We start from the raw sequence: 144,179 nt of genomic DNA, 5'->3' as shown, positions 1-144,179 counted from the left end.
TATATCTAATAAATGAGTTCAGCAAAATTGTATGATACAAGAGCAATATAAAAATCAGTCATATCTCAATATGCTCACAGTAAACAATCCTAAAATATAACCAAGAAAATAATTTCACTTACTAAAGCATTTTTAAAAAATAAAAATATTTTTGAAATAAATTTAACCACGATATGCCAAGACTTGAAACTAAAAACTACAAACCATTGCTGGAAGAATTTAAATAAATTGAAAGACATTTCATGTTCATAGTTTAAAAGACTTACTATTGTTAAGATGCCAATGATCTCCAAAGTGATCCACAGATTCAGTGCAATCCCTATCAAATATCCAATTTCCTTTTTTTGCAGAAATGGACACACTGATTCTAAAATTCATATGGAATTGCAAGGGATCCAGAAGAGACAAAACAATCTTGAAAAATAAAAACAAAGATGAACGATTCAAAGTTCCAAATTTCAACACTTTCTATGAAGCTACTAAAATCAAAACAGCATGGTATTGGCATAGGAATATATGCTTCTATAAGATTTATAGACAAATAAATCAAGGGAATACAATTGAGAATCCAGAAACAAACCAAAAAAACTCATTTTCAACAAAGTTGCTAAGATCATCCAATGAGGAAAGAATAGTTTTTTCAAAATGGATATGGAGTAACTGGATCTAGAACTACAAAAGAATGAATTTGCACCTCTACACCACACAACATATAAAAATAAACTCAAAATAAATGTTAAGACCCAAATGTATAAGCTAAAACTATAACATTCCTAAAAAGAAACATAGGTGTAAATCTTCATGACCTTAGATTAGGTAATGGTTTCTTAAACAGGACACCAAAAGCATAAGCAACCAAGGGGGAGAAAAAAAACAGATAAACTGAATTTCACCAAAACTAAAAACTTTTGTGCAAAGGATACTATCAAGTCAGTGAAAAGACAATCCACAAAATGGAATAAAGTATTTGCAAATAATGAATCTGTTAAGGGCCTAGCAGGCAGAATATATAACAAACTCTCACAACTCAACAGCAAAAAGATAAATAGCCTAATTTTAAAAATAGGCAGAGTTTTTGAATAGACATTTCTCCAAAACATATACAAATGGCCAATAAGTATGTGGAAAGATACTCAATATCTGTATTCAAAAGAGAAACGAAAAATTAAACCACATGCAACTACCATTTCACCTAATAGAATGGCTATAATTTTTGAAAAACAGGAAATAAAAAGTGTTGGCAATGATGTGGACAAGCTGGTGGGAATGTAAAACAATGCAGCTGCTATGAAAACAATTTGGTAATTCCTCAAAAAGTTAAACATAGGGTTAACAGCAATTCCATTCCTAGATGTGTATCTAAGAGAAATAAATAAAGCTTTTGTCTATACAAAAATCTGTAAATGAGGGATCAGAGAATATTATAGCATATTATTATCAATAATAGCTACAATGTGAAAACGACTCAAGTGTCCATCAACCAGTGAACAAATAAACACAATGTGGTATATCTATGCAATGAAATATTATTCAACTCTAAAAAGGACTGAAGTACTGGGACATGCTGCAACACTAATGAACCTTAAAAACATTATGTTCAGTGAAAGAAGCCAGACGTAAAATACCACATATTACATGACTTTATTTACTTGAAATATTCAGAATAACCAAAGCCATTTATACAGAAAGTCAGTTAGTGCTTGCTAGTGGTTGGAAAGAGAGAAGAATGGAATGTGACTGTTAGTATAAGAATACTTGGGGGGGTGATGAAAACATTCTAGAATTAAATAGTTGTGCTAGCTGCACAACTTTAGGAATATACCAAAAAACACTGAACTGTATACTTTAAAATTATTTAAATAATGTTTTTTACATTATGTGAATATTCTCAATTTTTAAAATGTTAATATTCTTTGTTTAAAAATTAAACATTAAAGTTAAATGTAAATAGTTAAGTCTAATATTAATGAGAGGGAAATGCATATGTTCTAGAACTTCTCTATAGTATGGTTATACAGGTAGTACATTCTGGATCAAAGGTTTTGCTAAATACTTCTTTATACGTACACTCTTTCAAGATAGTTCTGACAGAGACTTATCAATCTATTTTATATTATTTTTAAGTTTATTTAATTTTGAGGCGGGGAGAAACAGAGAGAGGGGAAGAGAGAGAATCCCAAGCAGGCTCCATGTGGTCAGCATGGAGTTTGACACAGGACTCAATCTCATGAATCGAACCATGAGATCATGAACCAAAATCAAGAGTTGGACACTCAACCAACTGAGCCACCCAGGCACCCCTATATTATTATATTTTGTTACTCTTATTCTGAAGAGGACTTTAAAAAGTCATAAGGAGTTAGGAGACCTTACTGTATCAGATTCAGTTATCCATCAGCCACTCATTGGTAGAGTTTGAATGGTAGTTCATATTACTTTTACATTAACTAGTCCAAGAATTTTAGCATTACCTTAATTCAGATACAATAATAGTACAATAGGTACATGCTGTTAAATGGCTTTCCTATTTTTGACACAAAACTTTATTATATCAAGAAGTCACAATGTTTTTGGAAAAGGACTCTATATGATGAGGATTGATCAAAGACATAAACAGTTGCTTAATTAAGTATAAATCATTCACATGGATTGAAATTTTCTATTGAAAATAATGCCAAAGAACATCTTTTCAAAATGTCATTTTCCCAAATCATCACAATTAATAGGATAGACATTGGACATCTTCTTGGATTCTCAGAATCTCCTGAGAACATGAACCCCATCTTCAGAAACAAACAAACAAACAAACTCACATGAGCAATGCTACACAATTGTTGCTAGACCCCTCTTTCTCCACAGCGAAGCTTATCCAAAGGTACTGCTGGCCTAGTTTCAATTATTTTATACACTCAACCAGAAGCTAAAACAGATGCTACTGTACACATAATTAGCCTTTGTGAAAGATTTTGTGATACTCTTTTGTCATACTTCTTGCTTATTGCCTGATTCCCCAAACATATCACGTGAGTGATTGCTAGGCAGCCAAGCAGTACTATCCAGAGAATTCTCCTATCCATCTCAACAGATGTCATCTCATTTAGATACAATAGGGTTCAAAGCTTCAGAATTTGTTTATGTGACCCAATAAGTCAATGTTATTTTGGTGGCGCATTTCTGACGAGTAAACCATAAAGGTGGATCATATCAAAAATGTTGGTGCTGAGACACTTTATGACCAATACTTCATGATTGTATGGTACACGCTAATAAAAAATTTTGCAAAACATGTAAATGAAATTTAGCTAATTCTAAAGTACCACTTTTCTCATTCCTGACACAAATGCTAAAGCCATGTAGGTTTTTGCCTTGTTCAGAAAGCTTTTAATTTAGAATCAAACTGGTAAATTAAGAAAATTGATAAATATTGTGTTCTGTAAGACTTAATACAGTAAATAAAAACACTCCTAAAACATTATATCTGGGGGTGCCCAGGTGGCTCAGTTGGCTAAGCATCTGACTCTTGATTTCAGTTCAGGTCATGATCTCAGGTTGTGGGACTGATTGATCCTGTGTTGGGCTTAGCACTGAGTATGGAGCCTGCTTCGGATTCTCTCTCTCCCTCTCTTTGTGCCCCTTCCCCTGCTCATGCGCATGTGCAGTCACACGCTCTCTCAAAATAAATAAATAAACATTAAAAAAAGAAAGACAACAATGCGTCTGCTTTAGAGACCTGAGATGACTATGATGTTTCCGTAAAAGTGTGATTTTTCCCAACTGTTCCTAAATTTATAAAATTCAGCTGCTGCCTCTGATTTGATTTTACTCTTCATGTAATCTAGTATTACCTTCTGTGCACAGTTAATCAACTCTTCTACAAGTTTTCTGACATACCAGGTCTCTTTATAGACATCAACTGATGTTCAGATCAAAGAGAATTCAATAAAAAATGTCTTTTGTAGTATTCTTTTAGTAAGCTATTTATAGCAATCCTTTACAAAGATTGCTAGGATCTGTTAATATATGGCAGAATCTTTTACTACATAAAATAAGCAACTACAAAATACTATATAAAACAATGGCACCTGCATAAAAGATTACAAACTCAAATATTTCATTTTTCTTGCTCTGACTTTGGGGTTCCTTTCTAAATCTTTAAAGAATCTGTGCTTTTAAAGCAGCCAGTTGTCTCAAACACAGATCAACTCAAAGTAGATTACTCAAGTAGATTAATGAGACTCAGGATTCCAAAAAAGCAGATTAAGTCAACAAGACCCCCCTGTGAAGACCTGACTTTTAATCAAAAAAGAATAAACCAAATCTGAAAAACTGGCTCAGGTGCCAAACAAGAGAAAAACTATATATTAAATGGAAAGTAGAAATTCCTTTCCAGTTGAACAAAAAGTAATAATGATATATTTATAGTGAAAAATAATTATGATGACTAATACCTGCACAATAAGGTTAATCCACAATACTCTTTGACCTACTTTTTTCATTTACTCAAAACAGCAGTATTAGTAGGAATATTTTTCTATTTTAAGAAAGAAGAGGGGAGCCTGCGTTGCTAAATCGGTTAAGTCTGTCTTCAGCTCAGGTCATGATCTCACAGTTCACGGGTTTCAGCCCTTTGTCAGGCTCTGTGCTAACAGCTCAGAGCCTGGAGCCCACTTCAGATTCTGTGTCTCCCTCTCTCTCTGCCCCTCTCCTGCACATGTGCGTGCGTGCACACATACACATGCACATGTACTCGCTCTCCCTCTTCCTCTCTCTCTCTCTCTCTAAGATAAATAAACATTTAAACAACTTTTTTAAAGAAGAAGAAGAAAAAATTCAGAGAAACAAAGACCTCATAATAAAACCCCTGGCCATGAGACTCACCAATCAGTGGTTTTACATCAACACTGAAAATCCTAATAGGCAATGACACGCACTCTAGAAACTCTTATGAATAAGCTGCTCCTTTTTTTTTAAATTCAGGAACAATGTGACATTTTTCAATATTTAATAAATATGGGTGCTAGAGAAGTTAAACTGTGTATTATAGGCAAATACTAGAATCAATCAGGCAATCACCACCATATCAAAAATGTACTAAGATATTTTGGAAAGTAACAAATTCATTACATCAAAGGCTTCATGCTCCTTTATAAACAGATTCACAAAGGGAAAATCAAATCAGAGATGCTCAAAATAAACCCTCTAACAGTCAAGCAGTTTCAAAAAAAAAAATCAAAAACCTGACTATGCACTTTTTGTTTGGGAACTTGTTTGGGAACTTGTGCCTAGTATTCAAACCCTGTGTTGAAAACAAGTTACTTTAAGAGGCTAAGACTCCTTTTCTGCCTTACTCAGATTTTATGAAAACTTTACATAAAACCATCTGAATTTGTTTTTCTAGGTAGATCCACCTTGAATTAAAATTGTTTACACCAGCATAAACATGGAATTAAGATGTCTCTGTTTGAAAGTTACCTATATTTTAAAATTGCTGATTTTTTGGAGAAGCTAGGGTTAAAATTGTTCCTACTGAGTGAGGTTTTTCTTTCAGTATCCCAGTCCCAAACAAAGCTTTTTTTTTTCTTTTTCAATACAAAACCTGATGTGAGCTATAACTAAAGTAGTGATGATCTACAATGAAATGCGGAGGCAAAAATGCTCAACTGATTTTCTAAAGAGCATTTTCTTACAATCAAAGGAAATCATTATCACATGATTTCACTTTTATATTCTTATAGCTGCATCAGAAATCTCCAGAGTCCTATACATTCAGAGTGAATGCAATTACTTCTGAATTTTGTGAACTTCTAAGATACCATGGAGAGAAGCTTTAAAATAAGGAGAAAATTAAAGATCTAGGGTATGAACATATATTAAAAAGCTATCCTTTATAGGTCATAGCCAGACATCTGCTATTACCATATGGCCTATTTGATTGGCACACACTTGATAGATATGAGAATATTTTAGTCCAATTCATTTTGTAAAACTTCAACAAAAGCTATCATTTTAGCCTAATGTATAAGTGGGTAAGCTAATTGGTTTATTTATGGAAACAGGGGATCAGTCTGTGTACATATTTCAAAAGAGCAAAAATTTAATCAGTGTATTTTTAAAATCTGTAAATAGGGAAAATACATTGAATAAATTTGTATAATTCTGGATTTTGCTATCAAATTGGAGCTGTAAGGGGGATGTTTAAAGGAGGATGTACATTACAAGAGAAGAAAGAAAGAAGGTGGTCTTAAAGTATTCTAGAGAATCAAGATAAACCCGAAGACTTTGTCTTTACCATTTTTTTTGGCAATTGATCATGTACTGCCCACAATATTTCTGGGTTGTCACACTGAACTATGATTTAGTCTATGCACTTTTTAACTGTTTACATTTTTACTTGTGAAATTTAGGGAGGCAATAGGTTGTGGTGGTAAAGAAAACAAGCTCTACTATCACTGAGTAGAAATCCCAGCTTTATTACTTCATAACTATGACTTCAGATAAGTTCATTAAAATCTTCAGGCCTTAGTTTGCTTTGTGGTTTAATGTGGATATTACTAAATATCTACTACATAGGATTTTTTGTAATGATTAAACTATATTATGCATAAAAAATATATATAAATATATAAATTCCTTGGCACAGTGATAGCTATATATATCAACATATAATATTGCTGTTGATGGTCTCAAAATTAGGAGCAGTAATACTGGTGCTGTCTTGATATCAAGCTATAAGCATATTGGAAACATGGGCTTTCTAATCAATCACTCTCAAATTTATTGCATATAGGAGGAATAACTCAAAAAGGTTGACCAATTTATTGAGTCTAATAATACTGCCATTTTAACTCTTCAGAAGCAAGAATTACAAGCCCAGCCAATAAAATATTAGGGCAAAAAGATATCTGCTTAAGTGTAATATATAGTAATCTGGATACACCCAGTAGCCATCCATTCAGGATCTAATTTGGAATCTTGACAAGATGAAATCAAGAGGTCAGATAGACCTTGGGCAACAAACAGTATTTGGGCATTTAATTTATCCCATTTTGTTCAAGATTTCTTGCTTAAGGATTTCATCATTGATCATATTTTCAGCACATCTTCAAATAAATTTATAGTAGATAAAATTTCACACTCCTGGTATAGAATTATACTTTATTCACAGAAGACACATTTCTATAACTAAAGATTGATAGCCAGTTCATATTTTGACCATTATTTTAAAGTAAAAGAAAAAATCATATATATATATACATATATATATATAAAATTCAGACAGTTAAATGCACATACATCTATAAACTATGCATAGTACAATACTAGAAAATCCGAAGAATTTATGGATAAGTGTAATGCTTTGAAAATGAAGAAACTATAATATATATTATGTTTTCTATATCTGGATAATTTGAACAAATTTTAAAAGTTGATTCTTGTCTTTACTGAATTTCAATGCATTTGAAATCCTAATTCTGCAAAGTTCCACGGGAGATTACTCAACCTAACTCAGCCCATTCTATTTCATTCTATTTATGCAATCATCCTTGCATTAAAATTTCGTGTCCATGTTTGGGCTAGGACTTAGAAAAAAAATTAGTAAGAAGTCAGCATGCCTGAATTCAATGAACTGACAATCTAGTGAAGAAAAAAGACACATGAATTTAAAACAACACACTTGGTAAGTACCAAAAGGAATACCACATTGGGATGGGATATCTGGAGTGTTGTCACTGGAGAGGACAGAAGTTAGCTATCAGTGAAGGCTTTAGAAATGAGGTAGAATTTAATTGTGTTCACACCAACAAACTGGGGGTATGAGAGATTTCCTCATGGAAAAAAAAATATGTACAAAAGCCAAAAAGATGTAAACAATTTGGAAAAACTGCAAGTAGTGTGGCATTAATGAGTGCATCTGATAAAGTAACCAAAAATGAGATGAGTCACTCAGAGAGAGAATATACAAGGAAGGGCTTCAAGTGCTTCCCAATAAAAAATGAATAATGTGTTTTAAACATGGGATGATCATATCTGCATCTTGGAAATATCCTTCTGGAATCATGGTAAAGGATGACTTCAAGAAAAGGAATCTAGTTAGGAAACTACTGCACTATTGAAAGAGAAGCAATAGACAAAGAAAAGAGAAAATATAATAGATGTTCAAGAGGTAGGCTTTATAGTAGTTAATGACTGGAGGAAAAGAGAGGAAGAAAAATTGAAGACAGTACTATAACTTTATAATTTGAGTAACCAGGAGGCCAGCAGTCATATTTATCAAAAATATGGGAAGAGAAGCTAAAAAGTAAAATGGAACAGACACAGCAATATAACAAAAATAAGAAAAAGACAAAATATATTAATACTAACAACTAGTATTTATTGCAAACTTACTACATGCCAAGAATTGAAAAAAATTCTTTCTATATTAAATTTAATTTAGTCATGGGTGAGCTATAGTACAAGTGTGAACCAGAGAGTGATTGACACTCCGGATAGACCTCTACCAAGTGTTAGCTTATGGGTTTTGGCCAAGCATGTGGGTAATAATTTAGGGGTTCTGGGAATCATCGTTCAGTGGGGCATACCACTTTAGGTAGTAGAGAGCAAAATAAAGTAGCTAAAGTCCTAAAACAATTCAAAGGGTCAAGATAGGGAAATCAAGACCAATCTCAAATCAAAAATATAGGAGTTTGTGTGAAAATTACGAGCTAAAACCAATACAAAGTGGATCAGAGGTTTCAATAATAGTTCTTGTTGACCATTAGCCATAGGATGTGAGGGTGATAGAAGCATGGCTAGAGGGGGCCACAGGTAAGTCAAGAGAGTTGTTGTGGGGCTTGGGTACTTTCTGGAAATCTATTATTTGTTTCTAGCTTAACTCTATTATGATCCAAGAACATTTTTGTATGATTCCTATTACTTCAAGTTTGTAAGATTTATTTTATGACCCAAAAATGGTTAAGGTTAGTGATTATTCCACATGCATTTGCAAAAAAAAAAAAAAAATGCGTATTCCTCTCTTTTTCTGTGTGTGTGCAATAGGAGCGGACGGTTCTATGCATGTCAATTAAGTCAACTTAGTTGCTACTACTCAGGTCATCTATATCCATGTTCATTTTCTATCTCACTGCTATATCAGTTAATGGAATACTGAAATCTTTAAAACTGTGTATTTGGCTTTTTCTCTTAAATTCTATCAGCTTTTGTTTTTTTAAGTGTATAATTATTTATAATTGATAGGCCTTCTTGGAGAATTGACCCCTCTATGTCATGTAAAGCCCTTCTTCATTTCTGGTACTACTTATTCTGAAAGACTTGTCTGATACTGATACAACTACTGTAGCTTTCTTTTTCTTATTTACATGTTTTTCAATCCTAACATTTTTTTTTTTTTTTTCTATTTTTAAAGTGAGTTTCTTACAGAGAGCATACAATTAGGGTTTTTTATTATATCCAGTCTGACAACAGATGACTTTTATTGGTGAATTTAGAACTTTTATGTGATTAATAGGTTGTAGTAAAATCTACTACTTTCTGTTTCTATTTGTTCTGTCTTTTCAATTTCTTATTTCCTGTTTTTGCTTTCTTTTGCACTGAGTATTCTTATGATTCTATGTTAATCCCCCTCTTTGTTATTATTTTGTTATTATTTTATTTTGTTATTGTTTTGTTATATTATTATTTTGCAGTCATTGTCCTAGATTTTACAATATACACTTTCAGCTGTGGATGGCATCCTTAAGTAATATCATGCTGTAGTGTAAGGACCCTATAATAAACATTTCCCCAACGTTTACCTTCCAATATTTATATGTCATATATTTCACTTTTATATGTTCTAAACACAATACACTGCTATAGTCTCTGCTTTAAATATTCAGCAATCTTTTAGAGCAACTGAAAATTAGAAAAAAATTACTTTTATCTTCATTTTTTAGCATTCTCATTTGTGTAAATCCAAAATTTTGTCTAGTATCACATTCCTTCAGCCTGAAACACTTCTTTACCATTTGCTATACAATAGGTCTGCTGGCAATGAGTTCTCTCAGTATTTTCAGCACTTTTTTTGCTCTGGAAAAGACCATTTCTTGTTATTTTCCTGAAAGATATTTTCAATGGGTATAGAATTCTGAGTTGATAGTATTTTTCCTTTCAATATTTTAACAACATTCTAGTGTTCTCCAGTACCATGGCTTCTGATATAAAGTCTGCTTTAATTCTTACATTTATTCTTCTGTATGTAACATGCCTTTTTTCCTCCAAATACTTCCAAGAATTGCTGTGTCTTTGATATTCATTAGCTTGAATATGATATGGCAAGATGTAGGTGTTGAGTGTCTTTGGTATTTATCCTACTTTGTGTTCTCTGAGTTTACTGGTCTGTGTAGCATGTGTTAGGAGTTCAGAAAAATTCTCAACCACTCTTTCTTTAAATGTTCCTTCTGCTCAGTTTTCTTCTCCCTCAGAATTTTAATTATGTTTACATTAGACTATTTATTGTTTTCACAAAGATCCTGGGTGTTTTCCTCTGTACTTTACACTACATTTTCTCCTTGTGTTTATGTATGATTATTTCTATTGACCTATATTCAAGTTCCCTGATTCTTTTATTGATATATCAAGTATACTGATAAGCCCATCAAAGGTGTTTTTCATCTCTATTCCTGTGTTGTTTTATTTCTAGCTTTTCTTAAAATTTTTTTTAATGTTTATTTATTTTTGAGACAGAGAGAGACAGAGCATGAGCGGGGGAGGGTTAGAGAAAGGGAGACACAGAATCCGAAGCAGGCTCCAGGCTCTGAGCTATCAGCACAGAGCCCAATGCGGGGCTCGAACTCATGGACTGTGAGATCATGACCTGAGCCAAGTCGGATACTTAACCGACTGAGCCACCCAAGTGCCCCTATTTCTAGCTTTTCAATTTAATTATTTCTTATAGCTTCTGTATTTCTACTAACAGTACCCATCAGATTATATGTATTGTCCAACTTTCCCAGTATTTCCCTTATTTATCAATGCTCTTTTAAATTTCCTGTTATTTTTAACCCCTATCATAACTGAAACCAGTTCTATTGCTTACTTTAGATTTTTTCTTTTCTTTTTTTTAAGCGAAGACAGGGGCATAGAGAGAGAGAAAGAGAGCAGGCTCCATGCTGTCAGGACAGGGCCCAACACAGGGTTCAATTTCACAAACAATGAGATCATGACCTGAGCCAAAATCAAGAGTAGGATGCATAACTAACTGAACCACCAAGATGCCCTATTTTTTCTTTTTTTCTGTATGCCTCATAATTTTGCTGAAAACTAGATATCTCATGAATGACACTAAGGATTGAGGTAAACATTATAAATTACTGGAAATAAGCACACCTTTTCCTTTGCTAGGACTTTAATGCAGAGGTTTGATCCAATATAATCAAGAGCTGAGCAAGGTTTGGAATTTTTGTTTCTGTGGTTACTCTCTATACCACAGGCTTCAAATTCCTCTACCATTACCTTATGTGTATGGTGGGTACTGTTTGTCCGTGAGTTTTTGTCAGTGTAGCTCCATTCTCAGCTTTAGATGTTCCTTTTGTGTTGTGCATAAGAGTCTCTCTACTTTCTTACAATTTCCCCAACACAATTCCATTATTAAATGTTCTTTGACAATTTTTAGCCTGGTGGTTGGAGCTGTCATTGCCTGTTGTTCTGATTAGTCTTCATCCTTGGAAGCACAGTGTCCCTGTATCCTATTGATATAATCTTTTCAGTGTTCCTGTTTCTCCAGCTGTTGTAGTTATGGACCCAGCACACATTCCTTCACCTCTTCCAGCCTGAGAGGGTTTTGTTCTTTTTTCTTCCCCTGAAATGGGTTTCATATGTCCTAAGTGTAACAATGTTTGTTGCCCATCCCCCAGCAGTTGAAGATGCTATAATTATGGAAGAAGGTTCTCAGTATTTTGTCCCTTTGCCAAGGTGGCTGTTCCTCTCCCCATTTATGGCCTATACCAAAAGGGACACTTTCATAATACTCCCCCCAATCTTTTTCTAAGTACCCAGTGAGGTTGTGAAGAAGAATCTACAAGTGAGTGTTAATCCTTTTATATTTTTCTCTTTGGGCCTCAGGGATTCTATATCCTCTTCCAGCCCACACTCATCCCTTACCAACTCCTTAACATTTTAGCTAAATTCTTCCAAGTGTCTGGTGGATCTTCCTCCATATAAGCAAATGCCTACGTCCTGTATCTCCTTGCAGACACTGTTATTTACTTGGATTTCAGAGATCCTGGCTGCTCTGCAACCTGAGCTCTCCGATGGATTGGGGAAATGCAAATTTGTAGATCATCTGACTGTGTTGTTGTCATGATAGGAATGATGCTTTCTCCTGCTTTCCATATTCCACAACAGAAGCCCCAGTAAGGCTATTTCATTAAGTCACTATTTGATACCCTATATCTTATCAATCACCAAATCTTACTGATTTTATCTTTAAAGTATCCATATTCTGACCACTTCTTAGCAACTCTACCATCACCACTCTAGTACAAGCCACATTCATCTGTAGTCCAGACTTTGTAATGGCTTTATAATAGATCTTCCTGCTTCTGCCCTTACCTCCCCATGGCCTTTGTTTTAACACAGACACTAGATGATACTGATAAAAATCAATTCAGATCACAGTAAAAAGTAAAAGCCAAAGTTCATATCCAAAAATGCCCTGTATGACCTGTACCACCTTTCACTGACTGCTCAAGCCACTATAACCTCCTTACTATTCTTTGCACATGGCAGGAATGCTCCTCTTTCAGAATCTTTAGATGTGGTGTTCTCTCCACTAAAACACTCTTCCTCAGATCTATACTCATACCTCCTTTGTACACATATCACCTTTTCAGTGAAGCTCTTCCAAACTACCTTCTTTTATGGTGAACTCTTCATTAGTACCCATCACCAGAATCTAACCTCCATGGAAGTAGCTATTTTTGACTACTTCATTTAATACTATACTTCCAGAACCTAGAAAAGAGGTTATCATCAAGCAGAGTCTTAATAAATACTTGTTGAATTAATGAGCCCTTAAGCTGAAAAAAGATACCAGTGAACATGGAAAGATTAACAATAAAGAACAGAGTATTATGGATATAATAAGAAACTAGAGGTTGCAGGAAGTGATGGTGTACACAGCACCAGAAAATGAATCAGGTTTGACACTCTCCCTCTGTAACTCGAGTATATAGACATAGATACGTTTATAGGTAGAAGGATGGAAAGTTGAGATAATTTTATTGAGTAGCTCCTATTTTTCTTCTAATATAAGGTCATTTGCTAAGATTTGTGCAGGGTATGCAAGTAGTAAAGAGTAGGGATCAAAAGAGCAATATTCAAAGAGCCAAGATCACTCATAAATTCTACTAAATGAGAGGTAAGTACAAATTTAAGGAATTATATTCCTATATACCCTCCATAAAGCATTAAAACTCTGTAATGACTGTCAATTTTATATCTTCACGCTATCTATAAACTGAAAAATAAAGGCAATTTATTTTTGTGTTGCTTATCTTGTCCTGAAGTATAGTTAAAACATTTCAGGGTTTTGAAGTTTAAACAAGTTTTAAATGCCAAATTTACTTGTATTCTGTATATAGAAGTTTGTCTAGTTACGTTTATGAAAAGGTTGCTTTGCATTATCTACCAACCATCTTCAAGTAGAAAATGTAAATTTAGCTATGAATAAGAGAGAGAATAACAAATTAAGTAACTCCATGTCTGATTCTTCACTTTTCAATAATGATTGGATTTGGCCAAGGCTGAAAATGACATCTCAGAATACCTCAAAATCAGTAATTCTTCTTTTTTCCACTTTACAATCATTTTAGAGCTGTCATATTGGTGCAGCTGCAGAATTTCTGATTTTCTGTGCCCTCTCTGCAAGTTTTGGCAAGTGGACACACAGATAACAGCACTTCCATTCTTGGGAGTCATATTATTAATATTCCCTGGCAACTATGAATGACTTCATTTTTCAGTCATGCATGATTCTGCTACAGATATGTAGACCTTGCCTCTCTATAGAGTAAATCCAGATGTGACTTAATTAGAAAAATATTAGCAAATCTTTGTTATACGTGATGTCTTTTCAGGAGGATATCAAGGATTCTAATACCATCTATCCTTTGCTTATTAAATGCATGTAAAATGAGTATGTTTGCTTTTTGAGTTAAACAACAATACTGCAAAATAACCTATATAAATCATATCCCTCTTTACTCTATTTGCTAACGACAAAATCAATAGCATGGATTTCTTGACACTTGAAATGGATAGATACATATTTACCAATCCTAATCAAGCAGGTATGTAGGCTAAAGTGCACAGGCACAGCATAAGAAATAAACTGACAATCAACAGGAAATGACAAAGATATCTTGACAGTAGCAAAAAACACAGACCCAAGAACACAGTACACTCCATGAGAATAGGATTTGATGCCTGATAATACGCAATGGAGCATACACTTTTTGCATTATCAGCCTCCAGTTGTGTAACTTAACAAGTTACTAAACCAGTCTAAGACTCAGTTCCCTCATCTGGTATATGACAATACTGAGACCTACTTGACTGCTATATGGATTAAATGAGATAAATGCATATAATAACTGTATAATCTTTACCTCACACACAGCATGTACTCACTCAGCAATTGTCAGTTGCCTTTTTGCCATTCTCAAGCCTCAAAAACCTGGTTCATTCTCTGAACAGATATTTTGCAGTATGAATTGAACCAAGAATTTCCTTGCATTATCTAGGAAACAGGGCTCTAGATAAAACTGATGGCAATGTGGGACATATTATATACATTTTATAGATGAAGACACTAAGTTCATAGAGTTTAGTAACTCATAGGAGTTTTACTTTACATGCACTTATTTGCAATAAACCCACTCATTTTACATGCATTTATTTGCAATAAATTGCAAAGCTGCAATTCATGACCTCAAAATCAAAGAGTTCAATATAATTTCAGGAATAGACCAAACATACATTTGTTAGATTTGATTAATTATATAAGGTCTCCCTAGCTCTCAAAAACTAAAAAAAAGTTAGAAACCTCAGGATGTTGCTCCTCTTCACACTCAATCCCACTTGTGCCTCCATTATGTAAAAGTAACCAGGGAATATAGTTTATAAGGCAAATTTGAGTATCTCCCAAGATGAACAGAACAGCACTTCAGCGACCATTAAGTCATGACTTCCTTACCACCTACCATCACCATCTTCCTGAATATATGACCAAAATTTAGAAGAAATGGTAATGTTCCTGATACTAAGCGATTTTTTTAAATGTTACTCCTATTACAATATCTAACAAAAATGAGATACAGTAGGGGCATTTGGGAGGCTCAGTCAGTTGAGTGTCGGCTTCAGCTCAGGTCATGATCTCAGTTTGTGGGTTCGAGCCCCGTGTCGGGCTCTGTGCTGACAGCTTAGAGCCTGGAGCCTGCTTCGAATTCTTTGTCTCCCTCTCTCTATGCTCCTCCCCTGCTCATGCTCTGTCTCTCTCTCTCCTTCAAAAATAAAACCATTAAAAAATAAATTAAAAAATGAGATACAGTATGCAAATGCTTGTATCTTTCATTCTTCATCTTCTGCTTTGTAAACCAAGAGTAAAAGATATTTGGTTAATTGAGTAGGGAACAGAGCAAACAAAAACTTCACCCCCAAAAAATATTCAGCCTCGCATTAAACAAAAATGTTCAACACAAACAGTGATTTAAAAAATGTGAATCATCTAGTGGCACCTGGGTGACTCAGTCAGTTAAGCGTCTGACTTTGGCTCAGGTCATGATCTCATAGCTCGTGAGTTTGAGCCCCACATAGGGCTCTGTGCTGACAGCTCAAAGCCTAGAGCCTGCTTCGGATCCTGTGTCTGTCTCTCTCTGCCCCTCCCACACTTGCACTCTGTCTCTCTGTCTCTCTCTCTCAAAAATAAAGAAACATTAAAAAGGTTTTTTTTGAAAAGGTGAGTATTCTATTAAGACATCTTAGTTGTTTTCATTAATGACAGTAACTGCTATTTACTGTGGAATTATTATATGCTTGACACTGAAAACTAACTTGCCTGAGTGAACACAACTACTAAAAGGGAGACCTAGGAATTGAAACCAGTGCTGTGTGACTCCAAAACTAACACTCTCACCAGAGGGCAATAATGCCCAACACTATGTGGTTAACTAATAAATTGATATGAAACTCTCCTGACAATCCACTCCTGACAATGCCACAACTAACATCTATGCAGACTGTTGATATTTTTGTTTATAAACAACTGCTATGATGACATTGCTGTGATGTACAATCTTATTTCATCTGAAGGTGTCCCAATTCTCTTTTTAAGATAAAGCATCAAGGTTTTTCTCTCTGGATTCTGCTTTACAGATGAAAGCACAGTGCCATGAATTCATCAATGCCTAGATATTAAACATAAAAACCCACAACATTCTGCAATTCAGTACACATCACTTCCCACATAACCATATTACAACCATGTCTGTGATGGAGCATTACCATTATTCACTAATTATCCACCCCTACAAGAAACCATAAAATTAAGCAAATGCATTCTAACCCAGGAAGGAAATTTTCTAGAGCATAAAGCAATTATCTGACTTGGCATTTGACCAGAATCCTTGGGTTAACTGGAATTCAATAAGGAATTTTACCCATGCAAAATGACCTTGACTTTGTAATTATCCTGGTCTATATTTAAGAGTGTCTATGAAAATGTACTTGAAAGTTTTTAATCCGAAGTTTGTAATGCTCTGCAAGTGCACCAGACATGACCCACACTAACTACCACTGGCATTTTTCAATCAAGGATGTGTTATCCAGAATCTTCAATGTGGTAGGAAATATTTTTTTGAGTTCAGAGTAATTTTCAAAATTGAAGTAACAGGAAAGAGAATAAAAACTAGCAACAAGAAAATAAAGCTTCATAATTAATACTTTGGTTGAAACACAGAGTTAACCTTTCAGTAAGATGAATAGAAAACCTTATAAATAATTGTTACTCAAATATAAAACAGGTTGCTTCACCATTTTTTTTGTAAATTTGATATACATGAATTTATAGGACCATGAGCTATCTCCTGGTCATTAATTCAAATTAAAAAACTGAACTAGTTATGCTGTGTCCGAGATATTTTGGAGATGTTTATTCAATCAGTCAGTAAGTACCTATGGAGCCCCTATATTATGCAAACACTGTTCTGGGTACACAGAGTCAAGCATGTTAAGTTCTATACACTAATAATGAAGTAGCAGAAAGAGAAATTAAGAGAACAATCACATTTACAATTGCACCAAAAGAAATAAAATTCCTAAGAACAAATTTAACAAAAGGAGGTCAAAGACCTATATTCTAAAAATTATGAGACGATGATGAAAAATATTGAAGATGACACTACAAATGGAAAAATATTCCATGATCATTTATTATAAGGATTAATACCATTACAATGTCCATACTACCCAGAGTAGTCTACAGATTCAATGCAATCCCTATCAAAACACCAACAAAATTTTTCAATGAACTTGAACAAACAATACCAAAACTCGTATGGGACCACAAAAGACCGTGGATATCCAAAGCTATCCTGAGAAAGAAGAACAAAGCTGCAAGTATAACAATTCCAGATATCAAGATATACCACAAAGCTGCAGTAATCAAAACAGTATGGTACTGGCACAGAAGACATATAGATCAATGGAACAGAATAGAGCCCAGAAATAAACCCATGCCTATATGGCCAATTAATCTATGATAAAGAAGGCAGAAATGTATGATGGGGAAAATACAGTCTCTTCAACAAATGGTGCTGACAAAACTAGACAGCTACGTACAAAAGAATAAAACTGGACCACTTGCTGACACCACACACAAAAATAAACTCAAAATGGATGAAAAACCCAAATGTGAGACCTGAAACATAAAAATCCCAGAAGAAAACAGGCAGTAATTTCTCTGGCATCAGGAGAAATATTTTTTTTCTAGATAGGTCTCTTGAGGCAAGGGAAACAAAAGCAAAATTAAACTGTTGTGACTATACCAAAATAAAAAAAAAAAAAACTTTTACAGAGTGAAGGAAACCATCAACAAAACAAAAAGACAATCTACTGAATTGAGGAGATATTTGCAAGTAATATGTTTGATAAAAGGTTAATATCCAAAATGTATAAAGTACTTTTACAACTCAACACCAAAGAAAACAAACATTCCAATTTAAAAAACTGGACAGCGGACCTAAATAGACATTTTTCCAAAGAAGACATACAGATGGCCAACAGACACATGAAAACATGCTCAACGTCACTCATCACCAGGGAAATACAAATCAAAATCACAATGAGTTATCACCTTACACCTGTCAGAATGGCTACAATCCAGTAATAATAACAACAACAACAAGAAATAACTAGTGTTGGCAAATGATGTATAGAAAAAGGAACCCTTCTGCACTGTTGGTGGGAATGGAAACTGGTGCACTTCAGCAACTCAAATAGAACTACCATATGATCCAGTAATTCCACCACTGGCTATTTACCCAAAGAATACAAAAACACTAATTCTAAAAGATATATGCACTCCTATGTTCACTGCAACATTATTCACAATAGCCAAAATATGGAAGGAGCCCAAATATCCATCCATAGAAGAATGGAATATTAGTCAGCCATAAAAAAAAAGAATGAAATCTTGTCATTTGCATCATGGATGTACCTAGAGCATAAAATACTAAGTAAAATAAGTCAGAGAAACACAAATACCATATGATTTCACTCAATGTGAAATTTCAGAAACAAGATAAACAAAAAAGATGAACAAACAAAATAACACAGATTCTTAAACATATCGAACAACCTGGTAGTTGCCAGAGGGAAGGCGGGGAAATGCATGAAATAAAGAGGATTAAAGGTATACTTATCATGATGAGCACTGAGTAATGAACAGAATTACTGAATCATTATGTCACACCCTGAAATTAATATAATAGTCTATGTAGATTATACTTCAATAAATAAAATAAAAACACAAAAATAAAAGTACAAAGCATATTTTAGAGATAACATATAGATATATATGCTTATATATATCTATATATATATATAGCTATATATATAGCTATATATATCTATATATATATATAGCTATATATATAGCTATATATATCTATATATATAGATATATATATCTATATATATTTTATGCTTATATAAAGATATAAGCATATTTTAGAGATAACATGCTAATTTCTACATCCAAGACCAAATAGGAGCACACGGGTGGCTCAGTCAATTAAGTGTCTGACTCTTGATTTCGGCTCAGGTCATGATCTCATTGTTCGTGGGATCAAGCCCCACATCACGCTCTGTGCTGACAGTGCAGAGCCTGTTTGGGATTCTCTCTCTCCCTCTCTCCCTGCATGCACATGTTCTCTCTCAAAATAAATACACAACAACAACAAAAAACAAACATTATATTTACATGCAGCCGATTCTGTTAACAACATGATCCATGCCCCTTTTCTAGGGACAAAAGGTCTTTCACAAATACAGACAACCTATACCTGGCATATTTAGTTCTAGTGTCCAGTTGTGGTTAGTGGCAAAGAAGTAAAACATTGAACTTTTGTTTAAATGTGTTAAAATGTGCACTGTATGTGTGGGATCACATGAAATCTGTAAAATAAAAGGATCAGAAACATTATTTTCATATATTGCATCATATACATGTTTAGGTAGAGTAATAAATGAGTAAGTTGAACTTAGCAGTTACATTATGAGTTTATGTGTTTTATGTTTGATGGAAAGTGGGTATAAAAACATGCTTGATGTAGTGTCTCTTAAAAAATTCTGCACTGCTTCTGAGCTTTCTCTTTTCCGTTTTCATCAGATCCACCAGTCATTTAACCAAGAATTCCTGGATTTCTACAGAACTGAGTCGGCTGACCATACCTTTAAAACTATGGGGACGGGCAGCCAAAATAAAGGACACAAATTCTGTTGAATGAGCCCCAGCACTTTAGTCAGACAGGAAAATAAACATTAATCATGGTGTGCAAACAGTGGCTTCGAGGAAATCTAGAGGAGTCAACCAGAGTACTCAATATGAAAATCCAGGTAATGTCGTTGCTATAGACTAAATTGTGTCCCAACCCCCCAACATTCATATGTTGAAGATCTAACCCCGAATGTATGCTATTTGGAAACAGGACCTTTGGGATGTCTTAGGTTTAGGTGAGGTCATGAGAGTGGGCCTTCATGATGAAATTACTGTTGATAAAAACACCAGAGCGCTTGCCCCCTCTGCTATGTGAGGACAGAGAGAAGTTGCCTTCTATACACCAGGAAGAGAGGCCTCACCAGAATCTGCCCATGCTAGCATCCTGATCTCAGACTTCCAGACTCCAAAACTGTTAGAAAATAAATTTATTTTAAACCACCCAGTCTATGGTATTTTATAATGGCAGCCCAAGTAGATGAAGAAAATTGTTTACACTTTTTTAGCATTAAATTTGGAAGAAAATATGCCATAAACTGTTGAGCCATAAATCTTTAAATTTATACATTTGAATGGGGAGGTTAAAGAGAATGTAAGTGTATTTCCAATCCATTCACCTTTCTGAATATTCAGCTTCCTATGGATATCAACAAGAACAAAATTTTCTAGGTGTGCAATCAAATAAAAATAGACATCTTTACCCATACCAATAGGAAAATAGAAATGAATCTGAGTCTATATCACAAGGTATAAACACGATAGAGAATTTCAGTTACAGGAATATAATCATGATTACTTCAGAGATAAACAACACTTCCATACACCTGAATGTCTAAGGAAGAATGGAATTTCCTGTAGAAATTCTACAGAATCTTAATATTCTTTCTACTCATGATACTGGAAAGAGCCTAATGGAAGTGCTGACATCCATTTGTCTGATTCCCCAAGATCCATTCCTCTATGAAACCATCTGACAGTAAAGCACATTTATCATATTATCTCAGCCTTTCAAAGAATTGTTTTCACTGAGGCACAACTTAATGTTATCTGCTTCTACTGAAGGTCGATACAGGAACCATTAGTTTGAGCAATGTTTCTTTATGTTTGAAGATTTTGTTCGTAGATGTTCTCCATATAAAGAACCAGAAAACAAATTTCCATTTTTTTGCACATGTACACAAAAAAAGTATCCTCACATCTTCCTATTGTCAAAAAATACAAATAAAAATTGTTCAACTCTGCATTTCTATTTGTTTTCCCTTAACATCTGAAAACTTAAAGCCAAATCTCACTGCTGTTTTCTTGTTTTTGCTTAATCCAGGATTTATAATCTATTTAATCAGAGTGCAAAAAATTTTCTACTCTTGAAACATATAATGCAATGTACCTCTTAACAATATTAGTTAGCATTTCTGTAAGACACATGATACAGTAGCTGAAAGGAAGTAATTTCCTTTATCTAGGGATTAAACTTCATTATATTTTACCATAAATTTGCACTGATGCATTTTAAAAATAATCAAAAATCAAATGCAACTATTTATTCCCATAAGGCATTTCAAAGGCTAGGTCATCTGAGAAGTGACTTGCACTTACCACGCAACTATTCAGCTAAGTTGAGGCAAGTACAAAATGTACTAGAGATTCAGCACAATCCAGAATATAAGGCTATTTCACTAAATTTATGACTGAGGGCATGTTGTATAATGCCTCACAAGTCAGGCAATGTAATTGCTAAAAGTAAGTTGAATAGGGATCCTCCACATTAGTCATATACTAGAAAATTAGAAATATACTCTGACCACTGAAGATCTCCTCCTCCTCCCTATTGCTCGACTCCAACTCCTACCCATCTTCCTACCAATGCCATGCCGTGCTAGTGAAGTGTAACCTGTTCAGCTCAAACTTCTCCACTTAAGGAAGCTATGTGGAAGGTCCCCAATGATTCTCAATGAATTGCAACTCAAGATTGGGAACGAGATAAAATAACTAATATATTATTTATTTACTATAGCTAATGTGAAAATCAGTTTGGAAGTGAAGGGTGGAAGTGACACAAAACTACATTAGCTCCAAGTTACATTTTATCAGATAACCACATAAGCATCTCTAAAATCTTGGCACATTTGACTTATTCATCCTAACAAAGGTAGCAGTTCTAAGAGTTATCATGATAAGGAACACCTAAAGTGGGGATTAAATTATACAATCTGGCCATGTTTTGTTGCCCAAACAATTCATGGCACCAACTGTTAAGGCCCCATCAGCTAGACCAGCCCCTGAAGTCAACCCAGGATAACTAGTACTTTCCATTACCTTAACCTAACTACATTAACAATATATATATTTTTTTTTTTACACATTTGATACCATTCAAATATTACTCTGGAAAGTTCAAACAAATTAATGAAAACTCTGATAAACAGAGCAGATTGAACACAATTGTTTATCTTCATCCTCCAAGAATAACAACAAAAAACAGTAAAAATGGACAAAACACAAGAGTAAAGCAAATGAAAGAGTTAACTAGAGCACATAAGATATATCAAAAAGGACACAGAAGGGGCACCTGGGTGGTCCAGTCGGTTGAGCCTTCGACTTCAGCTCAGGTCATGATCTCACAGTCTGAGTTCAAGCCCCGTATCAGGCTCTGTGCTGACAGCTCAGAGCCTGAAGCCTGCTTAGGATTCTGTGTCTCCCTCTCTCTCTGCCCCACCCCCATCATGCTCTGTCTCTCTCTGTCTCAAAAATAAACAAACATTAAAAAATTTTTTTAAAAAAAGGACATAGAAGACAAAAATAAGATTCACAGGTGCTAACTGTCCTAGTAGAGGGAGACACATGAAACCAATTTCAGCCAGAGAATCACTACAGACTCAGTAACTGAAGTTACAGGTATTTGTATAGGCAGATATGGAGACAGAAGTAGAAGATGGGTCTGAAAGAAAGAAGATTTGTTAAAAGTTTTTATGAAGAGACTATAGATCCTTATACCAGCTCCCCTACCACACACACATCTGAAATTAAGTTTCTGGAAAATTTGAACTTAAGAACCTATAGATTTGAGGCTATGCAGATGAGGGCAGAAATACTGTGCCATTCTGAAAACGGGAAAAGTGGGTGAATTACACATCCTAAAAAGAAGCTTTGTGCTCCTGTTCTCATGTTCTACTCCCCAATGCTAATAGCCAAGTTTATATCCCTCTCCTGTGCAGGGGGTTAGAGTAGCCATCCACAAGGAGTCTGATCAGAACTATAAAGCACAATATACCAGTATCAAATCATTATACTGCACACACTAAACTTATATAACAGGTTTAATAAAACTGGGAAAAACCCATATCTACTGATATTGACTTTGGGCTATTCCCAATAAAATGGTCAAGTCCCTACTAAATGTGCTAGAGAAAAATGACAAGCCCTATACAAAGAGAGATCTTCTAATTTCCTTTTAAACACCTCACTCTTAAAAGGAATAGATTATCAAAGTTTTACAAGATATTTCACAACTGTCTGTTAATGAAAAGGAAAAAAGAAAAATAAACAAGCAGGGAACAGGCACCTTGGAGAAGTAGAATAAAATGCTAAAACATCAGCACTAATGTGCTCACAGAAATAAGTTATTGATACCATGATGTAAAAATGGATTATAAAATAGAAACAGAGAACAAGAAAGAAAATATAATTGGACAGCAGAAATAAGAAATTCAAGAGAAGGGTTTGAAGTTAAAATTGAAAAAGTTATCAGAAACACAGAACCAAAAAATAAATAATTAAAAACTAGAGGAGAAATCACTAAATTCTACTCCTGAAACCATTAGCCTATATGTTAACTGCCTTGGATTTAAATAAAATTTTTTTTTAAATAAAATAAAAAAATATAATGAAAATAAAAATTACAGGGGGAAAAAAAGAAAAATTATAGAATCAACTCAGGTGTTCCAATCAACTATTAGAGTCCTAACATCCTGACTCAAAGCACAGGAAAAAGTAAAGGGGAATAAATTATCAAAGAAATACTGTAAGAGAGGAACCTCGCTGGCTCAGTCAGTATGGCATGTAACTCTTGATCTTGGGGTTGTAAGTTTGAGACCCATGTTGGGTGTAGAAATTAATTAAAAATAAGATCTTAGAAAAAAGAAATATTATAAGAAAACTATCCAAAAGAAATTGAGTTTCCTTATTGGAAAGCTCCTCCAAGTTCCCAGCAAAACAAATAAAAAAGATCCAAACTAAGATGATTGTCATAAAATGTAAAAACAGCAAAGATAAAGATGCTAAAAGCATCTAAAACAGAGCAAAAAAATTAATCACAAAGAATAAGGAATCAGAATGATATGACATTTTTCAGTAGCAATACTAAAAGCCCAAAGGCAAAGAAGGAGTATCTTCAATACCTTAACCTAAGAGAACATGATTTCCAACATAGAAACAAAACAAAAACAAATTTTATGCAAGAACTTTTTTGTTGTCTCCCCATCTTTCCTCCTGTTTCCTATTTTGAATGCAGAGACATCAGAGACCTAGCAGCCTTGGTTTTTTTGTTGTTGTTGTTGTTTTTTGAACATCAGAAGGCAAGCTGTACATGAGCATGGTGTCACAAAAAGAGAAATGGAGCCAAGATCCCTAACAACTTTTGGAGCTATCATAACTGCAAAGAACTACCTACCTCTCTGTTACTTTTACATCAGCAAAAAGTCAATCTGTTGCTTGTTTAGAGTCATTGATGTTTTGGTATCTGGTACGAGCAGCCAAATGCAACTCAGTCAGTACACACGAATACAGGAAATGGGCTTTACCAGATTAGTGAAGCAAAGGAAATTCTTAGTATGACTAGAAGAAGTTGCAGGATGACAGCTTTATATCTGACTCAGAGCAATCAGTCCATACTGGGGCAGGAGGACGGAAATGTACCTCCCAGAGAAAACTGAACCCACAGATTAACTGATGACTTTGCCACGTTAAGAGAGGTTTGCTAACTGTGCCAGTGAATTTACATATAAAATGAAGCAAACACATACAAATACACAGAATGCAGTTGTTAACTCCTAATAAAAACAAAAGTTGTATGAAAAGAGTAAAGTAATTGAAGGATGTGTAATTTTGGTGGTAAACAATATTCAAAAGCAAAAATTACTACTTATGAAATGAGTAGTTCTCAACTGGAGGAAATTTTGTCTTCCAGGGGATATGTGGCAACACCTAGAGATATTTTTGGTTATTACAATTACAACAGGGATGTATTACTGGCATCTGGCAGGTAGATGCAAGGATACTGCTAAACATCCTACAAGGTACAGGACAGCCCCTCAGGATAAAGAATTATCCAGCCCCAAATGTCAACATTGCTGAGACAGAAACCTTGGGTAACGGTTACATATTATAAACTCAAATATGATTTAAATAAAAATTATAATTTTGAGAAGATACAGTATAGGTGTTTGACGTGTGCACATACGTGTATGTATGTGCATATACGAGAGAGGGTAATAGAATTAAAGCCTTTCTTAACATCAAATCAATTTAAAATAGCTAAAATTTAAATATCAAAAAATAGCCACTTAAATATACTATTTAGAAGTATGCAGGCATATACCTGTCTCAAAAACTTAAGGTGATGAAGGTGGCTTCTTCTATACAGTGGGAGTATGGGGTAGGGAGGAACAGGGCAGGATATGATGCTGCTTTTTCTTATAAGGCTGCTCAATACTATTTGAATTCTAAAACTATATTAATTTATGCTTGTAATAAACCTATATAAAATAACAAAAATTTAAAAATATAACAATATGAATCACAAAGCCAGATTTCTTGCTCTACAGCAATGTAAATTTAATCACTGCTGTCTTAGTTAAACACCTTTTCAGGTATGAAGGCTCTCTTTTTCTATCCTTCTTGGCTTCATCATTAAATGGAGTCGTTCAGCTCAGCTATCTTGTCTATTTTGTTCATCTTTTCTATTTAGTGCCCTCTGTGTGGCCTAAAACAGAGCATTGGTCAATAAATAATTTTCTAATTACTACCAAATTAAAATGAAGTTTTAATATTTTTTTTCTGATAAGAGGTATTCATAAGAATAGGCTGAAGACATCAAATAATAGGGAAATTATATGAACAATTCACAAATAAATGCATTTGTCCATAAACATATCAAAACTTATTTAAAATTATTTGTAACTATCCACAATAAAATAAAAATTATTTTGGGTTGCCACTGAGATTGGTAAAGAGTGCAAAAGAATGATGACAGTGAATCAGCAAATTAATCTCCCTCACATTCTGCAGAGTAAAATATATATACCCTTTGTGGAGAGTTATTTGACAATGTCTATCAAAAGCTTTAATGTGCATTTATTTTAAAATCAGTAATTCCACTTTGCTGAAAATGCTTTAAAGTAATAAATGGATAAGATTCTAAAGATTTATGTACAAAGATGTTTATCTTGAGATTACTTATGGAAGTAAAACATCTTAGATGTCTAAGAATGTGATATAAATTATAAATTAATATATTAAGGTATATGCATATACGAATGAAATGCAACCCTAGATATGTATTGACATGGATAGATGTTCACAGCATGTTAAGTGGGGGGGGAGGGGGGGGCAGTAATATTAAAATTAAAAAAATATACACACACATATGTATACATATACAATAGTATATAAAATATGCATATTTATATAGCACATAAATATATATATACACACACAAAAGTACTATAGCAATTTTTCTCTAGGTATAGAACTATATGTAATTATCCTTCTCTCCATACATTCATAAATTTTCTGATTTATATTTTGGTACAGTTCTTTAAAATACTATTTGTTTTGAAAAAAAATTGGCCCACAAACAAATTTCCAGGCTGAGTGATTCCTGGTTGTCACCTAAACTGCATCACAGAGACCACTGATAAAACCTGAGCCCAAAGAAAGCCTCTTCCAGCTGTCCTGCCCACTTGCCCAGGTCTCTTCTGATTTCCTCTCAGTCTCTTCAGAGCCCAAGGAAGAGCTCTGCAAAATTTTTCAACACTACAATAACTTACACATTCAATAACAAAATTAAGGAGGTTCTGGTAGAAGGAGAGTGAGCAGCACTCAATAAACAATATCTTCATTTATCAAAAATGCTTTTGCTAGGAAATCATTACAGATCTAAACACTCACAAAACAGTGCTTTGTCTTTGACTTTGTAAATCTATTCTATAAATTTATCTCAAGAAACTATGTGAGTGGACAAATGTTCAAGAACGTAATCACATTAGACCCACCCTACAATTTGCAAGGCCCAAAGCAAGGACACAAATGAAGCCCACATACTAACATACTTTTAAATAAAAACATTTTTCTTCTACTTTGATAAATCTACCTTTATAAAGTTTTAGAAATGAAAAAATTTGTACAAAACTACATCTTTATGTGACTGAAATTAGGCAAAATATTAAAGATGATGGAATTTAATCAATACTTATTGTGTATATCTGAGTATTCTCTTTTGAGGTACCAATGTTTGGACATGCAATAAACAAACCTGTGTCTAATTCACAAATTATACCCCAAAATATCTTTGCCTTTATTTCATCAAAATCACAAATTATTTTTACAAGCAACATTATAACGTTATTTTTGTTCTGATGGGAATGACCTAGAAGTTAAAATATAAAATGTCATTATATTCAAAGCATCCAAATTTTCAATATATTTTCCTCAAATACATAAATTAAAGTGAAAAAAAATAATCATTATAGTAATGTGGTTTATTATTATAAACCAATTCTCAGCTACCATAAAATGCTACAAATTTTGTACTATTTTTGAGTGCCTCCAGAACCAGAACTTAGAACACACAGGAACAGACTAAATGCTCAGAACTGCTGGGAATGATACTTTGTCATGCAATAATCTATGACATTTTTCCATGTAAGAGAAAGAATTTGACAAGTTAATTAATATCTTTTTTATTTTCTTTTACCTAACCACTTGCTCAGATTATTCCTGCAATTTGAAGGTATATATATCCCCCTATGATTTTGACAATGGCCTGACACACAAAACTTCATGGCATTCAGACATTGTCACTTTCTGTTTCAAGGACATAGAGCAACAGATGAAGAGAAGCATTTCCCTGGAGTCTGAATGGTATATGACAAAGAAGGAGGTTTAGGTTCACTGCCTGTGCTACGAGAGCATGGAGTTCCAGATCCTGACTAACAGCACTGCCCTCTTGTCCTTTAATAAACTTTTCAGAGTGTGTGCTTGTGATACATGTCCTTTCATAATACAGTTCTGAGGGCAGAGAACTCTTTCCCAGTTACAAGAGTGATACTCATAGTATGCCATATCTTCATCTCCTTACTTCTACCTCATCCCCCTTACCTTCAGTACAACTGCATTTGGTTTGATGAACTTACTGAAATTGCTATCTTGAAATTCATCAGTAGCAGCCTAAGCAATGAATTCAATGGAATCAAAACATAATCTCTCTGTAGGATCCCAATGGACTCCACCCAATTCCTTAAAAACTCTGCCTTTCCTAGCTTTTCCTATGGCAATATTCTTCCATCTTTCTGATCACTTTTTATGTTTCCCTGGCTGAAACATTTTAATGATACCAGTTTATAAGATCAATAAACTCTAATATATGTATGCATCTAAGGATGAATTTATCAATGGATCAATAGATTGACGGATTAATGGATCAACGGATGGATAAGTGGATGGGTGAAACGATAACTGATTTGAACTGGGACACTAGGTTTTATTCTCTGTTTATTCTCCTGTTTGGCTGGTTAACTACAGTGTGTATTTATGTGTGTGTGCATATATGTGTACGTAAGTGTTTGTTTTTAGTTATTGAGCATTTTGGCCTTGTATATGCAGAAAACAGAGTACCTGACAGCAAGAATTTAAAATTTAGGAGCAGGGGCACCTGGGTGGCTTAGTCAGTTGAGCTTCCATCTCTTGATTTCAGCTCAGGTCATGATCTTGTGGTTCGTATAAAGCTCCACATTGGACTCCTCACTGACAGTGTGGAGCCTGCTTGGGATTCTTTCTCCCTCTCTCTCTCTGCCCCTCCCCTGCTTGCGCACGTGCGCTCTCTCTCTCTCTCTCTCTCTCTCAAGTAAATAAATGTTTTTTTAAAAACCTTAGGGAAAAATTAAATAAAATTTAGGAGCAAAATAAGTAAATATAAAAGAATAAATCTGTAACCCTTGACATTCTGATTAAATACCAGAATGACAAGCTTCTACTATTTCTGTCATGTAGGATGCTAGATGCAATTTTGAGAAGAATATTCATTTTATATTAAATAAACATACCTATATAAATATAAAATACTGCACTACTGACAGTGTATATATGAAACATACATATACATGCATATTTTTATATATGTACACACACTATCAACTGTGCAATATTTTTATACTATGAAAGCATTTCCAAAACTATATTCTACATATCCACAAAGTTGATTCGTTAGTTGTTCAACAAATATTTCATGGCCTATTATGTGTCCGGCAAATTCAAATGATAAGAGATACAAGAAGGAAAAATATAGCTATTTCCTCAAAAAATAGTCTTTTAGTTATTTCCTCCATGAGGTTTTAAATTTGTTCATCTGGTCTTACATATTTTTACTGAGATTACTCCTAGAAATTTCTTATTTTACCATTTTAGTGAAATTTTGTTCCTTTTAAATGTTTATTATTGATAAAACCATTTATTTATAATATTCACTTTGGAAGTGGCCACTTTACCAAATGTTCTTACTTTTAATAGTTTTCCCATTGATAATGCTTTGCTTTGCCTAGAAATATTAATATCCTCCACAAACAGCACTTGTAGATACCATAAGCTTACAGTCAAATATACTCTCTTAGGTTACTAAGAAATGTGTTCTTGTCTTTTCATTACTTTCCATCAAATAAAACTATTCCTAATGCAATATTTAAGAAAGGAGTATAGGATTTCTATTCACTCTCAGATATTTTTGGGTGGGAATTCAATACAAAACAACTTTTATATCACTTTTTAGCAGGCATTGTTGTTAAAGTTTTCTATTTTCCTTTCTGCCCCTGCCTACACATCACTTAGTAAAGTGCATATGTAGCACATTAGTATTTTCATATTCATAACTTAAGTGAGAAGGAACTTTTTAAAAAGTCCCTTTTTCTTAAAGCAAAGGAATTATCTAATTACACACTGAACTTACAATACTAAGTTCAGATAATTTAATTATAATACCAAACAAATTACAGTACTGTAAAATGTTTTATTTTAAACTAGTTTTTCATTACTTGGTTTTATATTTATGATTTTCTAGTGCTTATTAAAAGACTTTATTATTCAATTATAAACACCATGAGAATTTATACTAAGAAAATACTATTATATTTATGATCCATTATACACTTTTCTGCTAAGCCCCAGTTTTATAGAATTATAGTAAAATATGAAAATGAGAATACATTTATTGATGACACTGAAATTCTGTATTCACCCTTTCTCTACCTTCTTCCTCTAACTAACCAGACTTGTTAATTAAGAGGTAGAAGAAAGATTAAAAAGAGATTTTTTGTTTCAGAAAAACCTGCTTTCCCTACTTTATCTCTGATTTTTAATCAGTACTCTTTCTCATCCTTAGGTTTCTTATTTTCTTATAAGAATTGCATCCTACCCTCCAAGGCATCAGCAACAACCTAGACTTTTTTTTTTTTTTTTTTTTTTTTTTTTTTTTTTTTTTTTAGGAATAGCAGAAAATGTATTAGGTCAATCAGTCAAATGACTGAAGACACTTGGTCTCACCTCCACACTCCTCCTCACCCACCATCCCCACCCACTGCCACACAAGTACATCAACTTCCAACTCTGAGTCCCAAAGACTGTATTGAGGCGCTTACTGCACTAAGCAATTTGCCTATACAATGATAAAGGTCACTATGTTGAGGTATTAACCAGTAGGAAAAGAAACCCAGATGTCATTAAGGTTTTATCTAAACCTCACAAAGATTACCAGTTTAAAAAAATACAAAATTAATTAAATCACTTACTCATTTCCCCTTTTATAACAACAAATAATTGATTTGACCTTTGCTTTACTAAATTGGCTCTTTTCTCCAAAACACTGAAATAACAACTCATCCAAAAAAAACAAAAAACAAAAAATCAAACTGGTTGCAAATGGTTTCATGCAGTCAAAATCTCATGTTGAAGTTTGGGGCTAAACTAAATCAACCATATACTGTGTATCTTTGTGTTTGTTTTGTATTGTTTTTTTGTGTTGTCATTGTTTGAAATACGATTCAGGCTAACAATTTGCATTTAGTTACCTGGAGTACATTTTGAGGAGTGTTGAAAACTTTAAAAAATTATTCATTGCTCTAAGTCTGGTCACCTTTGAGTCACAACTTCAAAAAAAGCCAAAATTCATATAAAAAAAAAAATGTGCTTGATTTACTCTTCTTACATTTCACAGACTTCTGTATTTAGCATTCTTTGCCACAACTTTAAATCTGTCTCAGGCTCACATTCTTCTACATACAAGTATAAATACACCTAATGCACTTAATTCATATTAAAAAAACTCATTCCCCATATAAAATTAGCTGATTCTATTCTAGATACATATAGAGAACAGTTAATTGCATTCTCGATAATTATAATATGAATAACTAACATTACTTGAGATTATTACACTCAGCTCATCAAAGCAACACTTGGAGGTGGGCCTATTTGTTATCTTAATTTTATAGTAAGGGAACTAAGGTACAGAGAATTTAATAATTTCCCGGTATTAGTAGTCTTCTTGGGCTACTACACAAAGAAATACCATAGACTGGGGGGTGTATACAACAGAAATGTATTTTCTTACAGTTTTGGAAGCCAGAAGTCCAAGAGCAAGTTTCCAGCTGATTCAGTTTCAGGTCCAGCACTCTTCCTACTTGGAGACGTCTGTCTCTTCTCACTGCATCCTCCCATGGCCTTTACTCTGTGAAGGGAAAAGAAGGGGGAGAAGAAGGAAGAGAAAAGGAAACTCTGGTGTCTCTTCTTATATAGGCATTAATCCTGTTGGATGAGAGCTTCACCTGTATGACCTCACTTAAATTTGATTACTTCCTTAAAGGACCCGTCTTCAAATACAGCCACACTGGGAATTAGGCTTTAACACGTGGATTTTGAGAGGACACAAACATTCAGTCCAGAGCAGTCCCTAAAGTTACACAGTTAATAAATAAGCTGTAGAACCATGACTGAAACCCCAGCAGTTAGACTCTAGACCTGAGCTTTTAACCACATTCACCCTTAACTGAGCTCCTTATAACCAAGATGTTACTGCACATTGAACAGATTAAGAATTGTAGGCATTTTGTACCCACAGGAAATATATACCTATAATTTAAATTGGAGGGAGGCAAGGAGAAAAGCAAGCAGCCCCTATACTTGGCCCTACTCAGTGGCAGCTTCTTGTTCCATAACGTTAAAGAAGACTCTGAAGAAATAAGTTGTTCAGAAAATCCAGGTGTACTTGCCTTGTATGTCGTGATGGGTAAAAGGGGTGATGTGAAGTGTGAAGGCCCCTCAGGCCCGCAGTGGGCCTCATTTCCAAATGTCAGCCTCAGACTACGTCCTGGATCCCCGGGACGGGGAAGCCGCCACCTGCATGCCTGCTTCTTGGCCCAGCTGACGCCACTTGGTGATAGAAAAGACAAGCGGGAAGAACGATGAGCCCAGCACGTTGGCGAAGAGGGCGAGATGCTCTTCCGTGATCTTCCAGATCAGCTGGGCTCAATTCCCAGAGTCCGCCCACAAGCTGCAGGTAGGAGACCAGGGCCGGAAGTTTGCGCCTGAGGTCCAGGCTGGGCACCTTCAGCCCGTTGGCTCCGCGAACGGCCTCTCTAGCCCCACAGTCTTGCCTGCTCCGCCCCAGGGGCTCCCGCAAGTGAAAAGTACCAATGCAACCACATCTTGTTAGATACTTCTCTTTCCGGATTTATTATCCTGAAGACACTATCATTGCTATATTCATTGTTATTTTGCCTAACTTCGAAACGATCCCACTTTTTCTTTCATAAATTCATAAATGTTCTACAGGTGTCACATTAAATCTTCTTTTCAGCACATCATAGGATACGTGCTATATAGATAATGCCCAACCTGGATGTTTTATTTTCAAAGTGGTGAACACTGAATCATAGTTTCTCAAGTTGACTGAAATCATTATCATTGGCAAATGCATTCCTTTATTAGAAGTATTTACAGTATTCTTTATTCAGAAGTGTATGATTGCCTTTATTTCTATCAGTTCCCTTGGTCTTAAAAGCTTACCTATTTCTACAATTAAAATATATGCCAGTTCTCTCATTTGTGGAAAGAATTTAACAACACACAAATAAGTTAATTTCCTATGCCATTATTGAAAAGCCCTAACATTCAATGGTCATTAATGTATAGTTAAATCAAATTGCCCTTCATCCTTTATAAATGTTATTGGCTATCCTCATTTCCTTTGGTGATTTTTGACCTTCATAATTTTGAGATATCTTCTCTAATTTAATTGGCACTGACATTAATTCCATAAAGAGAACTAGCTAATTTAAGGCAGCTGAAATCTTAACATAATTTTGAAGCCATTTTATTATATCCTGTAAAACAAGCATATGGTAGTAGAGAAAGCAATAGATTGCATTTCGGCAAGAAGGATTTAGGATAAATATATTCCCTGATGGATATTTCCCATTATTTTAAATTTTAAATTATACAAGTTATAAATATCCTTTTATAGAAATGTTAAAAGCTTTCCTTTTCCTTGGTATATAGGAATCTACATAGTGTGAACTGTGGGTGTCAAAAGTAATACTTAAATAAATGTATCCCTAAAGCTGGCAGGCCTGTAGCCAACACAGAAATCTAACAACTATTTGTAGTTGTAGTAAATGCATATTTGGACTTTGTCCCCAGTTCCAAATCCTTGGAATTTACTGAATGGTGGGGGGAGGGGATAAGAATATCTTTTGTTATTCATAAGAAGCACCTTTCAATCAGTTAAGGAGATAACTCTTGGTAGGCCTTCAGATAGCTTTACAAGGGGAATGGTTGCCATAGAATCCAATCATGTGTTTAGAGGATTGGAACTTTTAACCCTACCCTCAGAGCTCTGAGGAGAGAAAGAGGACTAGAGATTGATGGCCAGTGATTTAATCAGTTGTGCCTATATAACAGAAGCTCCATAAAAAAACCCTAAATGGTATATGTTAACTCTACTGAAATTAAAATTTTAAAACTACAACAACTAAAAAAAAAAAAAAAAAAAGAACCCTAAATGACAGAGTTCACAGAACTTCAGTCTAGTGAACACATCCAGATGCTGGGAGGAAGCATGGAAAAGAGAAGTCATGAAGCTTTGTGCCCCGTTCCCATACATTGCCCTGTGTGTCTCTTCCATTTGGCTGTTCCTAAGTTGTATCCTTTGTAATAAACCAGTAATAACAAGTGAACTGTTTTCCTAAATTCTGTGAACCATTCTAGCAAATTATCAAACCTGAGGGGGGTGGGTATGAGAACCCCCAATTTGTAGCCAAGCCGGACAGAATGTGGGTTACCTAGGGACCTAACACTTGCAAGTGACATCTGAAGTGAGGGCAGTGTTGTGGGACTGAGTTCTTAAACTTGTGGAGCTTGACACTAACCCTGAGTAGTTAGCACCAGAAGTGAATTGAGCTGGAAGGCATCTAGTTCATGTCTTAAGAATCAGAGAATTAGTTGTTGGTGTTGGAAAACGCCACAGAGCTCTTCAAACACCTTTGAAGATGTATGTCGTATAATGGGGTTAAGTATCACCATAGCCACCCTATAGTTATTGTTGTCCAGCCTGGTCTAGGCCACCATTACCTCTTACCTCTCAACTCTATTTTCTCAAAAATCTCTTCTCTCTGGAGCAGCCAGAGTAATAACCTAAATGTATAAGTCACCGACTCAAAATCCTCTTTCCATGCTAAGAATACAATCAAATGCCTTACCATGTCATAAAATATCACAGATTCCTGTTTAATCTGCTTTTCTTCAACTCCTCTCCTCTCCTCTTTAGCCACACTGGACTCTTGTTCTTCCTCCACAAATTTCACCTCAGGGAATTCAGCCTGAAATGTTCCTCCTCAAATGGACTCCCTCCCCATGTCCTTCAGGACTCTGCTCCAATATCACATCATCAGAGAGCTTCTTCCTGATCAATACTATGAAAAACAACATCCGCTCACACAGTATGTCTCCTATTATTGTTTTTATTTTTTTATTTTACAATGAAAATACAAAGTACAAGATGGTCTCTACCCTACCTTCACCTAGAACACAAGCTCTGTGCTTATGGGCACTTTATTTTGTCCTTTCCTGTGTCTCTAGCTCCGAGATACAACCTGTTACACACATGAATGAGTAAATATTATTTGGCAATAATATTGGGCAATAGTGGAAGTAGACTCTTTATTACCATTTTTCCATACATTTAGATTTAGTAGAAGTTACAGGCACATGACAGACAATGTATTTACAAGACCTAAGTCAGTGTTCTTAAAAAGTTGCATGGAGACCAGCTATATCACCTGAATTTGTCATTGTTAGGAGGAAAATTCTAGGCTCTATCCAAGATAGAAAAATCAGGATCTCTGAAAATGAGGACTGGGAAACAAACTTCCTTGGAGATTGCTTGCAAACTGCTGCCTTAGAGAATGAATTTCAAAAGTAAGGCCTCTTCATCTCTCATTATAATCTAGTCCCAAGCCCATTTCTATTTTCTTCACTTAGAGCACACTTTTTGCTAAATTCCTACACAACCAATTCCATGATTTCTCCTGGAGACATCCCAGCACATACATTTTACTTTGTTCCTTTGTTCATTTCAGCAGTTATGCCTTGAAAATATTCCCAATCCCAAAGGTACCTATTGAAATCCTATTCATCCTTAGGAAGCCATATTAAATGCCCCCCCTCTCCAGGAGGTCTATCTGGAAAAAATCAATCAGTGCTCTCATAACACTTTCATCATCAATACTGTATATATCTATAAATTCGTGTCAATTTATGTATCACTGATATCATAGAGCCAGAAATTCAATTCTCAATATTTTTGTAAGAGAATCCAAATATTGAGATGGGTTTATGTGAATCTGGAATGAATTTTAAAAGGCTTTTATCAAATATGGGCATGACCTAGATTTTTTCCCCAGAGTTTATGAAAGTATGGGAAAGCGTAAGTTGTCATGTCTTCATTGCTGTGCTGAGGCACAGTTTCAGTATTTGTGAACATAGGAATAGAAAGGATGCCACATCATCTGACACTGAGCTGCTAAGTAAGCTTAGACACCAAGATACCCAAGAATTTGCATCTTCTTCAAAATAATTTCTATCTTTTTAAGAAGTTCTCCCTGTGAAAAGTGAAACTTTTCTTCCAGTTCAGACAACTCTAGTTTGCTTGCTTTCAAATGAACAAAAAACGAAAATATTCAGTCTTAGGAAAAAAAAAAATCTGCTAACACAAACCATTGGAAAGTTTAATAACTATTATTGCTCTCACTTTTTCCCTGAAGAAATTCAACACAATTATCGCTAGAATTTGCCCTAGATTTTTAGTCAGCTGCTGCAAGAGAAAAATAATACTGTCAACGAAGTTAATTAAAGCTTGTGTTAATAAACTGCTGCAGAGTGTAGCAAAAAATGACCAATAGTTTTCAGTTATTTCTCATTGACAGCAATTATATTTATTTTTAAACATGTGTAACCACAGTGACACCATCCATAATTTCCATGTTGGGTTCTCTTTCTAAGAAGACCCACTCACTTACTTCCTGATGTTTCACAGTATGTCAATCCAGACCCGCTATGAAGATGTTCTTTCCATGTTAGGACCAAATAAAGCCTCCTTAGATGACAATTTATTTCTAGGTAATCTGTTATCCCCTCAGTTTTCCTTTATTAATTTCAGAGGTAGGATGCTCTTTTCTTCTTCCATTTTTCTCCTCACAAATACTCTCTCAGTCAGGTAGGGCTGCCATAACAAAATAACAGAGACTGGGTAGCTGAAATAACAGATATTTCTTTTTTCACAGGTCTGGAGGCCACCAGTCCAAGACCAAGTCAACATCAGGATTGGTTTCTGGTGACAGCTCTCTTCCTGGCTTGCCCTTTCTCCTGTGTGCAAGAGGAGAGAGAGAGTGAATTCTGGTGTCTCTTCCTCTTCTTATAAGGACACCAAATCCTATCGAATTAGCGCCCATCCCTATGACTGTATTTAATCTTATTTGCCTCTTTAAAGGCCCTATATCCAAATACATCATATTGGGGGTTGGGGCTTCAATGTATGAACTCTGAGGCGACACAAATCAATCCATTACACTCACTTACTAGGTTTACTTAAAAATCTAGAAATAAGTTTTCCACATATTAAGAACCTCAAACAAGTTATATCTGAGCTTGAAAACACTCCTTTTATGAGCCTATAGAGTTTTCAGCAGAAACCAAATAATAGTATAGAATTGTATATTATCATATATTGGAGTATTAGAATTTTGAAAGTTATAAAACTACTTTCCAATACGTGGATTCATTTATAAGACCCTTATTTCAGAAAACAGAGTTTCTCCATTTGGAGTTTTCTGCTCCATTATTGAAGCCACTGCTAACATTCATAGTAGAAATACAAGAAAATAACATTCAATAAATGAAAGTATCTACAAAATGAAAGTCAAATCACTCTGCCCAAATTCAAGGCTACTACAGTCCTGATGTGGGAAGCCTCACCTACCACCCTGGGGAGTCAGAGTCAGAACTTCCCGGTTCAAATCCCAACCCCATTTATTTTTAGATGAACAATCTGACTTCTAAGTGTCCTTCTTGCTCTCAACTAATATTTTTCCCTCAACCTCTCCTTTCTAGTCATGCCAGTATATACCATATCCTTTACTTTGCTCATATTGCTGCTCTCCCCAGAGTGTTTCCTCCCCTTCTCCTGCTCTACAGCACCAACTTTCCTAAAGCATCAGTTGAAGCTATTCCAGAGTCCTTGATTACCCCTGGCCATCGATAAACAGTTTCTAAACATTTATTAAATACTTCTCATAAATCAAGCTCTCTGAGATTATCTCATTAGATTCTACTCACTTATTCTGGCTCATACCAGTCTGTGTTTCGTGTATGCATGCATCATCTTCCTAGTTAGGTCATGGACTCCACTCTTTTATCACACACAGCACATAGCAGAGTACACAGTACATAACAGATGCTCAGTAAATATCTGGTTTTTCTGTATCATGTCCAGTTTACATATCCAATTTATTTACGAGCATTTTAACTAGCCTCCTCATCCCAGCTCCTAGCTCTCAGAAAACAAGAATATTCTATTTTTGGACATCTAGCATAGTGCCTTAAATATAGCAAACACTCAAAAAATTGTGGAATAAAGATTTCCTTCCATTATCAACATCTTAAGCAGCAGGCTAAGGACTCCTGGGAAAATTGATAAAGTTGATCAGTGAACAATGCCTTATGCACTTCAAAATGTGTACAAATTCACAGAGAGTGGCTTAATAGAGACAGTAGTAGTTCCTCTCCTGAGGTGGCTGGGAAGAAAAGAAGTAAGGGGACTGACTGAAGGCTTCAAGGGAAGCTGATGAGAAATTTTAGCACAGGCTCTAGGCTCCATGATTTCTAGTCCTCTAACAGGAAAGTCAGTTGACTGCTTAACTGTGAAAAGTCTAATGAGAACAGAATTGTAAAAGGATTAAGGTTAATCATCACATTTAAAAGACACTGTGAATAAAGACTGGCTCACCAGTAAAACTAAGACTATTGCATTTTATGTTACAAAACAAAAATGTGTGTTTTATCCTTATGTTTCTCACACTCATTAATTGATTCCTGGAATGTTCCCTTCTGTCCAAGTAGCTCTCGGAGGTCTAAAAGAATCATGATCCCCATTTTAAGTATAATTAGTCAATTGCTATGTCAGCTGAAATGTGAATTTTCTAGGCATTGTCATGTGTTATTGCCCCATGAAGGGCAAATTCAAGCAGAAAGAAGTAGTTAGAAGAATGTCCTCAAGCATGGTTATTAAAAATGTGTCCACGGGTGCCTAGGTGTTTCAGTCAGTTAGGTGTCTGACTCTTGATTTCAGCTCAGGTCATAATCTCACAGTTCATGGATTTGAGCCTAGCATATTCTGGCTCTGCGCTGACACTGTGGAGCCTACTTGGGATTTTCTCTCCACCACGCCCCTCCTCACCCCTCCCACACATGTGCATTTTCTAAATAAATAAATAAATAAATAAACAAACAAACAAACAAATAAAACAAAAAATATATGTCCAGTTTCTATGTGTGTGTGGATGGGGGGAGATCTACCATAGTAGATTCCAGCACTATTTTGCAACTACTTCAAACCATCTATGAGGTTAATATTCAAATAACAACCATAGCTACAGCCACAAAGCTGAGAGCCGGCTTTAAGGGTAAGCAGTGTGGAAAGGTCAGGCTACCCATATATCAAACTGTCATCAAAGCTGTCTTGCAAGTGCTCTAGCCTCTCAGCCCATTTCTCTCTGTTTCTGCCAATTTTATATTTTGTCCTTCTTCCATCAAGTGTCCTGCTCTTCTCTTTACTCTCCTTCCACCCATCAGAAACTGCTCTTGGGAAGAGATCTTTATATTTTGGTCCCTGTCCCAGAGACATTTATACGTCTAATTCTCTTTTCTCATTATAGAAGAGAAGGTTTTCTGACATGAAATTAATTTCTGCACTAATGAGGTGATATTTTCTTTAAGCTAAGTTAAGTAGATATATATGCATGTTAAGGCTTCAGAAGAAAATCAGCATCCTTTCAAACGCTGATTGGGGTGAAACTACACATCTCAAACATCTTCCTCAGTGAAACCCTTCTAGAAAGCTTCCATCTGCAGAGATCATCCAGCACACAAAGATTCAGATAGACTCTGAAAAAAATATAGTACTTTTAATAAAAATGAAAATGTAATCCCTGGATCTGGCCTCCTATTTCTCTGGGTCAGTGAAGCTCCCAAGCAGCAGGTACTTTGCTGAAACACTAACACCGCCAGGAAACGTTAAGAAAACTTCTCAGGTCACTAAAACTTTTAGGAAGCCTGGAGGTGTCTTTGATCTTATCTCTGCAACCACACTGAAGGCTCCTTTCTTAAATACATTCTTCAGAATTTGAAGAAAACTTCAAGTATATAAAATTCCCTTTGCAGCGTATCACTGGGCTATTATGTGTCATAGACTGACTGGATGTTTTATTTTTTAGTGTGGTGATCATTGTTTCATACAAAGGAATTAGGTTTCATACCCTCTTAGAGAGAACCCTTTGACAAAGAAAACAACAGATTTGTTTTCCCTAAGTTTATTTTGGTTTATTTTTCAGGGAGACAAAAAAAAGGCATTTTAAATGTTTTCCCACTCCTCAAGTATAAGAAATTTATGACTCTGATTTACAGCCAAAAGAATTAAGTGTTATGAACATCACTTTAAACCATTGTAATTTTACCATTTCTTCATTTTGCACAGGGATCCACCATCCACCATGCCCTACCCCTCCAGCCTTATACAACTCTTCTCTATCACAAGTTCAACTGTGAAAAGAAGAATACAAATGCAGAGGCTAAGGGCTAACAATGTAAGATAGCACTTAACGTTATTTTTTCTGCAGCAACATGCAAAAATCTGTGTTGTCTTGAATACACACACACACACACACACACACACAATGTTTATTAACAGCCCTATATAAAGCCACAATGGTGAGATGTTCATAAACAAAAAGACACATGGAAAAATGCATTGTATGCCTTTCTAAGTAGCCTAAGAGCATGGAAGATATTAAACAAACCTGGCCTTCCTCCCTATGCAGTTCTGTTCTAGTGCAAATCCTTTAAAAAGCAGTTTAGAGTAAGGAGCTCCATATCCTAAAGATAACAGTACAATCATTTCTTAGAAAACAAAACAGTCCGCTCAAATCTGTCAAGCTTATAGCACATAAAATTGTACAAATGTGTAAACCTTTCAGTTTATCCATACAGAAATGTCTGGAGGTATACTGGCTTCTAATTTCAAACTGGAAAATGGTGTCATCTATTTCTAATATAAGAATGTAGTTTCTATAAAAAGAAAAAGGTTTTCAACACTTAGACTCTAATGGGTGTCAACTTTTTTTCCAGCTAGTTTCATAGTATACTCAAAAGCATCACTAATGTTTAAAGTGAAATGTTACATAGTATACATTATCAAAAACTATACATATAATAAAATTTTACATGATATATTATGGAAACTAAAAAGCTTATTAAATTTATTGGACCTATAAAATAAAGTTTCTTGTTTTACTACCTGACTTAAGTTAATATTTAAGTATATGGTTTCCAATAGACATTTTATATCATTACTGTAGACCAAAATGACAAGAATGTGTTTTAAAATTTAGAATTGAGAATTTTCTTTACCCAAAGTTTTCTTGGCAAAATACCAAGAATGAACTCAGATTTACAAGCTAGAGGTCATATAAACTACTTGAGAACAGTCATCTTCACAACCAGAGTAGACTATTTGGCTCAGTCTCACCACCGCCCCCCACCCCCGCCCGACCCCCTACCAAGAGATCATGACCTGAGCCGAAATCAAGAGTCTGATGCTTAACCAACTGAGCCACCCAGGCACCTCCTCCTTTTCTTTCTGACTGAAGAATACTTCCTCATCTTTTATAATCTTTTTTAAAAAGATGCTGATATTTTTTCTCTGTGTTCCCTATTACCAACCTGGGAAGGTTGAAACATTCTCTCTTACTCCATAACATCTTACATATTTTGTTATTATTAAATTCATCAAATTATATTGTGATTATTATGCCACTTTTCCTCCAGTAGAGACCTGGCATAATTACAGGGCCCAGTAAATGTTAAGTTGATTGAATATAAATAAGTGAATGCATGAGACATAAGGAAGTATTTGTGCTAGAGAAGAAAAGACATTCTGCTACCACTCAAATGTGCACTATTACCAATATATTTTAATTTGTCTAATTATGCTTGAAGCTGGATGCCTTTTAATGTTTTTGTTTTGTTTGGTTTGGTTGTTGTTGTTTTAAACAACTTTATTGAGGTATAATTGAGATACAAAAGATATGTACATATTTAATGTATACAATGTGATGAGTTTGGACATATGCATATACCCATGAAACCATCACCACAAATCGAGGTAATAGCCATATCACCCATCTCCAAAGGTTTCTTTGTACTCCTTTGGGTATTTTGTTTTGTTTTGTGTTTTGTGGTAAGACTACTTAATATAATACCTACTGTCTTAACAAATTTTTAAGTGCACATCACAGTTTTGTGATGCTCTACACGAGATCTCTAAAACTAGTTCATCTTGCATGTCTGAAACTTTATACCAAGTAAAGAACTGTCTATTTCTCCCTCCCCTTGGCCCTGGTAACCACTGTTTTATTCTATGTCACTATGAGTTTGACTATTTTAGGCACCTCATATAAGTGGAATTATTCAGTATTTGCTGTACTGTGACTGGCTTGTTTCACTTGGCATAATCTCCTCTAGGTTCATTGCTACAACTCAATAGCACAAAAACAAACAAAGGCCTTGAATAGACATTTCTCCCAAAAGGACATAGAAATGACCAACAGGTATATGAAAAGATGCTCAACATTACTAACCATCAGGGAAAGACAAATCAAAACCAGTGAGATATCATCTCATATCAGTTAGGATGGCTATTACTAAAACAACAAAAGATAACAAGGATCGATAAGGATGCAGAGAAACTAGAACCCTTTTTATGTTTAAGGACTATTTTTATTGTGAATTATCTATTTATGTCTTCTTCCTAATTTCTACTCATTCTTTTTTTATTTCCCCCCTAACTTTAAGAGGTTACTATGTATTAGAGATACTAGGGGCACCTGGGTGGCTCAGTCAGTTGAGTGACCGACTCTTGATTTTGGCTCAGGTCATGATCTTGAGGTGGTGATAGAGTGTGGAGACTGCTTAAAATTCTCTCTCTCTCTTCCTCTGCCCTTCCTCCCCATTCGTGCTCTTTCTCACTCTCTAAAACAAAAAAATTAAAATAGATTTTAAAAATTGTTGGGATATTAACCCTTTATTATTTTTTTAGTGTTTATTTATTTTTGAGAGAGAGAGAAATAGAACATGAACGGGGGAGGGGCAGAGAGAGAGAGGGAGACACAGAATCAGAAGCAGGCTCCAGGCTCTGAGTTGTCAGCACAGAGCCCAACATGGGGCTTGAACGCAGGAACCGTGAGATCATGACCTGAGCCAAAGGCAGATGCTTAACTGACGAAGCCACCCAGGCTCCCCGGGATAGTAACCCTTTATATGTGATATATCTTAAAATATTTTCTCCAAATTTATCAAATTCTTTGATTCTGTTTACGATTTTTCCATGTATTTAAAAAATTTTTTGTATAGTCAAATTTATCAAGGTTTTTTGTTTGTTTTTGTTTTGTTTTGTTTTGTTTGCTTATTGCTTCTCATTTTACAATTGTTGGACCACTAGTATATATTCTGTTGGACAGAAGACAGGGTACTGTGCTTGAAAACTTAACCAAAACTGTTAGGTAGAAAAAGAGCAAGAACCCCAATAAAAATACGCTGGGCAGGAAATAGCAGCAAATACCTATTACAGAATGAATAATCAAAGACTAGGGAGCTCCTCTCTTCCTTTCTTAGCTCACACCCACTCTAGTTCCTGTGCTTATTACTTTCTTCACAGGTAAAGATTTCTAAGACCAGCCTCCCATTTTTGCCAAATGGTAACATAGTATTTACACAGCTGTACAAAGAGATTCCTCAGTCCCTAGAGCAAAACTTCAGTGGGGAACAAAACCAACCCAGAATTTATGTTGATGCTTCTATTACTTGAAGTGTTACAAAAACAGCCAGTGAAACCAGCAGCTTTTGTTCTTTCTCAGTACCCATGGGCTGAAAATCTGTCAATTCCAAATCATCCAGACCCCATTTTCACGTCCCTTGCACACTTTTATGATCTCAAAAATTGCCTCCAGAAGAGAAAATGGCACCACATCAATTTGATATCTGAAAGTTGAAAGAGATACCAGAGTTGTAATGGCTAATGTATTCTGAAAAGTGAAATAGTGTGTGTGTGAATACCTTGACCTTTCAGCATTTAGACTTGTTGGCATTTCTTTTCACCCTTCATCTTTAGAAATAAGGCTGTAAACAAAAACAGTGAGCCTTAAGTGTGCAATACAGAAAGGCAGATAAGATATTTAATAGAAAATTCAAAACTTATAATCAGCAGTATGCCTATTGTAGTAAACTAAAGTAGAAATAGATTAATTTTCATCTTGCATCTTTCAAATCTCATAAAAAAGCAAAATTAGGCTACACACGAATTTTTAGTAGGAAATTTAGATAAAATATTTTTCTTTGTTCATATTATTTTATTTTACCATAACTTAAATGCCAAAATTTTTCATGAAAACCAATATTCTTTATTTAACCAAATGGAATGTTACATCATTTTATTCCATTTTTATCACTTTTGATGTGTCAATCAGCATACATCTCTAGTTTGCATTCAAAAAGAGGAAACAAGTTAAGGAATTAAAATGAATTATGTAAATAAATTCTTTTTCAAAAGAGAGGAAAATTTGTAATTATTAAGTAGTTAATCCATGCCTGGCATATATGTACATGTGTGTATTTGTATGCGTGTGTTCTATAATCCCATGAGTTAAATATGTTTATCTCCATTGTACAGATTACAATAATGAGATGTGATACTAGTAATTAGCTCTCCTAATATCAGACAGGAAATAAGCAGCAAAACTAAAACTATAACCTAATTTCTCTGATTCCAAAGTGACACGCCTAATTTGAAAGAGTGGAGGGAGTTTCTTTTAAAGTTTTATTTGTAATTATTTGGTCTTTAGAGATGAATAATGAGTGTTATCCAGTATATTTACCTCAAGTAAATGCCATTTAAGGGGACGATAATGTAACTCCATATTCATTAGTAACTGTAACAGCCAAATTACACTAGTTCCCAATTGCATTACACACTTACTCCCTGCCATAGCCTGCCCCCCCAACTTCAACACGGCTTCAGTGGACAGTTTTATGCATAATGCCTGAGTCCCACCTCAAACAAGCTGCAGCATCTCTGATTTTTCTGGTTCAGGGAGAAGCTGGGAACACCACTTAAAACTGTGCACAAGTATACCCCCAAATTTTAGAAAGTTCATTTCCCCAAAGGCAACTGCTAACCAAGGGTGGTAGGAGTCCGGGAAATGAGACTGACCCCAGATAGAGTAAATCCCATTTACCTGTGGAGGTAACCGACCCTGTCTAGCTTTTCTCCCTTCCCTGCTTCCCATGATCTTCTCCCAAACAAGCTACCTGCATCCAAATCCTTACTTCAGGCTGTGACTTCAAAGAAACTCAAACGAAAACATAAGTGATATTATGGTTTTTGGCAATAAGAAATACCAAATCTTGCCAAAGAGAAACCTCCTTATGTAACAGTCTTAGGACTTCATGAGGCAATAAGATGCAAGCTGCTGCCTCTCCAGTGACAAACAGAGGAAAGATGAGCCATTCAAAAACAAACACTGACGCTTCACATTGATCTTGCCGATATATATATATTTTTAATTTGACACCAAAAGCAAGGGCAAAAAAAAAGCAAAAAATCATCAAGTGGGACTACATCAAACTAAAAAATTTAATACCCAAGGAAACCACCAACAAAGTAAAAAGATAATCTATGGCATGGAAGGAAATATTTGCAAACCATGTATCTGATAAGGGGTTAATATCCAAAATATGTAAAGAAGTCATATAACTCAATAGCAAAAACATAGGAAAAGATTCCACTTAAAAAAAATGGGCAGAAGAATTGAATAGACATTTTTCCAAAGAAGACATACAAATGGTGAACAGGTACATGTAAAGATGCTCAACATCACTAATCATCAGGAAACTGCACATCAAAACCATGGTGAGATATCACCCCAAACCTGTTAGAATGGTTATTATCAAAATACAAGAGATAACAAGTGTTGGCAGGGTGTGGAGAAAAGGTAACCCTTACACACTGTTGGCGGGAATGTAAATTGGTGTACCCACTATGGAAAACATATTTTTTTCAAATTTTTCAATTTCAAAATTTTTTTCAAATTTTTCAATTTCAAAATTTTTCAAAATTTAAAAATAAAAGCTACCATATGATCCAGCAATTCCACTTCTGGGTATATAGCTGAAGAAAATAAAATCACTATCTTGAAAAGATATCTGCATCCCCACGTTCATTACAGCAAAATTCACAACAGCCAAGACATGGAAACAACCTAGGTGTCCACCAGCGAATGAATGGATAAAGAAAATGTGGTGTATCTGTACAATGGAATATTTTTCAGCCATAAAAAGAAGGAAGTTCTGCTATTTGTGACAACACAGATGGACCTTGAGAGCATCATGCTAAGTGAAATAAGTCAGATCAAATACTATATGATCTCACTTATATGTAGAATCTAGAACTCAAACTCATAGGTAGAGAAAACAAATTGGTGGTTGCCAGTGGTGAGGGCTGGGGGTTGTGTTGAGGGGGAATGGGTGAAGGTAACCAAAGATACAAACTTCTGGTTGCAAGATGAATAAGTTCTGGGGATGTAGTGTACAAGATAGTGACTATAATTAACAATACCGTATTGTATATTTGAAAGTTACTACTTTTAAAGTAGACTTTAAAAGTTCTCATCACAAGAAAAATATATGTAATTATGTAAGGTGATTTGTAGTGATCACTTCACAACAAATACATATGTCAAATCGTTATGATGTACACCCAAAACTAATGCAATGTTATATAACAATTATATCTCAATAAAACTGGAAATAAAAATGTGAACACTATCTCTTAATAAGCATGACAGGTTAGGATAGAACCTTGGTCATAATCAGCAGCTACTTTTGTCAGTACGTTACATCTGCATGTTTGGATGGATCGTTGAAACCTGAGCCAAGTCCTTGAATTCACCAGAATATATGTTGTTGCTGAGGACACTCCAGCTGTCATAGTCAAAGAGAAATCACCATCATCACATTCACAGCCAACTAGATCCCAACTCTTGTAATACTAGCTGTGTGATAAAGGACGTATGCTTTTTACTCTCTGAGCCTCAGTTTCCTCTCCCAAATAATATTGAAAATAATTAAAGCCTCTTAATTTTGTCATGAGAATGAAATGATACACTTTCATCAGATACTTTTGGTTTGTCTTATACATATTGTCCATTCCTGTTCAAATCTTTCTTGCTTCCATCTCCTTTCTCCAATTCCTTAAAATTGGACTGCCCGGAGTTCATTCTTATCTTCTCTTATTCTTTCTTGATGATGTCATCCAGTCTGATCACTTGAAATACCATCTAGATTGGTGCTGTCTAGCAGAACTGTCTTCCGTGGTGCAAATATTCTACATGTGCACTATCCAATACAGCAACCACTAACCACATGAGGCTGCTCGAGCGCCTTAAATACGCTAGTGCATGTGGCAAGATGCTACTGTGTTGAACAGTGCAGTTCTACATAATGACTCCTGATGTATTATTCCAGATCATATATCTATCTGCCTACTTGAGATTTCCAACTGGAGATACCAAATATACATCACAAATTCTGCATGTCCAAAACGGAATTAATCTCCCCCTCAGTCCATCTCAAGTGATACAAGTCCACTTTCCAGTAACCCAAGGCACAAACTTTGGAGTTCATCTTTTACTCCTCCTGTTCTCTCATACTCCAAAGTATATCTAGGTTCTGACCTGTTTGCACTATCTTCTCTGATGTCACTAGGGTTTAGAGTCACCATCATCTTCCAAAAAGACTACTATGATCAAATCCAACCTTCAGTCCCCTCTCCCTATCTGCAGCTATTCTTAACTTAGTATGCAAAACTACCCTGTTTAAATATGTCAGCTCATGACTCTCCTCTGTTTAATACTGTGCAGTGACTCCCTGCTTCAGAACAAAAGCCAAATTATTTATAATGACCTTCAATTCCTGCATGGTCTTTGTTATTCTACTACTATAAGCCAATTTACTTACTGTGTTCCTGTCACACTGCCTTTTTGTTTTCTTGAACATAATAGGAGACACCATTCTTAGCACCTTACCTGCAGTAAGCCTGAAATGATCCTATCTCAGATATCTACTTGAATAGTGCCTTCCAGTTTTTGCTTAAATGTGTCATTTTTTAAATGAAACTCAACTAACCATCCTATTTAATATTGGAAATTATCCTATTACTTCTGACAATACTGATCTCCCTTACCATGCTTTTTTTGTTTTCTTTTTCTTTTGTAACCTTTATCAGTTAACACCAGCTGAGGCTGGTAGAAAGCCATCAGTATGTTCAAATGAAGGAGACTGAAGGTATTATTAGGAAAATAAATGGAAAGTGAATAAACAATGAAGCATACAGGAGCTAGAACATCAGGATTCTGGTACCACTCTAGGCTAAAAGGGGAAGGGAAGGAGCACCAGTTTTCTTGACCCTTGTGAAACCTATAGGAGTTTTACAGAGGTTGAGTCAGTTGCTAGAAAGCCCAGCCATTATCAATACTTAGACCAGTAGGAACACAGAAAAATTCTCATGCTCTTCCCAGTCTCTGATCTCTTTTTGTTGCTTCTTATTGGATGAACTTAACTGGAGGCCAGAAGATAACAGAGCCCATTCATTCATCTGTAAAGTCAGACTCTCAAAGCTCTGGAAAAAAAGAGAAAGGTTGAAATAAATTTAGAGAAGCAAAAAGAATATCAATCACCTTCACTAAAATGGACTGTGTATTTTACTTGTGTACTATTGTTATTTCTTTTTGCTTGTTTCTCATCTACATTCACCCCTAAAATACAAACTACACAAGGGCAGGAATCTTTACTTTGTTTACAAATACATCTCAAGCACATAGGACACTATTGGGCTCATAGTAGGTGCTCAATAAATATTTTTGAATGATTGAACATCTAGAAATGATAACATCTAGAAATTTCCTAAAATATGGTAAAAACTTGAAATTCTGTTTCTTTCCTCTTCCCCCATTGTCTAAAACTTCAGTTGGTTATGAAGACATGTAAATTTTACTTGTGTTATAATTCTTGCATCCACTTCCTCTTTTCCACCCCTACTGCTGCTTCCATTATTCCAGGCCCTCAGGATATCATCCTTGTGTCATCATAGCTTCCTAACTGGACTCCCTACCTCTAGCCTTCATCCCTTCAATCCATATTAATTAATCTGCCTAGATTCAATGCAAAAGAAAAAATCAGAAGTGAAAAACATCAAAAGTCACCTGTTTTAAAATTGTTGAACTCATAATAGATATAACTGAAAACTTAAAAATAGAAAAACGCACTAGGAAGAATAAATGTCAAATATGACTTTTAATAGGACATAATATCTACATGATATGGAAAATTCACATGTTTTGATAATAAGAGTTTTAATACAGGGAGAACTCAATGGAGAAAATTCAAGGAGATTTTTTTTTACCTAAATGCACTTATTCAATAAATATTTTGACTCTCCAACCTTGATTCATCTCTACCTCACTGGTTGCCCTTTGCCTTTACTTCTTCCCCTTTCTGCCTCCTCCTTCTCCTCCTGCCTTATTTCTCAACTCTGTTTTTGGACTTCTCTCATTCTACACAATCTCCCTTGGTGATGTCATCCATTCAGATATTTTCAAAAGCCACATATATAAGTAACTTTAAAGTCTTCGGTTCTCTCCTGAGTCTGCCAATACATAAAACTCAATATTGTCAAAGTTCCTTTCACTTCCTACCTGAACTATTATCATAATTGTAGATTTCTCTACTCCAGCAATTTGCCACTCTCAGGTCTCTCCTCCTTAAGACTAACAAAAGATTTTTTCTCAAGTAGAAATCACATTGCATCTCTCATCTGTTTAAAAGCCTTCAATAACAATATGGTTGCCTCCATGACAAAATCTAGTTTGAAAACTGGGCACACAAGGCCCTTCATGATCTGAGCCCCATCTTAGCCTTGGAGCTGAGCCTCCTTCACCCCGATGTCTGGTTGTTCCTAATGACTGACAGTTCCCAGGATTTACCAGATCACCATGCCTTTGCATGTGTTCTTCCCTTTGACTGTAATTCCTTCTGCTTTCACCTACTTGGTTATAATCTACACTTTTTTGAGACTTCATAACAGGATCACTTCTTTTATATATTAAAAAAATTCTGAGCCATCAGGAATTCACCATTGTCTTTTTCTCACTGTACTCAGCTGCTATAGCAACTGTTACCCATTTGTTTTATTTCATGTCTCTCTCCAGTAAAATATAAATTTCTCTAGGCAAGGGATCGTCTCTATGCTGTGCTGCTTTTAGAAGAAGGAAAAAATTGCATGTTACATCACTCATTTCAGTTGTGCTAATAGCACAAAAACCTGGAAACTCTCTAAAAGTGTCAAACAACAGAGCAAGTCTTAATATGTAATACATCCACCAAAAGAATATAGCCACTAATATGACCATTTACGAAAGCTATTCAACGTGAAAAATACACCTAACGTCAATTTTGGCATACAGTGGAAAACATAATTCTACCTACATCTTGATTAGCACTACATGGTATTTGTATGAACACAGCGTCTATATGAAAAACCTGAAAAATTAAAACATTTTCTATAATTGAGCGATGATAATTTGGACAACTTCTTTCTTTTTTCTTTATGTCCGAGTTGCTATTTTATGCTATTTGCATGATAAAATAAAGAAAAGAAAAAAATGCTGAAGGAAGCACCGCAAAAATACATTTCATGGGGGCAGAGCAGAGAGTGGGGGATTGCAAAAATATATTTTTGTCTATAAAGACACGATCTTCCTTATATGGCAGTTCTGAAAACATTTGTCAGGTTCATACAAGTCAGTGAACCCAAGGAAATTAACTTACTGCTCTCCAAAGCCGCACGTTCTATGGTAGATTGACTATAGAAATCCATAATGTCTGGGTGTCACTTCCCCACAACTATACAAAGTGAGGAAAAGGAAGGAAAATCAGTTGTGAAAGTTCTGGTGTAAACTATTCAATCCAGAACATACTTGAGCATCTCTTTCATATTGATAGTTGCTATCTTAAAAATATTCTTTCTTCCTTCATTACTGTCCAAAGAGATATGCACAGGAAGCATTTCTGAGGTGCTGAGCAGAAAGATATTGACTGAATCAGGTTGGCCCCAGGTCTGTGTCTCATGTTTCTGCTGCCACAGCAAACCCAGCTTCTGCCCAGGCTATAAGCACAAACAGAGCTGGGAAAATTGTATCTTTGGCAGCCATCCCATAGGGTGAAATCCAATATACTCTCTAGAGTGCATAGGAAGCCAAAATTAACTCTGTGCCACTGACTTGTCGTTGCTTTCCACCAACTCATGTAGGGAATTAAGTCTCTCTACTGGACCAAAGAACAGCATTTGTTTTGTTCAACAAATATTTGTCAAGAACCCACGGTGTGCCGGGCCTTATGTTGAACATTCATTATTCCATTTAGTTGAAATGAGAGGGCAGGAGTCAATTACTGCTGAATATCATGTACATTGCCAAATGACTCCTTAATATGCAGGCGGAGAGCTCTTCCTGGAACATCAGAGCTTGAGCACTCACACAGCTACTCTCTGCCCCAAGGTAAAGCCATTCTGGGCAAATCATGTTCCTGGCTCAGTGCTTTCAACTCAGAGGAACTCAGGGATCCCGTGAGCAGGTGGGATTCTCTCTAAGCTCAACTCCACTTTCACCTGACTCATGAAATGGGTTTCCTTCCATTTGCTTAGGAGGTTGGCAACTAAACACACACACACACACACACACACACACCCCAGCACACACACACCAGTACACATGCACACCTGGATCAAGGTTATTTCCTAAAAACATCTTCCAAAAATACAGGTCCCTTTTTTCCCCAGAAGTATCTTCTACATTTAACATTAGGAAATTATTTATACCTCACCCAAATCTTCATAGTACAACTTAAATATATTTGTTCTTTTTATGCCTTTAGTCAATAGTACGTGTTGATCATCACAATTCTTGCTGTAAAATCTACTTATACCCTTCAATGCAACTAACTATAAAGTATTTCATTAGCCTCTTTTTGTCCATGCCAAATACTTAGAAAATCCAGGTTGGGTCTAATTTTCAGCCTTTTGGTCCCCCTTTGGGCTCTCTCTGCTTTCGGTTCTCCTTAAATTCATCATGGTGAAGTAAAACTCATCAAATTGAGAGTCAGAAAAGCCAAGTTCTGATCTGAGTTTTGATGGAAATTTAACATGAAGCATTTGGCAATTCAAAAACCTCTGTGGCCTCATCTTTCCTACCTGCTAATAAACGTGGAACAGAGCAAGAATCCTGAGATTACTTTAACTCAATCTTCTGATTAGCTATGAACACCACGGAGACTCTGTATCTACCCATAGACAATAGGTTCTAAGACCAATAATTTCACCATGCCCTAATTGATGCCAAATTCTCTTAATAAATCCCAGTACCTCTGTGCTCAAATAAGACTTCAAAGTTTTTTACCCCTGGAAGAGAAAGAGATAAAGCTGGCTTCAGTTCACACTTGAGAACATACAACTTATTGCAGAGCCTTCCTCAAGGGCAGTTTAGGAAAGCTACAAGGCCACTTAAGAACCAAAACGGTACTTGGTACATTATAGAAACTCAAATAAATATCTGTTCATTAGTGATGAAATCAGAAGAGGGACAAAGATGAGGGAGTGAAGGCAGTGAATGAAAAAAGCTTATGAGGAAGCCAACAAAATAGATATCTGTGTTCACTGATGTAGCTGAATGACTTGGAAGGGGTCCTATTGAGTAAATAAAAGAAATATAGAGCTAAATATTTGACATGTAAATTTCTAGAACTTTCCAATTTTGTTAAGGGTATGCCCTGCTCCTATTAAACATTTTCATGTCCCAGAAATAGGGTCACAAAACTTCCAAATAAATAGACTTCTACTAAAAAAATCTAATTGTCTGATCTAAACAACTGACAATGACAAATACATACTGCCTAAACTAGGGCCCCACTTTAGATTGCCAAACAGCTAAATGAAACTAGATATTCAGAGGATTGAAAGATAAGACACCAATTGTCTCCTTAAAACAGTAAAATAAAAAACAATAGCACTAATACAGACAGGTATTAGTGATAAGATAAGAAATCATCACAGAACAATGTTTTGGTATAAAAAATCTGGTTTTGAGTACCAAGTAAACAAAACTCTTCAGGTGCCATAATAACAAGAGACCAATTTCTAGATTTTAAACATGAAGCAAGGTCAACAAATTCTTTGAAATAAGTTTAACCCCTGACTGAGGTTGTCAGAGATAATTTATATGAAACTCCCCAGGGATAAATGTTTACTCCCTTAAGAAATTATAGGTATTTTTATTTCGTGGCTTCGGTTGGAATGACAAAAATTCTAGTGCAGTTTAAAAGGTTAAGAGTGTGTATTTCTTTAAACAATCATATCAAGGTATTTGTCTTTGTAAACATCAAACTGGGACCATTTTGAGGATGTTTTGTATTTTTCTGACCTCTTATAAAATCTGTGGTCCGGTAAATAGAAGTGCACAGCAGGGTAGGAATTTGCTAACTGGTAATTATAGAATAGCTATAGGGCTCAGACAGGATCCCATGATGAAATCAGAGAGCTTAATTTTTATATGAGAGAGAGCCACTACAAACTGAATTTTGTTATTGCAAGGACAATATACAAAGAGCTGTGTAAGACTGGAAATTGGAAATAAGACTTTTCATTGGAATCAGTCTGACCAAGAGGCATCGTGAACAGCATTCTTTAAGAACAGCATTCATTTAAGGGGCACCTGAGTGGCTCAGTCAGTGGAGCGACCCACTTCGGCTCAGGTCATGATCTAGCAGTTGACGAGTTCGAGCCCCACGTTGGGCTCTGTGCTGACAGCTGAGAGCCTGGGGCCTGTTTCAGATTCTGTGTCTCCCTCTCTCTCTGCCCCTATCCCACTCATGCTCTGTCTCTGTCTCAAAAATAAACATTAGAAAAAAAAAAACTTTAAGAAAAGCATTCATTTTCCACTGCCTAAAATACTTTTTGTTTTCTTTTTCCAATGGTAATTAAGTAGGTCTGTCTAAACGACTATGGAGGCATGGTGCACTTGTACACTCTCCTCCATGTATGGGATCACTGTACTGTCATCACTGTGCCATAAAGAGTTTCATGTCAATATGTCAGGTCCATGGCTTCATCATGTCCAGCATCCTTACTATGAAGGCCTGCTTGAGTTATCCTGGTAGCTACACAGGCCCGGCAGATTCTTTTCACTCCCTTGCTACTATTTAGCACATATGCATGATGTGACAGGAAAAAGCATAATAATAGAAGGGGAATATAATGGAAAAGCCAAGAAAATAAGTTTTAAGACTACATAGAAATGCAACCACCATCAAGACCAGTGTGACCTTAGAGCACCTGAGTGGCTCAGTCTGTTAAGCACCTGACTCTTGATTTTGTCTTGGGTCATGATATATCACGGTTCATGGGATTAACTCCCATGTCAGGCTATGCACTGAACGTAGAGCCTGCTTGGGATTCTCTCTCTCTCTCTCTCTCTCTCTCTGCTCCTCTCCTCTCTCTCTCTCTCTCTCAAAATAAATAAGTAAACATTAAAAAAAAAAAAAAAAAAGCCTTGTGTGACCTTGCCAAAACAGAAGGCAGACTTCAGGCACTTACCAAAGGTGTCCACTGGCCGTAAACTACATGGGTCACACTTCTGTGGAAATGGGAGAGGAGAACTTGGAAGACCAACATCAATCCTTTAAAAGCACAACGTTCTGGGGACACCTGGGTGGCTCAGTCGGTTAGACGCCGGACTTCAGCTCAGGTCATGATCTCATGGTTCATGGGTTTGAGCTCTGTGTCAGGCTCTGTGCTGACAGCTCAGAGCCTGGAGCCTGCTTCGGACTCTGTGTCTCCCTCTGCCCCTTCTCAGCTCACATTCTGTCTCTCTCTCTCTCTCTCTCTCTCAAAAATAAATAAACGTTAAAAAAAATTAAAAGCACAATGTTCTGTCATTAGGATTATAAACACAAGACATCCAGAAGTTACAGAGGTGGTCTTTGTTATCTCTTCCCATTTTTCCAAAACGTCTATGAGGTTGAGAAGAGCTTTATAGAAATATGAAGAAACTCTGACATTCCATTCCTTCTGCATACACTGGCTGGAACTCTGTGTGCTTCCCAGCTGCCCATACACCCTGTTGCCTATATGCAATGTCCATTTCTCCTTAGCTAAATAGATAATCACATGCACTTAGATATAAAAAGAATGCAGCCAAGCTATAGCAAAGCAATCTTCAGTCTGACCACTAAAGCCAGACTACCTGGGGTTGAATCCACTTACTAGCCATGTATCCTTGAATAATCTCTTTAAACTTCTTTAAGCTTCAGTTTCCTCATCTATACAACCTTTCTTATAGCATTCAGTAGAGTATTTAGCAAGCAGTAGATTCCAAAGTTCTAACTATTGCTGTCATTAATGAAATGTTCTCACTGTATCCAGACATTATTTTCCAAAGACTCTTAAAAGTGATTAAATAAAAACTGAGAAGGATTCAGATATAATCTGTTTCATTCATGTTGTGAAGGTGAGATTAAATATAATCTAGTATTTTTTAAATTGTAGCTATTTAGAGCTAGGATAAAAAGAAAAGAAAAAGGAAATAAAAGAGGACTTTAGGGGCAGGTAAAAATTGATTTTCCCTGAACTAAGGAAAACTAATGTGATTTCAGAAGCTGAGTTTGTGTCATTCAGCAATAACAACACTTTCAGACTGTCTTCAGCAAATCATTTGAATTAATCTAGAATACACACTATTTGAAAGTAAAATATCTTAATATTCACCTTAAAGAGATGTTAGGGGAAGAAAATGAAGTATATGACATTTATCAGAATGATCAGTGTGTTAAAAAGTCCTGGGAGAAATATGATGAAAGTCTTTCATTGATGATTAGACAAATAAAAGAAAAAACTAAGCAAGTGATTTCAGAGGAGAAGACACATAAATTTGCCAGGTCACAGTAGAAATCCTGCTGGCTTTCTCTGGTTTATCATTTGCAAGTCATTTCAGATTAGGAGACCTTCTATTCTTTTGAGCCACATGGAAGCATCACTATGCCATTAACACTATGCAAATTTGATCTCAGCTAGGTGTGCCACACTAATTGCCACAGTTGCAGGCTTTTGGTGTTTTGTGCAAAATGATTATTGCTTTGCTTGCTTCCATAATTACATGTTTTCCAGATTGTAATTTCAGAGTTTATTGAGTAAAAGTGTACATAAAAACAAACCGAGTGCATTCATCCTTCAAGAAAAACAGAACAAGTGAGGACAACAAAGGACTCAGAAGATTTCTCTGGACCCCTGAGATGGTAACAAGAGAAATCTAAAGTAAAATGGTTCTGCTTTTCAGTAAATGACTAAGCTGGCACCGTGATTCTTACTCTTGTGTCCTGGAAATGTAATGAGGCTTTCCAGGTTTCTCATCTATTCTCAGAGCTTATTTGTGGATATACACTGGTCCACAGTACTCTGTGGTTAGAGGAACAGTGGAAGACGGGAAGAATAACAATACCAGGAAACAAACCAGAAGGAATCAATACACAATCAGGAAATAGCTTTAGGTTATTTGAGACTATCAAATCATTTGATAATAATACTTCAGACTCCTGTTCAAGACTCATAATAATAGAACTCCAGTTCATCTTTAAAAATAAAAAAAACCATATAATAGAAAATGAAATTCTATGCTTAGCCAAATCAATGAGCTATTCTGCTATATATATATGCTAAACTATATATATGTTTAGCTACATAAATACTAATATTTTGTTAAGGGGCTGAGTATTTGCCCCAGTCAATAAATTCAGTGACCCTACTATCTATTCACTTAATAAATACGTTCTGAGCACATAATTCCCCTTTAATAACTGATTATAGTATTGAAATATTTCATGGATCTCTGTCATTTTTTATTCTTCTCATAAAAATCTTTGAAGGCTAATACAGTCAGTAAATTCCTTATATTTACTACCCACTTTGTGAAAAAGCGATCTATTCATTGTTATCACAATTTGAGGCAGGCAGTGTTTGCAAGTCATTTACCAGCTGCTGAGGTTTCCTGTTGCTGGCTTTGGCAGATGTTTGGGTTCCCGTGACTCAGTCAGTACCATTCCAAATACAAATCCTCACTGTCTCAATGCAGTTCCCACAAGACATGACACAGGATTCAAACCAGCCAATGTGTAATTGTTACCACAGCTAGGACTTCTGTTCTAAATACTCACCTGCTCCTCACCCACGCAAGCTAAAGAGCATAGAATTCAAAGAGTGCTGAGACCTGACCCAGAGATAGCCAAGCAGCCTTCCTTCTTTCCTCCCACTGAGGCCTCACCTTGGCCCAGGTTATCTCTTCATTAAGCCCTGCCTGGCAACAGACAGAACTTAACTCAGAACTTAACACTGCCACAGAAAGACGGGGTCAAAAATGTAGGAATAAGAAACATTTTCTCATCTTCTCACAAAGGCTCAGTTCTCTAGAATGGTAGCCCCTAGCACATGTCCTTCTTGGAACCCTTCTTTCTGATGTAATTTGTAGGTAACTCAGGCCTTCTGCTTTGCTGTACTAACCTTTCTAGAGTCTCTTAGAGCAGTTGTTGTGGTTTGAATTCATGAATACTGGCCCCACTACACAAAAGTTGTGTGACTTTTTGAAAATCATTAAGCTTCTCTGTTTTAGTTTCTTTACCTGTAAAACAGAGACAATAAGAGCATAACCACTCATGGGGTTGTAAAAATTACATGAGATAATGCAGCTAAAACGTGAGTGCACAGTACAAGCTAGCACCTACCCCCACCTCCAGGTGGAATATGTGTGATATTCCTCAGACACTCCTGGCTGCCCAAGAACAAAGGAAAGGGGTTTAAGTCCTTGCCGTGGTGATGTGGGAAACGAAGGCAAATGAAAAATTAAATTCCCCTACTGCCTATAGCCCATTGACAAGTCCTTAAAACAGGCAGAGTGATCTCCCTCTAGGAGCTCAGCTGCCTCAATGATGATGACACTTTGCTAGTTACAAAAGAGAATCTTGGCTTAATGTTATCCTGACCCCCCCAGGGTCCCGTAAGTCTACTTTAACATATCAAAATTCCTTTAGAAACTTTATCTCACTTCCCCCAAGACATATGCTGGCAATCATACACCAAGCTTATGGCCCCCTGATATACATCTGAAATGTTTCATGACTGAGGTTTTACTAAACAGTAATAAATGGAGTTTTCTTAATAACACCTAGCCCCTCAAGGTCCTGGAAACCTTGCTTCCAGAATACCTTAGAGATGTACTCTCTCCCTAACCCCCTCCCAACCTGAAGGTATATAATCAGTTATCCATCACAACCCCAGTACAGCTCTTTCTGCCCACAGGTCCTGTCCCTGTGCTTTAACAAAATCACCTTTTTGCACCAAAGACATCTTCAAGAATTCTTTCTTGGCTGTCAGCTCCAAACCTCACCACCACCCCCAAACCCCATCATTTATGCTCCCTCATCAAAAGCACTTAATACTTAGCATAAGGCCTGAGAGATAGTAAGCCACTGGATGCCACTGATGTGTCTCAATAATGACATTGAGTAGCTGCTACTACATGCCAGGTACTATGCTAGGCACTTGAGATTTATAGATAATAAAAGACTCTGAACTTCTTGAGAACTCATAGTCTAGAGCAGGTATAAGCAAACATTTTCTGTTAAAGGTCAGATAGCAAATCTTTCAGCTTTGCAGGCCATACAATCTTTGTTGTAAATACTCAACTCTGCCACTGTAGCACAAAGGCAGCCATAGACAAGACATAAACAGATGCATAGAGCTGTGTTTCAATAAAACTTTATTTACAAAAACAGGAAGTGGCCATGGTTTGGCTTGCAGGCTGTAGTGCGTCAACCCCTGGTCTGGAGGGAAGACACACAATTAAAAAACATCGATCTATGGCTACAATGCAAGTATGCACAAGCCTCAAATGCACGTATAGAGGGAAGATTACCTCATCTAGCTTCTGTCATTAGTTATTCATACCATTGGTTAGCACTTCAACAAGGTGGCAGAAAGAACAAGAAATTCAATGGGAGTAAAATTGGATTTTATGACAGTTTCAATTTTCTGAGCTTCCTCTGCCTTATATCATCCTTGCCTTCAGAAAGTTAAGCTGAAAAAATTCTACTTTAACATTATGTCATTTCATTCAGCTGGCAACCTATATTCTTCAGAAAGATTGAAGACAAACATCATAAAAGATTTTATCCATTTGCCACGATTCCCAAAATTCAGTCTATGCCTGGTGGATCAAGACAACAAGGTCTCGAGAACTAACTATAATAAAGCATTTTGCCATTTACCGACTTGAGTTTTGGCTATAGTAGGATCTAACTTAGGAATCAAAATATGTTCAGGAAGAAATGTGGTAATGCTACCAGAAAGTATAAAAATATTTTGAAGATCCTTACATGCAAGACCATTTATTTTTTAAGTGAGCATCTCAGGCTTATTAAAATGAATATTTCAGGGAGAATAAGACTTGAAATGCAACTCACAATGGTAAACACAACTGCCGACTGCTTGTGGCTTTATGTAATTATACTGGAAAATAGTTTGCCCCAGCAGCTGTCAGAAATTGTCTGAAGTGTGGGTGTATGAGACTTTTGCATAAAGCTGTGTACACACAACCCAGATGCCCCATCCTAGTCTCAGCCCTCCAGCCCTGAGCTTAAGGAGGACAGGAACAACAATCAACACTCAACTGCAATGAAAACAATATATGGTGTTTACTCTTTACTATGCATTTTCCTGTACTCTCCAATGCAAATGAAGTTTCTCCCAGAAAGACAGAGTCAAGTCCTGTAACCTAGAGTCAGTCTGTCCAGTTTCAGGGAGAAACCAGACATTTGCTTTTCTTCTTTCTCTTTCCATCCCTACCTCAGAGGACTGGTCAATTCATTACTAGTTAATGCCCTTCATTTAAGGGGAGACAAGGGAAATGAAATAAAATCAAGCTGGAATCAGTCTCATTTTTGCTACTTGCTAACCACTCTAATAAAGGTTGCTAATAGATAACGCAGAAATTATTGCCTAAATGAACATGCTTACTGTCTGTGGACTTTATTGCCATACTAGCTCAGTATCTCTAAGTAATATAATCATAAACTGGATATCAAACTTCACTGCTGCAAAATTTTCAGTAGGTGGATGGGAGCTTTGAGAATAACTTGCTGCTTCTTGGGAAACAGACACCTAAGATTTTTATAGCCCATGCCTGTAATACCATGCTACCCACCAGGGCTCAAACACCCATCACTGAGGGGTTCCTTACAACCTTCTGAAATAAGGGTTAAACAAACAAACCAAAAAATTGTGCAAAAACTCTTCATTTATTTTTCATGTTCCAACACTTCCTTCAAAAGAAGTTATCATGGCTACAAAAAAAAAAGTAAGGATTTAAATAAGCCTTTCCCTAGATATAACATGATGTCTCTTATTTTGTTTTCTGCTGTTAACTTCCTTCAGATCATTTGTAACTCTAGGGGAAAAAAATCACCATTATTTCTAAAAGTGGTAAAAATATTGGTATATTGTGGCCATTGTGCCAACTCTGTTCTTTTAAGGGTTAAAGTGATTTTTAAGGCATACCATAGAAAAGGTGGTAGGGAGAAAATAAAATTGGTTAGGGATGTAGGAATACTTTTGTGAAGAAGATAAACCAGAAAACCTATAAATTTCTCCTGGGATTGTTTCCTTTTTTTAAATATTGTTACTGCTGGAGCTTACAATTTCATACTCTCTGCTTCCTTATGCTTTGTTTCCACCATCAAATCTAACAGATAATAACATCCTTCTTACTAACAGGGAAAAAACAACATTTAAATTAGGAACCAGAGATATATCAACTCTGATGACAGAAATTCTCCTACTAAATAATGATGCAACTAACTACTCATTGAATCTAAGTCCAGAAAACTGCTAGGAGTGAATTTTTTTCCTTACTAATACCACAGAGGATCTTGAAGGATATTTAATTCTTTATGCTAAAACAACCCTTCATCCATGTCTCTCTAATACCAACAATGAAAATTAAATACCAGTTCTCACTTTATTGCAACTGTCCCCATATGCACCTGCACAGGAAGACCCCTGGCTTTATTCCCACAGCTGGGAGACGCTAACAAATCACATCCCACCGTTCTCCACCTGAAGACAATTATCAGCCAATAGAGGCACAGGCAAGAATCACATTCCCTAGGCAGGAGCCTCTTTCCTTATTCATAGAGACTTGGAAATCAATTTCAGGTCTGCTGCTACTGAGAGGATTAAATTAGCAAACAAAACAAAACAAAGAATATAAACAAATACCCATATAGACTCAAATTCACATTCTCATCTATCTGCTTGTAGAAAGAAGGATAACTAGAGATGAAAAAGAAAGAACACTAAGCGGAGGTATGAGATTGTGAGGATTCCAAGGTCTGTGTTGGGACAGAGGGAATAGCATGTGCAATGAACTAGAGATAACAGAACCAGATGGCCCTGAGCTTGAAACAAATCCAGGTTAGCAGAGGCTGGGAGGGAAAAGTGGGCGTGGCTAGAGAGGACCCATGAAAGGAACTGGACAGGTCTTCTATGGTAACAAGTTGATAGTTACCCTAAGGGCAATGGGAAGTGATTAAGCAGGCAAGTGGTATAACTGGACACACCTTTTGCAAGTCTCCTGCTACCCGCTGCCAGCAGAAGGGAGAGAATATTGAGCAGGAGCACATCAGCAGGTGAGCAGAACCATTAACAGAATACCAGAGTCACACCTCCCTTCCTCACCCTCTGATTCCTAAAGAGAAAGATTTGGATAGAATACTAATACATAAAAGCCATGCCAAGAGAGACACTCCATGCAGACTAAATAAATAAATAAGTAAATAAACAAAATAAAAATCTGTCTTGTTTATGCTCTGAAGCATCTGGAATACCTAAACATTTCTGTCTATGGTGCAGTAAGGGTCTACAGTTCCTCAGGATGGAAATGAGAGGCATTATCAGAACCTCATGGGATTTAAGGCACTTGAGGAGAGGGTACAAGAGAAGAGCCAAAGGGATGTTGGAAGAGGAAAGAAGAGAGGAGATCAAAAGTGGAAGAGACTCTCACATTTCTACATGAACCCATATCTGTGTGAACTGAAAGGTGACCAGGAAAGAAATATAAAGAAATGCTGTGGCCCATCCTATGGACCCTTGTTTATTCCAGTCTGGCTAACATCAAACTTCCTTCTTAAAAATGTACTGGGACCCCCAGGTGGCTCAGTTGATTAAGTGTCCGACTTCGGCTCAGGTCATGATTTCCCAGTTCATGAGTTCGAGCTCCATGTCGGGCTCTGTGCTGACAGCTCAGAGCCTGGAGCCTGCTTCGGACTCTGTGCCTCCCTCTCTCTCCGTCCCTCCCCCACTCGCACTCTGTCTCTCTCAAAATAAACATTAATTTTTTTTTTTTAATTCACTGTATCTGTTCTCTCTTTTAAACTTCGTACACTTACATGAGGAGTCACACAGTAATCTTGGGAGAAATGGTGGGCGTTGGATTAGGGTATTAGTAAGACAATGGAAGGATGTGAATATATTTTAAAATATTTTTGAGTTAAATTTCATAACTCTCGGTGATTAATTAAAAGTGTGGAGTATGCGAGAAAGAAGAGATAATAATGCTACCCACATTTGTGGCATAACCTATGGGTTGGACACAGTACCATTCAGTAAAAAATGCAAAACAGCAAATTTAATGAGGCAAATTTGTGGAAGGAGATGATGAATTTTTTCTTGCTAACACTAAAACCTCAGGACCTGTGAGACAACAAAATCAAGATGCCCAAAGGACAATCTAGTATATGGGATCGTGTCTAGATGTAAAGATTCAGATACAAGTGCAATTTAAGAGCAATCAAATATATAAGGAGCTGAATGAGAGATAGGAGAGTAGGGATTGCAGAGCCACTGGAATGGCTCTGTTTACTCAGGGGGGTTGGGGCAGGGGAGGGAAGAGGAGGGAAGAGGAGGGGGAAACTTACAGAAGAACCCTGAGAAACCTCAACATTTTAGGGATTGGCAGAGGAGGGAGAAACATGCTACGTGCCAAAGGAAGACACACCAGAGAGAAGTAGTAGGGAAGCTAGGTAGCATGGTCTGCCAGAAGCCAGGGAAAAAGCTTTGTGAGAAGGAGAAACTAGGGGCACCTAGGTAGAGCCCTGCGTTGGGCTCCGTGTGCTGACAGCCATGGAACCTGCTTGCGATTCTCGTTCTCCCTCTCTCTCTGCCCCTCCCCTTCTCATGCTGTGCTCTCTCTCTCTCTCTCTCTCACTCTGTCTCAAAATAAATAAACTTAAAAAAATAAAGAAGGAGAAACTAGATAGCATTGCAGAAAGCATCTGAGAGGTCATCTGAGATTAAGGACTAACGTTCTATTGAGTGTATCAAAAAAGAGGTCATTGATCTTGGCAAGAGAAATTTCCGTCAACTTGTAGGAACAGAAGTCATATTGTGGGAGGTTCAGGAAGAGCGAATGAGAGATAAGGAGACACCAAGTACCAGGAACTACTTCTCCAGGCACTTTGTAGGTTCTTGGGTGCCTGAGACATATTTAACCACACACTGATTGATGAACACATACTTATGACAATGTTATACTGTTTCAACTTATTACACATGTATTATATGATATATAACAAATATAAAGTAGATGAAAACCTCAAAAGAAAAGAGATTGCCTGATAAACGTTTGAGTAATCATAACCATGGAGAAATCCATTTTTATTTATTCTTTTATTTTATATATTTTTTAATGTATATTTTTGAGACAGACAGACAGACAGACAGAGTGTGAGGGGGGAGGGGCAGAGAGAGAGGGAGACACAGAATCCGAAGCAGGCCCCAGGCTCTGAGATGCCAACACAGAGCTCAATGCAGGGCTCAAACCCACAAACCGTGAGATCATGACCTGTGCTGAAATCAGATGCTGAACCAACTGAGCCACCCAGGCGCCTGGAGCAATTAATTTTTTAAATTTTTTAATGTTTATTTATTTTTGAGAGAGAGAGACGCGGGGTGGGCAGAGAGAGAGAGGGAGACGCAGAATCCAAAGCAGGCTTCAGGCTCCGAGCTGTCAGCACAGAATCCAACGCAGGGCTGGAACTCGTGAACTGTGAGATCATGACCTGAGCCAAAGCCGGACACTCAACTGACTGAGTCACCCAGGCGCCCCCTAAGAAATTCATTTTTAAAATAAGCAATCACATTTCCGAAGTTCCCACAAGGTTCTGGAAGCAGAAGAGAAGAAGGAAAAGAGAGGAAGTAAGAAGGCTTACTTTTCCCCTCGCCTTTTACACAAATATTTGCCTTTCCTCCCCTCTCTGCATAGTTGAAGGTGGGGGATAAAGGAACTTAACTCCCCTAAGCATCCCATCCTGGTCTGGAACCTGGATGCATTGATTCAAGATTTAGGGCAGGGCTTACAGTTTTTAACTCATCAGCTTCACATCCTGAGGGTTCTCCAATTTTCTTGTTCTCGGATACCATAATACTAGAGAGTCCCTCCTCTAGTATTTTATGCTTTCTGAGAGACTATGATTTCAAAAAGCATAAGATGAAATAAGTAAAGACACACCAACACGGGAAGGTTCATAGAATACTCAATTTAGAAGGCTCACCTCTGATTGTCTGCAGTAGAACAGAAGACTATTTGTCCTGTCACCAGGATCCCTACTGTCTTCACAGCTCCTCTGCTCTAGTAATAGCCTGCCTAAGTCTCCCACTTATTATGATAGAACAAAGAGAGATATTTACATTCAAACATACTAGACTGGAATCACGTATACTTACGTTTTTCTGTCTATATAGGGTTTTTCCTCCCCATCACCAACTTGCAATTTCGTCTACATAAGGCTAAGCATCTTGCTGATTAATGGGAGATTCAGTCAGCCACCATGCCACTTTGTTCACTTACACTGTGAATATCAGCAAGCATCTGGACCATCGGCTGAAACCTGCCCTTCTCCATCTTTTGCTGTTTGCTATGCAGGCATGCCCCTGCCTGTTTTGAAACAAAACTAATGAGTTTCATCTTTCTTCTTTCTCTGTAAAATGTATATGATCCTGACATTAGGCAAATTGGAATATGTTTGAAGGAAAAAAGAAAGATTTGTTTTTGTCTTGTTTTTCCTCTAGTTCTCCTCATTGTACTATTCTTCTATCTGTGGACATGACATCACTACCAAACTATCTCTTCCATTTGAATAGAGTGTTTGAGTTTCTCACAATAAATGTGTGAAGAAGGGTAGAGATTATGCACTTACTGATATAAAATCTTAAGGTCAGAGAAGTTAAATGATAAGCCCCAAATCACAGAGTTGTAAGGGGCAGAATTAAAATAAAAACATAAGAAAAACAGAGGAGGGCCAACTATAATTTCTTTTCCCCACAACAAATCCAAGAATTTCAGGAAAGGAATGTTGAGAGGATCTTTCCAACAAAGATTTGTTAACTTTCCAATTAACAAAAAGGAGGAGAGCTGGAACAGATATTTTTAGATTACAGACCAAAAATTAAATTTATACTAATATTATTTGTATTAGCAAAATATAAGAGCCCACAACTAACACTAGAAAAATTGTTAGGTGTGGGGTGCCTGGGTGGCTCAGTCAGATAAGCGTCAGGCTATTGATTTTGACTCAGGTCATGACCTCACAGTGGTGAGATCCAGTCCTCCAGGTCAGGCTCCTTGCTGAGTTTGGAGCCTGCTTAAGACTCTCTCTCTCCCTATCTCTCTGCCCCTCCCCTGCTCACATGTGCTTGCACATGTGCCTTCTCAGAAAGAAAGAAAGAAAGAAAGAAAGAAAGAAAGAAAGAAAGAAAGAAAGAAAAACCGTTAGGTAAATTTTTGTACATAGACAAGATGAAATATTTAAAGCTGCTAAAATTAGGTATATAATAGTGTTTTTAACATGAAGAATCACTTAAATCATGTTCATTGGTGCAGCAACCTATGAAATGACGTTTTTGGCATAGTTTCAAATGTGTAGGAGCTATAGATGCCCAGGTAAAAGGAGGGAAGGAAATATATCATAATAGTACCAACCGTTAAAGCTGAGTGATAGCATTATAAACCACTTTTTATCTTTATTTTTACACTTTTTGTATTTTCTAAATTTGTTTTCATTTTTTATCTTAAGCTTATTTATTTTTGAGAGAGAAGGAGACACAGAATCTCAAGCAGGCTTCATACTGACAGCGTAGAGCCCAATGTGGGGCTCAAATTCACAAACTGTGAGCCGAAATCAAGATTCGGATGCTTAACAGACTGAGCCACCCAGGTGCTCCTATATTTTCTGAATTTTATAGAATAAACAGTCCATGCTGTGTGTACCCCCCAGATTTGCTGTCCCCCAGTCCCATAGTGGGACTGAAGCACTGATGCTCCTTTTCCTGCCCCCAGTTACTAGGATACTATGTGGCCAGCAGCTCTCAGGTGAGTGTTTCTCTGCAAACTCTCCTGGCCTGAAGACAGCTGCCTCACCCAAAGTTGCCTCTTTCCCAGGGACAGCTGACATTCAGTGACTGACACATTAGAGCATACAAAAGCCCAGACCCTCACTGTGATTCAACTCTAAAGCGCCATCCCAACTCCAAAGCTCCCTGTAAGATCAGCTGAGACTTTTTACAATGGTATCACACATCTTCCTCTGCACCATCTTCTTACTTCAACCCAGTAGGAATATTGACCCCAATAATACAACCTAATGAGCTTGCTGTGTGAAGCAAGTACCTTTTTTCCTGGGTGAATCCAAATTGCAATCATTGATGCCAGGAGTGACTCAAAGAAACAATCTACAAAATGGGATTTTCCTGCTAAATCACCTGCTGATAAGTTAGCAACAAAAACTTTATCCCTGGTGGTAGATGGAACACTGGCAGCACCTAGCATGCAGTAGTGGGGCAATTACTAAAACTTCCACTAATCATGAACTGAAAGGAAACTGGTAGAAAAGAATGCATTAGTGGCTATAAAATCTCAGCCCTTACGACATATGGAAGATAATAATTATAAAGACTATGAAATCACATGGCTGTTCCTGGGAGTAATCAATTGCTTTGGTCAGTAAATCTTGTTATCCACTTTATATGGAAAGAGAAATACCCTGCTGTTAGAATATATACAGATTCATAGACAGTGGAAGAATGGCTTTGCTGGTAGAATAAGGCACCTGAAAATGAACACTGGAAGGTCATAAATAAGGTCTGAGAGATAGGCATATAGCTGGACCTATGAGAACAGGTATGAGCGTGAATAAATTTAATCACATATTAACACCCATAGAAAGCGTTCACCTCAGAAGAGGCATTAAACAGCCAAACAGAAAAATCTGACCAGCTGACATCAGCTAGCTTCTGTCATCAACCACCTAGTGTTGACACAGAGGATACATGAACTGAGTAGCCCTCGTGGCAAGGAGAAGGTGATGCATGGGCCCAATAGCACAAGCCCCCACTCACTAAGGCTAATCTAGCTACAGCTGCTGCTGAACATCCAACATGCTAACAAAGAAACCAGATCTGATCCCTTTATATGTCACCATCCCTCAAGAAGTCTGTCCAGTCTCTTGGCAAGTTGATCAGGTTGGATTTTTTTTTTCACACTGGAAGGGGCAGCAAGTAAACTTGGCTGAAATCAGCTGACATTCCATGAGTTTTGCCTTTCCTGCCTGCAGGGCCTATCTAGTCTCAGTCTCCAAGAACTAACACAGTGTTTGATCCACTGACACAGGATCCTACATACTTTTCGGTGATCACATAACCAGCCAATCCACTGGTTCTATCACTTACTGTGCCATCTGGAAGTTGCTGACCTAGTAGGCAATGGAATGGCCTGAGGGGGAACAGCAAAAGCACCAGCTTGCAAATAATACCCTGGGAAAATGGGGGCTCTTCCTCCACATTGTTGTATTACACCCTAAATGGTGGGTGTTGTGGATGCCATGGTGCCCTGCCTGGATCAACTTTCAGGATTGGCTTCATCAACTCATTCCCCCACCTCCAGCAAGTATTGGCAACTAATACCTCCCATCTGAATTTATCATTCAGAATCAACCTGGGCTGAAGAAGGTTACCTAAGCTACAGAGAGCCTCCCTCTCCTAGGTCACTCCTCCAAACTGCCAATTTCCAGAGACAGCTCACATACAAGAATTGATCACTGTGGGAATTGTAATTTATTTGGAATCTGAAAAAAAATTATTTAAAATTTACTAAAGACATAAAAGATTTATAAAACTACAAAATGCAAATTGTCTTGAAGATACATAAGGTAAGAATTCAAACAAAAGACATCTGCTTACCATAGTTCCTGCTTAGTCAGCTAGCTGCCTCTTTTTCCATCCACGTGGGTCAACTCCACAGGGTCATTCCACTCCAGATCGTTCCACCAGATCAGTAGAGACCTCCATTGTGACTACATTATGGTTCCATTTCTCCTTCTGCCCATCCTAATTTCCTTCACTGTCTCACAGTTAGGAGTCCAAGAGGACTCCCAATAAATTTCCTGTGCAAAAAATCTCAATTTGAATATTTTCCCCAGGGAATCAAATCAGCAACATGAAGTATTACTTTAGAAAAATATATATTTAAAATTTGTTAAAAGTATGATTATCTATCCACCTCTTTATGAAAAACATCCTCACTCAGGATACTATAAGCTCCAAGGCTACTCAGCATAGATATTGAAGAGAGGGGTTGAGCAAGGTTGTCTGGTTTAAGATGAATGAATGACTTCTGGGTCAGATGCAAAAAGCAAAGAGAACAACCTTAAGATTTGGAAGCAATGAAGATCATACTCATGGTAGAAAAAAAAATGAAGATAATCTGTAAAATATGCATGACAGTGGAGTTTAATTAAATAATTATTTTTGTCATGCTTAGCAAGATCTTAATTGATGATAACTTCTTGACTTCATAAGACTTTGTCAAGCTAAGAAGGAACAGGGAGGGGATATAGAAAGAACAAGCTCATTTGTGGAACAGGTGGGTAGGCAGCTAGCTGATTAAGCAGGGACTATGGTAAGCAGATGTCTTTTGTTTCAATTCTTACCTTATTATCTTCAAGACAATTTGCATTTTGTAGTTTTATAAATCCTTTATGTCTTTAGTAAATTTTAAATAATTTTTTTCAGATTCTGAATAAATTACAATAATGTTTCATGATTAACAAGCAAATTTTTATCTTTCTTTATTGTAGATTGTTTTGTATATTTTATTTTTATGTATTTTTAAATTTATTTTTAATTTTTTTTAATTTACATCCAAATTAGCATATAGGGCAACAATGATTTCAGGAGTAGATTCCTTAGTTCCCCTTACCCATTTAGCTCATCCCCCCTCCCACAACCCCTCCAGTAACCCTCAGTTTGTTCTCCATATTTATGAGTCTCTTCTGTTTTGTCCCCCTCCCTGTTTTTATGTTATTTTCGTTTCCCTTCCCTTATGTTCATCTGTTTTGTCTCTTAAAGTCCTCCTGTGAGTGAAGTCATATGATTTTTGTCTTTCTCTGACTGACTAATTTCACTTAGCATAATACCCTCCAGTTCCATCTATGTAGTTGCAAATGGCAACATTTCATTCTTTTTGATTGCCAAGTAATACTCCATTGTATATATATACCACTTTTTTTTATCCATTCATCCATCCATGGATATTTGGGCTCTTTCCATACCTTGGCTATTGTTGATAGTGCTGCCACAAACATGGAGGTGCATGTGTCCCTTCAAAATAGCACGTCTATATCCCATGGATAAATGCCTAGTAGTGCAATTGCTGGGTCATAGGGTAGTTCTATTTTTACTTTTTTGAGAAACCTCCATACTGTTTTCCAGACTGGCTGCACCAGTCTGCGTTGCCACCAATGATGCAAAAGAGATCCACTTTCTCCACATCCTCGCCAACATCTGTTGTTGCTTGAGTTGTTAATGTTAGCCATTCTGACAGGTATGGGGTGGTATCTCATTGTGGTTTTGATTTGTATTTCCCTGATGATGAGTGAGATTGAGCATTTTTTCATGTGTCAGTTGGCGATCTGGATGGGTTCTTTGGACAAGTGTCTATTCATGTCTTTTGCCCATTTCTTCACTGGATTATTTGTTTTTTGGGTGTTGAGTTTGATAAGTTGTTTATAGATTTTGGATACTAACCCTTTATCTGATATGTCATTTGCAAAAATCTTCTCCCATTCTGTCAGTTGCCTTTTACTTTTGCTGATTGTTTCCCTTGCTGTGCAGAAGCTTTTCATTTTAACAAGGTGCCAATAGTTCATTTTTGCTTTAGTTTTCCTTGCCTCTGGAGATGAATAAGAACTTGCTGCAGCGAAGGTCAAAGAGGTTTTTGCCAGCTTTCTTCTCCAGGATTTTTATGGCTTCCTGTCTTAATATTAGGTCTTTCATCCATTTTGGGTTTATTTTTGTGTATGCTGTAAGAAAGTGGTCCAGGTTCATCTTTCTGGATGTCACTGTCCAGTTTTCCCAGCACCACTTGCTGAAAAAACTGTCTTTATTCCATTGGATATTCTTTCCTGTTTTGTCAAAGATTAGTTGGCCATACATATGTGGGTCCATTTCTGGGTTCTCTATTCTGTTCCATTGATCAGAGTGTCTGCTTTTGTGCCAGTACCATACTGTCTTCATGATTACAGCTTTGTAGTATAGCTTGAAGTCTGAGATTGTGATGCCTCCTGCTTCGGTTTCCTTTCTCAAGATTGCTTTGGCTATTCAGGGTCTTTTCTGGTTCCATACAAATTTTAGGGTTCTTTTTTCTAGCTCTGTGAAGAATTGTGGTGTTATTTTGATAGGGATTGCATTGAATATGTAGATTGCTTTGGGTAGTATCGACATTTTAACAATATTTGTTCTTCCTATCCAGGAACATGGAATCTGCTTCCATTTTTTTTTTGTGTCTTCTTCAATTTGTTTCATAAGCTTTCTATAGTTTTCAGTGTATAGGTTTTTCACCTCTTTGGTTAGATTTATTTCCAGTATTGTATGGTTTTTGGTGCAACTGCAAATGGGATCGATTCCTTGATTTCTCTTTCTGTCACTTCATTGTTGGTGTATAAGAATCCAGCCGATGTCTGTGCGTTGATTTTATATCCTGCAACTTTGCTGAATTCATGAATCAATTCTAGCAGGTTTTGGTGGAATCTTTTGGGTTTTCCAAATAGAGTATCATGTCATCTGCAAAGAGTGAAAGTTGACCTCCTCCTGGCCAATTTGGATGCCTTTTATTTCTTTGTGTTGTCTGATTGCAGAGGCTAAGTCTTCCAATACTATGTTGAATAACAGTGGTGAGAGTGGACATCCCTGTCTTGTTCCTGACCTTAGGGGGAAAGCTGTCAGTTTTTCCCCATTGAGGATGATATTAGCATTGGATCGTTCATATATGGCCTTTATGATCTCGAGGTAGGCTCCTTCTATCCCTACTTTCTTGAGGGTTTTTATCAAGAAAGGATGCTGTATTTTGTCAAGTGCTTTCTCTGCATCTATTGAGAGGATCATATGGTTCTTGTCCTTTCTTTTATTGCTGTGATGAATCACGTTAATTGTTTTATGGATATTGAACCCCCCTGCATCCCAGGTATAAATCCCACGTTGTCGTGGTGAATAATTTTCTTAATGTATTGTTGGATCCGGTTGGCTAATATCTTGTTGAGGATTTTTGCATCCATGTTCATCAGGGAAATTGCTCTATAGTTCTCCTTTTTAATGGGGTCTCTATCTGGTTTTGCAATCAAGGTAATGCTGGCTTCATAGAAAGAGTTTGGAAGTGTTCCTTCCATTTCTATTCTTTGCAATACCTTTAAGAGAATAGATGTTAAGTCTTCTTAAATGTTTGGTGGAATTTCCCTGGAAAGCCATCTGGCCCTGGACTCTTGTTTTTTGGGAGATTTTTGATTATTAATTTGATCTCCTTACTGGTTATGGGTCTGTTCAAATTTTCTATTTCTTCCTGTTTCAGTTTTGGTAGTGTATATGTTTCTAGGAATTTGTCTATTTCTTCCAGATTGCCCATTTTATTGGCATATAATTGCTCATAATACTCTCTTATTATTGTTTTTATTTCTGCTGTGTTGGTTGTGATCTCTCCTCTTTCATTCTTGACTTTATTTATTTGGGTCCTTTCCTTTTTTCTTTTGATCAAACTGGCTAGTGATTTATCAATTTTGTTAATGCTTTCAGAGAACCAGCTTCTGGTCTCATTGATCTGTTCTACTGTTTTTTTGGTTTCGATAGCATTAATTTCTGTTCTAATCTTTGTTATTTCCTCTCTTCTGCTGGTTTGGGGTTTTATTTGCTGTTCTTTTTCCAGCTCCTTAAGGTGTAAGGTTAGGTTGTGTATCTGAGATCTTTCTTCCTTCTTTAGGAAGGCCTGGATTACTATATACTTTCCTCTTATGACTGCCTTTGCTGCGTCCCAGGGGTTTTCGGTTGTGGTGTTATCATTTTCATCAGCTTCCATGTACTTCTTAATTTCCTCTTTAACTTCTTGGTTAGCCCATTCATTCTTTAGTAGGATGTTCTTCATTCTCCAAGTATTTGTCACCTTTCCAAATTTTTTCTTGTGGTTGATTTTGAGTTTCATAGCGTTGTGGCCTGAAAATATGCACGGTATGATCTTGATCTTTTTGTACTTACTTAGGGCTGATTTGTGTGCCAGCATATGGTCTATTCTGGAGAACGTTCCATGTGCACTGGAGAAGAATGTATATTCTGCTGCTTTAGGATGAAATGTTCTGAATATATCTGTTAAGTCCATCTGGTCCAGTGTGTCATTCAAAGCCATTGTTTCCTGGCTGACTTTTTGATTAGATGATGTCCATTGTTGTGAGTGGGGTGTTGAAGTCTCCTACTATTATGGTATGACTATCGATGAGTTTCTTTATGTTTGTGATTAATTGACTTATATATTTGGGTGCTCTCACATTTGGTACATAAATATTTACAATTGTTAGGGCTTCTTGGTGGATAGACCCCTTGATTTTGATGTAATGCCCTTCTGCATCTCTTGATACAGTCTTTATTGTGAAGTCTAAATTGTCTGATAGAAGTATGGCTACTCTGGCTTTCTTTTGTTGACCATTAGCATGATAGGTGGTTCTCCATCTCCTTATTTTCAATCTGAAGGTGTCTTTAGGTCTAAAGTGGGTCTCTTGTAAACAACATATAGATGGATCTTGTTTTCTTATCCATTCTGTTACCTATGTCTTTTGATTAGAGCATTGAGTCTGTTGACATTTAGAGTACTGAAAGGTATGAATTTATGGCCATTATGATGCTTGTTGAGTTGGAGTTTCTGGTGGTGTTCTCTGGTCCTTTCTAATCTTTGTTGCTTTCGGTATTTCTTTCTTTCTTCCTTCCTTTCTTTCTTTCTTTTTCTTTCTTCCTTTCCCATTTCTTTCTTTCTTTCTTTCTTTCTTTCTTTCTTTCTTTCTTTCTTTCTCTTTCTTTCTTTCCTTTTTCTTTCCTCTTTCTTTCTTTCTTTTTTCTTTTCTTTCTTTTTTCTTCCTTTCTTTCTTTTCCTTCCTTCCTTCCTTCATCTTTTCTCCCCTCAGAGAGTCCCCCATAAAACTTCTTGCAGGACTGGTTTAGTGGTGACAAACTCCTCTAATTTTTGTTTGTCTGGGAAACTTTTTATCTCTCCTATTTTGCATAACAGCCTTACTGGATAAAGAATTCTTGGCTGCATATTTTTCTGATTCAGCACACTGAATATATCCTGCCACTCCTTTCTGGCCTGACAAGTTTCTGTGGAGAGGTCTGCTGCATACCTGATCTGTCTTCTCTGGTAGGTTAGGGACTTTTTTTCCCTTGCTGCTTTCATGATTCTCTCCTTGCCTGAGTATTTTGTGAATTTGACTATGATATGCCTTGTTGATGGTCGGTTTTTGTGGAATCTCATGGGGTCCTCTGTGCTTCCTGGATTTGGATGTCTGTGTCTTTCTCCAGGTTAGGAAAGTTTTCTGCTATGATTTGCTCATATAACCCTTCTGCTCCTATTTCCCTCTCTTCCTCTTCTGGGACCCCTATGATTCTGATGTTGTTCCTTTTTAACGAGTCACTGATTTCTCCTATTCTTAAATCATGCTCCTTTGCCTTAATCTCCCTCTTTTTTTCTGCCTCATTAGTCTGTATAAATTTGCCCTCTATATCACTGATTCTCTGTTCTGCCTCATCCATCCTTGCCGCCACTGCATCCATCCATGATTGCAGCTCAGTTATAGCATTTTTAATTTCATTCTGACTAGTTTTTACTTCTTTTACCTCTGCAGAAAGGTATTCTAATCTATTTTTGACTCCCACTAGTCTTCTTATTATCGTGATTCTAAATTCTGGTTCAGACATCTTGCTTGTATCTGTGTTGGTTAAATCCCTGGCTGTCCATTCTTCATGCTCTTTGTTTTGAGGTTAATTCCCTCATTTTTTCATTTTGAAGGGAGAAAAGGAATTAATGATTGTAGAAAAATTGAAATTAAATAAATTATAATTTAAAAAATATTAAAATTAAACACACACACACACAAAATCGAATAGATGATGTTAGATTCTAGGTGTGTTTTGGTCTGGCTGTTGAAAGTGGTTTGACAGATTAGAGAAAAGAAAGGGTGGGGGGAAGAAAAAAAAGGAACTCATTTGAGAATTTGAAAAAAATGAATACACTGAAGGTGACTAAAATGAGATGATGGGAGTATAATAGAACTTGAAACAATTTACACAAAAGTAAAGAAAATAGTAGAAAATAAATTTTAAAAATATTTTTAATAAAAATGAAAAATAAAGATGAATTTTTCTCTGTATTCAAGAAAAAGAAAATAAACTAAAAAGAGAAAAAGAAAAAAAGGAAATCGTTTGAAAATTTGAAAAAGTGAATACACTGTATTAGACTAAAATAAAATGATGGAAGTAAAATAGAATTTGAAAAAACTTACACAAAAGTAAAAAACGTAGTGAAAAAATTAAAGAATATTCTTAATAGAAATTGAAGGTAAAAATGAAGGTTTTCTCTTGCTGCATTCAAGAGAAAGAAAAGAAACAAAAAAGGGGAAAAAAAAGTAGATCATTTGAAAATTGAAAAGGTAAATACACTGAAGTACACTAAAATAAAATGATGGAAGTACAATAGAATTTGAGAAAATTTACCCAAAAGTACAAAATATAGTAATAAAAATTAAAGAAAAATATTTTTGTTTAAAATTGAAAATAAAAATGAATGTTTTCTCTCTGTATTCAAGAAAAAGAAGTGTAAAAGAGAGGAAAAAAAAGAAAACTGAATAGATGGACCTCCTAACAGATTGAAGTGGGACAGAAATTACTTAATTTTCACCTAGAAGTCAATCTATGTAGTGCTTTTTAGTCCATAAACTAAGCCGGCAGTGAGACTTGTGTTCTTGAAGAGCGAAGTTGGCCCAGTTGGGTGGGGTTCAGTGTAACAGCTCTGCTCTCCACTAGATGGCGCTGCTCGCCTACTGGGGTGGATTGTTGCGGTGCTCGTTGGTGTGTATGCGCATGTGCGGAGCGGGGAGAATAGCCCCACTCAGCTACCCATCTGTTCTCCCTGATCAGCAATCGCGCACCCGTCCTCTGTCTTCAGCTTTCGTCCACTCCCTGCTTTTTCACTCGCCATGACCAGGCACCAGGCAGTACCTCTCTCGAGTTTTGTCTCAGATGCGGCCACTTTCCCTGGTCCCCTACTTCTGAAGGACTGTGGCTTTGACCCGTTCTGCCCCTCTGCGGGAGGATCTCACTGAGCAATGGCCTAATTGAGCAATGGCCGAATGTTGGCTGCACCCAGGAATGCTATCTGGACCCTGGTGCTGCCGACGCCCCAAGACTACGGCCAGGTGCCAGCCCGCCCCAGAAAAAGTTCACGAGATAGTGTAGCAGCAGCGTTCCAGGGATCATGGAAAATCACAACACACATCTGCCACCAGGCTTCACCCTCAACGGCCTTGTTCCAGCAGCAGCGAATGTGGCCGTTTTCTGGGGTCTGCTGGGACTAGGTGGCTTCATCAGTCTCTACCAAATGTCCTTTCAGCAGTTGAACCGCGTTTCCCCATGTGGCCCGAGAACCTCCCGGACCCCACTGTGTTCCTGGGGATTCACCTTTCCTACCAGAGCACTGCCAGGTATCGAGCTGTGGAGTTGCAGACTCCCCTTTTTTATAGTCTTAATGGAATTTAAATGCTCTCCTTTCCTTTCTCCCTTTTTAGTTTAGTCCCTGCAGCTGTTTCTAATTTTCCACTTTCTCTCCAGCTGCTTTTGGGGAAGGGTGCTTTTCCCATACTCTCCTCCGCCCCCCAGGCTCCGTCCTCTCTCTGCTCGTAAAGCACCTCCCTTCCTGTGCCTTCTCGCTCCCCAAGTTCACTTCTCCGCGCCGTGTACCTGCTTAATTCTGTTGTTCAGATTGTGCGGATTGTTGTGTTGATCCTCCAGTCAGTTTTCTAGGTGTGTAGGATGGTTTAGTGTTGGTCTGGCTGTATTTCATGGACACAAGACACACAAAAATCTTCCATGATGTTCTGCCAACTTGGCTCCTCCTCCTGTTTTGTATATTTTAATTTGATTTGTGGCACTAAAAGTCTATTACAAGTGCTTGATATTTTAGAGTATTTTAAGAGAAACATGTTCTCTTTTTCATTTGAGGTGAGGGTAAATCAGTCAAAAGATACACCAAGGGTAGTGTGGTACAGTAAGGGAAAACATAGGGCTGGTGCTCAAAGATTTGTGTTCATGTCTAACTGTAAAGCCTTGGGTAAGGCAGTTTACCTCTCCAGATCTCAGCTTCTTCACCTATGAACCAGATGAATAGGACTGGTTGATTTCTAAGATTCCTTCCCCTAAGATACTATGAGTGTGGTATTATAAAGTAAAATGTCCTGCTAGAAAAGCTTACCAACCTAATCTGTGTATATGCAACCTTAAATGATTTTTTTAGGAAAAGTGATCATTGTAAAGAAAGAAAATTGACATAACATATGAGATATGGAACATGAGAGAAATAACATTTATACAATCAGTAGATACCTACAAGTTTAAAAGTAGAAGCTTGGTAAAGAACAGCATGGGCTTCCACTGACCTCCTCTCAGAAACCCCAGGTAGGATGTAGCAGGCCATGTTTTTGATGAAGGCCAAACACAGCTGCAGGCACCAGTTATGCCTCAAATTCCTAGGGTTTGAGCACATGAATCCCTCCTCTTTATCCCCTCCAAAGAAATAAGCCTCACAGACTCATGGTCCTCAGATTTCCACTATTTCCAGACTCCTTTTCTCAGCCTAGTTCCCTACTGAAGTACACAGCCCTGAAGTTCAATGAGAAGGGATACAGGCATCAAAGAAGCAGCAAGGGAAGATTTTCTGAATGAGTGAAGAGATTTGGGCTTCAGAGAATCCAAAACCTAAGCCTTAAACAACTCAGGAAGGCTGTGGTTCAGACTTTCAGACTGGCTTCACATAAAAATGTGCCCAGGATCCATGACAGATTTTTAGCAGTATGTAGCAAAGATGATTTCCTATCTCATACCCTACCCCCCAAATTTAAAAATGTATCACATTACTAACTAAAAATTGACAAAATGTGAGCCATCTGTTCTTCAGTGTACCCATATTAGCACTACTGGCCAGGATTTCCTTTTCAGGATATTTAGTGAGATATTCAGAACTGGCACTTAACAAAGTGGAATTGTTTGTCTAATGTCCCCGCCTGTCTCTTCCATGTTCTTCTTCTCTGTTCTCAACATTAGCTACCCAAAATCCTCCTGCAGTCCCTTCTGTCTCTAACTCTACTCAAATCCTCTTAAATTAACTCACTTGAAATTCTCAATATCGATATGTTTATATATCTGAGAACCTAAAGGCCTATCACATTTTAACATTGATCAAAGAGCTTAAGAGAAACAGATGAGACCCCATTTGGTAGAATAGAATGTTTATAGACATCTATGTTTTACTGTTGTGAGACCCCTGAAATTACTCACAGGAAATCACTAACTAAACTTATAGATCCACTTTAGATCATTTATCTCCCTTCTGCCCCTTTCAATCATAATAGGAATTCCATTCCTTTTCGTATCAAAGATGTTTTTAGAATCTAAGAAATCTTACAAAGGGAACCAATCTCCCATTCGATGCCTTTAAGACACAGTAAAGAGTGAAGATTTCTGTAGACATACATTGAGAGTGGTAGATCACAAACACTGTGAAGAGAACACAATGAAATTAATTTGTTCACTAGAATAATAAAATACTGGTAGACCACCTCTCATTTGGACATGACATTTAACAGGTGTATAGAAAAAGCTGAAAAGTAAGCTGCCAAATAACATAACAGAATAACCCACCTGGCTGTGAGTCCTCGCAATTTTATGCTGACGTTGAATATATGAGAGGAAAAAATAGAAAATAATTTTTAAATTTCCCTCAAATAAGCATGAATAAATGGACTGTTTAGGGAAAACCTCAAACCAGAATAACAGTAACAGTTTAAAAATCCTAACAATACCCAGAGCAACGACAAAGGAACTTAAAGTTTCAGGTTTATTGAAGATATCACTTCGTCCTCACATTGAGCCTTCTGTGAATGAATAGCATTTGGTGTCCACATATGAAAATGCCTCTTTTTTTTTCCCCATCTGCTCCTTGCACACCAAAATAGTCATTTCCTGCAGGGGCACAAATCACATGGCTTCTAGAGCCAGCCTTCACATGCAGACTGCCTCCATGGCTGGAATTTGGGGCAAGCCTATAGAACATAACAAGGCTCAGCCACTGTGCCCTGTGGCTTTGGTGATTATCAGATCTCTATTCAAACAAACACAGAACAGCAACTTGGTCAGCAGAGTCCCTGATAGAATCAACTCCAAGATAGAATTCTGTCAGTTAGTTTATTCTAGCTAAAATTATAAAGTGTGTTATTCTCGTACCAATAAAAGGTGATATTATAGATTAACTTTCGAAAGTATAAATTTATTTAAATATAGCAGTAGATTTTGCTGTGAGTCAAATTATTAAGGTAATTATTCTTTCTTTTAATGTCTGAAATTATGCTCTCATCAGTGTTACCCAAATTGTGTTCTACTAAACAGATATTCTATAGGAGAAAGAAATAGTTTTCATGGTCACGTAAGTTTGAGATATATCTCCCCTGGGTTATTCACTCTCCTCATTGGAATATGAATTAACTCTAGGGAAGATTTTTTTTTTTTAATTTAAGGATTTCCTTGAACATCTGGAGACAGATGCTTGTTATTTGGAAAACTTGGCAATACAGGATGACTCACAGTAACAAAAAAAAAAATCATTTTCCTCAGATAAGTACATTCACTTCATTTTGTTAAAATTTTTTATTCCTCGGAGCACGTGGGTGGCTCAGTCGGTTAAGCATCTGGCTTCAGCTTAGGTCATGATCTCACAATTAATAGGATTGAGTCCCACCCCAGGCTCCGTGCTGACAGCTCAGAGCCTGGAGCCTGCTTCGGATTCTATATCTCCTTCTTTCTCTGCCTCTCCCCCACTTGCACTCTGTCTGTGTCACTCAAAAATAAATAAATTAAAAAAAAATTTTATTCCTCAATTTCAAAACATTAAGCTTGCATTTCCAAGATTTTTGTAATTTAGACAAAGAATTGTGATAATAGATTCAAGTTGAAGGCAACCATGCTAATCTGAAGCCAAACACAACTGGAAGAATGGAAGGGCTCTCAGCAAGGGCTCTGGAAGTGATCACCTCAGAGTGAGGACAGCTTCCCATTTCTTTACACAGAAGATGGAAGGACAGGTTATAACAAACCAATTCCAAATAACTTACAGAAAAATAGAAGCAAGTTAAAATGGTTGAAACTACTCTACGGCCTTGCTGCTAGTAACAGAATTATCATAATAATTTCTTTTACAAAACTTCCTATTTGCTCATTCAACTGTGGCTGATTGCAAACTGACTTGAGAGATAAAGGGAAAAGGATAAAATTTAGCTCAATAATGAATTGATCATCAAGCTCTTAGTAACTTAGTACTAATTCAATGGCCAAATGAATGTTCTCTGGTTTATATTCGGTTTATATTTGAAGGCCAAGTATTTTTAAAATAATATTCCTTCAAAGAAAGAAGTGAAAACTATTCATTTCTTTTTAAACTTTGAAAACAGGGGCACCTGCGTGGCTCAGTGGGTGGGGCAACCTACTTCAGCTCAGGTCACGATCTCACAGCTCCTGAGTTCAAGCCCCACATGGGGCTCTGTGCTGATAGCTCAGAGCCTGCAGCCTGCTTCCAATTCTGTGTCTCCCTCTCTCTCTGGCCCTCCCCTGCTGATGCTCTATCTCTTTCTCAAAAATAAATAAACGTTAACAAAAAAAATAATAAAACTTTGAAAACAAAGATGAATAATAGGTAGAATATCAAAAGAGAAATCAGGTTTTTTCCTTTAGATACTTTCAGAAATTGAAATTTCAGAAATTCAAAAAGTATACTATTTATTTCTTTTCTTTAAAATGAAATAGAAATAAATATGGAGAGGTTTGATGTAACTATTGTTTATTCTGAAAGAAAAATCGCTATGGAAAATTTATCATGAAGCTAAAAACACCCATGGTGACTTGTAAAAAGCCACTGTTTTTCAACTAAAGGAGCTTCATTACACTTACCTAAAATATGTCATTGTAGCAATGTGGATGGAACTGGAGAGTGTTATGCTGAGTGAAATAAGTCATACAGAGAAAGACAGATACCATATGTTTTCACTCTTATGTGGATCCTGAGAATCTTAACAGAAGACCGTGGGGGAGGGGAAGGGGAAAAAAATTAGAGAGGGAGGGAGGCAAACCATAAGAGACTCTTAAAAACTGAGAATAAACTGAGGGTTGATGGGGGTGGTCGGAAGGGGAAAGTGGGTGATGAGAATTATGGAGGGCACCTGTTGGGATGAGCACTGGGTGTTGTATGGAAACCAATTTGACAATAAATTTCATATTAAAATATATGTCATTGGAATCATTTGGTATTCCACTAAAATAATAAACTGAATAATTTACCTTTTACGTGTTTCATATGGGTCATGTATAAAGTTACAAAATGAATTTCATATTTTAAAATACCTATCTTCAAAACAAAATGTTAAAGTCACACAATACTCTAAAAACTAACACAGAATCAGTTTTATAGGAAATCAACATAATGCATTTAATTATAGGTGTTGTCGTTTTTTATCCTTTTTCTTTTCCCTTTAAATTCTACTTAATTTGACGACTTTAGAAATAATCAGCTATTAACATAGAATAGACCCATTGTGCAATAGAACCATTATGCTTTGCTTTAAGTGAACATTATTACAAACAATGATAACAGGGATATCCTATTAGAAATTCCCTGATTTTTTTTTTTTTTTACAAGTAAAATCAATCTGTGTATACTCTCAGGCCACTTATTCACATGATAATGTGGTTTGGATATTTTCCCATATCTGTGAAAAAAATCTATCTCATTTTAAATAAAAATGTTGTCATATAGTCTATTGTTTGTGGTGACTCATAATTGACAGATATTTAGATTGTTTCCAGATTTGTGTGTTTATGGTCTTTACAAATGTGTTGTGATGGTCATCCTAGTAAAGTACCTCTTTATGTTTTTGTTCATATTTTTATAGGGTTGAACTACTTTTTCTAAATTACATTCATTAATTTATAAATCCTTTACTAAAGATAAAATTAGTCCTTTCTTATATGCTTTTCCAATTACTTTTCCCCATGGTTGCCATTCATGTTTTGACTTTAGATTTTTGTTTTGACTGAATGATTTAACCTTTATGCTCTTAAATTGACCAGTCTCCCTTCATGATTTCCAAATTTTGCATCATGCTTAGAAGACTTTCATACAGCAATATTCTAGTGTTTTACTCCATGGCTTTTATGATTTCATCTTATGTTATAATGTTTGATTCATCTGCAGTTCAGTTAGTATGAGAAGTGAGGCCGAGATCTCACATTAGTTCTCCAAATGTCAACCCAATTTATTAAACATCACCATTCTCTCCATTTATTTGAATCCTACCTTTATCTTATCTTAAATATTCATGTATTTTCACGTCTACTTCCACACTTATCAGTCTATTCTTAAATCAGTAACACACTCTATTACTCTAGATTTATAAGTTATGTTAATATTGGGGGGTGGGGCGGCATCTGGGTGACTCAGTTATGCGTCCGACTCTTGGTTTCAGCTCAGGTCATGATCTCATGGTTCGTGAGTTTGAGCTCTGCGTTGAGCTCCATGCTAACAGTGCAGAGCCTGCTTAGGATTCTCTCTCTCCCTCTCTCTGCCCCTTCCCTGCATGTACTCTCTGCCTCTTTCTCAAAATAAATAAATAAACTTAAAAAATATCTTGATTAGGGCCAGTTTTCCCCATTACTCTTATTTACAATCTTTCATTTTAATCTATTTATTTTTCCAAATGAAATTTAGTACCACATTGCAAATTTTCTTAAAAACAATCTTTCTGGTATTTTGAAAGGAGTATGTTAAATGTACAGATTTAAGAAAAATATACATTTTTATACCATAGATTATTCTTGTCCAAAGCATGTCTTTTTCTTTGTTTAATACTTCCTTACTATCCTTAGAAAAGTTTTTTCCCTGTAAGTTCTACACATTGATTATTACTCCCAGACATTGCATGTTAAATGTTTTATTCCATTATGTTTTATTTTTAATGTTAATAGTATATTTTATTTAACCCAATAGGTTTAGATATAATGTAATTAATATCTAATTAATATCTAATTAATTATATTATATCTAATTAATATCTATTACATGATCTCTAATTAATTTAGATATTAATGCAATTAATATAACATATTATTAATATTATTAAAAATTGTTTTTCATATTAGGTGTTCAAAATCTAGCCTGTATTTTACACTTACAGCACATCCCAGTTTGAACCAACCACACTTGAAGTGCTCAAAAGCCATATATAGTTAGCAGTGATCGTATTGGATAGCATGATGAGGCAGACAATTCTTTATAGTTGAGCATGGAATGTTGCTTTGTAGACGTCTGAGGTCTGTCTGATTTTTCTCTCTTTGGAGGTGACGACATTTCTCTGAGGCCTGGATAATTATTTCTTCATTCTTGAAATTCATTGACATAACCGGGATATATACCAATGTAAAGAGTTCTATGCCTCATTTTCATGTTCATTCACTGTGCGGGTGTAGTTCTTCATTTCAGGGATATCTACTTATAATACATCTTTATAGTAACACTTTTCTTGTGCCACTGTTATGTAGAATATATTGAAACTATGTTTTCCTAAATTGATAGTTTTGTATATAGGAACTTTTTTGGTTATTTATTTTTAAGCTCCTATTTTACTACATTATTTTATAATGTTTTTTAGTTTTTTATTTTAGGGCGTATATCTATCGTTTGCAAAATAAAAATTTGGCCCAGACTTTCCAATATTTATATGTTTAATTTTATTTTTTTCTAATTTTACTGGCTGTACTTCCAGAAAGATAATAAATGATAACAATGTAAAAGAGCATCTTCCTGTTTCTTCTGACTGTAGCAGGAATATCTCAGTGTTTCAATATTAAGCATGATGCTTGCTTTTGAATTAAGAGATGTATTTATCTCATGCTAAGGAAGTTTCCATTTCCATTTTAAGAGTTTTTAAAGTTTTATATTAAAAAATAAATATTGCCTTAAAGCAACTGCATCTATTAAACTGGTCATACCATATTCTTCCATTTTTTTAATATGGTAAATTATATCACCAGTTTTCCAAATATTAAGGTGTCCTTCATACAGCTCTATTCTATTTGCCAATAATTTGTGTTGCTTTTTTGCTTTCATGGGTTACTGTAGTCTGTCTTTGTTTCTCCCTTTCTGTTATCATTAATCAGATTTTGATATCAGCTTAAACTTTCTTTTTTTTTTTATATGATATTAATTATTTCACAGCTTTGGAATTCTTTCAAAGTTCTAAAGTATTTGGAAGACTTCACCTGTAAAATCTGCTGAATGTGATGTTTATGGGGAATAATGAACACTTTTCTCAGTTTTCACCTTGAACTTTTGGATCATTTAGTTTGTCTACATCTTTTTGAGTAAATTCTGATAATTTATGAATTCTCTTATTAGAAAAAAATTCATTTTTGTCCAGGTTTTCAAATAGAATTAGAGAATATTGTAAGATACCTTTAATTAGATTTCTCCTATATGTGCAGTTGTTTATTTCCTCACTTTCATCTAAAATTAATTTGTTTTATCTGTTTCATTTTAAGAACCAGCCTTCAAACTTATTTCTAGGTTCTGTTTTGCTATGTATAAACTTCCGCTTTCATTTTGTTAAATCATTCCTACTATTTTCTTTAGTTCCTACTTGTTAATCTTTGTCAGAAACTTGATTTGAATAATTAATGTACTTGTTAATCTTTCTTATGTAAGAGTTTAAGACTATGGTAACTGTGCTGTATATAACTGTGAATATATTGCATAGGTTCTAAAGCTTATTGCTTTCATTTTCATTATTTTACAAACATTGCAGAATCAAGGTTTCAATTTTCTCTTTGACCAATGAATTATTTAAACACAGAAATCCCATGAATTGTTATCAAAACATTTGTTACATTTTGTTGGTTTGATTTTATACTTCAAGATTGTTGTACTGGAGTTTTAAATATCTCAAATACCCAAACCAACCTCTTTTTAAACCATTACTGAATTTCAGATAACATTCACATATTTTGGAAGTATAAAATTTCTCTCCTATAAAATGAAAATTATAATACTTACCTCATTGGTATTCTCTGTAGACCTTATTTAAAACTGAAGCCCCACAGATAGTGGTTCATATCCACCTATTGTGCTTAATTTTTCTCTAAAGCATTTTTTGCCACCTAAAAATTCAACGTATATTTTATTTATATGTTTACTTACATTTGTGTCTCTCCCAACTATAATATAAGCTGTACTGAATTTAAGAACAGACTCACAGATTCATGCTTCCTGCTTAAAGTTAGTATTATTTGTCAGATGTCTCACAATGTTGGTATTAAAATTGTGTTAGTTATATAGCTTAATTCAAGATTTGGAATCTTTGAAATTTGAGTACACAAAGAAGATAATCAATATGTGTGTGTGTGTGTGTGTGTGTGTGTGTGTGTGTGTGTGTAGTGAATAAACTTTAAGTGAAAAATCAGAAAGAAACATTTTGTGGAAGCATAGTGTGGTGCTCCCCCACTTAGATATAAAAACTGTTAGTACACAACCTGACCTATAGCTGTTCATCTCACACAGGTGAAGAACAGTTACTCAATTTATGCTGGTTTCCTTTTTGTCAGTCAAAGGAACTAAATTGGCCTCAAGAGGGTATTATCTCTTAAGCAGTTTTATATTTATGTATTCATTATAGAACCCAAAAGGCAATAAACATATTGTTTTCAAAAAGACAATTTCTCTGACTAGTCAAGTTTTATTTTGACCTTGAGCAAAACTCTTACAGAGCCTCAAAATACATGCATAAATTCATCACTGAACCAATCAGATTAACCAGATCAAGATCTATAACTTGGTCATTTTACTTAAGAAAATGGAAAGTAAATGAGATGACTAAGGTTACAATGAATAAAATAAGAATAGCTACACATATTTATTGAGAATTTCCTTCCAATTATTATCAAAGTTGTTGTGTATGTCAACTGAAGCCAAATTTCTCTATTAAAGAGAAATGTGCTAGATTCATTTGATTTGAAGTAGTACAATCTTCCAGTAAAATTAATGTGTTTATAAACATTCTGAATTCAAATACATAAAGATCTGAATGATGCTGATCATCTACTCAGACGGGTTTTAAGCAGAGGCTTCTTTCTTTCTTTCTTTCTCTCTTTCATTCTTTCTTTCTTTCTTTCTTTCTTTTAAAATTTACATCCAAATTAGTTAGCATATAGGGCAACAATGATTTCAGGAGTAGATTCCTTAGGCCCCTTACCCATTTAGCTCATCCCCCCTCCCACAACCCCTCCAGTAACCCTCGGTTTGTTCTCCATATTTATGAGTCTCTTCTGTTTTGTCCCCCTCCCTGTTTTTATATTATTTTTGTTTCCCTTCCATTATGTTCATCTGTTTTGTCTCTTAAGTCCTCATATGAGTGAAGTCATATGATTTTTGTCTTTCTATGACTGACTAATTTCGCTTAGCATAATACCCTACAGTTCCATCCACGTAGTTGCAAATGGAAAGATTTCATTCTTTTTGATTGCCGAGTAATACTCCATTGTATATATATACCACTTTTCTTTATCCATTCATCCATCCATGGATATTTGGGCTCTTTCCATACTTTGGATATTGTTGATAGTGCTGCCATAAACATGGGGGTGCATGTGTCCCTTTGAAATAGCACGCCTGTATCCCATGGATAAATGCCTAGTAGTGCAATTGCTGGGTCATAGGGTAGTTCTATTTTTACTTTTTTGAGAAACCTCCATACTGTTTTCCAGACTGGCTGCACCAGTCTGCATTGCCACCAATGATGCAAAAGAGATCCACTTTCTCCACATCCTCGCCAACATCTGTTGTTGCTTGAGTTGTTAATGTTAGCCATTCTGACAGGTATGGGGCGGTATCTCATTGTGGTTTTGATTTGTATTTCCCTGATGATGAGTGAGATTGAGCATTGTTTCATGTGTCAGTTGGCGATCTGGATGGGTTCTTTGGACAAGTGTCTATTCATGTCTTTTGCCCATTTCTTCACTGGATTATTTGTTTTTTGGGTGTTGAGTTTGATAAGTTGTTTATAGATTTTGGATACTAACCCCTTCTCTGATATGTCATTTGCAAATATCTTCTCCCAGTCTGTCAGTTGCCTTTTACTTTTGCTGATTGTTTCCCTTGCTGTGCAGAAGCTTTTCATTTTGATGAGGTCCCAGAGTTCATTATTGCTTTTGTTTCCCTTGCCTCTGGAGACGTGCTGAGTAAGAAGTTCTTGTGGGCAAGATCAAAGAGGTTTTTGCCTGCTTTCTCCTCAAGGATTTTGATGGCTTCCTGTCTTACATTGAGGTCTTTCATCCATTTTGAGTTTATTTTTGTGTATGCTGTAAGAAAGTGGTCCAGTTTCATTCTTCTGCATGTCGCTGTCCAGTTTTCCCAGCACCACTTGCTGAAAAAACTGTCTTTATTCCATTGGATATTTTTTCCTGCTTTGTCAAAGATTAGTTGGCCATACCTGTGTGGGTACATTTCTGGGTTCTTTATTCTGTTCTATTCATCTGAGTGTCTGGTTTTATGCCAGTACCATACTGTCTTGATGGTTACAGCTTTCTGGTATAGCTTGAAGTCTGGGATTGTGATGCCTCCTGCTTCGGTTTCCTTTCTCAAGATTGCTTTGGCTATTCAGGGTCTTTTCTGGTTCCATACAAACTTTAGGGTTCTTTATTCTAGCTCTGTGAAGAATACTGGTGTTATTTTGATAGGGATTGCATTGAATATGTAGATTGCTTTGGGTAGTATCGACATTTTAACAATATTTGTTCTTCCTATCCAGGAACATGGAATCTGTTTCCATTTTTTTGTGTCTTCTTCAATTTGTTTCATAAGCTTTCTATAGTTTTCAGTGTATAGGTTTTTCACCTCTTTGGTTAGATTTATTTCCAGTATTGTATGGTTTTTGGTGCAACTGCAAATGGGATCGATTCCTTGATTTCTCTTTCTGTCACTTCATTGTTGGTGTATAAGAATCCAGCCGATGTCTGTGCGTTGATTTTACATCCTGCAACTTTGCTGAATTCATGAATCAATTCTAGCAGGTTTTGGTGGAATCTTTTGGGTTTTCCAAATAGAGTATCATGTCATCTGCAAAGAGTGAAAGTTGACCTCCTCCTGGCCAATTTGGATGCCTTTTATTTCTTTGTGTTGTCTGATTGCAGAGGCTAAGTCTTCCAATACTATGTTGAATAACAGTGGTGAGAGTGGACATCCCTGTCTTGTTCCTGACCTTAGGGGGAAAGCTGTCAGCTTTTCCCCATTGAGGATGATATTAGCATTGGATCGTTCATATATGGCCTTTATGATCTCGAGGTAGGCTCCTTCTATCCCTACTTTCTTGAGGGTTTTTATCAAGAAAGGATGCTGTATTTTGTCAAGTGCTTTCTCTGCATCTATTGAGAGGATCATATGGTTCTTGTCCTTTCTTTTATTGCTGTGATGAATCACGTTAATTGTTTTATGGATATTGAACCCCCCTGCATCCCAGGTATAAATCCCACGTTGTCGTGGTGAATAATTTTCTTAATGTATTGTTGGATCCGGTTGGCTAATATCTTGTTGAGGATTTTTGCATCCATGTTCATCAGGGAAATTGCTCTATAGTTCTCCTTTTTAATGGGGTCTCTATCTGGTTTTGCAATCAAGGTAATGCTGGCTTCATAGAAAGAGTTTGGAAGTGTTCCTTCCATTTCTATTCTTTGCAATACCTTTAAGAGAATAGATGTTAAGTCTTCTTAAATGTTTGGTAGAATTCCCCCTGGAAAGCCATCTGGCCCTGGACTCTTGTTTTTTGGGAGATTTTTGATTATTAATTTGATCTCCTTACTGGTTATGGGTCTGTTCAAATTTTCTATTTCTTCCTGTTTCAGTTTTGGTAGTGTATATGTTTCTAGGAATTTGTCTATTTCTTCCAGATTGCCCATTTTATTGGCATATAATTGCTCATAATACTCTCTTATTATTGTTTTTATTTCTGCTGTGTTGGTTGTGATCTCTCCTCTTTCATTCTTGACTTTATTTATTTGGGTCCTTTCCTTTTTTCTTTTGATCAAACTGGCTAGTGATTTATCAATTTTGTTAATGCTTTCAGAGAACCAGCTTCTGGTCTCATTGATCTGTTCTACTGTTTTTTTGGTTTCGATAGCATTAATTTCTGTTCTAATCTTTGTTATTTCCTCTCTTCTGCTGGTTTGGGGTTTTATTTGCTGTTCTTTTTCCAGCTCCTTAAGGTGTAAGGTTAGGTTGTGTATCTGAGATCTTTCTTCCTTCTTTAGGAAGGCCTGGATTACTATATACTTTCCTCTTATGACTGCCTTTGCTGCGTCCCAGGGGTTTTCGGTTGTGGTGTTATCATTTTCATCAGCTTCCATGTACTTCTTAATTTCCTCTTTAACTTCTTGGTTAGCCCATTCATTCTTTAGTAGGATGTTCTTCATTCTCCAAGTATTTGTCACCTTTCCAAATTTTTTCTTGTGGTTGATTTCGAGTTTCATAGCGTTGTGGCCTGAAAATATGCACGGTATGATCTTGATCTTTTTGTACTTACTTAGGGCTGATTTGTGTGCCAGCATATGGTCTATTCTGGAGAACGTTCCATGTGCACTGGAGAAGAATGTATATTCTGCTGCTTTAGGATGAAATGTTCTGAATATATCTGTTAAGTCCATCTGGTCCAGTGTGTCATTTAAAGCCATTGTTTCCTGGCTGACTTTTTGATTAGATGATGTCCATTGCTGTGAGTGGGGTGTTGAAATCTCCTACTATTATGGTATGACTATCGATGAGTTTCTTTATGTTTGGGATTAATTGACTTATATATTTGGGTGCCCTCACATTTGGTGCATAAATGATTACAATTGTTAGGGCTTCTTGGTGGATAGACCCCTTGACTTTGATGTAATGCCCTCCTGCATCTCTTGATACAGTCTTTATTGTGAAGTCTAAATTGTCTGGTGGAAGTATGGCTATTCCTACTTTCTTTTGTTGACCATTAGCATGATAGGTGGTTTTCCATCCCCTTATTTTCAATCTAAAGGTGTCTTTAGATCTAAAGTGGGTCTCTTGTAAACAGCATATAGATGGATCTTGTTCTCTTACCCATTCTGTTACCTATGTCTTTTGATTAGAGCATTGAGTCTGTTGAGTGAGTCTGTTTAGAGTGAGTACTGAAAGGTATGAATTTATGGCCATTATGATGCTTGTTGAGTTGGAGTTTCTGGTGGTGTTCTCTGGTCCTTTCTAATCTTTGTTGCTTTTGGTATTTCTTTCTTTCTTTCTTCCTTCCTTTCCCTCTTCTTTCTTTCTTTCTTTCTTTCTTTCTTTCTTTCTTTCTCTTTTTCTTCCTTTCTTTTTTTTCCTTCCTTCCTTCCTTCCTTCCTTCCTTCCTTCCTTCCTTCCTTCCTTCCTTCATCTTTTCTCCTCTCAGAGAGTCCCCCATAAAATTTCTTGCAGGGCTGGTTTAGTGGTGACAAACTCCTCTAATTTTTGTCTGGGAAACTTTTTATCTCTCCTATTTTGCATAACAGCCTTACTGGATAAAGAATTCTTGGCTGCATATTTTTCTGATTCAGCACACTGAATATATCCTGCCACTCCTTTCTGGCCTGCCAAGTTTCTGTGGAGAGGTCTGCTGTGAATCTGATCCATCTTCCCTTGTAGGTTAGGGACTTTCTTCCATTGCTGCTTTCATGATTCTCTCCTTGCCTGAGTATTTTGTGAATTTGACTATGATATGCATGTTGATGGTCAGTTTTTGTTGAATCTCATGGGGTCCTCTGTGCTTCCTGGATTTGGATGTCTGTGTCTTTCTCCAGGTTAGGAAAGTTTTCTGCTATGATTTGCTCATATAACCCTTCTGCTCCTATTTCCCTCTCTTCCTCTTCTGGGACCCCTATGATTCTGATGTTGTTCCTTTTTAATGAGTCACTGATTTCTCCTATTCTTAAATCATGCTCTTTTGCCTTAATCTCCCTCTTTTTTTCTGCTCCGTTATTCTGTATAAGTTTGCCCTCTATATCGCTGCTTCTCTGTTCTGCCTCATCCATCCTTGCCGCCACTGCATCCATCCATGATTGCAGCTCAGTTATAGCATTTTTAATTTCATTCTGACTAGTTTTTACTTCTTTTACCTCTGCAGAAAGGGATTCTAATCTATTTTCGACTCTGCTAGTATTCTTATTATCGTGATTCTAAATTCTGGTTCAGACATCTTGCTTGTATCTGTGTTGGTTAAATCCCTGGCTGTCATTTCTTCATACTCTTCCTTTTGGGGTGAATTCCTTAATTTTGTCATTTTGAAGGGAGAAAAGGAATTAATGAGGTAGAAAAATTCAAATTAAAAAAATTAAAATCAAAAAATATTAAAATTAAAAATTAAAAACACACATACACAAAAATCGAATAGATGATGCTAGATCCTAGGTGTGTTTTGGTCTGGCTGTTGAAAGTGGTTTGAGAGATTAGAGAAAAAAAAAGGGTGTGGGGGAAGAAAAAAAAGGAATTCATTTGAGAATTTGAAAAACTGAATACACTGAAGTAGACTACAATGAGATGATGGGAGTATAATAGAACTTGAAACAATTTACACAAAAGTAAAGAATATAGTAGAAAAGAAAGTAAATAAAAATATTTTTAATAAAAATGAAAAATAAAAATGATTTTTTTCTCTTTCTGTATTCAAGAAAAAGAAAAGAGAAAAAAAGGAAATCATTTGAAAATTTGAAAAAGTGACTACACTGTATGAGACTAAAATAAAATGATGGAAGTAAAATAGAATTTGAAAAAATTTACACAAAAGTGAAAAATATATTAAAAAATTAAACAATATTTTTAATAAAAATTGAAAATAAAAATGAATTTTTTCTCTTTCTGTATTGAAGAAAAAGAAGAGAAGTGAAAAAGAGAAAAAAAAGAAAGTAAATTGAATAGATGGGTGCTAACAGATTGAAATAGGACTGAAATTGCTTTGTTTTCCCCTAGAAGTCAGACTATAAATCGCTTTATAGGTCATAAACTAAGCAGGTGGTTAGACTTGTGTTCTTGAAGAGGGAGGTTGGCCCAGTTGGGCGGGGCTCAGTGTAACGGCTCCATTCTCCACTAGAAGGCTCTGTTAGCCTACGGGGGTGGATTGTTGTGGCGCTTGTAGATGCATATGCGCATGTGCTGGAGCAGTGAAAATCATCACCCAGCTACCCAGTCTCTAGTATCGGAACTCTGTTCTCCCCGATCAGCAATCACGCACCTGTCCTCTGTTCAGCTTTTGTCCACTTTTTCACTGTCCATGACCAAGTCCCATGCAGTACCTCCCTCCCGAGTTTTGTGTCAGATGCGGCTCTTTTCCCCGGCCCCTTACTTCTGGAGGACTGCGGCTTTTACCTGTTCCACCCCTCTGCGGAGGGTCTCGCCAAGCAATGGCTGAGTGTTGGCTGCACCCAGGAATGCTTGCTGGACCCTGATGCTGGTGGTGCCCCAAGACTGTGGCCAGGTGCCAGCCCACCCCAGAAAAAGTTCGTGATATAGTGTAGCAGCAGCTTTTTAGGGATTATGGAAAATCACCACACACATCTGGCACCAGGCTTTAACCCCAATGACCTTGTTCCAGCACCAGCAAATGCGACTGTTCTCAGGTAGCTGGGACCAGGTGGCTTCAACAGTCTCAACCAAATGTCCTTTCAGCAGTGGAACCACTTTTCCCCCTGTGGCCCAAGAACCTCCCAGACCCCACTCTGCTCTGGGGGATTCACCCTTCCCACCAGAGCACTGTGAGATATCGAGCTGTGGAGTTGCAAACTTCATACTCCCCTTGTTTACAGTCTTAATGGAATTTAAACCCTCTCCTTTCTCCCTTTTTAGTTTACTCCCTGCAGCTGTTTCCAATTTTCCATTTTCTCTCCAACTGCTTTTGGGTGGGAGGGGTGCTTTTCCTGTATTCTCCCCCCCCACCCCCATCTCCATCCTCTCTCTTCCCGCAAAACACCTCCCTGCCTACCGCAGCTTCTCGCTCCCCAAGTTCACCTCTCCATGCCATGTACCTGCTGAATTCTGTGGTTCAGTTTGTGTAGATTGTTGTGTTAATCCCCCAATCAGTTTTCTAGGTGTGCAGGATGGTTTAGTGTTGGTCTCATTGTATTTCATGGACGCAAGACACAAAAAACTTTCATGCTGTTCCGCCATCTTGGCTCCTCCCTAAGCAGAGGTTTCTTGATCCAGGCTCTCAATTCTATCAGATTCTCAGAAGGTGGTCAGATTCTGTGGAGTTGATTTAAACCAACCAAACTATTCACTTTAGATAGGACTTAACTATCTCAAAAACACAAAGACTGCAAACCAAAAACATTCATGCTCTTCAGTGACACCATGTTTCTTCTGGGTTCAAGAGACTGATTCTTTCAGCATCCATATTCAGTAAAACCTTGAGTTACAAGTAACTTGTTCTGCAAGATGAGCAAACATTTCTAATAAATTTTAACTTGATAAATGAGCGACATCTTGCAATATGAGTAGTACATGACGGTGAACATCACATGATCACAACTAAGCCAATGGTTCTTCTCTTTCTCTCTGAGGGATTGTGGGTGATCTCCCATGCTCGGATGCTTGGTCTCAGGCCACAGTGTTTGGCAGAAATCAGTGATTTTTCAGAACATTGGAAGGTGCCCACAACTAGCAACTAGCACTAGTGTATTTTTTTGTCACTTCAGAGCACCTACGAACAGTCCTTTGCTTTCCCATGCAAGAGTAAGCTTAAGAATGCTTTGCTTCATTCTAGGTCAGGCTACCTGGAGAAATAGACCCTTTCCTCTGCTTCCTTATTGCCAGTTACATTAAACACATTATATGACAAGAGTTTATTAATATTGTACTGTAGTCCACATCTGTGCGAGTGTATACAAAGACTTCATGCAGAAAAAGATTCCATTGAGCCAATACATAGCAGTGATATCACCATTAGTGATAGTGAAAGTCATCCAACACAATAATTCTCCTCTCTCTTGTCTCCTTCACACTATCCATGCAGGTTTTCAAAGGTAAGTACAGGTTAAGTTGTTTTTGTTTACATTTTGTATTTTCTTTATTACTTTGTATTATATTACAGTTTTGTAATCATTTTTATGTATTTATTTTTTAATTTTTTTAATGTTTATTTATTTTTGAGACAGAGAGAGACAGAACATGAACAGGGGAGGGTCAGAGAGAGAGGGAGACACAGAATCCAAAACAGGCTCCAGGCTCTGAGCTGTCAGCACAGAGCCTGACGCGGGGCTCGAACTCACGGACTGTGAGATCATGACCTGAGCCAAAGTTGGACACCCAACCGACTGAGCCACCCAGGCACCCCTGTAATCATTTTTATATGAATATATTGGGGTTGTGGAATGAATCACTGAGTTTCCATTATTTGTAATGGGGAAATTTGTTTTTATATACAAGGGTTTGAGATTATAAGCATGTTTCTGGAATGAATTATACTCACAAACCAAGGTTTTACTGTACGTGTTTTACCTTTATTACTCATTTATTGTCGATTAAATTGAGAAGCATCATGTTTTCTAACTGGATTTAGGAAATATCTCAGGAGTACTCATTAACAAAATATTTCATAAAATGATATACTCTAAATTTACTCCCTCATTCATTTCTGTATTTTCTTATTCATTCATTTATTGAACATGAAATGTCTGCTACACGACAGAACTTGTGCCAGGCACTGATGAAATAGCAGTCAAATAAAACCTCTGTTTTAAGAAGGTCACAGTCTGGAGGGGAAGACAGACATATAAAAAGATAAGTTACAATATGGTGTGACAAATACTTTGACAGGGTGCTACAGAGCATATTGTAGCTGTCTAATCATGTTTGTATTCATTTCACTTGTTTCAATTTAAGAGGATTTTAGGGGGGAGAGATGAAGAACAAAGGTGGGACTTTGTAAATTCCAACTCTAATCTGTATTACAAAAATGCACTTTTTTTTACGCAAGAAGAACTATTATCCACACGTATTACATTCAGCTACAGGAATCATTCTTCCTCTTGGCAAAAAATAACCCAAAGTTAAAAGTGGAACTTAAAGCAGACAAGCTCATATTCAATGGGTCATATATCTAAATCCCCATAACCCAACTAAAGGTCATCAGGATCTCTAGTAGCTCCTACTTGGAACCAGGATTCACATCTTCATGAAAAGAGCAAAATTACCTTGTGGAATTAGATAAAATGAATTGTCCAGTCCAGCTGTATTTGACACCAAAGGTTGGTGACACTCTGAGACTTCAATGCCAAAGACTGAGGAGCTATCCAAATCTTCCATGATTTGTTTTAAGTACTATACAGCACCCAGAAAGATGTGAGGAGTAAAAAATACAGAAGTGATTATTAAAAGGCCAAAACATGTGAGCCACAGATGGCAGCAGATTTTAACTGACCATGGAGCCAGCGTTCAAAAGTTTCCCAGACAAAGCAAGAAACCAAATACTAGAGTAAGAACTCCAAAGGCAATGTATGATGAAATGGTAAAACACATATCATAGCTGAGAATATATTTGGGCTGAAAACTAAACTGCATATCTTTCTGACCTAGACATAAATGAACAAGTTCATTTGAAAAGGTGTTATTTTACCAAGTTTCTTATGAAGTAAGCATTTTGAAATTACTCTCCAAAGAGAGCAAGAATGATGCATTATAGAACGCAAACATTTTCAAGTTCTTATTAGGTATAAGTTTTTTTCCTGCTTGAGCATAGTTGGGAATTATGCACCATTATTGTTCACTAACTACTAAAAAGAACAGAGCAGCAATAATTCTTTTGAATTTCAGAGCTTCAAAGTAACATTTCTTCCCACCATCATTAGAGATACTTACTTACTCATCAGCAGACTGTGTCCTCATTCTAAAATATTGCCTCTGTAAGCACAAGAGTTCCCAAAGGACAGTATCAATGGTTATTGACTTCAAACCACTGACGCAGCAAATGACATTCATCTGTTAAGAAGGGAAGGTCGAGAGATTGGCACAAGGTCAGTTTCGCTTCACAACTTAACGTGTGTACCATTTGCTGTCAATTTACTTCCATTTACCCCAAGAGGTTGACTAGCAGCCTTCTTCATAACCTCTCAATAATAATTGGGAAGCTAAATTATTTTCCAATTTATGTCACTTTAAGAATTCTTATTGATGATGCTGAATTTATTTTCTGGAGAGGATAGAAAAGCATCGTTCCTGGTTATTTAAACGTAGCTGTATCATTTCAAGTTTAAATAACTCTTCTTATTCTTTGAAGAAGAAAAATGATAAACAAATGGGAAAATGCTAATTCTATAACGTGGCATTTAAAATGGAAATTATTTTAGTTTATCTTCAGAAGGCTAATTTTTAAATTATTGGAATGACTTCTAGGAGGATAAAAGCATAGAGTTTTCACTGCAGCTGCATTAACTCTTCCTAGACACTTGGATCCCATTAAAGCTATTCATCTACATAGTCATTCTTGCCTGAAATCTGAATATTTTGGACAAAAAAGAAAGATCACCGCATATAATTTTTAAAAACTCATCTTTAATCACAAGATACCTCTTTCTCTTTTAAAAATAGCCATCTCTTCCATAAGCTAGGTAGGTTCATGAACATAGCTGTTCTCCAAAATGAAAGGTTTAATGGAATCACTCATTTGAAAATTTTCAAACACAAGATTAGTTCCTTGAGGAAGGAATTTTGTCTTAATTGTCTTTTAGCCCATAATCTAGCACAGTTCCTGACATGTAGTTGGGTGCCCAATAAATGCTTTTTTAAGTAAATGAGACAAAGTGATGTTCCTTTGTCAAGTGTTTTTGACATAGTGAATAATAATAGCCAACAGTTATTGAGGGTTTGTTATGTGCCAGGCAATGTGACCACTTAACATATATTACCTATTTTAATCCTCAATATGGTGACATCTAGACTATTAATATTCCCATTTTACAGATGGGGAAACTGAAATACAGAGAGGTTAAGAAACTTGCTCAAGATACACAGCTCCCATTTAGGTAGAACCAGGATTCAAACTAGGCAAACTGCCCTCCAGTCTTCTCACATAATCATGACATTATAATACCTTTCTGAATTGATGAGATCAAAAATTGAAACACATTCCAAATATTTTTAATAGTAGGTGGTTACCCATGAAGATTTCATGTGGTTTTAATTTGTTCTTATGATCTTAAAATAGTTTTCATTTTTTTATTTTAAAAATTCATTTTATTCATTTTTTTTGAGAGAGAGAGAGAGAAACAGTGAGAAGGGGAGGGGCAGAGAGAATGGGGGACAGAGGATCTGAAGCAGGCTCTGTGCTGACAGCAGAGCCCGAAGTCACGAACTGTGAGATCATGACCTGAGCCCAGACACTTAACTGACTGAAGTGCAAAGGAACATAAGAGGTTTTGACTTGAATCACATGGATTCAGTCTACTAATTTACTTAATATATAGAGACAATTAAAATTAAGATAAATTACAGATAGAAAGTACAATTGAGAAAATGACTCCTGTGTGTAGGGGTCACAACTGACAGTAAAGCGAGGTCACTAAAGCTGTTATGTGGTTGAATTAGATTTTAGTCCCCACCCTTATCTCCATTGACGTTTTGGGTCCTACAGATTAGTTTTCATGAGGTGAAGTGTGCCAGAAAAAAGGTAGATTTGGGTGCACTAAGGCCTGGAAGAGAGATGAGAAATACAAGACCTTGAGCCACCTCAACCCCAACCAGCTCCAAGAACAGCACTTGAGCCAAAGGCAAGCAGGGGCTTTCTCTCCATTTCTGTGACAGATACGTATGGCACACTGAGGACTCTTCCGATGCCCCTGGATTTGCAGGTTTTGAGGATCACGTCCTGCAGTCAAGGCAAGAGCCTTAAAAACGATAGGAAGCAAAAGATGCTGTGGATAACATCAGTGATTAATGTCTATGGAACACTTAACACATGTCAGGCATTCTCCAACTACTCCAAATGTATTCTCTCACGTAATCTTAAAACAATCCACACTTCCCACGTAACAAGCTAAAGTTTAGAGAAGTTAAACAACTTGCCCAAGTTCACACAGCTAAACAGTGGCACCGGGATTTGAACCCAGGTTGTGTAGTACCAGAACCCACTCTCCTAAAAAGAGAAATCTGGAGGGAGAATGGATCCCTGGTAGACATGGTCTTCATGATCCCACATAAAATTACTCCCCAGGAATTCCCAAGAATACTTTCAGGGGTATTTTGGTGGCAGTGGTAAGGGAATTTTCTGGGATGCTGACTTCCTGCTTGAGCATATAGGACAATGTCTCAGCAGAATTTGGGCATAGATCCTAATTTGGGCATAAATTAGTCCACAGACTAATGAAGCCCAGGGATATTTGGACAGTACATATTTCAGGTGTTTTATATTTTGGGGGAAGAAAGCACGTAGACATATTAGCAGTCAATACTGCTGCACATGTTAAAAATTTCAGTACTGAAGTAGCAGGCTAGCTAGAAAACTAAATAATATGATTCATCTAGACTAAGGATCTGGCTTGAAAGAAATGGGACCAAGTGCTAATTCAATAAAGCATTTGTACAAAAACATAATGAGAAAATCTAACGTAGAAGAATATCCAGTGAATTTCAGTTAGCTATTGACATGAAAAGGAATAGGGTAGTCCCCTGCAAGTCTGACCAGATTGTGTTCAAAAAAATTCCATCTGTAAATCATTGTTCACTTGGGAAGCATATCCCTTAAAAAATATATTAAAAATGTTGATTGGATAGTGGGCCAGCCCATCTACAGAAATCTGTTAAACTGTAAAAAAAAGTACTTGAAATTCAGTTTCAGAAGCGCTTTGAAGTTTACTGCCATGTACTACGAATCTTTCCTTTTCACCTTAAATCATATTTGGAATAAGGCAGGACTTAAGTATAAATAAGTAAAAGATTTCTGTGGGGAAATGCATTGGGAAATCCAAGTTAGTCATGCCCCAAACACATTTCTTTCCCATCTCTTAAGTAGTGAGTATGGAGATTTTCTTGCTCATAGGTGAGGGTAGATGAGCTTGTAGGGCAATGACTGAAGGGAAATTATTTTGCCTTTGTGTGTTAAAAAGAGGAAAGCAGTCTGATTAGCCAAGTTCTACAGTCAAATTTTAAGAGTACTGGAAGAAGAGCATAAAATTAGAGAGAGGTAGATTTAAATGACAGACTGTGAGCACCTGGATCAAACTGGCCTGAAGCCATTACTTTTGAACATTTCAGTTCTGTGACAGGTAATTAAGTACCCAGTTTTGTTCCTCACTTTGCTCTGAGTCATTTAATTTGCAGTTGAATGACTTCCAACTAATACAGAAGCCTCTAAGGGTGTAAGAAACTGGGTGGGAGCTTATGTTGGGGTGCCCAGGAACGGTGTAGGGAAGGAGAACAGTATAATGGGTGATAATTCAGCCTTCAAATGGCACTTGGAGGCAGGTAAGAGGAGCAATGGGAGCTAGGAAGGTTATACTTAGTGGTGTATATCTCTTTATCATATATCCCTCACTTTCCCCTTTTCAATCACTGGGATTTCCTAGGAAAAACTGGCATTGGAAGGAAAGGAGAATAGAACTAGTTCAGGAATCAGTATGCTGTAGGCTCGGGTAATAGGGTTTCTCCAAATACTGGAACCAAGTTTGCAGCTGCAGCAGTAGAGTGGATGAAGGCTGGTAAGAAAAGTCCCCCTTACAGCTATATTCTTTACAGATGGTTTTGTTACAGGGGTACATAGACATAGATTATTGGTAACTCAAGGACTGAAAGAAAAAAAGGCATAAGTGTAACCCTATTAAATGGTCAAATTACAAACAAATATGCAAATGAAAGCACTTGGCCCAAGATAACTTAAACATCTAAAGACAACAGGATCTCAAGACCTGATGTTTCAAGACTTTAGGTAACCTCATTTTGTGTCACTGCCATAGCTCAAAAGTCCACAGAAAATATGTGAACTACACAGAGGGGAACCCTTACTTTCCCAAACTCAAGAAGTAAATAAACATCTAGTCATGGGTTTATTATAATCCAACAGGAAGTCATTAACTTTAAGCATGGAAGAAAGTATATCAACAGCAGAGATTAATTAAATTTGCAGCACTATGAACAGTCTTATACCAATTATTTGGGAAGCATTTTCCAACTACAACAAAGTAACCTGGGGAATAAAAAGAATAAGGAATGGGTAGGGAAGTTCCTCTGTAATGTAGGCTTAAGGAACATCCAGCAAAAAGCAGACATTTAAGGGAGGATGGAAAATTCTCAAGGAACTCAATTATGATGGCTCAAGATGAAATTATTATGTTTGTGTTACAATAACCTGTGAAGGAATTTTCCAAAACCAGAGAAAGAGTGAAATAACCAGGAGGAGAAACTATAAACATTTTTTAAATGCAATTAGAAAAATTAGAGAGAAAACACACAAAAAAAGGATAATTCCCAAGAATGAATTTAATAGACTTACCAAATCAACTGAATTTACTAATAGGGCTTTACTTCTCTAGTAAGAATGAGAATCACCTGCAATTACAAATTAAATCTCAATATAGCAACATTGCAGCATTTAAAAAAGAGAACATGTGATATGTATAAAGATGAGAAGTCCATGCCTCTGTGTTTAACTGCTAATTTGATTTGGGAAACTTTTATGCACTTAATAATTACCCCCTTTCTCCTTGTTAATTGGTTCCCTATCCCCACCAGCACCTCCCAACAGAGGAATAAAATGAAATTCTTCAGCACTATGTTTAGAATTGGTAACACCGCCTATGAAGTTATACTGTCCTCCACAAATAGGAGCAATTGGAAGAAGCTATAATTTTGGCATTCTTTGGGTGGTGGAAAGGAATCCCTGGCTTAAAGGCAAATGTTATTTTATCAAATTTCAGGCATGGTTGTAGATTAAATCAAACTTAACTGCTAAACTTACTACATAAAGAACTAAAATAGCAGGAAGAGGTAAAAAATATTAACAGATTATCTGAAAAGAGATAAGGAAGCTGAACTTAGGGTTATGTAGTAATAATTCCAAAGACTATATTTTAGCACCTTAAAGTCTGGTGGAATCCTTAAAACCCAGTATAGGTAATGTCAGCAAGATGGCAGAATAGGAATTTTATATTGTCATCTCCTCACAGTGCACCAATTTTGATAAGCACCTCTAGATGTGAGTATCTTTATGGAAGAAGTTCAGCAGAGAAGTTCCAGCACATTATTGGAGCAAAAAGCCAAAGAGCAGACTCAATGAAGAAGGAAAAGGGAACCGTTTCACTTTACCTATAATGGTAAATGGCACAGCTCAGAGTGTCAAGAAAGACCTTCTCAGTCTGCAGTCCCTCCCGAGGGAGAATGTGAGAGGATATTGAGTGAGTGCCCAGATTTCCCAGTTGTGTGGAACACTGCCTGAGTGACTCACCTCCTTCTCATCCTACCCAGAATATTGAGGGGATCAGCACGGTTGAGTGGCTGGGAGAGGTTAGGATCAGGGAAGAGTAGAAAATACAGAAACCAGAGCTTGGAACACAATGGAGGGCCATGTATCCCACTACTGCTTTGTAGACTCCACCAAGAAGTGTGCCCATGAGCTACTGGGGATGCTTCAATTGTGGACCCCCCTACTGGCCCATAGACACCCCCAAAGCTCTGTACCACACCTCACATTCCACCCAAGGTTCATGGCCATCTCCCTGAGTGCATTCCTGCAGACAGTAAGTGTGAACATTTGTAGATAGTTGGGGGGCAAGTGTAGAAAGCCAGCCTGACTCTGCAGGATTGGGAATAACAGACTCAAAAACTTGAGCATTTCAGGGCACTGCTCTAGGAAAATCAAATGGGAGGATCTCAGCACTCAGCCCGTGTTTGCAGGACCAAAAGAAGGAATGTAAACTTAACAGCCAACCCGCTGCCACACACACACACACACACACACACACACACACACACACACACGAAGAAACAAGAAAGGTAGAACAAAAACCCTTGTGATTACATCTGACCCACTCAGACAACCAGGATAACTTCCCTAGTTCAAGCTTTATGTAAAACATATTCACAGGTTCCAGGGATTTGGATATGGACGTTATTTGGGGTTCATTTTACTTACTACAAATAACAAATCATTAGAGGAATCATAATATTACACTAGGAAATATTCACTTAATGCAAAAGAAGATAGTAAAGGAAGAATTGAGGAAATAAAAAGATGAAATATTTAGAAAAAAAAAACCAAAATGAGAGATATAAATTCAACTGCAACAATAATAATGTTAAATGTGAATGAATTAAACAATCTGATCAAAAGCAGAAAATGTTAGATTGGATTTTTTAAAAATGCCAGAAAATATGTCATCTACAGTAAGCACACTTTAGATTTTAAAATACATTAGATTAACCCCAAAAAGCAATGCTTTAAAGACATAACAGACATCTAAAAAACAATTCACCCAAAACAGCAGAATTCACATACATCTTAAGTGCACATGAAATATTCTCCAGGATTGATAGGATGCTAGGCAATAAAAAAAAGCTTCAGTCAATTTAAAAGGACTGTAATCACACAAAATATGTTCTTCAACCAGAATGGAACGAAATTAGAAATCAAAAGAAGGGAATTTGGGAATTTCAAAAATTTGTGGAAATTAAACAACACAAGCCTAAATAACTAATGGATCAAAGAAGAAAACAAAAGGGAAATTAGGAAAAAAAAAGTTTAATGAATTAAAATGAAATGCAACATACTAAATTTATGAGATGCAACTCAAGCAATTTTCAGAGGGAAATAGATAGTTATAAACACCTGTATTATAAGTAGAAGAAAGATCTCAATCAATAACCTAAGCTTCCGTCTTAAGAACTAGAAAAATAAAAGAAAACTAAACCTAAATCAATGAGAAGGAAGTAAATAACAAAGATTAGAGCATAAATAAATAAAATTGAAAGGAAATAAGACAGAAAAATAATGTAGAATGAAACAAGAAATTTAATTTTTGAAAAAAACAACAAAAATGAAAAACTTTACCAAAACTGACCAGAAAAAAACAAAAACAAACAAAAAAAGAAAATCCAGATAACTAAAGTCAGGAATGAAAGAGGGACATAAGTATATCTTGCAGAAATAAAAAGGATTAGAAAGGAATACTACAAGAATCATATGCCAACAAATTTGATAACTTAAATAAAATGGACAAATTCCTTGAAAGATAGAAACTGCCAAACTAACTCAAAATGAAAAACAAAATCTGAATAGGCCTATAATATATAAGGAGATTAAATCTAATTTAAAAATTCACCATAAAGAAAGCCCAGGTCCATAAACCTTCACTGGTGAATTCTAGCAAATAACGTAAAGAGGAATTAATATCATACTTCACAAACTCTTCCAAACAGTTGAAAAGGAGGAAACATGCATTACATGAGGACTGAATTACCAAAACTAAAGACATTAGAATAAAAGAAAACCATAGACTGATAACTCTTAGGAAAATAGATGCCAAAATCTTTAACAAAATACTAGCAAACTGAATCTAACAATATATAAAAAGATTATACACCATAACCAAATGGGATTTATTCCAGGAATGCAAGTTTGATTTAACTTACAAAAATCAATCAATGTAATACAATATATCGATAGACTAAAAGACAAAAACCACATCATCATCTTGATAGATACAGAAAAAAACATTTGACAAAAATCGAGCACCCCTTCATTAAAAAAAAAAACACTATAAAATTAGAAATAGAAAGAAACTTCCTCAACCTAATTAAGGACATCTGCAAAATAACTACAGTTAAAATCATCCTGAACAGTGAAAGACTGAAGATTTTCCTCTTAAAATTAGGAATAAGACAAAGATGTCCAGTCTTGCCATTTCTATCCAGCATAGAACTAAAGGTTCTACCCAGGACAATTAGGCAAGAAAAAGAAGTAAAAGTAATCTAGATTGGAAAGGGAGAAGTAAAAATATCTCTATTTGCAGATGACATAATCTTTTATATAGAAAATTATAAGAAATCCACAAACAATATTATAACTAATAAATTAGTTAAGCAAACTGCAGGATATAAAAGCAATGTACAAACACATTTGTATTTCTTCTATATACTAGCAATAAACAATCTGACAATGATATCAAGAAGTCAATCTCATTTACAATAGCATCAAAAATATTTAGAAATAAATTTAAGGAAAGAAGTATCAGACATACACTGAAAAGTATAAAATAGATAGAAAAAACTAAAGAAATCTAAATAAGTAAAAAGACATCCAATATTCATGAATGGAAGATTTGTTATTAAGATGAAAACATTCCCCACACTGATCTGTAAATTCAATGTAATCTCTTTCAAAATCTCAGGTTTTTTGTTGTTGCAAAATTGACAAACTGACCCTGATATTCATATGAAATTGCAACCCAGAATAGCCATTAAAAATGAAAAACAAAGTTGGGGAATTCATACTTTCTGATTTCAAAACTTACTACAAAGCTATTATAATCAAGATCTGTGGCAGTGGCCTGAGGATAGTCATATTCTATATCAATGAATGCACTTGGGAGTCCAAAAATAAACCTTTACGTTTATGTGCAGCTGATTCCCTACCAGAATGGTAAAACAACTCAAATGGGCTTGAGGGATCTTTTTAGAGTTAATGAAAATATTCTAAAATTGTGGGGATGGCTGAACAACTCTGTAATATTACTGAGTCATTGAATTGTGCACTTAAAATGGGTGAATACTTTGGTATGCAAATTGTTCCTCAGTAAAGATATTTAAAAATCAACTGATTGACTTCAAATATATAAATATTCCTCTTAGACTAAAAAGACAATGCATAACGTAATTTGTGATTTTTTAAGGGTGGAGAAAAGAGAGTTAGGGGTTTTAGACTTTGGTTAGTTAAAATCCTGTATTCAAGTGCATATTTCATTTGACAGATTAAGAAACTGAGGAAGACTCTGGGAGAATTCCTTGTGTGTCAACCCATTCCAATGAGATCTTGGTCAGTGCCAGCATTATCTGATAGAGAAAGCCAAGAAAAGAATCACTGTGAGAAGCAAAAGGCAAAGATTAGAAGCAGCCATTCTAGGTTTGTTTCAGATCAGCACACATTTGGATGTTTTTAATACTGAACATTTTATTAAATGCAAGCAGCTCACTGGGCTAGAGAGAATCCTGAGCTATTTGTGGCCTCCAGCTCCCTGGTCTGAAAAATTGGAGTGAATATCAGTTCATTCTACTTGAGGCTTAAGAACTTCTTTGAATTTATGAAATTGGAAACAGATACTTGAATCACTTGATACCATTATTCATCCATAACATGGACATAAGTGTTTTCAGTATATTTTCCCTTGAAGTTGAGTATTGTAACAGTAAATCCCTTGCATATTCTAGACAGATTCACCTTTTTATGAACCTAATACATTTTGTGAGTTTGTTTCGATTACCTTATCTCTAAGTCCCACCAATTCTGAGCTTTATATGATAGTTGCGGCATCATGTTACCATAACCTGAAATTATGCTTTACTGGGATGTTCTGATGGCAAAGAGTACGAAGAAATGACTCCTCTGGAACAGTTCCAGGACAGCATGCTGTCAGGGCAATCTGAGGATAATATGCATAGTCCAGTGAAGGCTGCATAATTGCCTATGTGCTATTTTTAACTCACTCTCATGAGTTACACCATTGGCACTGATAAGCTATTACAATGTGCTCAGATACATATTAAAACTGATTAACTAAGTGTCATGAACTTAGTGACATAATATCTCAAAGTTTGAAGGTTGAGTGCTGCTTCCACTGTTTTTGCCTACAGTGCTGTTTACTCATCCTCACATCACCTCCATCACTTGGAGAGATGACAGAAGGAATGCGGAGAGAAAGCACATCACTTAGATCATTGCTAGGTGCCCAATTCAGTACAAAGCAAATGACTGCCAAGGGTTCTGTAGGTTCACTCTGATAAAAAGGAAAGTGCTTTATTTTCACTCTAAACAATTCATTGATATATGCTTCTCTTGCACCGACAATAGACATGGTAATATTTATTTCTTTCAGAGACTTTCCTTCTGTGGCTATTAAAATAGAGCTACACTTAAAAATCAACACAAAGTTCATTATCTTTGAATGAGCAAAATTGTTAATATGTTATACTCCTGAGCTCCCAGTCTAACGTCCTTATTCTGAATTTCCCTCATCCTTAAACCTCTCCCCCCCTACTACTTCCCCCTTCAAGCTGGACAAATTTGAAAGCATGAGCCAAGTGGATGAGCAGTTTTATTTTAAGCATGTATGCATTCCCAGTTTCCCCAAAAAAACTCAGACTTCTCAACAGCAGTGAAGGAAAGAGGTAGTGAAATACTCATGTGGTGTTAGAAGGAAAATGTCAAAAGTGTCATGGGGAGGTCTAAAGGTCTCTGTCATCACCTAGAGTCTACTTTGTAGCTCTCTAACAGGTCTTCATGTTGGGGATTGACTTGAGTGGTCACAACACAAAACACACTAACACTGACCCATGCATTTCTTCGTTGATCTTTTACCAGGCTTTATAAGACTCTTTAAATTACCATGTTTGAGCTACTTAGAAGATATAAAACCATCTAAAGTCTTGAGAATGAGGATATCCTTGCAACATTGTGCCTTTCAACTAAAACAAACCTCCACAAGGTATGTGGTATTCTAGGATAGGTTAAGTTCAACCCCTCTGCCCACTCAAGGCCTAATGGGTCCTGAGTGCAACTCCAGCCTGACAGCATGGAGTTCCCCGGGGTGCTCTGAAGTTATCTTTGTTGACTTGAACATGTGGAGCTACTAAAGAGAAGCCAGGACATGTCTCAGTGCTAGCATGGGTGCCCACAGGTCTGCACTGAAGTCCTAGCATGATTAGCTCAGTCCCAAGCGCCATTAGTCAAGTAGGCTTAAATACTTTGGCCTAGAGTAAAAGGAAGTAAACTCAGATATTTGGATTTCTAAGAAAGAAAAGAAAACCCTACAATGTTTGCAAAGGCATAAATTAAGAGTATCAGACTCTGAAATAACACTGGATTAAATCCTAGCTCCCCGACTTTATGACCTTGAGCAATTGTCTAACTTTTCAATACCTCCCTTTGCTCAGCTATAAAATTGTGGTAATACAATACTCTTCTTCATATAGTTATTTTTATGATTAAATGAGACTTTGTATGTAAACTGCTTATCCTAGAGTCTGGCACATAATGATTTCTCAATATATGCTTGTATGTATTAGTATGAGTATGAATATTTGTGTCATTTATATTATTTGATGGTCATTTAAAGTATGAGATTCAAGATTCAAAAGAACAGATCAATAGCTCTTTGGAGGAGCATCTCAAATCAAGCCTGTCTGCATCACTGGGAAATAAATCCTATTGCCATGCAGTCTGCAGCCTGCCTGACTGCCCCCTGAGAAAAGTTTCTGTCCTCCAGCCACCAATAGCCAGTTTCTTGCGGCGCTTTAGGGAGAAGTTTTGAGATGGATTAGTTCACCTAGAATATTCCAAATTGAGTGAAATAGCATGAAAATGGTGCTTCTTAGCCAAGACAAGGAAACAACCTAAGTGCCCGTCAACAGATGAATGGATAAGTACTAGGTATACATACATACATACATACATACATACATACATACATACATACATATTGTACTGGTAACCACCAACCCACTATTTCTAAGAGTTCAGCTTTTTTAGATTCCACATATAAGAGAGATCATACAGTATTTATCTTTCTTTGACTTACATCACCAAGCAAATGCCTTCAAAGTTCACCCATGTTTTTGCAAATGGCAAGATTTTCTTCCTTCTTGTGGCTGAATAATATTCCATTGTGTTTATATATACACAACCACATCTTCTTTACCCATTCATCCATTGATGGACAATTAGGTTGTTTCTATCTCTTGGCTATTGTGACTAAGGCCACAATAAACATAAGAGTACAGGTATCTCTTCAATATCCTCTTTATTTCCTTTGGATATAAATGGGATTTCTGGGTAATATGGTAGGTTTTTTTCTTTTTTTAAAGTTTATTTATTTATTTCGAGAGAGCCAGGGACAGCTCAAGTAGGGGAGGTGCATAGAGAGAGGAAAGAGAGCATCCCAAGCAGTCTCCACACTGTCAGAGCAGACCCTGATGCGGGGCTCAAACTCACGAAACTGTGAGATCATAACCTGAGCTGAAATCTAGAGTTAGATGCTTAACCAACCGAGCCACCCAGGTGCCCTGATAATATGGTAGTTTATTTTTAATTTTTTGAAGAACCTCTACTGTTTCCAGAGTGGCTGCACCAATTTTCAGGTTCACCAACAGTGCACAAGTGTCCCCCTTTATCCACATCCTCACCAACACTTATTATCTCTTGTCTTTTTGATAACAGCCATTCTAACAGGTGTGAAATAATATCTCATTATGGTTTGGATTTGTGTTTCCCTGATGATTAATGAGATTGAGCATCTTTTCATGTACCTGTTAGCCATTTGTATGTCTTTGGAAAAATGTCTAATCATTTGTTCTGCCCATTTTTTAAACCAGATATTTTTGTTACTGAGTTATCTGAATTCTTGCTATATTTTGGATATTAACCTCATCAGATACATGGTTTTGCAAATATTTCCTCCCATATGATAGGTTGTCTTTTTGTTTTGTTCATTGTTTCTTTTGCCGTGCAGAGCTTTTTTGGTTTGATATAGTCCCACTTGTTGATTTTTACTTTTGTTGCAAACACTTTTAGCATCATACTCAAAAAATTATTGCCAAGACCAATTTCAGAAAGCTTTCTCCCAAAGTAGGAGGTTTATAGTTACAGGTATTATATTTAGGCCCTTAACCTATTTGAAGTTCATTTTTGTGACTGGTATAAAATAGAAGTCAAATTTTATTCTTTTGCATGTGAATATCTGGTTTTCCCAACACCATTTATTGAAGAAACTATCCTTTCCCCATTGAGTATTCTCACCTCCCATGTCAAATATTTGTTGACCATGCTGGTGGGGGTTTATTTCTGAGCATTTATTCTGTTTCATTGCTCTGTCTATTTTTACACCAATATCATACTGTTTTGATTACTATAGCTTTGTAGTATAATTTGAAATCATAAGTGTGATGCCTCAGCTATGTTCTTCTTTCTCAGGGTTTGTCTATTTGGAGTCTTTTGTGTTTTATACAAATTTTAGGGTTGTTTTTCCTATTTCTGTGAAAAATGCCATTGGATACATTGAATCTATAGATGGTCTTGAGTAATATGGACATTTTAACAATATTAATTATTCTGATCTATGAACACAGGGTGTCTTTCCATTTGTTTATGTCTCTTCAATTTCTTTCATCAAAGTCTTATAGTTTGCCTTATACAGATCTGGCATTCCTTGTGTAAATTTTATTTATTTATTTATTTATTTATTTATTTATTTATTTATTGTTTTTTAGTGTTAAACAGAATTGTTTTATTTCGATCTTTTTCACATTGTTTGTTGTTAGTGTATAGAAATGCAACTGATTTTTGTTATGTTGTTTTAATATCCAGGAACTTATCTTTATATATGTTTTCTACATATAAAACACATACCTGCAAATAAAGACAAGTTTACTTTTTTCTTTCTGATTTGGATGGCTTTTAGTTCTTTACTTTTTATTTTTTTAATGTTTATTTTTGAGAGAGAGAGAGAGAGAGAGAGCAGGGGAGGGGCAGAGAGAGAGGAAGACACAGAAACTGAAGCAGGCTCCAGGCTCCAAGCTGTCAACACAGAACCTGAGGCAGGGCTTGAACTTAGGAACCACGAGATCATGACCTGAGCAGAAGCTGGATGCTCAACTGACTGAGCCATCCGGGTGCACCTTTTATTTCTTTATTTTGCTTGATTGCTCTAGCTGGGACTTCCAGTGCTATGTTGAATAGATGTGTGGGGGGGGAGGGGAGGGTAATGGGTGTGGGTGTGTAGTAAGAATTTTTAAGATCTACTATCTTAGCAACTTAGGGGCAGAGAGAGAGAGAGAGAATCTTATGTGGGGCTTAATCTCATGACTCTGGGATCATCACTTAAGCCGAAATCAAGAGTCAGATGCTCAACCAACTGTGCCACCCAAGCACCCCTGATCCTTTTAATGTACTGTTTGATTGGTAGCATTTTGTTGAGAATTTTTGTATCTATATTCTTCAGGGATATTGGCATATAGTTTTCTTGTTTGACTTTTTCATCAGGGTACTGCTGGTCTAGTAAAATAAGTATGGGAGTATTCCCTCCTCTCCAATTTTTTTGGAAGAGTTTGAGAAGGACTAGCATTAATTCTTCTTTTTTTATTATTTATTTTTATTTTTACTTATTCATTTTTGAGAGAAACAGAGACAGTGCGAGTGGGGTAGAGGCAGAGAGTGAGAGAGAGAGAGAGAGAGACAGAGAATCCCAAGCAGGCCCTGCACTTTCAGTGCAGAGTCCAACATGGAGCATGAACTCACAAAACCATGAAATCATGACCTGAGCCAAAACCAAGAGCTGGACACTTAACCACTGAGCCCCCCCGGAACCCCAAAATTAATTCTTCTTTAAAGAAGAATTGGTAGAATTTACCAGTAAATGTTTTGTATTTAAATGTTTGGTAGAATTTACCAGTAAAACCATCTGGTCTTGGGTGAGCATCAGGATTTGAAAAGCTCCCTAGGAAATATAGATATGCAACCAGAGTAAAGAACCACTATTTGAGAGCCTTGATATTCAGAATGTAACAGTGCTTCTCTCCACTTCCTCCATTATCCTGCTGCTATAGTAATCTTTCTAAAATAAAAATCTGTTTGTGACATGTCCTTAGTTTTATTATGTTCCTATGGCTCCCCACATGTCCCAAACATGGATATTCTTCATTATCCATTTCCCCATCATACTGCCTCCACCTCCCCATCATACTGCCACACTGGGTAGCCATATTGACCTAAGTAGCATTTCTTAGGTGAGCCTCACGCTTCCACGCCTGATATATCTCATTTCCTCAGACCATAATACTTGGTCCCATTGGTGCATTTGACTAACTTTAAATTGTCCTTCAAGACTCATTTTCCTCTACATAGAGAGAAGACTGAGAATGAGAAGAGGGAATATGTTCTGTAATTGTATGTAACAGGTTCTATTTCATTTATATTTTAATAAAATCTTCTTTTAATGTTTATTTCTGAGAGAGAGAGAGAATGAGCAGGGGAGGGGCAGAGAGAGAGGGAGACACAGAATTCGAAGCAGGCTCCAGGCTCTGAGATGTCAGCACAGAGCCCAACACAGGCCTCAAACTTGTGAACTGCGAGATACTGACATGAGCTGAAGTTGGACGTCCAACTGACTGAGCCACCCAGTGCCCCATGTTTTAATAAAATCTTAACAAAGATACAACTCAGTCACCATCTGTGCTCACCTCCTCTTCAGTACTCCTTAAGCACAGTGTAAACAATTCTTTCAAAAATGAATCATGTGGCATAGTAACTTAACCTTGTGAAGTTAAGATCAGTGTCTAATTCATCATCTTATCTGTAACAGAATCAAAATCTAAGGCATATAGTGACTATGGAAAAATATAACTATGGATATCAAATGAATGAATGAAGCAATCACAAAAATGTTAAAGTGAATCTACCACGGCCTCATTCCATTCCCGGCATGATCTCTTTGCATCCATGATTTGCTTCTGTCACATACCCAGTTTTAGATCAGGACTTTGAAAGCACTTGGGGTCACTCTGGATAATCACTGTAAGGAAAGAAATAGAGCTCTCAAATCTAAAGGTTTCAATCCATCTGTGGTAGTTGAGGGCAAAGTAAGTGAAAGGCCTAAGTGTCTTCACAAAGGCCTCATCTAGTAAGTGAGAGTAGAACTGTTTACCCACCTTATATGAAATATATAGATATTTTTTAAAATGCCTCACTTTCTTCTTGGAATTATAGATTTGCCACAGGGTATTTCCTGCCGTATTTCTGCCTGCCTTTTATAATCAGCCTGAACTTGGGGAGATCATTGCACTCCAATCAACTAGTAAAGCCCATATCAAGATAATGTGATCACACCAGCCCCCTCAGGAGTCATGGGTACACAATGGGAAATTAATCAGACCAGTGACCGTTTTCAGACACATTTACACTTTTTCTCTTCTGAGTGAATAGTTCCTTTGAGACCTGTAAGCACAGCTAAAAGTGACTCAAGTTAAACAGAGAAGTTTCTTTTAAAATGAGAATGTAGAAAGGCATTATTAGTTTCCTTCTCAGTGAATAAGAATGTCCGTGAACATTTTATCCTAAACACGAAGAATCAAAGCCCAAAACACATCTGTCTCTTAAGAGAAAAGCCATAGACAAATCACTGGAAAAGTTTTATATTTTAAGGGTGATAATTTCACATTATAAATTTTGTTCCTTTATCCTTTTGTCCAAATTCCTTTAATCTAAAAGGCATTATTTTCAGTCCATTGTTTCCAATCAACTTAAAGTACAATGTCTCAGCATCAAGCTTTAATTCTTTGAATTAAACAGAACCTTTCTTCAAAGGACATGATTTATTAAACCCAAATCTGTTCCACCTCTTTTCTTACCCTTGCAAGAATCCTTCCCCCAAGAAAATCAACAGACACTGAAATCTCAAGACCACAGGGCCAAAGAACCTGGTCTTCAAAATACTTTATACTTATTTCATCCTTGTAGAAGGGCAAGAGGTGAAGGCTGGGTGCCACGTGGTCAGGGTCAAATCTCTAGGCTGAGCCCTTGTCTCTAGAACTCGGTGTCTTTCCTAGATTATGAGTCATGGTTAATAATATCTTATCTTTATAACATACATGGCAAGAAGCAAGAACTCTCTAGTAATTCATGTTTTGCATAAAGACACAACCCAGCAAAGTCAGAATGTACTGAAGGGACATTAGAAGATTCCCATCAAGAGAAAAACAGGCCAGTGGTTCACTGTCAGGCCCAGCTTCCCAGGACAACTTTTGATGGCCTTTTGACAAGTCCATCCATGAATTACAGCCTATGCACCACAGCTACTGAATGGTGAGGATAGGACACAAAGATACCACCTGCTGCCCTCAAATCATCACCAACTCTGAATGCATTACAAAAAGTAACAACAACTTGATTAAATCCAGTGTTGAATTGGAGGAAGAGCATGGGTTTTGGAGTGTATGAACCTCGATCCAAATCCTAGTTTTGCTACTTTTTATTACCTTTAACTTTAGGCACATCTATTAATCTTTATAAGTCTAGGCTTCAAGTCTATAAAATTGGGTCTAAATGACATGACATATATAGACTGTCTAGGATATATTGCAGGCACACATTCCATGTGTGTGCACCTGATTCCACACCCAGACTTGCTCACACTCCTGGCACAGGAATATCATAACTTCATGTCCATCTATACACATGAGTGTTTTCACACACACCCAAATAGGTGAACTTCAGATTTTCTTCTTAAGCCCTGCAAATCACAAATCATCAGTGTGTCTACATCACAAACCCAAGCCCAGAAGAAATGGTGCCACAAGGTTCACGTTCTCTTTATACACGAACACAAGTATGGTTTGTTACAATATCAGGCCCATATGGAGAATGGAGACCGGGTGATACATATTTTATTTGTAGACCAGTGACAGAGCTCTTAAAACAAATAGTATTGTCTTGCCAAACACCAAAAGACAAAAACACAAGTTTTCAGGCTGACTGGAATCCATTCCCTGAATTGCTCTGGGGTTTTTCCTCATCCACTAAGTTTCCTGTCAGGAGGCATTTCATGTGGGAAATCCCTATGCTGCTATCTCAGCTACAGGGAGATTCCAGTGGCAATGGCAGGAGCAATGGCACCCACCTGAGGCCGCTATTCATACATGTGTATGGTGCCCCAGCCCAGCTCTTTGGATATGAACCATTGCGGGATGTTTGTATTTGTGGGTCTGCTTTAACTTATAGTTTGGCCGCCAGCAGCCTCACTAGAATCTCTTTGAAACACTCAAATCATATGCCAAATAAACATATTACTCTTGAAGGTTAAGGAGGAGGCAGTACAGTTCCAGACACAGATCAATGTACTTTCACAAGGATTTGGCTGGGGTGCAGAGGATGGCAACGACTGTCACATAGCTGCACAGGCTGTGTTCAGTGTTGCTATATGTCGTATGGCTCCAGTATATTCCTCAGAAGGAAGTATGGCCAGCAGACCTTTCCTCACTTTCCCAGGAAAACAAGACAGTGGGTGGCAAAGGCCAGGTGTCTCAGGCTGCAGAAGCTTGCATCAGAGTCTGCTCCGTTCTTGTCTCAGATGTGTCTTCTTGGGATGAGTTGACACCATTGGAGATGCTGATTCTTGTCTTGGCCCCTTCCCTTCAGATCTGTGATTGGTAGGTTGCTGAGTCACACTATGTGTAAACTAGAAGCCCAGTTAATAAGGGAAGAGAGAGACAGAGACAGAGACAGAGAAAAATGTTCTAAGGAAGTATATGAAGACTCATGCCCCATAGATAACTTGGTGACCTTGCAGCTTTACCGTGATTTTGCTTTTTTCCTTAACTGTGAAAGCATGCCAAGCGGGAGATGCTGGCCAGGATCAAAATGTAGGATGAATTTGCCTCAGCAAAGTTGTAAAGTTTCTCCCCTTCCTAATAAGTACAGAGGCATTTGAGAGAGGAAAAAAAGGAAAAGCAAGGAGAGAAAAGAATACAAACAAGGAGGAGCTAAGGTTTCTTCCCTAGTGTCTGCTGTTGAAAATCAGTGCCACTTACTACAAGCCATGATGGAAGAAAAACCCCTATACTTAATTTAATTTCTAGTTTATTTTCCTTCTAAGAATCCATTGTTACTTTCAAGAAAGACTCCTCACTTCTGTTCATGAAAACACATTTTCCGGGTACAAGTTAAACTTAGAAGTCCTGACCTCAGCTTTGGGAACTCAGCTTGCAGGGGGGTGGTGCCAGCATGGATTCCTTTATGAGGTCTGGGCAGGCCATTTTTACAATCATCTATGTCATATTAATGCCTCTGTCCTACAGGAATCCCATGAGAAGAGAAACAGCTGAGAAAGGAATAAAACTGGTGGTTGTTGACTTAATGGGAAGCCAGGGAGTTTGGCTCCCCATCCATCTTCACCAGCTTTAGTGTAGTGCTATAATAAAGGAGTGGGTAGGAGCAAACGGGAGAGCTCATTCTGCCTTCCAGACTAGATATCACTAAGTCTGCAATCAACAAAGGTGATATCAATCTTTTATATCTATATGGGACTGTATTTACAGTGCACAAAGAACACTCTATATATATGCACACACATACATATAGATAGAGACATATTTTTTTATATATGTATGTATATACATGTGTGCATATATATGTATGTATGTATAAATGTGTGTGTGTCTGTGTATGTATGTATGTATATACGTGTGTGTGTATGTATGATTGTACATATATATAAGAAAAAAACAATAGAAACTCTTGGAAGCTTAGAAGTAGTAATCTATATTCCTTACTGCACAGATAACAAAGGTAGGGCTCAAAGAGGTAAATAAAGGTAGGGCTCAAATTATCTAATTTTAGAGAGATAGTAAGGAGTAAGACTGGGGCAGGAACTCAGATCTCACGACATCAAGTCCAGTGTTCTTTGCATTTGCATTATACAGGGGAAATTGAGCCATTGAAAGGGTTCAGTGACTTATCCAAGGACACATGGCTGGTTGGGAGCAGAACTCAAACTAAACAGATTACTCTGAGGTGATAGATTTTAGGGAGGGAGAATGGGATTGATCGGTAAGGTGTAGTAGACATTCCCCCACTCCATGACACAGCCACCCTTTGGAAATTGAAAGGAACACAGGCTTAGAAAAAGAGAAAGAAGAGAAAGTGCAACTGTTCACTCATCTCCTCCCCACAGTTTCTTTATACAGCTGTAAGGAAAATTCTTCCCAGGATTTTTAACACCTCACAGGTAAGGATGAATAACATAGTCAAATGATTCATGGTGAAATTGAGCTTCCCCCGGACAGTCTCACCCTGATCCCCCCTCACTAGCACCAGAAAGTGGGTGGGACACCTCAGCCATTGAGGCAGGGAATGTCACAGAAGTCCCTTGGCTTATAAACCCCTGCTGGCAGTCATAGCAGGTTTTTTAAAAATTTTTTAATGTTTTATTTATTTTTGGGAGAGAGAGAGACAGAGTGTGAGTGGGGGCGGGGGCAGAAAGAAAGGGAGACAGAATCCGAAGCAGGATCCAGGCTTTGAGCTGTCAACACAGAGCCTGAAGTGGGGCTCAAACCCATGAGACATGATATCATGACCTGAGCCGAAGTAGGATGCTTAAACCACTGAGCCACCCAGGAGCCCCAGGGATAGCAGTTGTAATGCATTCCCACTACAGCTACTAGAAATAAATTGTGTGTGTGTGTGTGTGTGTGTGTGTGTGTGTGTGTCTGTGTGTATGTGTGTCTATGGAGGGGGCGGTGCCTGGACGTCTTCCATTTAATTTATGAGCCTTCATGGCTAGCCATACTCATAACCAAGGTGCTATTTCTGGGACCTGACCAATTTAATTTTGTGGTTGCCAGGTTTTTTTCATTTTTGGAAAAAGTAGTTGCAGCCTTATTTGGAGTTTCCCAATTTAAAGCTGAATCCGAGTTTTTACTCTATCTTTCTATAAATGGAATCCTAATCCTTTTGAGGGCCTAGGGAAAATATATAAGCATAAGACTCATCTTTTTACACAATTCTATTTGCCCTCTATAAAATGGGAACAATGGTACCTACCATAACTCCTTGGCAGGTTGGAGGAGGAGTGGCATCTACCTATCACTGAAACTTGCCCTTCAGGTGGGATTAGTTTACAGAAAAGAATCTCAGACTCTTACTTCGGGAAGCTGGAAGACTTTCATGAGACAAAACTGCCTAGTGGTGAAAAGCCCTGTGTGGAGAATTTATTTCTCTGATTTTTAGTTTCTTTGCCCGTGTAACTGAAGTGATAGTATCTTCCTCATAGGACTGTTGAGAGGATTAATTATAATTATTTATGTTAATTATAGAGGTCCTCGAGTATTATAAGTGTCTACTAAAGTTTAGCTATTGTCATTGTTATTAATATCATGGTTACATGGCTGCTGGGAGGAGAAGATAGCGAGTTTACACTCGTAAGAAAAAACGCACTGTAAGTTCTGGTACATAAAACCTATTAGCAAATGCTCATCTAGAGGATATGTTAGGGGACCATCATAATTTGATTGTAATAAACTTAGATTTTCTATACTTCAGCTCCCCTTGAAGCAAAGAATTTAATGTTTGCTGTAGGCCAATGAAAAGATTGCTTTGTTGTGGATGCTTGCAGAAAAAGGGCCTAATTCTCTGGAGAGAACTTACTGGTGATTTCTCTGAGTAGAAAGACCTATAGGGAGTTGCTCAATATCTTAAGAATGGGAATCGTGGCTACTGAAGATCTAGTGACTTGGTTTGAGCCATTGTGAAGATTTAAGAGGCTCAGCAGCATTGGCATCCCACTCGGGCCCTGGTCCTGTGAAAATATAAATGGAGCAAGGGAAGGGTGAGCCTGAGGTGACTTTGCCAGAGTCTCACAACTAGCAGGGCATGCAGTCAGGAAGTAATGGAAATGCTCTGGTTTTAGAACCTTCCAAGCAAAACTGCCACTTGGACTTTTGAAACATGCTTTATGCTTTTGTCATTTTTTTTTAGTAGAAAGATATGAGGAAAGTAGAGTTCTGATGTCATCTTACAGAAGAAAGGGGGAAATTGGCTATTATCCTGTTGTGAATCTGGGGTGCTCTCATGATGCAGGAATTGCTATGTAGAATAATTCTATAGATAATCATTTGTAGGCCTCCTTGATGCCTCAAAGAGTTTCCTGAGGTAAAGAAGGCTCTATTAAGAATTTTAAACTGTAGGGGCACCTGGGTGGCTCAGTTGGTTGAACGACCAACACTTGTTATCAGCTCAGGTGGTGATCTCACAGTCATGGGACATCACCGAGCCTGCCTGGGATTCTCTCTCTCCCTCTTTCTCTGACGCACCCCAGTCCTCAAGTGCTCTCTCTGTCAAAATAAATAAATAAACTTAAAAGAAGTTTCAAACTATAAACAAAAGCTAGAACTAATCCCACAGTGTGGAGGTAGACTGCTGTGCCCAGCACTGTTATCCCAACAAATAAACGTTCTATTGTTGTTCCCAGTTTTTGCTATAACTTCACTTCCTCAGAAGGGGATTTTGTTTCTCAAAAAACTACTTGCGAAAAACACATGATCTTGGTTGCTTGTTTATAGTGGGAAGTGATTCTAGAGTCATTGCACTCTCCCTGCAAGCTCCACTCTTCCTTCCCACAGAGGCAAAAGAATAGATTTTTCAACACAAAGTAGCCATGGAAAACTTTGCAATGATTTCCTGTCTTATTTTCTGATGCATAGGAGCAAAAGCATGTATCAAGTTGTATTGATTAAGATCAAGCATGAAATACGCAGCAAAACTTTATCACCATTTTCAAAACTGACAAAATCAAAGCAGCTTGTAAACGGATTTAATTGAGTTCAGGAAAACCTCGACATTTCCCCCACTAAAGAAATGTGTATTGTTTCCCTTCCATGTCAGGAAAGGCATATGTTTGACAAGTTTAAAATAGATCACCTCATACTTTTTCCCTTTGGAGAACAGCAAAGAGAAGCAGCAGGCACAGAATGGTGGGGTCCTGGGTAACCGTGACATCCCTCTCCATCCCAAGGCCATACCCATGGACTGCGCCATGGTCTAAGGGTTCTCAAAACTCTGGAGCATCCATCAGTGTGTAGGTTGGGTAAACATGTTCCCTATTTCCAGGGCCTGCAGAGGGTTGCTGAGCCAATTTGGGATGGGTTTATGTGGCAAGAAGAGCATTATCTGCAGAGAATCACATTCCAGGGCATGGCCTCTCACACTGCAAATATGTGTAAAAGCTACTCACTGGCCGGAAAACTCTTGAGGGTCTCTCAGTACTAGCCTGTTAGCTCTGCATCTCTTAAGCTACAGGATACCCTTGATTACATTGGATTTCTCTTTTTTCTCTGCCATGTGCTAAGCAGTTATAGCTGCTTCTGATTTTCCTGGCAAGTCTGCACCCACAAAAAGAACTTCATCATCCCCTGAAATTCCATCTCCTCAAGAACAAAGCAATCTCTCTTTATAAATATTAGTGCTGCTTCTTGAAACATAGATAGTTTTACTGGGAAAGGGAGTCTCAGATCACGTCCCTTAGACCCTTGGGTTCTCCTGGAATTTCAAGAGCATTTTATGAACTAATAGGTTCCAGTTTGTGTGGCAGTATTTCACTCAGCACTTAAATCTGCCTCTTGCCTTCACAGGCATGTATTGCTTTACAGTCTAATTTCACACTCTCATACTTTCATAGCCCTTCTTCTCCAATCACTCAATTATTTATTTAACCCTGATACAATCCTCAGGAGTCAGGCAAGCATTGTCCTCATTTTTGAGGCATGAAAATGGAATGGAGTGTGCATATGGATAAGTGTACATGTGCATGAGAAGGGGGGAGGGGATGCCTGTGCTTACTCATTCACTGAATCAACTCATTTGTGGAGTCAGAATACATAGCCTCCTCAGTTCGTTGTTTACTATGTCCCTTTGCTGATAAGCTGATAAATCCATCATATATATATATATATATATATATATATATATATATATATATATACCTATAATACAGACATACACACACATACACACACGGACCATTTAAATGGTAAGCTATGAAAAACAGACACTAAAAAAACTTATTCCATCTGGCCACATACCTTGGAAACTCACCAGAGCCATATATAGTTCTCTGCAGATAAACCTTTCCTCCTAAACTTTTTTTATTCTTAATTTTATTCAAGGACATTAATGGGTGAAGAGTAAATTGGTAATAAATCATTGTAGGAGTCTATTGTTCCATCATTAATTCTCCTGTGTTTTAAGCTTAGTGGTGTGTTCTTTTCCTCTTTTTTTTTCTTTGAAATTACAGAGACAGACAATATGGAGTGGGTAACTCTATTGCATTTCAAAGAGTCACTTGGATTAATAATTCAGTCAGATACCTTCTTCATCTCTCCTCTTATCCTCAAATCCAGATAAATCCTATTGTATAAAATAATTAGACTGATTATGCCTTCATCCTATAACCACCTGGACTTATAAACTTGATTTGTTTTTAATTTCTTGAAAATATCTCAGCTCAAAGTTATATATGATATTTGATTCAGGACATATTTTAATGTTACTTTTTCTTTGACCTCTGTTCCCTGTGACAAGCAAACACTAACAGCTAATAGTTTTGAGTGAGTTCAGTCATGCACAATTTATCATAGAAGCAGCAAGGCTACACCCAAGGAAATGAAATGACACTGGATGACAAAAACCTTCTCAAACAATGCAAAGAAAGGACTTTTTTTTCAGATGTTACATTAAGAATGATTAATTAGAGAGGTGCCTGGGTGGCTCAGTTGGTTAAGTGTCCAGTTTCAGCTCAGGTCATGATCTTGCAGTTTGTGAGTTCGATCACCACGTTGAGCCCCATGTCTGGCTCTGTGCTGATAGCTCAGAGCTTGGAGCCTGCTTCAGATTCAGTGTCTCTCTCTCTCCCTCTCTCTCTCTCTGCGACTCCCCTGCTTTCACTCTCTCTCTCTCTCTCTCTCTCTCTCTCAAAAATCAACATAAAAAATTAAAAAAAAAAGGATTGATTAGATTGGCAGATAAAGGATACTCTTAACAGAAACTAGATACCTTTATTGCAATTCCATAAAAATGGTCACCTCTATTTTCATTATCCTATATCTGTGTCATTTTTATCTGTGTCACCTCTATTTGCATTAGGAAGAGAAGACATACAGGACAGGATGGGAGTATTAAAGATGAAGGAATTTGAGAATGGCTGGATCCAGGGACAAAGCTGTAGGCTATAGAGGACATGTGGTTACTTATGGTGGAAAAGCAGCACTAGGATGAGAGAAAAGCACAGGGAAAGTTACAAAATGTTAGTAATGTTCGCGTCCTTGGGGAGAGTGATAGGTTTATGGATGAAAATATATATAATTGATTTATTACATATATTTTTGTATTATCAAATATTAAATTTCAAATTATATCAGCACCGTCACAACTGACAAAAATAGGAAGTCAGTATTCTATGCAAAATTTCTACTACTTAAAAAAATATTATTATGTTTTAGCTGGGATTCTGAAGTGGAGGATTCCTGAGAACAAAGAATCTAGGGCAAGGCTGAAACATCCTAGTCTCCCTCTGACTCTGTAACCAAAAGTATTTTTCCAAATAGGTAGAGTAGGCATTTCATCTGCTTTACCAAGCAACTCTTATATCAACTCTTAATATCAACTCTTACTCCTTCCTTTCTGTTATTACTTCTACTAGCCTGTTTCAATGCCAAAAATTTTACACATTAGAAACTAGGGCATTTTCCCCCATCTGTTACATACAAAAGTGTCCCATCTGTTGCATCCAAGTGTCGAGAACAATAGCTCTCAACAACTTCATCTGAATTGATCTAGCACAACGTTTCTAGTTTGATACCTAGCTGAAGACTCTTTAGAAATGGAACTTGAGATAGTAAGTTTTTTGTTTGCAGGCAAGAGGGAAATAAAAAATTAATAAGTAAATCTAAAACTGAGGCATTGCCCTGAAAAACAAAACTGAATTTTGGAACCTAACTGGATTATTCAATTTTCAAGTCAATAAGAGTTTTGGGATTTGGGACGAGGCACATGTCCCCAAGTCATGGAAACCAGAGTTGTGGTTTTGGTTCTTTTTCATCCTATAAAGTATACTACTAGCCTTCATTTGATGGCCCATTGTTGAGGAGTGAACAGAAGCAAAAAATATGTCTAAGCATGAGAGACACCAACACTAAGCAACCACAAATAAAGTGGTCAGCAAACTTACCTCAAGACAACACTGAAACTCTCTCTTAGGACAGCTGGGGATATTGCTGGGCCCAGAAAAAAAATGGATTTAGGCATTGTAAGAGGAGCATGAAGATGTTAGGAGCAATCTCTTCTAGAACAAATTCTTCAGAGTTGCCTCACCATATTAGAGAACATCATGAAACTACCCAATCTCCCCTTCTGGTTGAGGTAACTCTTGGGGATGAAACCTAGGTTGGGATGCCCAAGGCCGAGGGACAGGTATATGAATGATCAGGACTGATTATCAGCTTGTACGTGGAGCAAGAGAGAACTAGGTTACCATTATAAATAGAGACAGCTTTAGTGAGATCATTTATATCAGTCAAGATCCTAGAAGGAAAAAAAAAATCCAACTCAGATGGCATGAGAAACTGTAATGAAAGGAATATTCATAGACATTACGGCACCACTAAAAACCAAAGGATGTTGAGGCACTCAGAGGCTATGAATAGCTAGAAGACATTACTGACTAAGACACAAAGGAGCAAAAAAGAAGAAACAATGCTCTGGAAGCCCACTGGAACTGGACCCTCCCCTATAGTATATGAACTGTACTGATGAAATGATATAGTTACTTCTAGAAACTTGGCCCAAAGCAAACACTGACCCTGACATCTCTCTCCTCTTGCTTGTCTACTTCCATCATGTGCCTCCCCTTGGCTAAACTCCATGAGCCAACAGTAAAGAAGCCTAGGTGATGCAGACTTGGAAAATTAGCTTGGGATCCAGAACAGGGTGACAAAGGATAGAAAATAGAATAGAGGTAGGAAGAATGAGAGGTCAAATGGAGAGTAACCGGCACATCATCTAAAAAATCAAAACATCAGGGCTGAAAAATGTTATATCATCAGAGATGAGTGGAGCTCATCTAAAGACTGAGCTGACTCTAAAACATTGGGTCAAGAACTGATCAAATAGAGGAGAGGCAGGGCCTGGAGAGAGTCCCCAAGGAACCGTGCATATCAGTGGGAAGGAAGCTGTTGGGGAGGGTGTACATTTGATCACTGACAAGACCAGATAATATCAATCATCATTGACATGGACACAGAGTCTTTACTCCAGCCTCACTGGCTTTCCTTCTCAAATTTCCTTCTCAAAATTCTCAAAGGAAACCTCCACACCTCTACTTTCTCTTCAGAGCACTTTTCTCTTTTCACATTTGCAACTTAATGTTTAATTATGTGATTCTTCAATTAATCTTTGTTTCCCACTCATTCAATAAATCCTAAGAGAACAGAAATCATATTAATTTTTGCTCACCATTGCAAAATTCAGGAGGTATTTTTTGAGGAAATAATTTTTTTAAATCAGAAATAAATGTCCCTAACTCATGGCAGTTGGGTGATTTAGCCAAGGGCTAGCTCCGTAAATGAACAAATAATTTCTAAGCTGTGCCATTGTGCAGAAAGAAAATGTGACATTCCAGGTGCATCATGTTAAAGAGAAATTGTATTCGATACATGTTAAAATGGCAAAAACAGATTTTATTCAAGCTACTGCAGTAGGAGACAGATATTTCAGTACAGAATTCAGCTAAAGTCCAAGTTAAATAGGCAAAGAAGAGTATTCAAGGATATTTCAGTAGAGGTCAGGATTAATTCAAAAGGGGAAAGACTGGACTCAAATCTGTTAAAACAAAAGTCAGGAAAACTTTTAAGCACTACAGTGAGCTAGTGGGAAGGTACTAGAGAGGGGAGGATGTTCAATGTGATCATCCATCAGTGTTTGCCAATTGTCGCTGATCAAGGTTAAGTTCTTACCTTCCAGCAAAGACTGGGAAACAGGGACAGGTGTGTCTTGATTACATTTCAAAGGGCTGACTCCCAGACACCTTCTACCCCAAGAAAGATATCCCTGGGTTGTAGAAGATTTACATCTCTAAGGGGCAGAGAAAGAATTTATCATTGCAAGTGTTTGAAAGTAAATGCTCTAAGAAAACAGTGGTCAGGTGGCCTATAGTCAGGAAGCTACCTGTCTGAAGTTTAGTAAAGCTGAGAGGAATGTTAAGGCCCTCTTGGTCAATCGGTGATTCACCACTTTTGCAGGTTTTAAGCAAAATAATCGATGAGCAGAAAGAATCTCAGAGCCAGTACATGTTCTTATTTGGCATGAGAAGTACCTGGTACAAGTGAGTGGGAGGAAAAGATTATAGGATGGTAGCAAAAAGCCCCTTAAAGAAAGAAAATAATCTGCCTCTGAGTCTTCCAATTACACCCTCTCAGCTATTGCACTGAAAATAGAATCATGCTTGGTAATTATGGAAGAGATATCTTGGAAGCAGGAGGTATTTACACTAAATGCCAAGTCAGCAGGCAGTGGCATAGGAAAATTATTCCACCCCCTTGTACTGACTTCCACCCCAGAGTCAGACATGCTGACTGCACACCTCCCTGCCCCCCAGCCTGGGAATCCTGGGGACAGCAGGGGGTCAGCAGCAAGCAAGCCCACAGTTCACTGCAGACTGAGAATACATCATGTCAGGTAACAAAATCGTGAAAGCTTTAAAGAAACCAAGTGCCACTAACAATATAGATCATTAGCTACGTAGACCCCTGTGCAATAATTGCTGCAGTGAAAGTTTCCTCTAAAACACAACCACTGGGATAAATAAAGTAGCATATTTGGAACAGGCACGGAGAAGCAAAAGTGCTGTGGATGGAGTATAAAGACCGCACTGAGTCTCTAGACCACATTGCTGTCCTAGCCACCTAGAATGTTCACTCAGCTATGTGGAATCCAAGTGAAGACCTCTCCCTCAGATGCACCATCACCCCTCCTGGGAGAGGCCACCTCACCCCTCAGTTCTAGCCCTTCTGCACTGGCAGCTGTTCGCCAGATTCCTACTTTCCACTTGGAGAGAGCAATTCTGTTCATTAGTCTTGGTGCTCTGAGCTTCTGCTTATTTAGACTAATTAGCTCCTTGCCTCTGGTGAGAAAAGGGCATGAGGCCCAGGCTCACTCCTCTTTTCTTCCCTCTCCCTTTTTTGGAAAATGGACATCTAATTTCTTTTCTTTTCTCCCCTTTTATTTATTTATTTTTTTTACAGAACTATATTGATTGACATGGCTGACGATTCAGCAATTTTGATGTATGGAAAATTTAATGAAGAGGAGAGGGAGACAATACTATTTGTTAAGAGGACTTCATCTTCTGTAAAATTGAGGTTCTGCGGTGCAAGTTTCATTTGATTGCTTAAATGGCGGTTCTCTAGAGTGTCTGGGTCTCCCTTGCCTCTCAGTGTGTCTTTGCTCCTCACATCCTCTTCCTCAACAGACAGTGAGTTTTCCCTGAGTCTCCCTGACTGCCTCCATTCCTCCAGCTCTGGATGAAGCCCATTAACTCCTTTGACTCCTAGGCCATTCAGCAAGTTAATGATTGAGCCGCAGGGAACCCTGCTTACCTCAAACCTCACCTCCACTGACAGCAGGGCGTGTGTAGGGCATGCCTTAGCACACGATAAATCCTCCAATTCCATAACGGACAGTTCATCTTCATGCTTTAACATCCAAAGATGTTAAAGAGATTGCATCAGCATCTCCTAAAATCCCTTTTGTTTCACTGACAGCTTTAAAAGATCGTCTTCTCTGGCTGCAAAATTACGGATGTCATTTTTAATGATCGATGTTATTTGTCATCCCAGAGGATGATCTCTGGTGAGAATTACAAAGATGCCTTTATGAGACAGAGCCAGGAGCCCAGAGTAAATCAGCGGATGGTTTTATGGGCGACCCAAGTGACAGAGCTGAAGTAATCGTGTGGAAAGTGACACCAGACTCTAAATAACACTCCCTTCCACATCGCCTCTGACCTACAGCTCATTTGTTCGTGTTGTCTCTAACCAAATATGTCTTCAACCCAAAGCGTGGGAGAATACTCAGTGAATCATTATCTGATGGACAGTGGCCTTCAGTCCCTGCTATATCAGGAAGCAGCTGTGTGACCTATCCCACATCAATTAGCCTCTCTGAGACTCTGTTTCCACAAGTGTAAAATTATCTCTATTTTAGCGCAAAGGTTCTGTGAGGCTATGGTATGTCCTTCATAAGAAAAATCAATATGGTCTCCTAACTGTATCCTTCATTACCAGAACGAGAGCTGGCTGAGTATCTCAGATGCTACAAATCTACAATGTCACAAACTATACAGTAATACCCTCTGGAAAGCATTATCCCATGGTCAGCTTAAGCAACTATCCTCTGCCTAGTTAAGGAAGTCTGACAAACACTAATTAATCTCATTAAGTTAATTTGGCTTCCCAGACTTTCTCTGATACCCAGAAATCAAAGGCTAACCCCCAAGCTGGAGTGTTCTTGGAGGAAACCAACAAATGAAGTTTCTAGAGCCCAACTACACATAGCTACCAAAATAATGTTTTTTTACTTTCTTTTTATATGATGGGAATGTATAATTGGGTATGAGATGGGTCAGACTTATCACATACCTGTGCAGGCTGCCTGTGACATTTGTGGAGCCTGGAACAAAGGCACAAATGAAGATCCAGCCACTATATTGTCAGTGTTTATGTTCTTCAGAGCCCTGTAAAGCTTGGAGTTCATGGCTGGGGCCTCTCTACCCAGACCTAAAAGCTGCTTTGTGTCTGTGTGACCTGTGTGATCCTTGGTGGGTCAAAGGAAGCTAGAGCTCATTTCCAAAGGGTTGTTGCACTCCGACCTTGTATGTTAGTCTGGGTCCTCCAAGAAACAAAGAGATATTGAGACAGGACTTCATATGAGAGAAAGTTATTAGTGGACAGAAAATGGGGAGAGTGATTAGTGGGAGAGAAAATGGAGAGAAATCAGGAGAGGCCAGAAGAACTTTCGGACAGCAGTATAGGTCTGACTCCAAGCAAGGAGCAAGGGGAAGAAAGAAGGTTGGTCGGAAGTGTCTTACACAGCAGGGCAATTCTAAGGAAAGCCCGGATAAGGCCACTGGGACAAGCTTAAGGTAGTCTTCTGTCAAAGAATACCCTCTCCCAAGGGTGTACCTGCCTGACTATTCCTACCACACTCAGTTACTGGCTGGGAACAACGCGGGAAGCATGGCATGGGTGTGAAAGCTGTGATGGGTTTCAGAGGGTAGCACCTGGAGCTGAAGTTCAAGTCTGTTCTCTGAAGTCATAGTTCCAAGGGAATGCCATAGTCTGTTTTATTCACATGGACATTCTCTCTGTGCTAAATGCAGGCAAAGACATTTCTCAGGATTGCCAAGCAAGCTACTGGTGGTGTGTGGTACAAACTCTTTTAGCCTTCAAAGGTCAGTACTGCATCCAAGTGGCAAAGTGTCTGTATTTCCAGAAGATGGCCTCCCTCTGTGTAGATTGCAGGGCTGATGATTAAAGCAATAAAAATCTGAAGAAGGACTGCCATTGGTCACATTGGTCAGAGTCACCTCTCTGTACTGCAGTGACTAGGTGGCTCTCCTTTGGTGAAGACATGGGCTCTGACTCCATAGTCCACACCTTCACCCACAGTGATATGTTATTGGTGCCCTTGTGGAAATAAGAGCCCTACTGTGGGCATTGTGTGAAGTTTCTATTACTAAGAAAAACAAATTATCACAAATCCAGTGGCTTAAAACAACACCCACCTATTTCCTCACGGTTTCTATAGGTCAGCACAGTGTGGGACAGCACAGTGTGGCTTGGTTCTCTGCATAGGGTCTCACAAGGCCAAAATTAAGGTGTCGGACAAGCTGGGCTCTTGACAGGAGGCTCTGGGGAAGAAGACACTTCCAGGCTCATTTAGATGATTGGCAGAATACCGTTCCTTGCAGTTGTAAAGTTGAGGTCACATTCCCTTGCTAGAGTCAGTTGCAGGTAACTTTCAGTTCCTAAAGGATTCTTTGCCTTCCTTTGCCTAACTTTGCTTCCTTTGCCTAACTTTCAGTTCCTAAAGGATTCTTCCCCTCCCACTTCAAAGTCAGCAATTGTGCATCAAATGTCCTTCATGCTTCTAATCTCTGCTTCTCCTTCTGCTGCTTGCCAGAGAAAACTCTCCACTTTTAAAGGGCTTCGGGGAATGAGATTAAGCCCAACCAGATAATCTAGGAAAATCTCCCTTTCTTAAGGTCAATTAATTATCGATCTTAATTATATCTTCAAAGTCCTCTTGACATATTAACATACCATATTCTGGGTGTGATTTCTTTACCATACTTACAATCACAGGGATTAAGGCCAAAAATCTTGGGGACGGTTCATTTTTAGAATTCTCCCTACAGTAGATAACTGGACCTAAATATCCTCCAAAATTGTCTTCCTATGATAAAAGCCTTACAGACATAACTCTTAAAAAAGGGATGAGAATATTGGATTCTCTGAAGCCTATAGACATGCATGTCAAGGGGATAGATAGGGGATGCTCCAGGAAACTCATGCTCCCAAAGACAACTGGCATCCACACCAACTCTATAATTCCACAGAATGGATGCAGAGGCATCAATAAAACAACTCCACAAGACACTCTGCCAGGCAGAGAAAAATGCAGGAGAAATGATGTAGGATTACACTTTCAAGATTGCAACTTTAGGGGATTTGAAAGAAGCCAGTCAATTTGATAAATAAGGAAAAGTCGTGACAATTCAGGAATATGGAAAATAGTGCAACACCAGCCTATCCTCACAGCATTGACAGACAGCACACAGACACAAAAGAAAGATATTGAAGATGGAGTAGACCCAAACACAACCTACTTATATAAAAATAAGAGGCAATCCAGTGTTATAAAATAACATTATAGATTTAAGAGCCAAATAGTGGGGAAATGTACCTAATAAAATAACAGGTAAAATATAAGTGATGTTTATCTTCTGAGAAGTTGACAAAAGGCTTTTTAACTTTTTTTAAAGTTTATTTATTTATTTTGAGAGAGAGAGAGAGAGAAAGAACCAGGAGGGGAGGGGCAGAGAGAGGGGAAGACAGAAGATCCAAAGTGGGCTCTTTGCTGACAGCAGACAGCCAGACACAGGGCCCAGTGAGATCATGACCTGAGCTGAAGTTAAACACTCAACTGACTGAGCCATCCAGGCTCCCCAGCCAAAGGCTTTGAAAGATTAAAAGCAAAGAAGGAAGTCCAGAAGGAGCATGATATATTTACCATATACATTTCAAAACTTCTATATAGCTAAAAACCACAAGGAAAATTAAAATGGAGTATTATGGGGAAATAAAATATATGTATTTTATTGTATAGTACATAATAAACAGTGGCTAATAAGTTTAAAATATAAAAGCTCACATAGATTAATAATTAATAAAAGAATAGGAAAATGATCAGAGGATCCAGACTAGCAATACACAAAGGAAGAAATACAAATGACTGTTAATCATATGAAAAAAAACCTATTTTATCAGTAACCAAAGTAAATATGAAAATCGTATAAAAAATAAAATGCCATTTACTGCCTATCAAATGGATAATTAAACACACACACACACACACACACACACACACACACAGTTACTAGTATTAACCAGGGTGTTAGGAAGTAAATGCTTTTATGTGGTGCTGAAGTGAATGTATATTGATCCAATCTTCCTATAAAACATTTTTGAAATAAAACCTTAAATGTGTACATTCTCTTCCTTCCAAAACATTTACTTCCTGAAGTTTATTATAAGGAAATAATCAAGGATGTGTGTAAGTGTTTATTTATAGAAGTATTCATCCAAGCATTAGTCATTAGAGTGAAAAATTTGGAACAACCTCAATGTCAAAAAATAGGGAACTGGTTAATAAATTATGGTGAATTTCATGTAGCCATGAAAAATCATGCTGTAGAAGAATATTAAATGGTGTGGAAATTTTGTGGCTCATTACATATTATAGAAGGAAAATAACATCCAAGGAAAGGAAAATATGTACACATGATACCACTTTGTAAAGAAAGATGCATTACATGTAATAATAATGTTTCATATGGAAAATAGATTGAAAATGCAAGACAGTGATAACAGTTTTCATTGTTGAGGTCGGGATTATGGAAGGTTTTTTTTTGCTTTTGTGCAGTCTTCCAAGTTTTCTATAATGAACATATTGTGAAAATAAAAAAAAAACAATTTTGAAAACAGTTAAAACTAAATTCCCAGAATGGTGATAACTTTCCAATATAACTGGAAATGAAGACAAATCATTAGAAAGGAAGATGTACATCCTCAACAACTGATGCGTGGAGGCTAGTTTCTGGGCAATTACCCAAAAGCAACAGGTATGTTCATAGTGTCCAAGAGGAAGTGATAGCACTCTGTCAGCTCTTAAAGCTGCCTGCTGGCCTGGCTGCCTCCTAGAAATTTATTCTGGTCATTTTATGGATGTCGTACTTTACTTAGCTTTTCCTTGTTCAACTTCTCTCTTTGGAAAATTGTGGTTCTTCTAAATCCTCTTCTCTACCTGGGTCTCACTTGAATAGTTTAAAGGCAATAATTGAAGGGACATGGGAGGTAAGCAATATCATGAGCATTCATACTGAACCAAAACAATCTGAAAATAATGTGCCCAACAAAAAGCCTGGGGTTGAGAATGTCTGATTCCATAAAATTGCCTTTAAATCAAGTATCCAACACTCACCTGAGCCACATTTTTTTGTTTTCAACAGACTCTTCCTGGAACCAATGTCTCCAAACTGCCTGTGGACAAGGTTTCAACAGGAGGTCTAGCTATCTTCCGAGAGTCAGTTTGAACTATAGAGGCAAAAATCTCATTACTAATGTTAATAATAGTAAATAGTAAAAAGAAAAATTGGCTTTAACTGAACCTCTCTAAGTCCAGGAATTATGCTTAGCTCGTCATAGGGATGATGTAATTTAATTTTCCTAAAACTCTGAAAATTAACTGCTATTATCGTCCAACTTCAAAAATGAAGAAATGGAATTGCAGAAAGCTCAAATCTAACCATTTCCAGTCTTCTTAAATATAAATCCTCTAGAAAAACATTTGTCTTTTTCATTTGAAAGTTTTATACTACCTAGCACAAAACCTATTCCTGTTTTGGGCTTCCTCATCTGCTTTGAACCCAGCAAGCTCCATTCCAGCCAATGGAATTAGATGAAGTCCCATCAGGTATTTCCACTCAGTGTACCTGACTCTTCCTCCCTGCATACACAGTGGGGGTACCTCTGTATTCTTACCTGATAACTTCTGGGAGACTCGAGTGTCCCAACACGGGCTCACTCTGAAGTCTGCTCACCCTGCAGTCTTTCTCTTCTTCTTTCTGTCTCTCTGTGAATATCCACTGCCCTCAGAGCTACTGGAGGACAGAGTTTTGGCCCTGCAGCTTCCCTACCCACAGTTTCTTGGTGTTCCCCTTGTTGAAAGACCTTCCGTGTGGTAAACCACGCTGTCTTCACTTCAAGCCTCAAGGGGCTGAATCGTGGCATGTTTTGCACAAATGCGGAAGAAAATGTGCTCTTGTTAAGGCTCAGATGTAGATTTAAGGAGTTCTTGCACTGAGAGAGGCAGCTCCCAACCCCTTCCACTTTCCCAGGCATGACACTCCTTCCAGCCAGGTCCTTTTCCACCCGCCTGCCAAACCGACCAGCTCCTGCAGAGTACCCTGAGCACTGCTAAAGCTCTAGGTCATCAGACAGCGGCAAACTGAACTTGGCTTACATTCAGTGACAGCCCTTCTCATCAAGAGTTAAAATACCTATCTCATTAAAGCCAAATGTATACCATTATGTGGATTAAAAAATCTGGAGAAAAGGGCTTTGGTTCAAGTACCAAATTCTTGCTGGCAATAAAAAGTGAAGAACGTGTGAGACCTAGTTTACTTTGCCAATGCCTCCTGATTTCATTGTGGACAATTTCTGTTTTACATAATCGTCTCACTCTGTATTCCACTCACTTTTGTTGACATTTATTTCATATTCAAAGGTGTTATTAAAAAGGTAAAAGGACTCTGCAGGAAGGGCTTTATATAAATGGTGTGAATTCATTGATTTGACTCCTCTAAGCAGTAGGTGGCATTGAAAATGGTACTATAATTGAATTTTAATCATTGAAATATTTTCCCCTAATGCCTTTTTCCCTTTTTGCGACTGAAGAGCAAATATAATATTTGTGTTTAAGAGAAATCGTGTGTCTTTAATTCAGATTTGCTTAATTGGTGAGTTATACATTTCAAAACACATCCAAGAATGTTTTAAGAATTTTAAGAAATTTAGAATTTTAAGAAAAATTAAGAAAAACCAAACCATCCTGGAACCTACAGAATATTGATCTGGTTCAGGGATCAAAAACTGGGATTCACAGACCAAATTGAGCCTACTGCCTACTTTGTACAACCCACAAGCTAAGGGTAACTTTTACTTTTTACTTTTAGTTTTAAATATTTATTATTACATATATATTATTGTATTTATGATTTTAATTTTAAATATATAGGTAAAAAACAAAGATTGACACATGACACATGATAATGTATAAAATGGAAATTTTGGTGTCAGTAAAATTCTACTGGAACACAGAAGGCTTATTTGTTTGAATATTATCTATGAAGGCTTTCACACCACAGCAGCAGAACCGAGTTGTTGTGACAGAAATATATGGTCCACAAAGCATGAAATATTTACTATCTGGCCCTTTACAGAAAAATTTGCCTATTTGTAATTAGGCATAAAGAAACGGAAAATAAAAACATGTGGATAAAATATCCTTCAAAATATTTCAGCTTAAAAATGAGGTAAAAAAAAGTCTATATATTTTTAGTATAACATTTACACAGATAACTATTAAGTTCTAAATTTTTAGAAAACTTGGGCAGATAGAGAGAAGCAAGGGAAAATACATAACAATATTAGAAAGAATGCCAACTTTGGATCTTGACAAGAACTGGGAGTAAAACCTAGTTTTAGTACTACCTATGTAACTTTAAACACATCACTTAGCCTCTCTGAGTCTGATTTCTCAACTATGAAATGGAAATGAAAATAACCACCCCATTAAAGTCGGAGTGAGGATTATAAATAATGTAAGTAAAGTGCCCTGTTTCCATGACTCGAATCTACTAGACTTTCAGAGAATAACATATACAGTGCTGTGTTTTTGGTTAGTCCTCTTCAGTAACACATGCTCCTAAGAGAGGTCTTCAAAAAGAAGCTCAGATTAAAAGGGTAAACTTCTGAGTTGGTTACTTGCAAAAAAATTTCCAAGACCTTTTACTACCATCCACATGTACTGGCTGCTTGGGGCAATTATCTTGAATAATATAGGAAGAGAGCTTTCAAGAATTTCAGAATCTAAAGAGAAAAGCAAAGTCAAGAAAGTATAACTAATGCAAAGAAATGTCTCCCAAGTTGGCCGGCGGTGAAAGCAATAAAATGGTAAAGATTCTGAGCCCTGAAATTAAAAAGACCAGGACTGAGGTTTTATCTTTGTTACTTACTAGCGATGTGTCATTGAAGAAGTCACTCAAGCTGCTTTACTCTGTTCCCTCATCTACGAACTGGGAGTCATATCGGTAGCTACCTCACTGAAATTTTAGAGGATTGAGAAAGATAATATGAAGTGCTTGAGATCATGGCTGACATACAGAAAGCATTTCATTCTTTCATTCATTCAACATACAGCTAGGGGCACACCTGTGTACCAGACACTGGGGCCAATGTTAGGGAGAAACCAGTGAATAAGAGTTGTGGTGTCCATTCTCATGAATTTTGTAACTGATAGAGAAGCAAGGAAGTATACAAGGAATTGAACAAGTCAGTCAGAGGTCATAAGATATTCTCTGAGAAAACAGATAGTGCTGAAATTCAGACTAAAAGAAGGGCCTAAAGAGAAAACATTCAGGTAAGGCTTCTCTAAGGAGACAACATCCTTCTGAAGGATAAAGAGCACTCAGGCATATAAAGAGCAGGAGCACAAGAAAGAATGTGTGCATACTTTTCCTTGAAAGGAAGCTTGGTAACTGGCTGGAGTATGATTAGCAAGGGAGAAAGTAACAGAAGATCCAGTTGGAGGGACAGGCAGGAGCTAGTTGATACAGGATTGTTGAAACCATCATGAGGAGGTTGATTTTGTTCCTACTGCAAAGGAAAATATTTAAATGACTTTAAACAGAGGAGTCATATGATGGCATTTATACTTTTAAAAGGGCTGCTAAGTGAATGGAGGAGGGCAAGAAGGGAAGCAGGGAACTATTTTAGGAAACTGTACAGAAGTCCAGGAAAGAGATATGTCACTGTCATCTAGAGAGTCCAGAGCAGAGGAGAGCATGGAGATCATCTGAGTGGTTGAAATTGGCCGGACATGATGATAGATTGGATATGAAAGAGAGAGAGTATCAAGAATGATGGTTTGAGAGGGTGGGCTCCCCTGCCATTTCCCCCAAACTGGAAGACTATGGGGGAAGGAACAGTTTTGAGGGCGGAAGTAAAGAGTTCCATTCTGGATGTGTTCCTGAAGTTCATCATTTAGAAGTGGGGTGGAAGAAGAGAAACCAGCTAAGGGGGCTGAAATAGAAGGAAATTCAAATAAGTGTGGAACTAGGAAGTCAAAAAAGGAGTGGAGAGGACATCAAGAAGAAGATGGTAGCAAATGCCACCATCGTTATTCTTATTATGAAGGAAACATTGGTATGGGGGCTTACATGTCCCCTCCTCCAAGCAGTCATCTGACCATTAACTGTTAGTCCCTTTAGTTGGGCTCTATCACATCACCATACTCATTATATCCAAATAATTTGTCACAGCTGTTAAATACCCCATTTAATTGTTTATAGTATGGATCTTCTACTTAGAATTTAGTTCCACAAGAGCAAGGACCCTGTCCTTTTTGTCCTCACTGTATTCTCAGTGCCTAGAAGAGTGCATGGTGCATAATAAGTGTTCATTTAATACACACTGAATGAGTGAATGAATGAATAGATGTTTGGTATTTTCCTATTATTTGCATTATCAGTATCTCCTTCTTTTCTCTTTCTCCATCTCTCCTCTTTCTTTGATGGTCTCTTCAAAGTCACTTGTCAGGTGCACTTAATACATTATATTCAAATTATATTTTAAAACATGTATGATTCTTCCTTCTACCTTACGAGGATGGTAGGAGAGACATTCCATCTCTATTTTACAGAGAAGGCAGAAGAACAGTGGAAAGAAAACTGCATTTGGACTCAGGAATCCTGACTTCACATATAGGGTTACACCCTCATTATCTATGTAATTCTAAGCAGCTTCCTAAGTGGTTCTTGACCTCAATTTCCTCATTTGCAAAATGGCAGTAATATCAACTCATCAACCTCAAAAGTTTATAAGGAAACTATAAACTATATCTCAACTATATCAACTATCACACTATAAACTAAACCTCAACTATATCAACCTCAAAAGTTTATAAGGAAAATGAGATAGCATATATATAGCACAGTGCAAGGCATTTAATAGTGTTAAAGAGCAGGTGTGTGTGTGATAGTGGTAGTAATAGCAGCAGTAGGAGTCATAATATTTGAAGACAGTGTAAAGCAATTTCATATTCAGGTGAAAGAGAAATTTGAGCCTTGAACTTGGTATATTGGCCAACTCCTTTAACAAAAAACATTATTAAAAATGAAAATCTCCATAAAAGGAAGTTTTCAAGCCTCAATCAGTTACTTGCTTATTGTCTGAATTTTGCTTATCACAGTGGGGCTGTAGTGTTACAAGAGGTTTGGGATAATACTTCCTGGAAGTCTACTTGACCCAGTTCCATGAGTTGTAAGCCACAGTATCTGCCATAATACTAGGAAATTGAGCCATATTTGGAATAAACTTGGGGTTTATGCTGAACCATCATAAGGATCAAAATATGCTACCTCACGGATTAATTTGAACTGTTTTATCTTCTTTAACAAAATAACTTGCTGAAACACTTAAAACTCTTAAAGCAAGCTCATGAAGAAACTCTCCAGATCTTGAGACCTAATTTAAACTAGAGAGAGCAGGATCCACTTCATGAAACTTCTAGGCTCAAGAAACCTGGGCCACAGTTCTGAAATCATGCCCATGAGTATCACCTGGTTACAAGAATATTACCAAATGCACACTAAATGACATTTAATAATGTGACATTACTCTAACGTTTCTTTCTGTTGTGCATTTCTTTGCCTGTCCCTGTAAAAAGGAGTAAATCTTTACTCAACTTGTACATGCTTCCTCGGTTTTGGTCACACCTAACAGTCTGTACCTTGAACATTACTCAGGGAAGTACTATGGCTTTATTTTGTCTTCTAAGGTATTATAATGTGTTTTTTCCCTGCAAACCTAAGTTTGGCTTCTGTAACTATAGGATTCTAAGCTTCTTGAGGTCAGGAACTCTAGATCAGTTCGCTCTTACTGCATAATAAACCATATCAAGACATAGAAGCTTAAAACAACAGTCCATGATTCTACAAGCCACCTGATAATTCTGATCTCAGCTTGGCTCCTTTGTGGAGTTGCAATCAACAGCTTTGCTCTGGAAGTTCACTGGCTATGGGCTGGGGTCCTTTGTTTCTCCCTGTGTGCTCTCTCATCCCTCAGCACAGAACACCCAGATAGGATTCCAAGAGTGCAGGGAATAGGTTCATGGCCTCTTGAGACCTACTTTGGGACTAACTAGCATATCATCACTTTTGCTGCATTCTGTTGACCTAAATAAGTCCCAAGGCCAAATCAGATTCAAGAGGTGGAAAAGTATTCTCTGCTTCAGGAAGGGACCAGCTTCAAGGTCCCATTTCAAAAAGTGTGGATATAGGGCAGAGTGGAAAATGGGGTCAATTTGACAACTAATCTACCACAAACCATGACTTGTTTGTGACTATAGCTCCAGTGCCAAGCCCACCCAGTGTTTAGCTCATAGGAAGTGCTCAATAAATAATTACTAAAGGAGTAACGGAATGTTGTATTTGGTCCTGAGCCCTGAGCCTTCTCTTGTTTCTCTGTGATCCCAGTTTTATTCACATATTTAAGCTGCTTGGTCTTCTCTTCCCATTATTCTCTGGTCTTAGCTCAGCTCTGATGTCAGCTAAAAAACCACCAACATAACCAGGACAATACTGAGTCAACATATCATTACTGAAGAACAAATCTAATGAAAATGTTTCCATTCTGAGCGGTTTGGGAACACTTAAACTGCTTCTTTACTTTGTATTTGAAAATGGGTGAGAGAATTAATTTCCACAAATTGATGTTTTACAAGGATAGAAGGAAAAATACAGCATTACACAGACAAATCAAACATATTTCTAGGTTGAGGACATATATTATCTAGTTTAATCCTCACAATGTTCTAGATATTATTATACCATTGTAAAGATTCAGAGGTGCAAAATAACATCCCAAAGGATACCCAGACAGTAGGTAGCAGAACTGGCTTTAGCTCCTTTCTTTTATAGCACATGCCCTCTCAGATCTGATAAAAAGTCAGGTCTTGAGCTCTAATTTTTAAACAGACTAAAAGAAGGAAGGCCATGAAGCCTGCGATGAGGATGTTAAATTACGAATCCTTATTCTTGAGGCAATCCAATCCTAGCTCTCTTTTAGTGGACATAGCCCCTGACAGTTTTGCAGCCAAGGCAGAGGAAGATAGCTTCATCTCTGCAACCTCTGCAGCTGAGACAACAGTAGAGCTCATGAAGGATGGGCCGTGAAGGTCCCAGATTGGGTAGTAATGCGTTAAGGACAAAATGGTGACCTGAAGATATACCTGAGTTTCAGTGAGAATCCAGTCATAGAGCCATTAGCAGATTAAAAACACTTCCCTTTGGTCGGAGTGTAACTATTTTGTTCATGACATTGATGAAATTCTCTTTCCATCACATTTAGTCCCAAACACCAACACTATAAAAAGTCTCTTTCTTAGATCTATCATTACCTCCTTGTATGATCTAGAATGATCTAGAATGCTGTTTCATCAAATCTTCTTGAAAGAGGTAGAAATTGTGTGACAATATAGCATGAACACTGAACTGGGAAGTCAGGTGGTCTGGTTCTAATACCAAACCTCATATAACTTTGAGCAAAATCCTTCATATATCTGAGTACCATTCTTTTCATATGGCAAATCAAAACTCAAAAAACTATCATTATTGGACTGTACCTAAACCCTGAGTGCCCACCATCTCTAAACATCTCTTCAGACATATTAGCCAGTTAATTTCTTATGTAGATTTCCATGCTTTAGACTCTAAGATCACAGCTCTTTGGACCAGACTCAGCCCCTGACCCAAAGAGCAGCCATCTATAGGATGGCTGGTGACCTCTGACCAAGAGGAAAACACTATACTATACAGTGTCCTTGGCCACATGCCACCTCTTCTAATTTGTATCCAACTGAAGTCACTCCTACATCACAATGTATAAGCCAACTATTCTTTTTTTTGTATAAATTTCTCCAACATACATGTAATAATTCAACAACCAATATACAAATAAACCAATTATAAAATGGGCAAAAGACTTGAATAGTCGTTTCTCCAAAAGATTTACAAATGACTAACAAGCGCGTGAAAAGATGCCCATCATTTGTCATTAGGCAAATACAAATCGAAACCACAGTGAGACAATATTTCATCCTCACTAGGATGGCTATAATGAAAATGATGGACAATAACAAGTGTTGCCAGGAATCTGGGGGGACTGGAACCTCCATACATTGTTGGCAAGAATGTGAAAAGGTACAGCTACTTTGGGCAACAGTTTGCAGTTGCTTTGAAGGTGAAATCTGGGGTTATCATATGGCCTATTAATCCCATTCCTAGTTGACACCAAAAAGGATAAAAAACATATATACACACAAAAACCTTCCTGCAAATGTTCATAACAGCATCATTCATAACAGCCAAAAAAGTGAAAATAATCCTAATATCAACCAACTGATAAAATAAAAGGTGGTGTATTCAATAGACTGTTATTCAGCATTAAAAAAAAGAATGGGGGCACCTGGGTGGCTCAGTCAGGTGGGTGTCCAACTCATCTCTGCTCAGGTCATGATCTCATGGTTTGTGAGTTTAGGCCTCACATCAGGCTCTGCACTGATGGTGCAGAGCCTGCTTGGGATTCTGTCTCTACTTCTCTCTAACCCTCCCCAACTTGTGCTCTCTCTCTCTTTCTCAAAATAAATAAACTTTAAAAACATTTTTAAAAAAGAATGAATTTTTGATATATTCTGTAATCAATGGACCTTGAAAACGTTATGCTAAATGAAAGAAGCCAGATGCCAAAGGCCATATAACATATAACTATGTTTATATGAAATGTTCAAAATAGAGCAATCTATAGAGAAAGGAAGTAGATTAGTAGTTGCCAAAGGATGGGGGAAACAGGGAACATTAATAGGACCAGAGTTTCCTTTGGGAGATGAAAATGTACTTGAACTAGATAGTGAAGATGACTGCACAAATTTTTCAACATATCAAAAACAACTGAATTGTACATTTTAAAAAGGTAAATCTACAGCATTTGAATATATTTCAGTTTTTTAAAGTTTAAAGAAAACCCTTGTGATATATATATTAGTATTATATTATCTTTTTGCATATTTTTGAGAAGTCTAAAATTATAAAGTTTAAGTGACTTACTGTAGGTCTCAGGTAATAAATGTACAGTTAATAAATACTCATTTTATGCCTCCAATGTGTGCAAAACAATATATATGCATGTCTGTATGTAAATATTCTTATATTTGTATGTAAAAATACATGTATGTTTTGCAGAAGTAGTATATCAGTCTGTTCATTTCTATTCAATGAACAGCTGTTACCGAGTTTAGTCTGTGCAAGGCACGGAGAATACAGAAAGAAAAAGTGGTGCTTGAAATTTTTTTCCTTTACTGAAATACTTTTGTGAATTACCTTAGCATGTTATCTAGGAATAAAAACAATGAAATAAAATCTACTCTGGACCCTTAAGTAAGCTCAACCTTCCCACACAAGACCAATTGACACAGACACCTCACTGCTATCACAGGACCTGTGTGCCTGACCTGTACTCCTTCTAACACTTTCTTCCCTTAACTACAAAACTCAGTTGGTCCTGGCATTAATCCTACCTCTGACTCTCTGGAAACGGTGTCTTGATCTCCCCATGTCTCCCAGGTGTCCCTAATGGCATTAGCCCAGTTTCTCTACTGCAGCACTTTTAACATTTAGGACCACATAATTTGGGAAACTGCCCTGTGCACTGTAAAATGCTTAGTTGCATCTCTGTCCTCTACTCACTGATGGCAGTAGCAACCCCCTCCCCAGTTGTGACAACCAAAATGTCTCCAGACATTGCATATGTCCCCTCAGGGGTAAATCACCCTGGGTTAAGAATTGCTTCTTAGCCTGACATTTATTCTAAGGTTCTTCCCAGCCTGGAATGTTTAGAAAGCTGCTTCTTATACATGGCACCTCTCTAAATCAATCTAAGCAACAGTACACACCCACCCCAGAAACAGGCTGCTGGTGAGGGGCAGGCTAAATGCCTTTAAAACCTGTTTTCAGTGCTCATCTTCAAAAGCATCTAATGAGCTCTACATAGCTCTATTTAACCACAATAATTTGTAGTATGTCTTTTCCTAAAGACCCCTTTCTACCCCCAGAGAAATAAACCCCTGATGGATTATTTTAGTTTCTGGATCCAAACAATGTCAGCCTGGGTTCCTGTGAAAAGGAAAGAGGACCGGTCTGGGGGCTTCTACTCATTGGAGGTACTACCTGCAAGGGCCAGTTACAAGATAGCACTTAACTGGGAAGCTGCCTCAGCTGAAAAGAATGAAAGTGGGTAGGAACAAGGCCTCTATCAGGACCTGAATTTAGGTGTTCTGGGTCTAAATCTGGAATGCAACTGAGGAGCTTTCAATCCATTAGAGCAGAATAAATGTGAGGAACAGACCATAGAAAACTGCCTACAAAGGCAATAGTTCTGTGAACTGTACTACTCAAGGGCGTTCCTGTTAGGAGAGGCAGCCTATTCAAGGAAACCCTGAGGAAAAAATTCTATTGTTACTGCCCTGTGGAGGGCCAATTCTTGTCAAATTGTCAAATGAATTGTATTGGAGCTTTCTGTGTCGGAAACTCTATTCACCTCGCTTGGTCTAAAAAGGGAACCGAATGGCTCACGGTATTGGGAAGACCAAGGACAGAGCCAGGTTCAGGCACAGAGGAACCCTCAGGTCTCTCCCTCCCCTTCTCTCCTCCTTACCTCCATGTTTGTTTCATGTTAAGGCATACCCTCAACTTGTGGTAGATGGTCACCATCAGCATCTGGAATTCACTGTTGTTGGTTTTTTAATTTCTTTTCTAATGTTTATTTTTGAGAGAGAGAGACAGAGTGTGAGTGGGTGAGGGGCAGAGAGAGAGGGAGACACAGAATCTGAAGCAGGCTGCCGACTCTGAACTGTCAGCCCAGAGACCGATGTGGGGATTGAACCCATAGGGTGAGATCATGACCTGAGCTGAAGTTGGGCACTTAACTGACTGAGCCACCCAGATGCCCCTGGGTTTTACTGTTGACATTAATCCCCTAAAAAAAATGCTGATAGTGCCTCCTTGAGTTACTTCTGTACCTCAGACAGGTCCACTAGCACTACCTGATTTTGGAGCCAGAAGAGGCAGGGCTGCTAGGAAGGTAGAACACCAACTTTATGGCTTCCCACTGCATTCCTTCTCCACCTGCCCTTTAGGCATGTATGGTCCTCTCACTGCCCAACACTGCCTTCAGCCCTCCTTGAATCCACAGGCACCCTATTTCCCTCCACTCCATACTTCAACTGTAGGCTTCAAAGCCCACCCTCCAGTAAGGATCAAATGCATACATTTGGAGCCTGTGACAGAAATGTTTGGAGCCTCCTGTGGTGAAAGGGAGAGTCAGAGCAAATCAGAGTACATTATGGATGCAGTTGTCTTACCTCAGTGAATATGTGCTGATTCAGGCCATTCCAAGCAAAAGGTGTCATTTCATTTATTTAAATTCATGTTAGAGCTTCAGGAACCTGAGGTGAGCCCTGGCTAAGTATAGCCACATGTCTTAGAAAGCTTCTAGAGAAGTCTGGCATTTGCCTTACCTATTCAGACAAACTCAAACTGAAAAATCCCTTAGGGTCACAAGTGGAGGCCAGAGCCTGGAAACAGAGCTTTCCCCCAGTCTAGGGCTGCCAGAGTGGCCTCTCATGGCCTTCACTCAAGGGAAGGTCCCCCAGAATTTAATCAACTTCACTGGGCCTATTCTGTGCTCCGAGCTGGACCAGGGAATCAGCAGCCAGGGAAAAACAATACTGAACCCCCTAGTAACCCAAATTCATCTTCCCTCGCATTCAGGAAAATGTCTTCCTTACATAGCTCTCACAGATTTACTAGATTATTTTTTGTTGTTCTGTGTTTTTTAATAGAAATCGGACCAAGAAGATTGTGCAAAATCTCCCTCAAAACAAGAGAGCACAAAATTCAGAACACTATGTTAGAGTCCACAGGCTAAAATAGACTCTTCAATACATATCTTGTTTTCTTGCTACTACATAATGACCTTGGCCTCTGGAGCACAAGCCAGGGACTAGTTAAGGCTTGACGCTATAGTGATTACCAAAGGTCTCTCTGCTGTGTCTCTGGGGAGATCTATATCAGCTGTGTTGATCATGTCTAATAGTCATATGTACAAGGGAGGCCAAAAGAATCATCTCCTCTCTGATTTCTATGTGACACTTGGCAAATACCAGAGGTTCCCAACCATTGCCACCTACAGAATCACCTGGGAAGCTGTCAAAATATACCTATGCCCTGACTCCAACCTCAGAAGTACTGATTTAATTAGTCTTAGGTGGAACACAAACATTTCAATGTGATAAAAACTTCCCAAGTGATTCTACTGTACAGAGTCAAGAACCTCTGGCATAAACAAAAAACTAGTACTTATTGAGTTCTTGCTATATGTCGAGCATTGCACTAAATTGTTCACAAGCATTATCTCATTTAAGTCTCATAACAGCTCACCAAGTAGTTACCATCATTATACCTATTTATAAATGAGGCAATTGAATTTAGAGGGCTTTAGTCATTTAAATAGCCAATAAGTTTCAGAAACAGCAATCTATATCTGGTCTTTCTGGTCCCAAAGTCTGCATGTTTAGGAATTATGCTATCCTGTCCCCTACTATATTCTGCTACCTTCTGAACACATAGGATTATGGTAACCAAATCCAGAACAGAAATAAAATATATGCTACCAAATGGGACTATGGGAAGAAAATGTCAAACAGGTGAGGGAGATTTGCTAAATCTAAAACATAAAGATTTTGCTACCCTACCAGCTGGGAGCTCACTTTCTTGACCTCAGGAGCACTATATAACTTCCTCTTTGGGGAAGAAAATGATGATGATGACAATGACATGGCAATAATGTAGGAATATTAGGAACCTCACTTTCTTTGAGATACTCAGAAAAATTTATTAAAAGAAGACATTCACACACAAACACGGGATTTTAAACAACCTATAATTATCTGGACCAACCCTCTAATTTTACATACGAAGAAACTAGGACTCAGAAAAGTGAACTGACTGGGGCGCCTGGGTGGCTCAGTCAGTTGAGCATCCGACTTTGGCTCAGGTCACGATCTCGCGGTCTGGGAGTTCGAGCCCCACGTCGGGCTGTAGGCTGATGGCTCAGAGCCTGGAGCCTACTTCCGATTCTGTGTCTCCCTCTCTCTCTGCCCCTCCCCCGTTCATGCTCTGTCTCTCTCTGTCTCAAAAATAAATAAATGTTAAAAAAATTTTTTTTAAATAAAAAAAAAGAGAAAAGTGAACTGACTTGCTCAATTTTACATATATACAATACATCTAAATACAAGTGTGGCCCTATGGGATAGGTTCAAATGCGTGTTATGAAGCTCTGCATCTGATTGCTACAGAGTCACATGACTCAAGTAGTTAAGGCTTATCACCTGTCCCAAGTGGGATAAGGACTGATGTATTTCCTCCCTCAGTCAGGAATTCCACCTGAGATAGAGCTCATATGTATGTTTGTCTGTAGAGACATTTGTGAGGATCTGGGGAAGACAAATGTATAAACTAAGAGAGAAGTTGATGGCAACAAGGGAGCCAACTTAGAGGATCCAATTATCCGTAGCATGCTGATGGCATCAGTCAGGTGGAAGAAAGGCTCCCATTCTTTTCCAGTTGGAA

General features: G+C 37.2%; 1 long non-coding RNA gene across 4 annotated transcripts; it reads right to left on the bottom strand.

Moving 5' to 3' along the window:
* Positions 1-94,236: 94,236 nt before the first annotated feature.
* Positions 94,237-131,284, bottom strand: LOC128311198 (uncharacterized). Of its 4 annotated transcripts, XR_008289323.1 has the most exons (7): positions 131,197-131,284; positions 130,637-130,749; positions 100,565-100,620; positions 97,797-97,964; positions 95,941-96,060; positions 95,277-95,403; positions 94,237-94,835 (listed from the first exon to the last, which is right to left on the bottom strand). It is a non-coding gene; the product is annotated as an uncharacterized LOC128311198 (long non-coding RNA). The 4 variants fall into 4 exon arrangements; XR_008289324.1 differs by lacking the exon at positions 97,797-97,964; XR_008289322.1 differs by lacking the exons at positions 97,797-97,964; positions 100,565-100,620.
* Between the last annotated feature and the right edge of the window lie 12,895 nt (positions 131,285-144,179).

Source organism: Acinonyx jubatus, chromosome A3 (assembly GCF_027475565.1).
Source record: "Acinonyx jubatus isolate Ajub_Pintada_27869175 chromosome A3, VMU_Ajub_asm_v1.0, whole genome shotgun sequence".
Taxonomy (NCBI): Eukaryota; Metazoa; Chordata; class Mammalia; order Carnivora; family Felidae; genus Acinonyx; species Acinonyx jubatus.
Note: the sequence above shows the minus strand (reverse complement) of the source record. Positions and strands in the feature narration are given on the sequence as shown.